We start from the raw sequence: 128,675 nt of genomic DNA, 5'->3' as shown, positions 1-128,675 counted from the left end.
TCTCTCTCTCTCTCTCTCTCTCTCTCTCTCTCTCTCTCTCTCTCTCTTCTCTTCCGTCACTTTAATTACACACAGCAACAACAACAACAACAAGAAGAGAAGAAAAAACCATTACCGGCTCGACGGTAATTTCATTAATGAAAACGAAATTTTCGCAGCGAAATCAATTTGTGATGATGTTTATTTTTGTTTTTGTTTTTTTTCTTCTCTTTTACCCTTGGCTCACGGTATGTTTGTTCTCATTTCAGGCGATTAAATTATCGGAAGAACCAAAACGTCGCGAATGGCCGTTCTTCAATTTGATGGACATACACTTTTGTGATCAAGTGAACGATCCAACGCTTCGTTTATTTTCGTCGACAAAAACGTTGGGCGCCGATTCATTGGACGAGAGCATCACATTGAAATTTGAAGATGACCCCGTTATGGCGGCCGCCATTTCAGCCGCAACCGGTCACAATTTTATGGACATTTCCGATATTGTGCGCGAAGATAGAGAATCGGACAAGGCTAGCGAACGCGATTACGAAGATATGCATCCAGAAGTTCAAATGAATAACAGCAATTATAATAATGGTGGCGAACGTCGCACCTCACCGCCACATCAAACACATGCTATCAACAAATCGATGAACAGCTCCAACAGCGTATCAACCGGCAATGGTATACGTGTCAGCACACCGATTGGATTGCAACAACAAATGGATTATGATGATCATGATGATGTTAAACCACCAATGGCACACACACCCGTCTACATGCCACAGCATCATAATATCGATCAAGTAGGGGTTGCTAATCAATAGATTTGCTAAACTCAGGGACGAATTCTAATTTCCTTTTTCTCGTTCTCTCGTTCTCTTTTCCTTTTCTTTTTTGCTCTGCTCAGTATCTTCTATCCTGGAACAATTTCCACGGAAACATGTGCAAAGGATTCCATAATTTGCAAAAAGATGAGAAAATGGTCGATGTCACCATTGCAGCTGGTGGCAAAATTTTCAAAGCTCACAAATTGGTGAGTTTAACATTTTGAAATGAGCGTAATTGAAAGTGATCTTAACGCAGGGATTGTTTCTTTTTGTGTGTTTGGATGCAGGTTTTATCAGTGTGCAGTCCATATTTCCAGAAGATTTTCTTGGATCATCCGTCATCGCATCCGATTTTGTTCATGACCGATGTGAACAGCAACCATATGGCCGGCCTATTGGATTTCATGTACAGTGGCCAAGTGAATGTTAAATATGAAGATCTGCCGAAATTCTTGAAAGTTGCCGAAATTATGCAAATCAAAGGATTACACACAGAGGTAAGTCTCTTTCTCTCTTTTTTAACAGATGAAGTCAACTCGTCTTACCTCGAATATATCCAATTTTTTTCTTTCGCAAATTTTAATGACAAAGGATTTTAAATGAATGAAACATTTTTTGTTTTTCCATGATGCAAACCAATTTATATTTATTCCGACTTTTTTTCCAATTATTCAAAAATTCAGAGCACAAACGAAGCCGACGACAGCAAATATGGTCGAAATACGATTAAAGAGCCCGTAAATTATAACAACAAACAACAGAGTGTAAACAATAATAACAACAGCTCCAGTAACAATTTGAATATACCAAGCCCGAATCAGAATCGTTCCACATTCCGCGAGCATATTCGAGCCAAAAATCCATACCAGGATTTGATCAACAACAACAATAATAACAACAACACAAGTACTAACAACAATTTAACGAACAACAATTCGAGCTTAAACAACAACAACAACAACAACAACAACAATAACAATAACAACTCGAACAGTACCAATCAGAATTTGTCGCCGAAGTACGCCATCCAGCAGACAAATAGCAGCAGCAAAATTTTGGACAATCAAAAGTATCACAAATACTTTTCAAAGCGAAAAATGATGGCTCAGTACGAATTGGAAATGCGTAATGAGAAAAAGAATAAATTGTCGTTGCCAACACCACCAGCGGCTCATCAACCACAAGACGAACCGGTTGCCCTGTATAATAAGAGCCATCTGCCACCACCACAAACCGAACCAGAAGAGCTAACGGTTAACGAAACAAACAACAACTCAAGTACCACGGCCAACAATAACACCATCAACAGCAGCACAAACAACAACAACAACAACAGCAGCAGTAACAATAATAACAGCATCAGTTCGTCCGATGTGCAAAACATCAAAGTTGAACCGGATTTGATGCAACGCGGCAGCAGCGGTGTTATTGCAACGGTGGCAACGGCAACGGTCAACGATGACGATGACGAGGATTCATCAAATTCGGAGTACTTTTTGGCCGATTTACGTAAACGGAAACATTCCACATCGGGAATCGAACAGACATTGGCTCTAACCACAAAGAAAGAGGCTAGCCAAGCATGCAGTTGAATTCGATCGCCACATAACGATTGGCCCATTTCACAAATTCTAAATGAACAACAATTGACAATAATCAAAAGCAATCTGATTTTTTAAATAGATTCGGTAAGATAAGGGTTTATTTATAATGTACTAGCTGAACGTTCTGGCTGCTTCCGAACAATCTGAATGCAACACGGAAAATTGAAATTAAGTTAAGACACGATTCTTTTCTTCTTTTTTTTAAAATATTAGGTTAATGATAAATTTTCTTCTTTTTTCCCATGAACTTTTTTTGTTTTATTACTCGTTGAATATATCTCAGCCTTTCCAAGGAAATGAACAAGAGTTTTTGACCTTTAGATGTAATTAGTTTATTCAAAAATTTTCCCCAATTTTCTGTTAATTTTTTTTTTTTTTTTGAATATTTTCTTCTTCTTTCTGGTGTGGTACCGAACATTGTAAAATGAAATCTAGGGCATAAGAAACATATTGTAAGTGTTTTTTCCCGTACGAAAGCAACCATCGATTTATAAGATAACATTTTTGAGGGGCTCAAATACAGAATCATGGATTCGTATTTCGTGAGCTTATAGATTAGGTTTAGGCTATTTAAATGAAAAAAAAAAGAACAACGAGAAACATTTCCATTCCATTTATTGGAATCAACTCGATCAAATCTTCCTCTTTTAAATAATATCGTTTTTTTTTTATAATGATAGAAAGTTTATCGATTTCCCGATCTATACATATTTACATAAATATATTGACGACACTCTCAACAACATTTAACACATATTTCTTCCGATTAAAGCATAAGTCTTCACTCATTTGCAATCACTGTATCGACGACCGATCAGATTTGCAACCTAAGTGTACTTAATTATATTTTAAGGTAGAAAAATGTGCCCAACAAAAAGACACAACAAAAATTTAATCGTTATTTTTATGTGAAGAAAAGACACCATCCAATTAATTCCTCACTCCAAATTTGAAAACCGTTTATTTTTCTCTCGTAGACCTTTAAGGAATCGTAGCCTTAACACGCATTTCATTCTTTCAAATTTCTTTTAACATTATCTCTACAAATTCTATTTGCTATCGCTTTTTTCTTTCTTTTTATTAAAAATTCTTCGCACCTTTTTTAACCATTAAGCAAACTTCTAAATCCAATTCAATTGTAAATCAATAATAGCGAGAATTGTATTTAAGAAACAATGATGATGAGTTTTTTTTTTAAAGAATAAAATTTAAATTATTTTTGTTATTTCTTTTTTTTTGTATTTGCTACCTCAGTTGTTTATTTGTCTCTTCTGATTGCGTTCGGTCGGGCATCTAAAAATCGAACGCTCGAACAAAATGATTATTTAACACGTTAATGTTTAAGCATGAAATGAAATTCCACTCTATGAAACAATCACATATTTTGCAAATAATTGTTTTACGGCAGCATTTGTTCTGCTCAGTTTATTATTATTATACTTTGTTTCGTCTGACAAACAAATGTTGGATAAAATATTAATTGGTTCGTGAGTTAAGAAATAACAAAATCCATTTTAGCATAAGCTCTTGCTAGTTTTAAGTGAAAAACTATTTGTTTGTTTATTTTCTTTGGCTTTTTTTCTCTTGTTGAACTTCTTTTGTTTTCTTCTTACATTTTTTTGGCATATTTTTTAGTAACCCATTTATCTACATCTCCATAGGCTTAAATTTTAGATAATAGTATGATTTCAACACACAAAAAAATTGTTTTTATCCTTACCTTCCTCTATTCACTATTTCTCTTTTTTTCCGGACTAAGAAATATGGAACAAATTGCAAAATGGATTTAACATCAAGCATAATTTTTGCAGAACAATTATGTCGTCTCTTTATTTCGTCTCTTTTTTTCATTTTTTTTTTTTGCTTCAATTTAATTTACATTTGCTTATTTATGATGTTAATAAAAAAAATGCTAGAATTTAACACAATGTAATCGGTTTGTAATATAAAGAGCATTCAAAATAAAATTGAAATATTGAAAATGTTTAATTGTAATAAAAAAAATTGCGTGTTTTTCTTCGACGTTTTCGATAGATTGGCTAAACGAAGATGAATTTGATTGAATCTTCTTTATTGACTTGCATTCGGTCAAGAAAAAATCACGTCACCAAGTGGACAATCTAAATTGACATCCGCTAGCAATGGAAGCCCTTTTGCAAGTTTCAGTTTAATTTCTTGGATCATTACAGACGACAAGGGGAACATGCGAAATGCATGTAGTTTGGTTATTGTGGGATGTTTCATGATAAATTCCATGATATCGTTCTGTTTGAATGCATCATCAACGAATTGAAGCGACAATTCCTCAAGTTGATCGAATGATAGCGGTATTTTTTTCAATTGAAAACAATCAATATTCAATTTCTTAACACTTTTTAAATGTATCGTACCGCTGTCAAGATTATCGACAAAAAAACTAATATCAAGACTTTCAATTAGCTGTAGATGCTTGCTTACTTCCTTAAGGAACTTTGAATCCCATCCTAATCCAGTGTTGAGACTTCGTAATTGTGGATTTAGCATCAACATTTCCGCCACATGCTTCTTTTCTATGTTGCCTCTTACGGTCTCCGATTTAAAAATAGAAGGACCCTTGATGTCAATACGCAAATATTCCAAATTGGTAAAATGCTTGGCTACGCATTTGCCATCAATCTTTCTTTTTACGATACCTTCGGAAATGTATAATTTTTTCATACTTGGGAAGCATTCATTGAAATCCGCTAATTTGCCTATAATATTGCAATCAACGAATTCTACCGCTTCAACTTTCGAGAATGGCTTTTTCATTTTCATCATTGCCTCTTTCGGTGCACGTGTAATTGTTAGTTCAGTTACATATTCAGCACAATATTTATTGACAATGCGGTCAAACTGAGCACGATGTTTTAATTCCGATACAGAATCGGAATATTCAATTTTCAGCTTTGTGATTGACGGTGCAAAACAATCCAAAAATTTGTTGCATGTGCCCATATCAACGATCGATATTTCTTTTTTGGCTTCATCAATTCTGATTGTTCTATTCCGAAGCGGGCAGATTTTTATCAGCAACACAGCATAGGATGCAAATTGTCGAGTATAGATCGTATTCACCACTTTTCTAATCTCTTCGGTTTCCGTGTACTTTGGTCTACGAATGATCTTTTCCAGGGTTAATGTCCTCTTTTTTTCGCCGCTTGATTTCTCCGATGCGTTGGTGTCGGCTGACATGATCAACACAATATGGTCCAAATATTTATAAGTTACGTGATTTTTCTCGTATTTTGTCGTAAAAATTCGTAGTTCTGTCAATACCTTTAAACTTAGCAGGTTTGAACACAGGTCGCCAATCTAGAACCGATCATTCAAAATTTAACTTGATTTTTCCATTTATTAAAATATTTTATTTTGTTATTTCCAAATAAAATTTATACATGACTGTTTATCTTCCTAAAATAAATTTAGTGCGGAAAATTTTCGATTGATTATGCAAAATAGCGTCGCAAAATGATCATCAACACGATCGTAAACATGCGGAATAATTGAGTATGCTATCACACATAGCCAACAATGTCAGCTGTATTTAAGAAATGTCATTTTGATTGCTAGTTGTCATTTCATATGAATGGCTGCAATTGTGCATAGTGCAACACTAATTTTAAATTTCTAACTGTAAAATATTTGCTTACCTATTTCAGAGTTATTTTTTTAATTTTTTTTTTAATAAGTAAAGAGAAATTTTAGAATTTATCACAATTTTATTCATTGAAACCAGAACATGTACGTTGATATTTAGGCCTACACACATGTAATTTTATTGTCAACGCTGATTCATCAAGTTAAATTTGATGTCAAAATGCATGCATTTTTACCGAAGATTTTAGGCCAAATCGTCTGTTTGTTCCAATGTTCGTTCTAATGTCACATCCAAAAAGGTTGACCCGTTCTCTGATCCTCTCCATTCAGTGCTTAAGCAGTTTCTCAAAGCATTCAATTGTTCAGCATCTCGCATTTTAAACTGAATCTTTCTTAGAGATTTACATTCAACCAAAAATTCGACCATTTCGTCAACTGAAAAGACGGTTTCATTGAAATTGGCATCTGTTAGTAATGGCAGTCCCTTTGATAGTTTGACTTTAGTTTCCTTGTTCATTAGAAGATATGAATAATTTATTTTCGGTGCTATATTCAATGTGCTTATTGTTGAATGTTTAATTATAAAATCAATAATGCCACCCTGAACAGCGGGCTTGATGGAGAAATATTCAATTGAAAACTCTTCTAGTTGATCAAAGGATAACGCAATTTTAGTATTATCGAAAAATCCATTGATTTGCAAAACTTTCACACTTTTGAAATGAATCGTATCACCACCATCGAGGTTGTCATCCAAACAATGAATATGCAGATTCTGAATGGATTGCAAACACTGGCTTACATCGCGAAGAAATTTTGTGTTCCAAAAAGAAATGCTCAAACTTCGTAACTGTGGATTCAATTGGAGAGCTTCGGCAACATGTTTCTTATCGAAGAAATCCCTTTCCACAAAATGAGATGCACTGCTTAGAAATGATCCAATCGGTTTGATGCATAATTCCAAATGGTTTAAATTAGGAAAATGTACTGCCACACATTTGCTATTCAACGTTATGCTATCACTTCTCAGGCTTAGATTTGTCATATTTGGAAAAAAGTAATTGAAATCGGTCAATTTTCCAGTCAAAAAGCAGCGAATAAATGTAACGGTTTCAACTTTTGCGAACGGCCTTGTGATGTTCATCATTGCTTCTTTTGGAGCATGTGTAAATGTAAGTTCAGTTACATATTCAGCGCAGTATTTATTCACAATCAAGTCAAATTGATGGGAATATTCCAAACTTGGCTCCGAAAAAGCATACTCAATTTTTAGTTTAGTGATTGAAGGTGCAAAGCAATTCAAAAACCGTGAGCATGTCCCCATGTCAGTAATTGAAATTTCCTTCTGATTTCTATCGATTCTGATTGAATTACCGCGAAACGGTCGAACATTTTTTAGTAATACCGAATAGGATGAGAATTGTTGGAAATAAATCTCATTAACAATTCTTCTGAGCTCGTTAGATTGGCTGATTTTCGGATCACAAATGACTTGTTCAAGACACATCAAATTGGCACTGTCTTGCATTGAATTTGTTTTCGTTGGCATGGTCATAGGATGAGAACTACAGGCGTGAAACTTTTTTCTAAATTCTTAACACTTTCGTAAATCACTTTTTTTTTATTTTGAGAATCGCTGGGCTAGATGACAAAAAAAGAAACAAAATTGAATAAATATCCAACCGTAATCCACAAATGATAATACCAAGAACTTTATTGAAATGACTTTATGGACGAAACGTACCTTAAACCTTACTCAACCATTCACTTGTATCAACTGTTTTCAAGTGACGTGTCCTTTGTATAAAAATATGATAAAATGAAAATTATCGATTTTATTTCAATTGTATCACAATGCGATTGTAATCATCGCACAAGAGCATGTCCATGTCTAATGTCGATTCATTATAGGGAACGCGTGGAATCATACCGTACACGTGGAAAAGGTCAAACACAATAATACCTACGTATCCAAAATGTCATTGCTGTCGTCACTCCTCCGTCATCGTCATTAAGGACTTTTCCATGCTAACGGTCAAGTTCAATAGCTGCGCACATTTGTATTAGTATTCCATTCATGAATGAATAATATTAGGCGTGATATTATATTAAAGGAATCCTGTATCCATTACACGTGTGTTTTCTTCGTAGTTTACCTATGAATTTGTATGATTGTTCGCTCGCGCTGTTATCGTTTCCAAAAATCAATCATTTCGCATACCACAAAATAACCGCATACAGTCGTATATTGACCGTACTTGACGGAATTTAAGGCATAAATCAAGGTATAAAGATTCACTCCGTAGGATTAGAACTATGTCCAACACACTGAAAAAAAAACATCCCAACAGCAATTGAAATGAAATTCCACAGTTCTCTTTGTTTGATAATAATTTATTCAATAACCAGTATATTTACATTGAACACTCGCTACCATTATCTTAACTCCGCAAAACTCATTTAAAAAAAAAAATCTCTAAAATTGATTTTTATGCATTGAAATTTTTCTATAAAATCTATTAATACCGAATTCTATTTCTGCCTAGGTTCAACATTTTATGTTGTATTTTAGTTATAAACAGCAAACGAGAATTGTATAAAACACGTCTACATATTCTTCTCTTGCATCTGCACTTGAATCAAGTTCAAATCGATTTGGAACCGCTCAAATATCTTTAATATCATATAATGTTCGTTGACGAATATTTTGAGAAAGTTTAAATTGGCTCGTTGAAATAGATCCGCACATAGCTGTATGTTGTTTATATACTCCGGTTGAATCAGATCCCAGATCGTGGATATTTTACAGCCATCGCTGGAAATAGAAACGATAAATGTGTGTGTTAAATTCACTGAGATAGGCTTTATTCAATCAATTTCTCTTACTTGTAGCCAAAGCAATCACGATGAGACACTATGATGTAGTCAATTTTGAGCTCAGCTAGTTGAACATAGACCGAGTTTGAGTCCTGTTTGCTCATCATTGAATAGACAATTTTCGATCGCTCCCTGGAAATGCCAATGCAAATGGAATTGGTAATGATTAAAGAAGATAAAGTAAACAAAACCAAATTCTCATCACTTGAATGAAAATTTCAAACTTACTGCATGGTTGGATGGTTGCTCAATGCGTTATTTGCAATGGGTCGTCCAGTTGAAAGTAGGACGAGTCCAATTACATCATCTGGTCCAGCGAATACCTCAGTGCGATCGGTGTTTGATTTAATCCACTTGAGCATGTCATGCAAATTGTTTTGTTCCAAATTATCCGTTGATTCAGCGCCTTCTTTGAGGTTATACTGTTCTCTAAAATTGTGAATACCACGATCAATCATGCAACTGCCAATTACAATAGCGTAAATCAGCCAGAGGCTATAATTTCGAGGTATCAACGCTTTCGGTGGGAATGTCGTTGCCATCAGACACAAGAATGGTGTCAAAACATATTTCACTTTAATTATTAAAACGGTCAGAATGAAAAAGGCTGCCGTTTGGGCCAAATTGTAAAAATACTCCGGCCGTTCGATAGTTAACAGTTTGCGCCAGTCATACACTTCCTCCTCCTCATCATCGCCACCACCATCATTGTTATTAGATGTGGAGTCGTCATTTCCGACCGTATCTCCGTTCGGTTGTTCATTAGTGTCGTTTTGTGATTCGGTGTCTTTTTTATCGTTATATGAATCCTCTGGCGGATGGTTTATCTCGATATCATCTACTGGGCAACCTTCAGTCGATTCACTGATTTCACTCTTGAACCGTCGCACTTCATTCAAGAATGCATCACGTTCAATTTGTGGCCGCTCTCTGCTTTCTTCCTCAAGCATTCTCTTTCGTTCCATTTTATACCGTTCGTAATCATACTTGCACACCTTCAACAGATCCATGCACTCTTGTAGTTTGGAATTCTTTTCGATTTTTGCCAAATCGGCCATCGACAATTTGTTCTCTTCCAAATAATCTTCAAGTAAATAGTTTTTGGCACGTTGTATTCGATCATCAGAACATTCGTCCAAGTCACGTTGCCGTTTCAACCAATTCACCACCCATGTCAACATGAACACGATCAATACTTTGCTTACGAATAAGCAGTTGTACGCATTCAGCGTGGCGAAATCGATGAATTTATAGTCTTTGCGACACATCGTCAGAAGGGATGTGAATGAAGGCTCTTTGAGATAGAGTTTGGTTAGCAACACATCCATGTATTGTGAATAGAAATTCCGTTCGGATACTAGTTCAAGAATCGTTGTGAATGCCATCACCAGCAAAAATAGTCGCAATATAACTCGCTCAATTGTCCGCAGGCGCTGCTGTTTCGTTGGATACTTTTGAACGATGTACAGTAGTAATGTGATTAGAGCCGAACAATCAAAGTTCATTGGCTTTTGATGAAACTCAACCCAACCGTATTTCACTATGTTGTTTGCAATTAGACGAGCCATTATATGCGACAAAATGAAATTCTGCAGAAATATGTGACGACGCTTGATTAATCGCATTTTTACCATCAACAAAATAATGACAATCTGAGTGGTAAATATGTAGGTGGAAAAGTCCCATGCCAAAATGGCAAACGCAGTGAAAAATCCCAATTTAAAATGATTCGATCGATCATCTTCTTCGGGCCGTTCCGTTTGGTTGGCATCATCTTTTTGCTTGTCGACTTTTGTGTAGTACCGATTGTGCTGCTCGATCCAAACAGTGAGGAAATAGATCTGGCTTATGATAAATGGAATGGCGAAATTCTCTCGAGCCGCTGGGTTTGTGTGGATTCGAGTTGCGTCATTATGAATACAAAAGTAGTATAACGCCGCACAGAGACCAGCAAATACGTTGCGACTGTTTTGTTTTTTTTGTTTTTTGGTAGAAAAATGGATTGAGTTAGTTCTTTTTACTTCTTTTTCTTGCAAAATAATAGCTTCAGAGTGTTTTTTTACCTCAGATAAGTCGCAAATAAATAAATTGTAAACAGTGTTAGCCCGCCCAAATAAAATGTCACTTCAAGATAGAAGAATATTGGTAGGCCCGGTCCATCGCACACCACGTTCGTGTGTTGATCGTAATAATAATACAAATTGTGCCGATAAAAAATGTCATCAGTATCGTCGACATCGATGCGACCGTTATCCAGTGAGTGCGTTTCACTCGATGCAACTCGTTCCCAACACGACACCGTCGGAATGTTATAGTAAATGGTTAACTGTATAAATTGTTTATATAAATATCTGCGGATAAAGAGAATTGGAATCACAGGAACATTCTCGTTTATTCATAACATTTGCGGCGGGAATAAATTAGTTGATGGAAAATTCATTGTAAAAATGCGAATATTTCTTACGCAATCACAATTTCAGGTAGTATTGAGTAGCGTTCAATGCTATTCACTGTGTGTAAATGTTCCGTATAGTTGTTTCGTAGGATTTGAGCGAATCCAGTGCGAAAGTCCTTCGCTTCTGCCAACGTATGGTAGATGTACATATAAATTGCATCCTCGTTGCGAAAATACAGCTGTCGCTCGAGCCGATTCTTTCGACTGAAGTTTGTCTTTGTTTCAAAGACAGAACTGGTGTGTAGAACTTGAATGAGTATCAAACCCAAACCTAAAACAAATGGAAAAATTCACAGCATGAGACACATTGAAATTTTTTTCAGAGCAATTCATTTCCCGTTGCGTTCAATAATTGTGTAGGTGTTGAATGGTACGCACCTATTAGTGCATGTGCAGTGGATAGCATCAGTCTACTTTTCATTGTATTTTGTTCACCCATGGCAGTTTTTTTCGTTCTTTCTCTTCAAATTTTGATGTAGAAACAAGAAGATTTTATGGCTTTTCGACAGCCTCATCACAAGTGTCTCAAACGAATTTGTTCGATTTTGTTCATGTTATCCCGAATTTGCTAAGCTGTCATCCATGAAAACAAATTATGTCAACAACAGATGCACTCTCAACAAAATTGCACTATTTTGTACTATTTCGATGTTTTAACACCATCTTCTCTCACTAAATTAAATTTCAGCTTCTTTTTAAAATTTAACAATTAAAATTCACTAAAAATGTTTGCAACCCAATTGTAAATCGAAAATCCAATAAAACACCTTTTCCAAAGGAAAATGAGTGAAGTGTCCTTCACAATATGAACTGCAATAAAAAAAAAAATCACTGCGAAAGGTTGAGGTTATGGCAACGAAAGTGTCAAAATATTATCATTGTTGATAGTAAACGTCAAAGTCAAAGCACACATTCATACACAGAGGCCTCGATTGCAAGCAAAAACTGACAACGCGTATTAAATTAGTGACGATATTAGTAAAGAGTTGATGTCGTACAAACGAACACCGAACGTGGAACAAATTGCGATTTAATTGCGGCTTCGCGGAGAATTCTAACTCAGTCGAGTAACTAACGTGTTGGCAGTGAAAACGATTTGCCAAAGATCGATAAAAATGATTTTTAGAAATAGCATCGCAAGCACATACTTTGCACATAAAAATTAATGACCTCATTTTGCCGAATCGAAATCATTTTTTTTTTTAAACTTTGAATCGCACAAAAAAGTCTGAATCGAAAGAAAAGAAAATTGATTGAAAAAAATTTATAAGATATTTAAAGGTTGAAATAAAAAAAAAAATGGAAATTTCATCGAAAAACGCTTTGTTGCTGGGCTCATTTTGCTTGACGTTCTTTTTGAGCGTATGCAATGCTCAGCTGCTCGAGGGAATTTATTGTGGCCGTGAAAATTGTTACGATGTTTTGAATGTAACGCGCGATTCAACTGGAAGTGAAGTTCGACGAATGTATCGACGCTTGGCGAAAAAGACGCATCCCGATTTGTTCCGCGATGAAGAGCAGAAGAAAGAAGCCGAAGAGAAATTCAAATTACTCGGTATGTACTTGTGACAATGTTTTTTTGTTTAATGGTGACGTTGACATTATACAATTAGTATATTTGGGTTTTGAAAATGTGCTGACACAATTACTTTGAATGATTGAAATTTAGCAATGGCTGTGGAATCTGGTTGAAACTGACATCAGAGCTCTTTTAACAGATTTTCCTTTTTTTTTTCAACATTGAAAATAAAAATTCCCATTTTCTCCGTTCTTTTATATCTCCAGCTAATGCTTACGAAATCCTGCGAGATGATGAGGCGCGCAAAGACTACGATTACATGTTGGACAATCCATCGGAATATTATTCGCATTACTATCGTTACTACCGAAGACGAATGGCACCAAAGGTAGACGTTCGTCTGGTGCTAATCGTCACAATCTCTGTGATATCCATCATTCAGTACTACAGTTTGTGGCAACGTTATGATTCGGCCATTAAATACTTTATGACGGTGCCAAAGTATCGAATCAAAGCGATGGAAATTGCGGCCGAGCAACAGCGACAAGAGGAGGTCAATGGTGTTAAAAACGGTAAACCAAAGTCTCGGAACAGAGTGTCCAAAGCCGAATTGAAGGAAGAACAGGAGCGAAAAATCCGGCAAATCATTGAGGAAAAAATGGATATCAAGGGTGCATATGCCAAACCGAAAATAAGTGATGTGCTTTGGGTGCAACTCATAATATTGCCTTACACTTTAACTAAATACGTTTATTGGTACAGCAGTTGGATCTGGCGATTCACAATAATGCGGCAGCCATATGGTGATGACGAAAAATTCTATCTCATTCGGAAGTACATGAAAGTCGGTCAATGGCAATTCGACGGTCTGGATGATCACGAAAAACAAAGCTATTTAGACATGGAGCTGTGGATTAAAGAGAACTTCGACGAATGGAAGGCCGAACAAGAGGAAGAAATGAAAGCCAAGTTGGCCGAAAGTGCCCGACACAAATCATATCGACGATACATGAAAAACCATGGTCCTGGCCGAATGACATTCGAAGACTAACAACCGTAGATTCACTTAAGTCATATTTAATTTAACGATGCAGCCCAAATGTAATTTATTGTACATTCTCGATATCATATCGATACAAAAAAAAAATAAGTGACTTGATACAAATAAAGTTATTTAATTTTATAAGAAAAAAAAGAGCAATATGTGTGTCAAATAAGTTTTCATTTTTCGGTCAGAAATTACAATCTTCTATACGAAGGGCTTGCGACGTCTGTTTAAAATACATTCAAATATTCCAAATATTTGAAATATTTTCAAATATGTCAAATATACGAAATATTAGGTTGAATTTTGTACTGCAATATTTAAAATAATTTCAAATATTTTCAAATATGTCAAATATTTCAAATAATTTTAAGCGTCGCAAGCCCTTCGCTTCTATAGGAACTGTTGAATGGGAATATAGAGAAAAAAGGTTAAAACAACTGTACAAACAAAGCGTCCATCGACTGATATTGTCACAGATATAGCACCCGTTGACCCAAAATACGTAAGTTAGGCATGTGTAAAATGAAACGGTGACCCAATAAGGTATATGTAAACAATGAAAATGTTTCATCCAATCAAATCAAGAGCATTTACCGGCTATGACAACTGAGCTCATTTCGATGACATCGAAACCAAACAATGGTCTTATTGAAAAAATTTGTTTGTCTCTCCGTCATTATTCCGTTATATATTCACTGAATGAATCAAACAGAGGCGACTTGGATTTGATTTTATGATTTATTAAATTATATTAAAATCATTTGGACTTATTTCCATGTTGTATCTCGCTCAATCTTCGGATTTTTGAGAGAAAAATTCGGTTCAATTAAAAAAAAATATTTGTTATATCAATTTGGAAAGAAATAGTTTTTAATTTGATCGATAGATAAATATATTGTCAATGTCTAGGAAAAAGTCAATATAAAATATTAATTTCAGTAGAAATTCGAAATTGTATGGAAATGAAGCTGCTTTTTTGCTGCCGAATAATCATTCAATCATAAATCGGTTTCTGCGTTAACTGCATATAAAAACACTAAATTTTTTGTTTATTTTTATTAGAATTATTAGAAATTGTTATCACGTTATCACTTTTGTTCTATACATTTCAAATTTAGTCGAATAGCTGTGTGTTTAGGTCCAGTTGATAATTTAAAAAAATTTCAATACATTATCTACAGACATGCTCAATTAGTAGTTCAAGAAGGGGAAACAATGTATTATTAGGTTGAATAGAGAGAGAGAGAGAGTGGAGTAAGAAAAACACTCATGAAGAAGTGGAGGAACTATTTTGGTTCGTTGATTCACAAGAATGAACAATTCAAACTTAATTTGAGGTTATCAAAAAAAAAGAAACAGAGAGAGAGATGATTGGCCCAGTTAGCCATTGCCACAGCATCGTGCGGATAATGAGCGCTGTTGATTGCTTGCATCGCCATCATGCTCATCTTCCTCGTCTGCAACAATGATGGTGTTGGGTCGTCGGAATGAATTTGATCGATTTAATGCATTCTCTTGGTTACGTTTTGCATCGTAAGCCTCTATCATCTGCAAGGGGAAATGCGGAAAAAATCGATTAATTTCAATAAATTGTACCAATTAAGGAAGAAAAACGGAAGAGTAAAAACAATTGAAACGGTTTAAGTGACGTATTTTAGGCGAATAATGCATACCATATTAGTTAAACCTAAAAACAAGTCTTCCACGCCAACATTATTTTTGGCTGAAGTCTCGAAATGCATAGCACCAACGCTTTGCGCATAACTGACAAATAGAAAGAAAACAACAATTATTAGTCATTTGCTGGAGGAAAAAAGACGAAATTCACTGCTCATAGTAACAGGCTTACCCTTCGGCCGTCTCAAATGGGACGGTGCGATCTTTATTAAGGTCAATTTTGTTGCCAACAATTGTCAGTACGATCTCAGAACCGAGCATTTTCTTCAGTTCTTTCACCCAGTTTTTCACTTTTTGAAAACTGTCTTCGTCAGTTCTGTGTGAAACGATAAGAAAATACAAAAGTTATTTACGGTTCAGATTGTGAAATTTCAAAAATGACTCATTCGTCTTTTTGTGATTCGGTTCAAGTGGCAGTGATTAACGTTTAAGTAAACGTATATGTGCGTTAAGTACAAAATTTCAAGAGTCTCACATATCGTAAACAAGGATAGCACCATTCGATGATCGATAGTAAATAGGCCCAAGCGCATGGAATCTGGAAATGAAAGTATTTTTTTTCAATTTTTTGTACGATAGAGCATGTGGTCGAATGTACAAGCTTACTTCTCTTGTCCCGCTGCAATGATTCAAAGAAAACCCAGAAGAAAGTGTTAGTTTTTCTTAAAATTTCAAGGAATGAATATAATTATAAGCTGTATGGTGTTACCTGTATCCCAAATGGATAATCTCACGGCTTTTCCATCGACGTTGATCTTTTTGTTGAGAAATGACGCCTAATAAAATGAAATAGATACGTTGGTAATAATTCGAAAGTACACGTTACACTTCATGTGCTCTAACTGCATTATTTTCACATCGCAGCCGTCATACGGCTTCGCGGTGATGAAAGAAACAATGACCGCCATCATCAATGAGTTAATTAAAATACAATTATACCTGCAGCGTTGTAATATGGCTGGGATTGAATGTGTCTTCAACGTATCGCAATACCAGCGACGTCTTTCCAACCGCCCCTACGAACAAATGTCAAGGATTTAGAGGTCAAACATAAAAAGCAAATAATTTATTCATGAACGATTGTAAATTTTAAATGTGGAAAAAAAACCGATATCTACCTTCGCCCAGCAGCACTACTTTGAAATTGTATGTGTTTCCATTCTTTTGAGCCATTGCAAAATTCAATCCGTTTCGTTCGCATCAAAATTGTACTTAAATTAAATGTTAGGGTTTTTTAATCACAGCTTTTAAATCTCCGTTTTTTTTTAAATTGAATTGGTTACGTTTTTTTTACGCATTTACAGATTGTTTATTGGTTCAACGCAAATCACTGTTTACACAATGGAATGAAAGTGAAAAAAAAGACACTCGCGCTACTACGATTCCGTGTTACAATCCATTTCAAGAGCAAACGAGACTGATTAACTTCGCTGGTTTTTCTATTTGGTTGGCTCATGCGAAAGATGGTGTTGATTTTCTTTACTTTTTTTTTCTTCTACTTATTCATTGTTATCAAATTACGCGAATGACAAAAAGTGAAAATATGATGTATCAAGTTGAAATGTCAACATCATATGAATGGCTCTCGATAGGGACATACATTTCTTGTCAAAACATACATAAATACATAGGAAGTATAGCGCTTTTTACCTGTCATTTTCAAATAGCGCGTTTTTGTGGGTTCGTTCTTATTTGACCAGATAAACGGTCTTTTTTTAGAGAAAGCAGCAGCAATGAAATAAAAATTTACTTGGGAAAAATGATTTTTTTAAAAATAAAAATACCCTGAGAGTAGATAGTTCACACACAACTGTTCTATTTTTTATTCTATTTCTTCCGTCAAAAACAATGAAAAATTCAGCATATCATTTACCTGTTTAGGTATGGATGAAAATCCACACATTTAAGTCAATGACACTTCAACCGTATCCAAAATTATGTTATCTCATGCAATTCAAAATAATTATTGCATTTGTTTTTAGTTTTACCGGAATTTATTTCGTTTTACCTGTCTTCTAGACTAACTTCTAGGTCTTGCTGTTGTAAGAATGAATTCAATGAATAAAACCGTGGCCTTTTTTTCATTATAATTTATTAGATAAAACATTTATTTGAAAAATCTGGTTTGATTTGTACACATTAAATGGTTGAATAATGCAAATTGTGGCTTCATCAAAGTAGAAAAAAAAAACTGTTCGTTTGACACACAATTAGCATTTGTCATCAAATAATTAACTTTCTGTTTCAAAATATACAATTCTAATGTTAACTGTGTGTCAGCGTCTTTGTCGTTCTTCTGGTTTGTTAGAATCGCCAAATTTCTCGAAATGAGCATTAATTAAGGTTACAATATTATCCCAGATGTTGAATATTTGCAAATCTACTGGTTACTGAGTACATATGAAGACTGTCAAACATTGCATTACAATCGATTGCGCAATTAAATGATATTGTCTCGTAATGCTTACGTTCATTTAATAAATGTATATAATGCCTCATATTGTACGTGAATGTCTTTTTTAGATTTCGACATAAAAATAACATGCATTTTCATATAAATAGTGCATCTTATCGTCTAAATTCACTTAAAATTCTAGCGAGAGAGAAAAAAAACGTATGCATTAAATTAGCATTTAGTACAAATCCAGTCAGTTCTATGCAAACAAAATGAACATTTGAAGGCAGTCGACGGATTCTAACTGTTTAGATTAATTGCATTCGCTTTAACCTACAGACAAAAAATATAAACTCATTTCAACTAACTAATAATTGGTTTTGCACAAAAAATGGAAAAATTGCGAATAAGAATTCGTATAGGTTTCCAGCCAAAAACAAATTTGGCCAATTTTCAATGGCTCACAATGTTTTTGCGAACGTCCAAATCATTTCGATTGTATTGCGTTTTGTGAGATGAAACACTGCACGGTGTTTCTCTCATACAATTGCACAATCGTCGAATATAAAGTGATAGAATAAAAGCTAACCATTCTTATGGCGTTTTTATGTGTTTTGCTGCACATTCGGATATGTTTTTCATTTCGGATATGAAAATCAGAGCCGAATTTTATTCGAAAATCGTAAACCGGTCCATCGTTCAAAGTAGACATAAAAAGAAATTCGATGATCATTTTTGCTGTTTTGTTTCTTTGCATGACAGACATGACAACAAATAAATGAAACAAAACACCAAAAATAAGCATCACAACCAAATATTCAAGAAAAAGAAAATAAATTAACTAAATAGCTAAACGGTTTAGAAAAAAATAGGTACGAGACGACAAAATAAAATGTGCATTAAACAAAATTGTGATGTATGTGTAGCAGAAGGAAGGAACATTTACAAGAGAAATGATGAGATTAAAATACGTGCGCTAGCATAAAAGAAAATGTTCCTAAACTGACCGCAGTTTCTATTGGTTTTCTGGAGGCCCATCAATTTGTCTAAAAAAAAAAAATCTCTCACGCAAATAAGATTAAACGTATACATATACACAAAAAAAATATATATATCAGGTACCGGTCAGTCTAAAAGCGTTTAAATAATTATGCTTCAAAATTTTGGTCAAATGCAATATTCGATGTCGAATTAATTTGTACACAAAAACCTTATAAGATTCCGAATACACGAAAAACCAAGAGAAAAACTGTGTAAAATATACTAAAGCAGAATAGAACAAAAAAATTGGCTGAATTTTGGTCAAATCGACGATGCTCGTATAAAATCCTTATTGCTTTCATTCCCAGACAGTGTTTGGCAATATGAAAAATTCGGTGTATTTTCCATGTTAAAAAAAAATTGCTCGAAAATATTCTTTCCATTTTCTCTATCTAACCATCTGCTCCACAATTCAAATTCATTCTTACTCTCTCATTTTGTTGCTTGAGCAAATTCTACCAATGCAAAACAATACCTTAAATTAATAAAAGATTTTTCTTCGCGTGCGATCATAACTATGAGATGCAAATATATAACAATCAATTCTTTTGTTTTGTTCAGTTTGCGGTGCCTCACCACCATGGAATACTGCTGATATTCATGTTCTATGACCTAAAGCTATTCTTTTTTTCTCAATATATAAATATGTCAATAAAATTGAAATGGAAACAAAAGTCTTTTTGCCATTGATAAAAGGGCGATGAAAGAGAGATTGCTTCTTCGTCATTATGATTGGAATCATGGTCTTAACTATTATTGGTAACTGTTAAGACGCTCGGAGTCACCACATACACGCCTTTTTTGCTCACATCATGTGCCGGTGGTAAGCATTTGTAGTTTGGCGCATTCGCTGGGAACTTCTGTGCAACCATTGCTTTCATATTTGCCTGCAAAACAGATGAAGAAGAAAAAAAAAAGTTTTAATTGTCAAAGACACTTTTGCACGGTTCTTAAGAGATCTCTTATCTCACACATGAGGAGCAAAATAGATTAAGTAATAAGATATTAAAATAAAACGCTAAGTGCCATTTACCTGTGTCGATTGAATGGCTGTCTGTGAGACTCCTGCCAAATTAGCAGCCAACAACAGGTTTTCGGGTTTTACGTGCAGCTTAACTCCATTGGACAGTATAACCGGACGTGTTGTTCCAATTTTAGCAATTTGATTCAATTGCGTGGTATCATGTAATGTTTCATCATACCCTGAATCGGATGAATTGTCGCTGTATTTATTAACGGCAATTGGTTCAGTTTTTGTTGTCATCACCGTCACCGCCGCCGTCGTATTGGTGATATTCTTGTTTTCATTGTGTTCATTGTTTTCACTTTGATACTTGGCTGCTGTTGTGCTACTGTCAGCATTTGTTGCATTGGCAATTTTGTTGGATGTGCAGAGTTTTACGAGATTCTTAACCGCGCTCAAATTCTTTTTTGGTGCTTTTTTCGTCACTTTTCCCGAATCGCTGCGCAGTTTGTGCAAATTGCTTGACACCCGTGTGTCGGTTGTGCTGTGTGCTTTTGGTTGTGGCATGATTTGGTTTGTTGTTGACGTTGGTTTAGAGTAATCGATCGGCGCCGATTGTTCCATTGATTCGACGATTGGTGCCGCTTCGATTAGGCTATGTCTTAGGAAATGCTGTTTCTTTGGAGGTAAAGATTTGATGGCCGTTGGCAATTTGATCAATTCCTCTTTCTTTTCACTCAGTATGAATGGCACCTTCTTGGCGTGAACTGAACACAATTTCACCGAATATTGGCTAGTCTCAACCAATATCGCTCCGAATTTTTTGCTCTCATAAAACAGGCCACAGCACGTTTTGCGCTGTTTCCATAAATTCGAGTCAAGTACATGCGATGCATGGAAAAGTGTTTGATTCAGATTTTTCGTTGGATTCTTTTGCTTGCGCTGGATTCGTTTAGCTGCAATCGCTTCACCAATAATTGAGCTCATATCTTCGTCACATTCAAGACGATCCGAGGCATCATCACTCATTCGATTCTCCTCGTTATCGCTGCTCGACGATGGACTGGTTGGTTGTGAATTCTCATCACATGATCTGGTTTGCATGGTCTTTTTCTTTTGGATCTTCTTGAAAATTTTACCAAATCGCTCCATTGCGTTGTTGCGAATGTTTTGAGCGTTGGAGTTTGATTGGCCGGCAAATTCGGTGGAGCCGTTTTGTAATTGCATTTGTTCTTCTTTGCGTTTCTTGAATTTTGTCATCGATTTTATTCCAGGCCCTATACGCGCATCGACAACCTGTTTTTTTTTTCAATACAAAGAGAAAAGACGGAAAAATGTTGTCGTCAATAAAAAAAATAGATAAAACAAACGAGAAATGCAAATAACAAGATAATAAACCACAACCGTTAAATCTATTTCAAACTTACGTGTGACCAATGACGTCGGTTGCCCAGTGGCAAGCGTTTAAAGCGCTTCACCAACAACACGCATGCATTACAAATCTCCCCTTGGCGCGGTTCAAGCAGCTGAAAGCAATCTTTGAAGTCATTCTCGTACTTTTTCGAGTCCGTAAAACGGGAACTACTCGATTTGGCCTTGCAAATACAACAGCCCTGCGTCGATCGATATACTTTCGGCTTATGAAACGAAAACATTGTTCACACTTTTCTCTTTCACTCTCACGAATATACAATTTTTATTCACAGATTTTGTTTTCTGTTGTTTTTGTTGCTGGATTTTCTTTTTAATTGTTTTTTTTTGTCAATTTTTTGTTCACTTTCGTTCACTTGTCAATGTCTGGACGTGTCACAAAACAATTATATCAACCAAATGACTGTATCGTAATCTATGTTGGGTGACGTTGAATTAAGATAGGAGCTGATCATAGTAGTTGATACGATGCGCTGGTTCATTGCCACTGTAATACCCATAAATGTAGAAGCGATCATGAATAACGTGCGGATAGTTTCGGGTCGACGATGCGGTCGACGGTGTCAAGGACAATGTGGTTGTGGTTGTTCGCAAAATATCGGTCAATAGAATTGAATCGCTGCCAAATATCGTAGGTAATGTGGACAAATGTTGAAGAAGTGCCGTCGTTGAGTAATTCGAGTTCCGTGGAAACACGTAATTTGACTGCAAGAAAAAAACAAAAGAAAGAGAAATAAACATTAGAAAAAGAGTTAAAATTAATGTTGGTATTATGGTTTCATCTGTGTGCCGAATACACAGTTGACCTTCATCTCAATTTGCATCGAACGGTCGACACCGTTTCAACGCTATCTCATTCATTATTTACTACTTTTTATTTTAATCACTTTGGCGTTGCTTTGCTGTTGTGTTGGTAAGGGGGCTTGAGATGGCAAGTGTAGCCAGCGCTTGTGTTTTATGGGAGTTTAATCACAAAGAAAATTGTATGGTTGTGACACCATGACCTCGACTAATGCCGACTATTCATTATTAACTATAAATGTATGAATTATTTGCCACTATTTTTGTTCTCTCCAAGCATTATCGGTTATTATACAAGCAATTTGCTACTTGAATTCCATACTAGTGTGTATGTTTCTGCGTAACCAACACACTTTCAAACCAAACATTTTTTTCAAACGAGTACAAGTTTTTCTCTCTTTCTGTCAATATTTACAAATAGGTACTCTATTGAAATGTAAGTAAGTGGCGCATAGGGGTATTGCAACTACCATAAAATATATGTATTTCATCAAGTTTATCAAGCTCTTTCCAAGTTTATGCATAGTGTTGAACTTTTGTTCAAGCTCTACCATCGAAATGTACAGTAAAATAATTTACGGGCACGACGTAAGATGGCGTTTTTTCTGGTCAAAAAAGTTGCAATATCCCTTTGAAGTGGCGTTTTGTATCTGCTGTTTGCTGTGAAAATTGTGTGCATTTAACAAAATTTCAATGTCATTCGAGTGTAATCAGCACACTGGTAAATATGAGCGATCAAAGGGTCTCACTATTTGGAATCAATTAGTACCTAATTTCATCTTATTTTCACACCAATCGTCCGTTTGCACGATTTTCATTTGACAGCACACAAATGGAAAAAAAACTACACGAAAATCACACAAGACCAGAAAATCACACGATCAACGGACTTTACATTCTATTTTCTACAACTCGGAAGTGGAATATAAATTGACGTAATTTTATCTCAATGTCAGCAAAATAACTTTAAATTAAATTGCAATGAAATTAAATTGCAATAAACAAGTTCAAATTGATTTAATAAATTTAGTGGCTGATTTTTGTTTTTACCTCAAACATGGCAAGCGCAAGGAAAGTACACCAGAAATATAAACACAATCCAATGAGTGCCAACAATAAGATCCACATTTTATCCATTTGCCAATTCGGATTCAAATGAAATAAAACTGCAATACACGCACACACATACACACTTTCGATTGCAGCCAGCACTTCACGATCAAAATGCAAACTATCGTTAAAATGACACGCTTTTCGAAAAGAAACGATACACTCGATTTGCCAGCTGAATGTTGATTAAGTTACTGGTTTGATCAGTCTAAATGTGACAGCTGACGCGAACGCGTACAAACACATGAATGCATTTAAATTGATCGAACACAACACAGTGTTGAACTAAAAGTGCATTGTAAAACTGTGAAATTGTCGACGCAAAACTGAAGTGCGCACGTACTCGCGCTATCATGTGATTGTGTTGTTGTGACGCTCACGGCTCAGACTCAACTCTCACACACATCACAATAACTGAATTTAATAACGCACTAGCAAAACTAATAATTCTTGTCAATCTCTGGCTAGCTGTGTGTTTCAATGCTATGACATATGTCTATCGGTTTACTAACGTTCCGCCAGTAATTCATCTAGTTTTGAGGGTCAGTTTTTCGAATGTGACGACCAAATTGTTATTTTTCCTTCTTTTTTTTCTGTTGATTCGAGAACTAAATTGGAGCGGATGCTTGGTTAACTTGGTTTATTCAACCACGAATTCAAAATATTTTCTTCACCACCACTAGTTCACTACCCTTGGGACAATTTTGACTAAAAAAACACCGTTTTTCTCTCATTTGCTATTAAAAGTGTTAAACTAAATTCAAAATGCTGCATTGAATGCTGATGCGTACGATCTGAAAGCTTTTCACATACTAAACACACTTCTCGAGAGATTCAACCGAAGAACAGAAATAAAATCCGGTTGTCAAACAATTTGTGTCGTCATACAACGGCGTACAGAGTAATAATCATTTTAAAAATATGAACATCTCCCGTTGGCAAAACTTTATTTTGCTATTCGCAAACCGCGTTCAGGTATTCGAGTTTTTTTTGCCGAGTCATGCATGAAACGTCATACACAAAACACTAAGTACAATTAGAGACGGTTCTATTGCTACCTATAACCTATGTGATATGGAATTTTTCGAAAACAAATGGGTTGTCTTCGTTTCAAAATGGCAACATCACCCGAAATTGGACCAAATCAGATTAAGTTTTATTGTCTGTTGTGATCTTCTTAGAATGTCTGAGAACATGTTGGTGTTGTGGTGCAGTTGCCATTTTTATGACTTCACAGACGACCGTCAACATTATAAAGTCGTTCACTTTTATCATATCGATCACACTTGCATTTCTCTCTATTGTTTTCATTTTTCATTTTCTACACCAACTTCTCAATAAAACGGCTTCGGCAATAACCTGTTTTATTTTAGTATGTATATAAATTTAGCGCTTTCAATTTGCTTTTTGCAATTTTATTGTGTTGTTCTCTCTTTTTCTTGGTCTCTCTCTTTTTGCCGGTCATTCGCAACGGGCCAGTGTGCGTACGTTGAACAGAAGGTTCTGTTGTTTGCATGGAATTTCATTTCGAACTGATTCGGATACGCTTCAAAACAAATAGCATCGACTTTGCGTGCGGTAATCAGTTGAGATGAGTGAAGATGTTCAATTAAATCCAATGGAATTCTTAGAGTTCAAGCAATTAAAATCGAATTATGAGCTACTTGAACGACAATTTTTTTTTTTGACTGAACCGTTTCTGCTGTCGAATCAAAAGAAAATGCGACTCATTGCTTCTAGTTGTGTAGAAGGCTTCTACACTTCTTTAACGAATAATTTGCATTTAAATTGAGAAATATACTAAAACAAATTGGAATTTCGAGCAAAAAAGAAATCATTTCAAAAATTGAGAATGCAAAATTTTGAAATTGTGTTGCGAAAACCCGTTCGACTTACATGGAATGACACTTGTTTGAAGAGTTTGAAGAAATCACTCACTGACAGATGAACAAACTGAATAGGTTTAAGGACCTTTTTTACGGAGAATAGGTCAAAACACTTCTGTCTGCGACAACGGATGAACTTTTAATAGAATTGAGTGTGACTGAGTCTTTTCGAGAATTGGATTTCGAAATGTTGTGCGTTTGTTACAATATCTTTTTCGGTTGAGTTTGTGCCATGCATTGCAGCCGCGGCAGAGGTGGTAGTGGTGGCGGAGGAACCAACAACAACGACGACGACGACGGCAACAACAACGTAAAATGGCTATTCCTTTGCACACATACGCCGAAACATGCGCGCAAGTGGTAGCCAAATTCGAATCTGTGCTGTTGCTACTTGCCGATGGAAAATGTGAACTCGGCGTGGTAGACACGCATCGGGTTCAATGAAATTTAAAGTGTGCTTTGTATGGCAAATTGTGGTAGCGACGCGACACACATATCGACCGAGCATCAATCGAAACGGAGATCAAGATGGAAAATTTCCATAAAAAAAGCAAACACAACAACAACGGCAGCCTCACCACCACCACCAAGCTTTACCTTCATTCATTCTGTCTCGGCAAGCGAGATGGAAAAAAAGGTTGATGCTGGCTAGACAGACGCTGTGATAAAGTGCGCCTTCGTAAGAAGAAAAATAAAACGAGCGAATAAACATACAACATAAATACATAATACGCTGTGTCTGTTCTAAGTGGATAGATTGAATTATTCACAATGATGTGAACAGGAGACACTAACAAAAAATATCAAGTCTGATATGAGTGTACGGTGGAGCCAATACAATTATTGAGGCAGGACGTCAGCTGAGAATTCAAATCAATGGCAAAGACCGAAAAATAGCAGCTGCCTGACGTGACTAAATACAATGTTGTTGTAATAAATATTGTCTGAATTTAGTATTGATATCCATTTAAGGGAACACTGAAAATAGCCACGTTTGTTTCTTCACTCTTTTGTCGTGCCTTTTTTTTATAACTTCTTCTTCTTCTCCACAAATCCTTTGACTACACAACGAATGGAATAAAAAAAAAACCTGAGTGCTGCATTCGAAGCACACGAATCAAAATGTGAATGTTCTGACGCAGTAAACAAAAACACACGATATTCAATACATAGAGATAGCAAGAGCTCCCAATACGTCAACAACTATATAATTATATAAAAACAATTTGATGTGTTTGCATTTATTTCACATCCATCGCTGTCTGTGTCACTCACTCCATGCGTCGTTGCACCGCATTGAATCCTGTTTATGCGGCGAAGTTGTTCGCGTATTCCACACACAACACAATCCCTTTTTTTATTGTTTCGCTCTGGTGTTGATAAATGTGGCGCGATCCACATACACTCACTATGCGGCGGTGAGTAAGTGAAACAGAGCCAGGCCACAGAACAGGGACGTCGTAGTAAATAACAATATAACCAAATCGACAAACGCATAAACATATTCTACTCTCGCGTGTATACAAAACTACGTCGAATACGAAAAAATGCGCGCATTTGTTAAGGTCAATGTTCGAAGCGCGCGCGTTCAATTGTGTACAAAACACACACACACACACATATGCACATACATAGATCGACGACAGATGCGGGAATCATTTTCGAGGTTTGGTCTTCTGTTTAGAAATGTCGAAGGAGAAAATATAGCGAAGGAACAATAATAAAAAAAAAACACACACACAAAGTTCGAATGCGTGCGAACGTTGAACCGAACCCGCTTAAACCGAACGTGTGTAAAAATTCCAAATCATTTGTGGTGTTTACATATTTTGGATCAAAATATAGGAATCGAAATTGCAAATGGCATTGGATATGAATAGATTTTTGGCACTTGTCTATGTGTGATTGTATGGACGACAACTTGATTGTAGTATTTCGTCATAAATCATTTAATAGACAGCACGACATCGCGACTCATTCAATTCGACTGACTATTAGCCGGGGCCAAAAAACGCTGTCAAGGTCAACTCCATTCAATAAGTTCGCCGGCAAGTGACATTACGCGTTCGCTTTGTGTGTAGTAGTATCCGTCTAATGGTTGAATTGCCAAATGTGCTACCTCTTGAAATAACAAAAGGTACAGTCAATTAAAAAGAATTGCCATGAGTCAATGTATGTTCATTGACCCACCGCTTTGGTTTGACTCGACGGTGTTTTTTTTTCGTTCGCTTCTTTTTTTCTGCAAATCATTTGCGTTCAACTTCGTCCAGACTATTGCAACAACAACAACACAGCTCCATGGTAGCAGCAATGGGACTATGGCACTCTGTGTTGTAACGACGGAAAATGCTCGTTTTGGCAAATTCGACCATGAACGTGTAAGCGGCAATGAACGATTTTCAACGATGTATTTTTTGGATATTATAAATACATTTGTTTCGTTTGTCAATCTAATGTCGGTCGACAGTGAGAGAAAATGAGTTCAAGCTCAAGGATTTTTTTCTCTGAGCCGAAATTTGTAGAGGACGACGATAGACATAACCGTTTCTAAAATTGTCACTACGAAAAACGTCGAAAAATTTGTTTACATAACATTCGATATATATCGTTGGCCTAGAAAATCACTTCAAAATGGATGACATAAGGCATACGTATGCGTCAATCGAATAAATCGCATTCAATCAAATGCGAGAAAAAGGCGGCAAAATAGACGAACCGATACGAGCGTATCGAAATCGATTGAAATCTATGATGGTTTGAACGAACATATCACGAATTCATAGCGGAAGAAATGCATTCGGGTTTGAATCTTTTGTTTGCGTTCTCATGAACAGAGTGCATATGTTGTTTACTAGTTGGGTTTGTATCGTGATTAGCGTGTGTAGAATGCGTTTGTGTATGCATACAAAAATGCGGCGTGCGTACAGAACAGAAAATGAATCAATGTGATTCTGGTTGAAATTCAGCGTTGAATGCATGTGTGCGTGTGCATGCATCGGCGCGAGTTGCATACGAGTGTTAATGTGTTGGTTGTAAACAGAAACCGAAACCGAAAGGGAACACGGTCGGCACGTTGTTGTCATTGAAGTGAGAGAAAGAGGCTACGAGTGAACAAAAAGTACATTCGGTTTAAAATACGAATCCCATTCACTCACACACGCACACACATGCACTTAGACCAAAACAGCAGCAGGAGCGGTAGCTAGGGTGCGCTTGCGTTACACATCTCTCGTCGGACGGTCATCGTGAGTGCATACGAGTGTAAGTGCACGTAGCAACAGTACCAGCTCTCCTTTTGCCGCTATATCATTACAAACACGGACGAATACATACATGACGCTTACTACGTTTTCACGTTGGGTTTTTACGGTAACATTGCCGATTGAGCATAGCAACACACATGGAATGTGCTGCATGCTTATCGTTTATGTGTGCTATGGCACAAATTTCGAAAGCATTCTCACAGTAGGCAAAACAAATGAAGACCTATTTTCATGTTTCTTCATAGTCGTTGTCTTCGTCACCACCTTTTTGTCTCTGTATTGTTTACTGTCAAGTCAACGGTTTTTGATTCCATCTTTTCGGTCGTAGTAATGACATTGTATATTCGATGTTATATTTTTTTGTTTGCGGTTTTTTTTTTCCTTGCAAAGTTTTCTATGAACGCTTCGATGAGTGTGACATTGGGTGTACTTGCATTTAACAACAATTTCGCAGACACGAACAACACGAATTCTGTTGGAATATGGTGAACACGCACGAAACGAATCGACCCATGAACAATGAAATTGGTGAACTGCTTGCTTCTAATGATGATCGGTGCGTATATACGCACTTCAATGTGTGTGAACAGAAGAAGTAGAAAAAACTTATAACGCAATAGAATGCGAACACAAAGCAGAATGGCCGAAAAAGAAATTTTTGGTTACTTTATACGCCATATTTGTATATTGGAGTTATTTGCTTGGATTTATGTATTTCATCAGTAAAATGACTCACTGACAACGGTACAGTCGAAAGATGTAAGTACATTAGAATCAACAGAAAAAAAAACATAGTGTGTGCCAATGCAAAGTCCAAATTCCTTTCGCTCTTAACTTTTTAACCGATTCCTATCGCAATTTGCAAGACAAAACTGTATTATAATGGCATGACCATTTGGAATGTACATTTGAAATGATAAGAAATGCTCAGAAAAACCTCAAAACCAAAAAGACTTGACGGAATTGATTTGTTTGTTTTTTTGTTGTTGTTGAAAGTTTACAAACATTTGTTCAATCGCTGACGACAATAATCATATTCGAAATGCAATCCAAGTGTTGAGTATTTCACTTCTTCCGCTTTGAGTGGTTGGCTACCAACACTATGTGTTTGCTTTTTAATGTGTCGGTTTTAGACTGAAATTAGAGTTGCTTTATGTAAGAGCTCTTGTTTCACATTCACAGTCGCCAGAAAGCGTAAAGCGAAAAAATGAAAGTAAAATGATGTGTGTTTTTTTGTTCAGCCTCTCTCTCTCTGTCTCTAGCTCGATCACTCACGTTCACTTTGTCTGTCTTGGCTGGCTCAGCTTGGCGGTTTGAATATATGTATAAAAGCGATCGCATTTTTTTCTCTCACTCTCTCAAGTCGCGTGAACGTGTGCATGGAGATACATGTGGATTCCATTACGAAACACCGAGTCAACCGTTTTTCTCGCTGTATTTCTCTTTCTCTCTATTCCAACGGAATCGAACACCGTTTGTAATCTATGGAGTAACCGTACACTAAGACATTGTCAACTGAAAAGTATGTCAGAAGCAATGAAATTGGTATGTTTGACTGACTTTAACACCATTGTTCAGACGATTTAGCGTAAATTCCAGCGCTTGCCATGCCATGCTATGAGCGCAAGAAAAAATTCATCTTCTTCTTCTTTTTCGTTGTACCTCTTTTCACTCGCGATTTTTTTTTTCTCCTCATGCCGAATAGTTGAATGAAAGAGACCGGGAGAGAGAGTAAGTATATGATTCATAGACGCGCATACAATTTGGCTACTGTGCTTAAGACACATGCTGAATTTCGAGATTGCATACGAAAATTATGAAATTCCGCTTCAGCGTTTTCGTTTCGTCCGAATTGTTTTGTGTGTGCGGTTTTCAACTGTACATATTGTTATTGACCTCATTTTTCGAATCGCGTTTTCAGTGAGACTCCAATTTATGCACGAGCAAGCACATACACACACACACACGCCCATAAACATACACACACGCGGGAGTAGTGAATGAAAAAAAAAACGTAACAACCATCAGATTCAGTGCCAATTTGTGATTTACATTGTGGCGCACGCTTTTTTGCAGCCAACAACACTCGCCGAATATGCGGAATCCATGAAAATCGAATGTGAATGTGAATGTCATTGTTATGTACAACTCATTATAATTTTATAAGCGTGTCAGTCGCATTACGCGAACGCGGATTTCCAAAAAAAAAAAATTTGTTGCACTTTTTTCTTCCCATTTAGCGTCGAGTGTATGTGATGATAATAATTGTACATCTGTGTAGCCCATTTAGCGCCTCCGACCAATCAATTGATTGAAAATTGAAAATCTTCTGGCTACTTATTGCACCGCACACAATCACAGTACATTTGCAAACAAACTGAAAGTCATCGATCAGAAGATCGCTCGTTGTGATTTCTCACTTCGGAAATTACGACATGACGGAAGAAAGTATTTTCTGTTTGCGCATTTTTAATTCGTCAATTAAATTGAGCTATTGTGTAATTTTCCTCCGATGTGATTTTTGGAAAAACTTCCATCTATTCAAGGGAACGAACGAATTTGGCGAACGGGTTTTTCTTCTATCGAATGTTTCATCATATTTTTTTTTTCGTCATACAAACTGTTGAATCAAAGTCGTCAATTGTTTTCAAAACACGATTTCTGACTGAAAATTACCAGTTCTTCTTTTTTATTCACGGTCCAAAATCCAAAATCAAAGGTGTGAAATGCGAAATTTCTGATTCGATGACACTTTTTCGTGTGTATCGGCATTAATGCGATAAAAATTCAATTGAACCCCATTTTTTTGCGTCGTTATACGTATGTTTCTACTTTGTTCACAAAGAAACCTCCTTTCCAATTCAATGCGACCATTTAAACAAAACGAAAAAAAATGACAAAAATTCTATAACACTTACCAAAAATCACTCGTTCTAAATTTAATTTCGTATTTAAATACAAATTTTTTCACTTTCAAACAATAATTCACCGATTTTCTGTCATCCAAATGCACAGTTTGAAACAACAAAAAATATTTGTTGGAAAAAACGTTGAAGCACAGTTTGTTACTTTCGTGTGGCTTAGCCCAACTCTAGCAATATTTTGAATGAGGCTTGTACGTTTTGGCTGTGCTCAACGTATGTTCGTTATTTGTGTCGCCGAATACATAAGCGATGCGGTAGTGTGTGTGCGCCGATTTCTTGAAAAACGAAAATGTTGAAACCGACAACAGCAAACACACGATACACGAGAGCGATGAGCAGCGAGAAACACACAGTAAAACGAAAACAACAACACAAAGCAGCTAGCAACCCAGAAGGAAAACACAAAACAAATCGTGCAAACGACATATGTACTATGGAGTGCGTCAGTGCAACAGATTTTTGTTTACCTGCTTAACGATGTGTTTGTGCCCTTGTAGTGGTGCTGCGATGCGGCAAACTAATATCAGCAACGAGTATGTGTATATAAAAATGGCGGTGCATTCGACGTTTGTGTACCGCAACGGACACGCACACATCCACATCAATCAGATGATGATAATTCAATCTTCAAAATAACAATCTAACCGACCATCGTATCGTATTGGCATCGGAAATCGGCTATGGCATTTTTGTAATTTTTTTTTTTCAATGGGCTATCTGTGTGATCTAAGCATCATTCGGCTGACATTCAAACTAATCGATTGATCGATAGTGCACTGTTAACAAAATCAACTTTCAAATTATTCAAATGTTAAGGCCAATGATACATGCACCTTGTGTGAACGCAACGCAATCATCAATAACAATTTTACGCGCTAAACCGCTTTCCCACACATACGTGAATACAAACACCAGCACACAATCACATCGAAAGTGTGTACGGCTCTTTAACCGTAAACGAACTGCTAGAAAAATTCAAATATCGAACAATAAAACTGCTTGAAGAATCACAAGTGTCAAAATAGACACGTCAAAACTGTCAAAGTGAAAAAAACCCAATAAAAAAAAGTGTGAATTCTATTGAATTGATTTAATTATCTTCAAATTCCGGGAGAATATTTTTTGTTTGTTTCATTTTCGACAAACGAATTTAGTTTTGTGTCCGATATTTACACGAAGTTTTTGTCATCGCATTTTAAATCAGTACGAAAAGTCAGCAAAATGTCCAATTATAAAATATCGTCACGAGCCTATTCCAAAATGGTTTTGCATGCAGCGAAATATCCACATTGTGCGGTGAATGGATTGTTACTGGCCAGTGCTAAGGATTCATCAAATAATATCGAGATTGTTGATGTGATGCCACTATTTCATCAGAACTTACACTTGAGCCCGATGGCCGAAATTGCATTGGTTCAAACCGAGGCTCTGGCCTCTGCAAATGACTTACAAATCGCTGGATACTATGCAGCCTGTGAGCTGTTCCATGATAATACAATCGAAAAAGCACCGAGCGTGAAAATCGCCGATAAAATCGCAGAAAATAATCCAAATGCCGCATTCATCATTATTAACAACACAATTTTGGAGGGTAAGGGCAATGGTGCCGCTTTGAATATCTACCAAAACAAAGAAAGCCACTGGGTACCAACATCGTTCACACTAAACCAAATCGATGAAACACTCGATGCAGTCGAGCTACTCATTCAACGCGGTGCAATGAAGGATCTGTACGATTTTGATAATCATTTGGACAACGTTAAATTGGACTGGGCTAACGTTCACCTGAATCGCGATTTACAACAACTTCTCGCCATGTATTAACGCCTTGGAAGTATTTTTTTCAAATTAACACTAACAATAGATAATACTTTGCATTCAATTGGTATCGGCATCTGTTATATGAAAAACAAACGAAAATTCCATAATAAAATTTAATAGCATTTGAAATAAATTCGATGGTGTTTTATTCAATTACTTGGTTTGACAATTCATAAAATATTACTTTTTTTCAGGTTCACTACTCAGCTTAATCTTAGATAAAATGAATCAACTCATACAATGAGAGAAATTTGGAATTTTTTAAAAGAATGAACCTTCTTCACATATTTTGAATATTCAATTGAAGTGATTGTAATAAAATTCGACTCAATTCAATTGAATTTGGCTTCTAAGCTCCCAATCGTTCAAAAATCAAACGTGAAATGATGCTATTTTCAGCGTGAAAACTTATTTCACAGCCGTTATGTGATTGCACGATTTTTGTGGGCCCCAGTTTCGAACTAACTGGCTTTTCAGTGCCAAAATCAAATTTGATTTCATATTTTATATTTCGGTCAATAACAATTGGGAATGGTAAAATTAAACGATTGGCCAGAAGACTTCCCAGCAGCATCGATCTTCCACTTTGAGAGTTTTGAAGAGTAATTTTTGCATCGCAAGGGTTACCAGCTGAACAAGTAGTAGTATGAATTTCCTTCAGCAGTAGTTTTGAGTTCGAACTGAATGAATGTTCGATTGTTCGATGTTGGCCCAGAAATCCAAACCATCTATTTATATGCACAGGGCCGCAATCCAGAATACATGAAGCTGACGCTGCCATTTCACCCACTTCGTATTTCTTTGCTTTCTTTAGAATAATCGCTTCCAATTCATCCTCGTCGAAAAATCGCTCGTACGTTTTTGTGTGCCAGGCGAACTCTTCCGAATTCAATTCAGCAAAAGGAATGCAATCGATTGTGTCTTTGAGTTGCGCTTTCAGATTGGCAGAAGTGTGCTCCAGATTTTCACGATCACATTCAGCTTTGGCCCAAGCCATGCACGCATCAACAACGACCATTGCACTGCACTTTGATGACGACAACTGTATAATATTTTCGAACAGCTTGTGATCGCACTCCAGGAAATTAGCCGATTTTAGAATTTCCGTTGCCTTTTGTGTGATTTCTCGTTTGCAGAATTCGACGGTGCTTTTCATCTCGAGTAGTAATGCCACTGAATAGCCCGAACACATGTTATTGATTGTCAGTGACATTTCCATTGGAGATTTGCAGAGCTCCAAACCGTCGTTGACCTCGTATTTCTTGCACAAATTTGCCACTTCGAAAATGTGTTCGGACGACAGTTGCACTTCGACCAAATAAAAAAACTGTAAAAACTCCTTGAACGCGTTGGGAGATGCATCGACAATCAAAATATGTGTTTCTTCAGGCAATGATCCGTAGAACATAGCATCAAACACTGGGCTACCAATCGATAGGATACTTTTATGCGCTACAACGCTTTCAGTACTGTCTTTAAACGCGAATTTCGTGTCGGATGTTTTTGTATCCAGATACAATTTGTGGCCAATAGACAATGCCGTTGTGTTGTTCTGTTTAAACACTTCACTGGTCATCGTTGTTGCCTGTATTGAATTATTTTGGAAATTTTTGTTAAAATTACACGCGGAAAATGTGACTGTCGTTTTTACTTATTGAATGCGCAGACGCAAACAGTTTTATCTAATATTGATACTTACTTTTTAATCAATTGTTCGTCCAATTGACGATTTTAGATGTGAATCGAATGGATAATTTTGATCGGAAACTTTTTTCTACATTAAATTTTACGTTGTGAAATTGCGGACGACTTAGTATTCGCTTCAGATGCCAAATGAATTGTGTTGTGCATAGAATTGTCACTTGCGAATGTTCCCTCTATATTTTGACAGATTCAATGTGTCAATGCACAGGTTGCAATTTATTATCGGTTTGACATATTCAAATTGTTGAACCGCGGAAACTTTTCAAGTTAGCATCGATCGAAATAGAATAACAGATCGCCTTCGAGTTCATAATTCTCTGAATGTCCACACAACGATCCTAATTAAGCTAAAATTGATTATCTTTTAAAGTAAGACCTGTACAATTTTAAACTGTTCGTCATTTTTTATTTAAATCATCATAAAGTTCTACAACCAGCAATGTTTAATCTAAGCTTTGCTCTATTTTCTGTGCGTGTTTAGCGATGCTTTCTTGAAGATATTTGGCTTTGTGTCTCAGTCGAAGTGCTCGATACCTTCGATAGTTGATCTCACATACAGCTACGCCCAATTGTTCGAGTTGTTTTGGTCGTAATCGAAATGTACCTATCTTTGAATCCTCGTTAACATCTCGCACGCCGAATAAGAATTTCCTTGCACTAACATTTGATAGCAGATGATAACGCTTCAATGAATCCACGCAAACGCTGTTGGGAATAATCAAATGAATAAATGTTAAATTAGACAATTAATAACAAATTTCAATCATTAGCAACAATATCTCATGAATCAATCACGACTTACAGCACTTCATTGTCGTTGCACGAAACGTCTTCCAATGCGACAAAACCATCTTCATCGCGAGTGAATTCACCGGTGAATGGTTCGATATGGCCTGTTTTCTTGTTGAATTTCACTAATGTATGGATTATGTGCATATTTTTGGTTCTGACATTTGTCAATACACTCGTTCTTCCCATATGGTCAATCAGGTCGAGTTGAATATCACACGATGGTAGCTGTTCGATGTAGCTCTTACAGACTCTCGATATCGCTTTTTTGTCTACCGCAGAGAGATTGATGTTCGTTTGCATTGATACGGTTTGATATAAAACTAGAATTTTATACAAATCATGTGCAGATAGATCTTTTCGACGCAAATAACCCTCCAAATATGATGGGCCAAGTACGCGTGAAATCAATTCCCGATTAAAATGACCAAGGACTACAAGTTGCAATGTGAATGGCAACCAAACATAATTGTTTAATTGGATGTGTGCCAGATTTTCATTGGCTAAAATCGCCGGAACAATGCGATCTGACCAGATATCAGTGCCTTCCGGACTTTCGGGTGTGTAACAATTATTTGCAAATGCCTGGATGATTGTAAACACTTCGAAAGAGCTCATCGTTCGACAGCTATCAACATTTGATACCATTTTATCGCCCATGTACTTCAACAATGCTGCGCTTTGGAAACTCTGCAAATGAAAAAAAAGTGATTTGGTTTTTGGGTTTATTCCATAAGCAGCTTTCTTCTCTTTAGCACAACTTTCTCATATTCAAATAAATGTAAATAATGCATCAATTTTTCAAGGAAATGTTTAATCATGTGCCTCCAAAATTGGTCGTTTAGCTACTTACAATGTTCTTAATTGTTTTCTGCAGCGCCAAAGCCGCTCCTAATCCCAAATCTTCTTGCGAAATCCGTTCGGCGGCGCTCTTTAGAAGGCTGTGCAGATGAAATTGAAATGGTGAAAAATGGTTGACTGTGGTTGCAACAAGGCGATTGATGACTTTTTGTAACTCATTAATATCAACGTCTGAAATTTGATCCATTAGCCGTCGTATGCTTGTGGCCATCAATTTGATGCTGTTTGGCAAAGTAAACCGTCCGATCGTACACAAATGGTAAATGATATTGATGGCATCTTCTGCTTTGATTTCCTCATGTTTATCGCACAGAATTTTGCAAATTATCTTCATGTTTTCATTTTTGATGTCGATATCTTTGTGGCTGGTTAGATAATTCAGAATACTGACTAACTCGGGCACACTATTCTCTTTATCGATTTGTTGTGTAACTTGAAGCTCAAAAACGATTGGCAGCGATGACTGAATGGTTTTCTGTAGCTCTGACCGGCATTCCGTTTGGCTCAGTACATAATCCAAGTAAATGATTTTATCCACCGACAAATTGTTGATTTCATGTCGAATCAAATTCAATAGCACCAATGATATTTCACTATTCGTTGGAACGCCCAATGAACACAGGAATTTAAATGATTTAACCAATTCGTCAGAGGTAAACATTGTACTGCATCGTTTTAAACGACGGCACAATTGCTCGAACGTCGGATGCGTTGTAATGAAATCACATTTGACGGTGTCTTTGTTGGCTCTCTGTAGCACAGCTATGGTTTGTAAGGCACGTATGACTGTTTCACCCGGCATCGATCGATAATCGGATGGATTTGATGGTAATGTACTCAATATTTGCAATGGATGTGTGGCCGATTTAAATTTCGTTTCAAGCACTTCAGGCTCATGACTTACTGTGACCGGATCTTTAAAGAAAAAAAGAAAAACATTTATGTTAATTCACCCAATTGAATAAGTCATATATTAACACGAATGCAATTTCACAAGACATACTTTTTTTTACCACATCAATCTGGTTGAAACTGCTTAAACTGCTTGACGAGTAGCTGGCCAACGGTCGAAAATATACGGTTTCTGCCAATTCTAATTTCCTCCACAACGCAAACATAACAAAAAATGGTTTTTTTTTTCTTAAACAAAAATAAATCAATTATTAAAACGGAATTATACAATTCTATATATGGCTAATGTGGCCATAGTAGAATGATGAACATAACCCAAAAATGGTTCAGTATTGATGTGACAGTTGTCAACTGATGACGTTTGTTTGTTACAAAGTTCATTGTGGACAAATTTAAAGTAAAAGTGTCATTGAATTCGGTTTATTTCCTCACAAATAAAGAGACAAAAAATAGAAATTAAATCAATTGGTGAAGTAAAATTGGGAATTAAATCGGCAAAATGTGTTGCAATACAATATTTTCGTCATTGGAAAATTGAAAATGCCGTCGGCATAGAGAATGTGATAAACACCTGTCTAATCCCCTTATCAGTGAAACGAATGGTTGTTGTTTGTACGTCAAGTGCGTTATCATAGAAAAGAAGACCGGTAAACAAGTGCAGCAAAGTCCGAAATTAGCGATCGGCAACAACCAGAAATAAGCACACGCAAATATCGTGGATGCATTTTGAAAAGATGAACATTGTTTTTCAAGTTATGGTGCTGTTGTTGGGTGTTGGAACAATTTTCAGCGCAGATACATCAAGAACTGTTCTATTCCCGGATTTGAGTGAGGAAAATTCCGAAGAATTCGATTACGGGGCCATTGATGTGTCACAAACAGCATCGCAATCAAAGCTATCGTCAACCAAAACGATAAAATTTCGCATCGACTCAACGGATGTTCCATGCGTAAATACAACGATGTATTTCTGTGAAGAAGTCACAAATCAAGCGTATCCCAAACAGTATGTGGAGTCAATGCTTGCAAAAACCGATGCACAAACTTACAAAAATTATTTCAATAAGACACTGCCAAAGGAGACGCTTCGACTGCGCTCGTTGTCAACGAACAATGAACCGATTGAATTGTGCGATAGTTTTAAGCGTGTCATCCACCCTCAGTTAGCTAGGAGTGTGCACCGTGAATGGCATTTCGTTATCAATCAACCGAGCTATCAGCAGCCGATTCTCATGGAAATTTGCCGAAAGAAAAAAAGCAAATGCCTATTCAGCGAATCGCAATCGATGAATTACGTGTCATTGTGTGTTCAGAAATATACCAAAGTGCCATTACTTAGCCTACGTGAAGATGGCCAAATGGTCTCCTATGACTATGAATTTCCAGGCTACTGCCAATGCGAAATTCAACCGAGAAAATCGATAAAACGCCAACGTTTCTAGATTTAGATTTGACATTATGCGCTCACTTTTATTGAGATTATTTGTAACACTTATGACAACTTTTTACACAATTCCATGCTATAGATTTGTTTTAAATGGAAACATACTGTATTACTGTATTGACTATGTATCCGACAGGGAATCTTAAGTATATTAAAACCATTTCGCAACTGACTGACTGAAAATGAATTGTGTTTTAGTTTTAGATATTTTTATGGCGATGCCAATCTGGTAAATTGATAATCAAAATAATGAAAATAAAGTTACATAATCGAAAACCCATGTCGTCTTGATGAGCACTCGGTTGCCGTTAAAATTTCAATTTAATATCCTTTTAGTATATATTCATTCAAACTGCCGTTGCTAGTGAATGTTTCGCTTCATAACCGCAAATTTCTTTTATTCATTCTTTATTTGCTCTACTCTGGATGAAAACTAATTACGGTTCTCTATTTTCTTCCCTCTTCAGCAATATCTGCACATGAATTTTGTGTGAAAATGCATCGTCCGTAACATTCGATGCAATGGCGCATCAGCATTTGTGTTTACATTTTATTACAAAAATTTTTGTTGCTGAAAATATTAGTCCATACGAGTGGAAATTAGTATTCCGTTGAAAGCATTATAATATACATATTATTATTAGATCTAGCAATTGAAAACCGAATTTTTTCGATGAAATTTGAATCTTTATTCAAAGAAAACGGTACAATAAAATATCAAAGTATTGTCCATCGGAAGCGACATTCTTTGCCTATATTCCAGGCAATTTATAGAAACCATCTCTAAAAAAATAACTGCACTTCCCTAGTAAAACGTAAAAACGGTTCGTGAGGTACCTACACCTTTGCATATACCTTGTGTACACATTCATAGGAGTGAATGGTTTTTTTTTTCTTCATCCTGCCTTTCGCAAATGTTTACAGCAAAAAAAACAATAACAATATTTGTTCGCTCCAATGCATATACACGCAAGGTATACGCAAAAGTCTAGATGCCTTATGAACCGTTTCTTTGGTTCACTCGGGTTCTGACCCCATGAACGGGTCGATCCATTTTCTGAGTGTTTGAAAAAAAAGCGAACCGTTCTCCACTTAGATAATTTTGAATCATTTGAAGCAAGTGCTATTCAGAAGGCGCGATGTCTGAACACTACAGCGGGGGCATAGCGAGTATTCATAATCAACTTTTTCTTGGAAATTTTCGTCTTAATGTGTGAAAAGCCACTGAATTTTTTTTCCCTAAAAACCAACTTTTTCCGTGACAATGAGCAAATTTTTCTATTCTGCTTTAAGAAATTAATCTATAATGATTAATTATTGTTGGGAACGATCAAATCTAACATTTCGATACGATTTTACTTTCGCACAACGGACCATATCTTCCCCGCCCCCGCAAATATGGAACAATGACAACGAGCCGCTATCGAAATATGGTTTTTTCTACTTGAGTCAATCGTGAAGGGACCATTTTTTATATTCAGTGCCAAGCCGATACAAAAACAATATTTTTTTCAAATTTTTTCCGCGTGAAAAAAACAGCTCCCGCAAATGTCGTTTTTTTTCTCCAATTTTCAAAATTTTCTATGGACACAATGGAACCACTTGGAGAAATGAAGCTTACCCATCTCGATATTGATTGTCTTGAACGGATTTGTCGGTATTTGGCCCTCGAAGATTTGTTGAACGTGGCGGTTTCAAGCAAGCAATTGAAAAAAGCCGCAGATTTGGTGTTTCTCCTAAAATATAATAGTAATTTCTGTGTTAGAATTGGATGGAAAACTTGTAATATGCATGAGTATAAATACTGTTTTATAATTGGTGAATATCCAATGGACAATGTTGGAGATGTGTATTTTCTCGAACGTTACATCGAACCTACAGACTTGAAGAGAGCATATCAGGTGCTACGATGCTTTGGGCATTTAATATCCAAATTTCAATTTGAATTGAAGGAAACTAGCGTTCATTTTGATAATTTAATGTTCTACATAAAGGAATACTGTGCCGAATCACTCACTGAATTACCAAATTTTTGAAATACCAGATGGATCAATGAATCGCTTTGTGAAACCGTTTCCAAACGTTCACACTCTTTATGTTCGATCATCTCATTTGACAAATGTTTCGATGGCTGAAATATTCCCAAACCTGAAGCGTTTAAAGTATCATTGCAAAAGAACTACTGATTTTGCTAGCATCGAATCAGATGTACCTAATTTAGAGCATTTGGAATTGGATGTTTCTTATGACCGAGAAAACGAATTACTTCGAACAATTCGGTTAAGTCCGAAGATACAAAGCTTGGCAGTTCCAATTAACGTCATCTATCAAGGCATAAACGAAATCCTTCCGAATCTCCAGGTTTTAAGGGTGAACAAAATACCTTTTCCCCCCTTCTAACTTTGAAAACTTTCAGAAATGTCATTTTGCAACTGTAAAACGATTTGGAGTTTTTCATTATAATGTGGGTTCGATAATACTCCCATTCTTATTCGACAAACTAGAGGGATTTGTTGTGGAATTACGAGCACAATATTCTTTACGCGAGCAAGAAACCTTATACAATTTCAGCAGCGAACATCCATCTATGGTAAAATTGGAAGTTGGAAGTTATGACAACGATATGAATTTATTAAAATTAATAGATATGTTGCCATTGGTGGAGGGATTCGATGTAAGCAGTGAATTTTTAATTCCGAATGTTGTTCGGTTCGGTTTATGAACGAAAAAATTTACTTTCCATTTACGAAATGGTCATAATATCGATATTCCTGATATACTTGTGCAGGCACACTTCAAAGATAAATGGCATGGTGTAAAAATTAAACGTACTTCACTTGCAGGAGGACCATGTCCATTTGCGCCGTTCAAATTTACACGGATTTTGTAATAAAATGTGAATCTACTGATAAGAAAGAAAAAGTGACGATGAAATGTTCATTCATGTTTCATTGCAATGTAAGCAATAGCATTAATCTTCAAATAAAATTGTTTATTTTAAACAGAATACTAGCTTGAAAGAGTTTCCGTTCACAAATACATAAATTCATTTTCTGTGCGTCCATTTTTCCAGAAAATAAAACACAATAGCTTGAACCTTTTGATCATTGAAACTGGAACGGCGTTCAATCCGATAAAACTATTTAAAAATTCATTTTTGGGGGACATTCAAATTGAAGAATGATATTTTTGAATTGTTATTGTTCGCCATTTGGGTTTGTATACGCTGAGAGTGTGTAGTGTGCACTGTGCACTTGATCGAGAGACATTTTTTCTTTGATTTCGTAGATATCGCTTATCGGAATGACAGATTCGCTTATCGGAATGACAGACCGGGCTCAAGTGGCATTTTGTGATTGATTTGAAGAAAGAAATTAGAGGAAAAATGAGAGTTAATTCAGTTCATTTCCTAACTAAATGTTGATAATTTTACTTTTCTATTCTAAAAACGAATCTTCTTTAAATAGAACTTGAATGAAACCTTTGATTTTTCCAAATGTTTCGAAACTATTTTTACTTGATTCGTATATTCCAACCATACGTATTGCGGCAACACTAACACATACATATGAACATTCGCCCTTTATGTTTTCGAATATCCTTCTGTCATGACAGTATGTTGTTAAACAAAGGACACAGAACTCATTTGATGTTTATCCATCCAGTGCTATTTTTGTCTTAATTCAAGTCAACTCGACTCAATACTTCTGTAAGTTAAACGCTACCAAAACTATTTGGGATATAATATCGAAATATAATCTAGGTATAAGACACGAGGACTTTCACGATGTTTTTTTTTTTAATTTCCGCACAGATTTAATCTGGTTTGAAACCACACAGCTATGGAAACAATGGAACCACGTGAAGAAACGAAGCTTACTGACCTCGATATTGATTGTCTTGAACGGATTTGTCGGTATTTGCCTCTCGAAGATTTATTGAACGTGGCGGATTCAAGCAAGCAATTGAAAAAAGCCGCTGATTTGGCATTTCTCCCAGAATATAGCAGAAAATACACCGTAAGAATTGGCTACTTCTCATGTAATATGAATAAGTGTGAATACGGTTTTAAAATCGATTATTCTTTGCTCTTCAATGTTGGATGTGAGCATTTCGGAGAAATGGGATCGGGAGAATATACTATCGAAGCTACACATTTAAAGAGAACATATCAAACGTTTCGATGCTTTGGGCATTTGATATCCAAATTGGAAATAGGAATGAAGGAAACCAGCATTCATTTCGATCGCTTGATGTTTTACATAAAGGAATACTGTGCCGAATCACTCACTCAATTAGCATTTTTAATAATACCAGATGGATCAATGATTCGCTTTGTGAAACCATTTCCAAACATTCATACGCTTTATTTGACAAATGTTTTAAATGTTTCATTTGGTGAAATATTCCCAAACCTGAAGCATTTAAAGTATATTGGTACAGTTACTGAATTCACTAGCATCGAATCAGAAATTCCAAATTTAGAGCATTTGGAATTATATGTTGGATTAGACCTAGAAAACGTATTACTTCGAAAAATTGGGTCAAGTCCAAAGATAAGAACGTTGATAGTTCCAGGGGACGCCATTTATCAAGGCATAAACGAAATTCTTCCAAATCTCAAAGTTTTAAGGTTACACGGATCTTGTCTCGGACTCAAAGTATCTTTTGGAGTTGAGAAATTCCATTTTGCAACTGTAAAACGATTTGAAATGTGTAACTACCCAAGTCGATTCGAAGGATTACCATTTTCATTTGATAATCTAGAGGAATTTATCATTGAAGCAAGAGCACTTGAATCAAGACATGAAGAAGAATTGTACGATTTCATCAGCGAACATCCATCTATAAAAAAACTTGGAACGTGGATTTTTGAGGTGGATTTATTGAGATTAATGGATATGTTGCCATTGCTGGGAGAATTCGATACGAGAAGCGATTATTCAATTCATGACGTTGCTCGTTTTATGAATGTGAAGGAATCACTGAAAAAAATGACTTTTTATTTGATAGACGGTTGTGATATCGATATTCCTGATATACAGGCTCACTTAAACGATAAATGGCATGGTATAAAATTACGAGATCAATATGGTCCGTTCGAATTTACACGGATTTTGAAATAAAATATGAATCTGCTGATAAGAAAGAAAAACTGACGATGAAATGTTCAATCATGTTTCACTGCAATGTCAGCAATTGCATTAATCTACGAACAAATATTATGTATTTTATTCAGAATATCAATAAGTATGGAAACATAAGATCGAAAGACTTTCCGTAACAAAAGAAGTAAGTCGCATTGTTCGAACAAAGAAACGGAGAAAATGTCGTCTCAACACGGTATCTCCTCAATGATACATCTTCAGTGAATATGTTTCGCAATATGAATGGAACCATAAGAACAGTACAAATTCGTCTATAATTTTAATACCTTTTTAAATAAAAAAATCCAATTTAGAAAACATCGATTGTCATCTGTCAAAGTGGTTTGTTATGAGTTCGTTAATGTTCAAAAGCAGTTTGTCAATGACAACCATTTTCTCAGATTTTGTTGAAACATTTTGAGTTTATTCGAGAAATTTATCCGTTTTTTTTTTCACCTGAAATTGGGAATATTTAGAAGCAAAATGAACGTGGTGATAAGTGAGAAACTAATCGAGGATTCGCATGGAATTGACAGCGGTATTCGTCGGCTACAGAACAAATTGTCGGACGTTATTGATGGCATCACCGACAACAATGCTGATCCAGTGGCAATCTTACAGAAATACAAGGATGAAATGGCTGAAATCCAAACTGATTTAATGGAATTTTTGGAGCAGCAAAAGGAATTCGATCGTACCGTTCACAATGCGGAAAAAGAGATCTCGGCGATGTCCGAAGAAGTGAAGAAAATGCTGACTCAACACAATATCAATATCGATGAGAATGATCTCGAAAAAGGCACAGAATAAAAGCCAAAAATTATCACATGATTCAAATCAAAAGTATACGTTTTGTTTCATCAAAATCAAAAAGTCTTCTCTGCATATTTTAATGAATGAAACACAATAAACTTAAGCGTAGAACATGCTGCATTTTTATTCATTTTCTTTCCTAGGTGTTTGTGTTTCACGAATAAGAATAGTAACAAAATAAATGGAAGCGTATGAATAATACAAATTCGACGAAATTCCATTCTTCTTGCTCTCTAGATTTTCTTTTGTTTTTCAGTTTGATTTTCTTGTATGAGAAAGAAGAACGAGTCTAATTTCTACATGAATTTAATTATGTCTTTGAAGCAGTCGAGGTGTGAAAAGGTTTGTGAGGAACAATTTTGAATATACTTGATAATCTAGTTGAATTTAAAAACGATTTGTGTGGGAACTTGAATTCTAGAAATTGAAATTTGAAAACTGTGAGGTATTAACCAATAGGTTTGAATAAATAGAATTAAAATTTGGTAATACTTGGTCCATTTTTTCCCAACACATGTGATTCAAGGGACAACTCGCTTTCTATGCACACATCATATGACTCTTATCATATATCCGATTTTTTGTATATGACCGAAATGTGATTTCGAATTGAATCTACTCTTAATGAACAGATTTTTCCAAGTCCAACATGTTCAATTTTTTGCAATCGATCATGTTTGATATTGAAAAAAAAGTGTTTATTCTTAATCGTGGATTCAACCGTTGAGTTGCCATTGAAACCGTGCAATTTCTTCGAATGCGGTATGAAATAAATTTGGCAATTTAAGAAGAGAGACGTATTATTCAGTGACGGCTTCGTTTGTAGCTATGACTTCTGGTGTAGCTCTTTTCTCTTGAGTATTTATCACGTTTGTGGCTTCCCTGGCTTGATTTGCTTGTGCGATCATCGGAAGATGAGCGTTCCCGTCGTGAATGCTTTCGCGATCGATCCGAGTGACGTGAGTAACTACTACGATCACTGCTGCTGCTCGAGCTGCGCCGTCGATGAGAGGATTTTTTAAGTTTTCGGCTTGACGGTGAGCGGCTACGATCTCGTTTACTACGATGATGACTCGATTTCGACGATGTATGTTTCGAACGTTTAAGCGACGAATTGGAATCATCACTGTCTTTTCGATTACTTTCATGCTTTTTCACATCGCCAGACAGTGGCTTGAACTCTGAATGACTCGATCGAACACTTGACGCCGTAACACTGGCCATCTGAGTATTCGTCACATTGTAAACCAAACCCTTTGCATCGCTGAAACGACTGCCCTTTAGCTCTGATTTTGATACTGGAAGTTTAAAGGGAACAAACTGTAATTGACATCGTAAAATGGAATTGCTAATGCAAAACATACCATTTGGCAACTTTTGGGCATCCCGTTGAATCTCAGTATTTTCATTGCTTTTTTGGGTATAGGTAGCAAATGTGACGGTTGGCAACTGACGCTTTGATTCTTCCACTTTCACCGAGTCATCTTTTTCTAGCCACTGTTTCTCTCTTTCTTCCAGGTCTGCCAAATATGATTCAATCTCCTCTGATTTACTCTCAAATGCCATTTTTCGTCTTCGGATTACTCTCTGTGAATGAAGAAACGATTATAATTTAGAATTGATACTTATTATATTCATATATTCAATATGTGGAAACATTTTCAGATTCTAATCCATGATTATTTTGCCATTTTTTCAAAATTTCCCAATTAAAGCATAATTTCAAATTTATGCATAAATCTAACCTTAATCTCAGCATCCGAGTCATCATCGCTGGTATTGTGCTCGTTGGTTCTCTCTCCATCGGAGTCACTGTCATCGCCGGATCTCGATGCATCGCTGTCATCATACACGACCAATCCTAGATGTAAACATACAATAAACAATATTCATGCCATTCGAATCTGTTTGCACTATCGTTCAATTCTCAGTCAAACGAACGGCAGAAAACTGCGACGAAAATCTCGTGAGTCTCGTTCGTTCATTGCGGCTGATGTCGTCTTTTGGTTTTGACATTCTGACAGCCATCTTTCTTTTGCAGCCTTCTCTAATTCTGGTAAGTCCACTTTTTCTACTCTCTCAATATTTTTCCGTAAAATTTGGCCAAAAATCCCGAAAAATACCTCTAATCACTTCAATTTGTTTAATAAATTGGCAATAAGTTCAAGTTTTCCATCAGAATTTGTTTGTTTATGCCGAATTTTCCGAAAAAAGTGTATGCCTAGCACTTGAACACTACTAACACGTGTGAAACATCATCGTGTGAACAACAAAACTAAAGTGGATATATTTTTTTTTTCATTTCAGTTTGCGATAAACGAAATCAACATGCAATTACATATCCGCGGATTTTCCGAAACTATTGTTTTGGACGTTGAGCAACATGCAACCGTTGCTGAAATCAAGGTAACCATTCGGAATGTTCCGTTCGGAGAATTATTGTGATGTTTTGGTTTGGGTTTGGGTTTGGGTTTAAGGTTATGTGCTGTCTTTAATATGGAGGTGGAATTTTTTGTGTAAGTACAACGTGCATTCTGTTTCTAATCGTAATCTGCGTCATCCAGAGCTGCCCATGAACTGAACACGAACAGTTCAGTTCGAAATTGTTTTGTAAATTTCGTGTTCGTGTTCGTTCGGTGTTCAGTTCATGCAAAAGTCCAGTTTATGTTCGGTTCATGTTTGGTTAAAACTCGAACGAACTCGAACAGTTTAGTTCAATGGCAGCTCTCGCGCCGTCATCTTTATCGCTGTCTGTGCTAATTGAATTTTTCTTTCTCTTTACAGGAGAAAATTGCAACTTTGGTTGTTTAAACCAGTCAGAGACTTAGTTTAAGCAGTAAGAGAGTTGAGTACCAAACACATTGGGTTATGGTTGATAACTGACTTTATTCATACATTGTTACGGTTTATATAGCGTTGACTACGGAAGTACGTCAACGTGGAAATACGAAACAGTTTATTGTGCATAGCACAAATGTTTACAATAATTATTGTGCATTGTACATTGGTACAAGTCGATGCTCCCGCCTTCAAATTGTCATGCGAAGGTACCATTTTGGACTTGTTCACCACAGCCAGCGCATTGAGCAGCATCGAATTGGACGTGACCGTTCCATTGTTGGGTGGTTCACTAGTAGCCAACCTCATTGTTCATAATACAATCTCAAATGGTTTACCTGTCGTATGGTGTGTGGCTAAGGAGCAGATACGTTCATTCAACGCTCTGAAAGCAAAAATTTGGGAACGTTTTGGAGCGGCATATGCAAATCGTCCGGCGCTGATTGTATATCGAATAGGTATAGCCACTTTTGGAATTTTCCAGAGTTTTTTTTTTGAACTTCCACTAAAACTAAAAAGTTTTTGTTTGTTTTTTTCTTCGTTCACAGATTCAAAACACCAAAACATGCTCGTGAGTGATGACTACGACTTGAATGTGATACTGGACTCGGAAGGCGTTCCGGTACTTCATATCACACGAGAAATTGCCTTCAACTAATTTTCGACGATTCGTCAATGTCGTGCAAGGATTCGGACGTCGTCATGGTCCAAACTCAAACAGCGCATAAATTTAATTCAGAACATTCTATCAAGAGAAAAAAAAAATAATGGAATTTTTTGTAAGAACATTTATGTGCATTCAATAAACAACCAACTGTTATTGGAATCCAAACGAAATCGACTCTTTCATCTTTTGATGCTGGATGGCCTACGATAAAACTGTTTCGAAAAATTCATTTTCAGGGAGCATTCAATTAATTCATAATTTTCAAATTGAAGGTTTTGATTAGGTTTGTATGTAGTTGAGAGTGTTCGCTTGATCGAGAGATATACTTTGTGTGATATTGTAAGTATAGCTTAACTGTCACTCCGGCTTCTAGTGCAAATTTGTGATTGATTTGGAGAAAGAGATCAGAGGAAAAATTGAGAGTTAATTCAGTTCATTTCTAAACCGAATGTTGCTTATTCTTCTGTTCTACTCGAGAAACGATTCCTCTTTAAGTTGAACATTGAAGAAATCTTTGATTTTTTCAAATGTTTCGAAACCATTTTTACTTGATTGTTATATTCTAACCATTCGTATTTTGGCAACACTAACATATACATATGAACATGTGTATTTCATGTTTTCTAATGTCCTTTTGTCATGACAGCATGTCGTTGAACAATGGTCACAGCGCTCATTTAGTGTTTTTATAAAATCTAACTCAAGTCAAGTCAACTCAATTTAATACTTGTGTAAGTTAAACGCAATCAAAACTATTCAGGATACAATCGAAAAATATTCTAGGTTTAAGGCACGGGGATTTTGATGATGTTTCTTTCAATTTTGGCTTAGATTTCATCTTGTTCGAAACCCCACAGCTATGGAAACAATGGAAACACTTGGAGAAATGAAGCTTACTTATCTCGATATTGATTGCCTTGAACGGATTTGTCAGCTCGAAGATTTATTGAACTTGGCGGATTCAAGCAAGCAATTGAAAAGTATTGGTGTTTCTCCTGGAATATAACAGTGATTCCTCTGTTAGAATTGGATACAAAGCTTGTGATATTAGCTTGAAGGAGTTTCCGTATTCACATTGTTCAAACAAAGAAACGGAGAAAATACAAAGACACACACGTGAGCTCATTCTTTTCGCAGACTCTAAGTGGTGCTTTGATTTTTTTTCTTTAAAATAATACCTGAAAATTGTAATCGAATATGTAATAAATTCGGTGTTGTTTTTTTCTACTTTCTTCCCTCTTCATCCCTGCACATGGATTTGGTGTGAAAATGTATCGTTCGTAGAAAAAAAATTCGATGCACTTTATTGGTGTTTACATTTTGCTGCATCAATTTTTCGTTGTTGATGAAATTAATCTATACGAGTGAAAATTTTTATTTCGTTGGAAGCGAAACATGACTATCACATTTGAAGGCGCTGATGACGAAAGCTGCCTCCAATTTCGCAATAAAATCACTTATCAATTTCAACTTGTTGTTCATGCCTTTAATTTTTCATTCGATGACGAGAATATGTTCACAGTTCAAACTGTGGTTAAAAATAGACTTGAATCAGTTTTATTGAAAAATAGTTGGCTGCTTGACTGTCATGAAGAATAATTCGAGATTCATTTCAATTTTTAATCATTTCCAATTATTTCTGATACTCTCGGGAAATTTTGGAAATATGATTGATTTATGATCTTTTGCTGGGAATTTTTCGATAATCTAATCCCTAAAAATGACAAAAAGAAAAAAAAACAAGCGAACTCAGTTTAATTGAGCATTATGATCAAATTGCATTTTATTCTTTTGAAATGTGATAAACGGCTGTTCTCATCCACAATTCATTTTCATATTATGATGTTTAATAGAAGTTTAATCACATTTGCAGTATCCACTTTCACATGTTCCGAATTTATAGTTACTTTGTTCACAAAACGTGCGACAGGTTTCCGATGTAGACAGTTCGGAACATCGCTGCTTCTGGACATTTGAAGCGGGTCCAGCTAGTGAGAATAAATTGAAAAAAAACGAAATGAAGTCAATGAAAAATGGTGATAGCTATTCTAGTATTAATAACACAAATTATATTATTATCTATTCCGACGATCTATTTCTTCGTTTTTCGTGTGTATTTTTATAAATTTCATTCTCCAAAAATAGCATCAAAACTTCATTCTCTAACGACGATACATTCAAGATGATCATTTTCTCCACACTATTGCCTTTTTTCAATTGTTCATATTCATTTTACTTGAACTTCACCACAGCAGACACAACCAGAGAGTATATTTTCCGAGCAGGCTAGATTTAAAATACCCTCTCTGGCCAAAAATTTCTATAATAGTTAAATTATGGACAAGATTGTTTATTCAAAAATAAATTACCAGAAGCTGGAGAGATCTGGAAAGTAATTCCAAGGAATAGGACGACAGCAAACACGGAGAAAAATTTTAAATTCATTTTACTTCTCTTTAAATAACTCTTGATGTTTTGGAACGAAGTAACGATTTTCTACTGTTTTACGCTCGCCTTCGGCAAACGTTTTATATACTTCTTATCAACAAGACACTGCGTTGCAAATTTTAATGTGAATATACAATAGATAATGATAGCAAAATAACTGCTTGACCCGCGGTTACTCCGTTTCTATATTGTGATGTTTGGGTTTTTCCATGTTCCAAATTCTTAGAAAAATTCGATTCCACGAGAGTTGAAGTTGATCGGATCAATCGTGCTGAAGTTCAATTTTTTTACCAGTCGCTTATGATATTTTTAAATGAAATTTGAACTTTCAACTGATTTATTGTGATTCACTCCTGGTTCACTCTCGTTGATTGTTTCATTTATAGAAGAATAATCTGGAGCAAAAGGTTACAAACAGAAATAAAGGCCATTTGACAACCATATCAGCGCCACTATATTAGCATTTCAGCAGCATTTTTGGTTGTTTTATCAATTCAACTGAACAAAAAATGATCTTGTTGTAAATAATTAGCAAAGGGAAGCATCACTAGTGTTGAATTTAGTATACGCATGAAAAGTGAATGTAGTTCAATATTACTAAAGATGAAATTTTATTATATTTTGTCATTGTTGCAGTCAAACAAAGCTGTTGTTTACAACAGAAATCGAAATTGAAAGCGTTATTGACAGTTGGGTTTTCATTGATCTCACTTCATTCTAACATTTGATCTCGCTATTGGAATAAAATGGGATTTAGAAGAAAAATTCGAATTTGGAAGATCCACATTCCGCACATTCTTTCAAACAACATCTGGCAAAATCGTGTCATGTTTACTTATAGCAGGAAATCAACGCATTTTGACTGTACGGCGTACATGCCTTCTAAATTATATGCGATTAACAAATAATTTTCTATAAATGAAACTGCGTACAATATTTCATCTTTTAAAAAAAAATTCTATCAAATCAGTGAGGAAATATTTTTTTTTGAAATGTTGTTCTGTTTATTGCAGCATTGTTCATTTGAATTTGTATCAAAAACTTGATCATCTTCACCGGATTTTAACAAAAATTCATAAAATTACATCACCAAGGCACACTTTAAGTACAATTTGAAACTTATCATTTTCGTGGAATCTAAAAATGAAAAAAATTCAAGAACAAAAACGACCAAAAAATTCGAAATTTGGTTTTTGGTGCTTTTGAGAGAAACTAAAATTTTTTTTTTACTGATTTACTCATTACTTCATAAATCATTTTATTTACACATAATTCTTATCATTGTATTTGACGTTTGATTGCATCGTTTGTATACTGCAATTAAGTTTACGTTTTCTCTTTGCAAAAAAATACGATTTGAAAATTGGTTTTATATTTGAAATTGATTTGCCCACCATGATGAACAAATATGGGAAACCCAGAATATTTATCAAAGTTTCGATTTTATTCAGAAAAAAAAAATTCGGTTATCAAATTTATCAATGAATGGACTTTTGACTATCCTGAGGCACACATACATTTTATCAACTAAATTCTCTAATAACAAAAATGTCACTGTTTCTCTTTGATGGAGCAAACTCTAATGCATGACCAATAGTACTACCGCCTAACTTTGACAATTATTAGTTGTTAATTAAACGATTCAAATAACAAATAGTTTAAATAAATTAATGTCAAAACAATCGCTAAACACTAAATATGCATTATAAGGATCTTTTGATTAAAACAAAACAAAAGTTTAATGGTCAACACATTTTTTCCGTATTTCTAAACACATTATACAATTCAACGCCTTTGAAATATTGCCTATTGCAATTTATTTGAGTAAAGAATAAATAAATTTCGTTCACAGACATTTTACTCTTATCAATGTTTGATTAGGGAACCAAATTTGAATATCTAGTGGTCATAGCTCATCCAACATAGATGATCGATTTTAATATGTTGAGATTTCAGAATAAACATTTGATAACTGATTAACAAATATCAAGTGCTTTGGAGAGTTATTCTAGACATTTAAAGAAAATAACTATACTATGGTCAATGGATCAATGAGAATTTTTTGTTTAAATTCATTAAAATAAAAATGTTGCTATCGAAGCTGTCATTCGTAATAAAAGATCAAACTAATCGGTTGATATAGGAAATAAAATAAATTATAACCTAAAGCGAGCTAGATTTTTGCTGACAATATATCAATTAGATGCAGCTACCAACAAATTTGATCAAACAAAGTCAATTTGACCAACGATTGATGGGTTTGACTTAGTTATTTCACTGAGCGGCAGGAATGCTCTCTGGTTCCTTGAACGGTGGAGCTTTCAGCTCGGATGTCGACATGTCTTCACGCAAACGACGAACTCTATCCAAGAGGTCCGCATCGATGACATTCTCTTCCTTTGGCTCATTTTTCGCCAACAGCTTCGGCATGAACAGCTGCTGCAACGCGATTATTATAAACATCGACGAAATGATGGCATTCAAGCGATACAACGAATCCTGACAATACAAAACTGCTATAATGGCCATCACATAGCACAGACTCGACATCGGCTCGTAGCCATGGCTAATGGTGAAAGAAGAAAAACAAAATAAATTAAAATCCAAATTGGTCAAGTTCGAAATTGAATATTTGAATTCTTCTTCATTCAACTGGAAGGGATAGTTTTTCATTTGAAAACTGTGTTTGAATAGATTCATTAAAAGTTATTCTTATCAATCAACACTTACACATTTCGTGGTGTCGGCAGCTGCCAAATAACCGACAGTGAAATGATTGAAGCAATCGCAGGGAAATATGATGGATCGTGCTGAAGTATCTTCTCTCCGTATTTATAATTTCGTGCCCAAACAATCACACTGGGCAAATTGAGCAGGGCCAGCACGCAAAGCAGTAAAAATAGCGTCATGTGAAAATGAATAGCACTCAATCCGTCTGGTACATCGTCATACTCTTCTCGAACTTTTTGCATTTCATCATTTCGTTTTTCCTCTTCGACCTTTTGCCGTTCCACCATTTGTGTGATCAATTTCTCCAGTTCTGAATTCGTTTTTGGAACATCGGTTAACTGTTTGATTTAAAGAAATTTTTGAATAATACAGACCTGCTTCAGCTTTTTCGACTTCTTTTCGCTCCTCTTCCGTCATTTCTTCCGGTTCATCTCTCTTGCTGAACATAGCCACATCGTCTGGATCCAGTTGATTGTAAAGTAGTTCAAAGCTTTCTTGTGAACTTGATGCAACGACCATCCCTTCATCGTCATCTTTAATATCCAAGTCGGATTTTGATTTTGGTATTAGTGGCGCCGATGATGTTGAAGGCTCCTCACTGTCATTTGGATCAATATCACTTGTAATTGCAAATTCCACTTTTTTCTCTTTTTGTTTCTTGGATTTTTTCTTTTCTCTCTTCTCTTTTTGTACTTTATCTTTCTCTGACTCTGTCTCTGCTTCCGTGGTTGTCTCCTCTTCTTTCTTCTTCTCAGCTATTTCTTCGATTATTGCCTCATTTTGTTTCTTATCCTCTTGCTTAGTTTCGGCTTCTTTGTCATCGTTGCTCTCTGCAGTCGGTTGCTTATCTTGAGTATTTTTCGGCGGAAATAACACTGACAAAGGTATACTGGTACTACCTCTTGGTGGAATCTTTTGATCTCTTCGTTTCTTGCCAAACAACTTTTCCGTGATGACGGCAGCCGTTTTGAACACAAACTCCTCCAAATAATCTTCATACATTTTCGATAGTAAAATGAAGTACATGAGCACGGCACAGATTAATGCCAAACCACCACATGATCCATGAGCCATTGAAACCAGCACAAAACCCATCGTAATGGGAAACTTTTGAATGGCTGGCAAAACGATTCCGGCTGAAATTGGCCATTGCGTTAACTTGAACAAGAATTGATGGGCCACATTTCCACACAGTGCAATTGACAGCCATAAACCATAAGTCAGCAGATTTAATGCAGCCAAAGCTGCACCGTGAATTATAACAGAAATAACGACGGAGTGCTTGAATTGATCAGGATCCGGCAGTGTTTTACTCCATTTGATTACATGCACGGCCAAACGGGATGCTATTCAAAAATTGAAAAATAAAACAAATCATCAATGATTGAAGTAGATAAGGCTTTAAATAAGCAATGCCAAACAATTATGAATAATTCAAGAGAAAAATGAGTGTTTCATTTCTCACGACATAATCAATAACTAAGCATCTTCGCTACCTGTGATGATAAAGAATGTTTGTCCAGCCAATAGTGCCGCATTGAGTGACCCACATTTGAAAATCTCTTTTTCGGGCGTGATTTTGATTTGATATTTGAATGCAAGAAGTAAAATTGCTACGATGTGGGCTGGTATCCAATGCGAGAACTGCAAGAAGATCCTCGAAGCCGTTTGTCCGAATGAGTTTGTCGCTGAGATGGTGTAATGACATTGTGGATCCAGATACAAATCAACTGTGAGTGGAAACAGTGTTGTGTTGTATCCGGCTGGTCTTGTGATCGGTGTGTTGACATAGAATGGAGTCTGTATCTTTTCACTGTAATGGACAAAATTTAGGTTATTAAAATCTCCCCACTTTTTCCATTCTTCTTCTTTGATAATTGCAAATACAATATTTGAAATACTCACGTGAAATAGTGGTATCGTTCAAAGCCTCTTGTCCACGGTACACAAACTTTGGCCACCACATGATATTTCGGGTTTTGGCAATGTGCTTCAATGTGAAGCTGTATGGATTGATATGATTCGTCTAGACCGGGAAAACTGATTCGATAGGCTGCCGCACCCATCATCGTTCTATCGGTTAGCTGGTGTGTTCGGTATGAATACCATGAAGGCATTTCATAGGTAATGTGTCGCTCGGTGGCCGAATGAATGTCAACATTTATCTGAACGGGCTCTTTGGTGGGGAACAAAACCAAAAGAACGTGCGACCACTGCGGGAAATCGTCTTGAATCTTATGCAAATCAAGAGTTAGCACTCGGCGGCCGTATCGCTTTGAAGGAAGCTTCTTCACATAATGTGTCAAAGAGTGTCCAACCGAACTGAAATTGACAAAATGAAAAGAAAAATCAATAAAACTTACTTATCAAAATTGTAAGCGATTTCGAGCGAAATTGAAAGAAAAATCGATTGAAAAACCCTTACCAATATCGCTGGTGTTCGTGTATATCAACAGCGTTGCAACCGAAAACCCAATCGTCCGTATCTACGTTAATCGCTTCGACATTGAGGAACTGTTGGGAAAGAAACACATTTTAATTGAGTTCAATTGCACTTGTAAACGTTTTTGACAAGGTCGCCAACCTGATAGTGGTCAAAACGATTCAATGGAATCATTTGAACATATGTTTGATTCAGACCGCCTTTAAATTGTTGGAAGAATACGCGTCGATTATCCTCCACCCATTCGCCCATTTGATCGAAGCTTTTAAATAGCGTCACTTCGCGCTTGTCCTTTGGCAAAATTGTGTCTTGCTGCGGAATGAAATCCAAACAATCAATTTCGGTGAATATTTTATGACGATTTCAACAAAGTAGAATAGAAATCGGTGCCTCGATGAGAAAATGGTAGAAAATTCAATATTCCAATTGAGGTATAGACGATTCAAATTTAAATAGAGATCCGAAAATGAAATTCCCGTCTCAATTATTGTATTGAATAAATGATGAGAATCAAAACATATTGGAAAAAGGCCAATTCATACCGTGATATAATGTTTGGCGTTGGCGAGTCGAATGGATTTTTTGGGATGAAAAACATTGTCGTGTATGCGGTTCCGGTGTGACACGGGTAGAATGATACTGTACAAGAAGCGATTGATGACAAGAACTTGTTGGAGACACCAAACGGATGCAAGATGATCGGTTGTCAACCAAACGCCCGGAATGCAGCTAGACATCATATGAATATCGCTGAACTGAGATGTTGTCAATCCTTCGGGCACCAACAAATCCCGGCTACCGCCGCCAATCGTTATGAATAATATATCTTCGAGAAAATATCGTTTCGCATGGCCGGCGCTCACTTCAGTTTGTTCCACTGAACTTGAATCGAATTCCACAAAATTGCTTGCATTACAACATGTGCTCGTTAAGTTGGTTATTGCATTTGGATTGGGTGGACGGTGTTCAAGCCAAAATTTGTTCGACTTGCGATAGAATGCCTCGGTGTAGAAATCAATGTTGAGAACGGGTTTATCGATTGGTGCAGCAATCGCAATCACTGTATTCACGCGTTTTGCCGTTTCTCTATTCATCAATACCGATTGAGCCACTTTCCCACCCTAAATAAAAATGTAACCAAACAGAAACCGATTGAGTTACTTTGGCATTAATATTTGAATAATTCGTTTTCAATTTTTACCATTGAATGGGCTACAATCGATACACTTGTCGGTGGATTGGGTAAATCCTTGTATAAATTCAAAACGGCTTTGATACACAGCTCCAAGTAAATGCTTTGGTCGTCAAGTACACCTCCGAACAATGCCGAGAATTCCTCATCAAAGTCAACTGCAAACGAAGATAGAACGAAGTGTTCGATGTGTAAAAATAAATCAATAAATGAACATTGGACATGTGTATCGTGTGGATAAAACTACGATATATGGAAATTGTTCAAGCTTGAACATCCGAATGATTGAAGGTTTATTCAAAATTAATGCCCAACTTTTTGTTGTAAATTACCTGTAAAATAATCCAGATGCTTGAGCCAACTTTCTTCAAGGCCTTTACGCAATGCGACCGAAGCAAATGATCTGGCCTGTTTGTACGATCCACCATTGCCTGGAACGAAAATCACAGGCGCTCCATTGAACTGCATATTCCGGGCATTTTCAGTTAATCGTCCTTCCGAATATGCAAACAGATTGTACTTTGGGAATTTCTCATTCTCACGGAAATGAATTTTCTGTTGAGAAAAATTAAACGACAAAAAATCCAAATCGATAAACTATTTTCATTGATGGGTAATCAGAATTGCGCCTGAAATCACAGCTGAATCTGAAGCCAGGATTCACAACACATGCGATTAACCCCATGAATTATTATTTATTTTGGATAGAAACCGATAATACGTCAAGTGGTCTACAATTTACGATTTAGTGTTGAGCTCAATATTCGTATTTATCTATCGCTTCGACGAGCGGGCGAGCCATCAGGTGCATTTGCTCCCATGATGAATAACTTATGAAAGAGTTAATTTGTTCGAATTTTCGTCGTGCTGTTCGGTTAGTATTTATCCCCGTTCATACCAATGTCATTGAATTGAATGGAAAGTGAAACCGTTCTCAATACGAAATTTGGTTGGACAAATGTCCGTATCGTATGACTTTGTTCCTTCAAATTAAAATTGAGCTTTTTAATTGGGCGGCAACAAAATACAACTTTTTTTTTAAAACTTAGCTATTAAACTGTCCGTCTCAACCAATAGATGTATTGATTCAAGTTTTATAGGACAATCGATTGAAAACTATGTCCAACATTTTATGGATGAGAAGTATTTCATATCAATTCATTTATGTTTTGATAAATCGAAGAAAAAAAACGATCGATTGATAATGATTATATTCAGTGCCGAAGTATCCACAGGAATTATTTGTTTTAAATTTTAGTCGATGTTCCTACGAGGTTTCGAGCAATGCTTTGGCGTGACTATTTTTTGGTCGTAAGAAGATTCAAATTTTGGAATACTGCCATATTGAAATGACGCAAAGAATAATGATGCGAACGGTCGAATTGAGTTATTAATATATATTATTTCACTTCGTTTAGAAAATATCATTGAAACATTTCCCTTTTTTAAAGTGCACTTGATTAAACAAGATTCGAGAGAGAGAGAGAGAGAGAGAGAGAAAGACGAGAGAAAAAAGACGAGAAAAAAGAACAAACAAAGAAATCTGGTTGAAAATCAACAATTCGTGGGCGACGAGAATGATGTGTTCTTAACAAATAGAATTACTTTGTGTAAAAAAATGGAAAAATTCAAGCTATTCTACATTCTAATTCCGGTTTTTTTCTTCAAATCACCATCATCTTTATTACCCAATAATTTCATTCCCTAAAGATAGGGAATAATTTTACTATCACGACTTACCACAAATTGCGGATATTCAAACATGTAAGTCATTTCACATTCATTTTTCTCCACCGACGTAATGGTAATTAAGATGCCGTAAAAATAAATTATCAATGCAATTAATGCCGTAACAAGGCACACTTGCTTCGTGTTAACCGACATCTCTTTTTATATGCAAATTTTCACGTAGTTTTATTACGAAAAAAAAATCGTTTGTTTATACGAAATGCACTTAATTAGATAACATCAACATTAGACAGACATTTTAGAATTTTTTCTTTCTTTTCGACTAAATCTCAAGAAAAATATCACTGATTGAATCCAAATTCAACGCACATATAAAGTGTTTGATATTCTTTTTGCTATTGAATAGAGACGATTTTGAAAGAAAATACAATTTTCCAACCAACCGCACGAATGAAACTATCAAGACTGTGCTTTCATGTTCACGTTTGGAACGTTTGAAGTCTCAACACAAAATTCTATCTATGCTTGGTTCAATGCCAAACTGTCAGAGTGTTGTTGTATGTTTTTGTATGTATCTTTGTTTTGGATTCACTACTACGCCTAAATTGTGTCGCACAATGTGCGCGCCCATTCGATGTGTGTGTGCAGCTGTCAAAACCCAGCTGAGGCATATTTCTCAGTTTTGTTGGTGTGATTCAAAGCGGATGGACTGTGAAAATATTGTCAACGAATATGGGAGATATTCAAGAGTCTTGTGAAATTGATGATGCCATCAATAAATTATTGATAGACCATATAAGAGAACGACCGACATTATACTACAACGACAAATATACGAAATCGGACGAACAGCACTGGGATGAAATACAGAAAAGCACCGGAATTCAAAGTTAGTTAGACTCGTTGAAACTTTAAAGTTAACTATAAAAGATATAAGCGGCCCAAAGTTCTATTCAAACGCATTTCTTCATCATTTAATTATTGATTCGTTTCTATTTATGAATTTATATTTGTTTCCATTTTCAAATTTCGATTTTCAATTTTTTTTTTCTCCAGAGTCTTGGTTGAAGAAGCGTTGGAAAACGATTCGAAATGATCATCGAACAATTACCATTTACAATCACATGCACAGTAAGAAAGTGCCGCCGCATAAAATGGCAAAAGAACTGGATTTCTTCCTGGTTGATCTCAACGGAGCAAAGGACATGGATTTTGAAGAAATAAAACGTCCGAAAAAAGAGTCATTTTTCATCACCCAGGAGATGCTTGATAATTGTGATATCAACGAAAGTGTAACTATTGATTCGATATCAATGCCAAAGTTTCTGCAAAATAAACCAACAATTGCTGATGCAAAGACTGAACTTTCGACTGCACAAACTCAGCCGCCCAAGGAAAACACTTTACCGAAAGTGGTTCCTCTAAATGTTTTAGACCAATCGACGAATAAGTCAGAAAAACCCACCGAAAATGACAAAAAATCAGCAAATTCATCCACAAACGAAAGATGTGAGGATACAATATTTGGCGAGCTAGTAGTGGCTATGCTCATGAAAATGAAGCCAGAGGAGAAAAAACAGGCCAAAAAAGAAATCATGAACATTTTATTGTAAGCATTTCATTCATTTGTAAACAAATAATTAAAAAAAAAACGAACCGAAATCCAAATCGCATTGTTTTGATTGCAACACAAAGTTTCAAAATGTAAAGAAACTGTCAGTGATGCCAACCCAATGGATTGAGTTTGGTATTTGCGTTCTCTTATGTGACAGCTGTCACATTGAAACCATGTGTTTTTCTTCGACCTCTTAAATATAAACGAAAACAAAATCATTTTCGTTCGAATTACACGTGTTTTTGCCCAGTTTTTAGTGAACGAGAACCGAAAACACAATCAAAATGGTTCGGCACAATAATCAGCTGCCGGACAATTTGCCGCAGTTGCAAAATTTGATAAAACGAGATCCAGCCTCGTACAAAGAGGAGTTTATGCAACAATACAATCATTATTTGAGTTTGTTGGAGGTGTTTCGCTTGAATCCAGGACAGGAAAACAAAAGTTTGGATGAACTGGTGATGTTTATTGCACAGGTAAGCACCAATCCAGCTAAATTCAATGAATGAATAGGATTTAAGACGATGAAAGAAATGTAAACATAACCCAACTTCCGTGCACATTTCAGGTGGCACAATGCTACGTCGAAGAATTGGTCACATTCCCGCAACAATTGGTCGATCTGCTGAAAACACAGTCAACCACCCTCGATCAAAATATGCGAAACAGTTTTTGCCGTGCTTTGATTTTGCTGCGTAACAAGAATTTGATTCCAGCTTTGGATTTGCTTGAGTTATTTTTCCAATTGTTGCGATGCCCCGACAAATCGTTGCGAGCCTTTTTGGAGAATCACATCATTACGGACATCAAAAACATGAATGCCAAACACAAAGATATGAAATTGAATTCCACGCTACAGAATTTCATGTACACAATGTTGAAAGATTCGAATCCAAAGGCAGCCAAAATGTCCATTGACATCATGATTGAGCTGTACAAAAAGAACATTTGGAACGATACAAAAACGGTGAATGTTATCGCGAATGTGGGTTGCTTTTCGAAGATCACCAAAGTCATGGTGGCATCATTGAAATTCTTTTTGGGCACTGATCCGGATGAAAAAGATCCAAATGATTCCGACAGCGACAACGAGCCGGACTTGAAGAGTGCCATACTTGCAAACCGTGTCAACAAAAAGACAAAGAAACGTCAAAAACAATTGGCCAACATCAAGAAACAAGTGACTAAGGTGAAAAAGAAGAAAACCGCCGTTGCATCTTTCAATTTTTCGGCTGTGCACTTAATTCATAATCCACAAGGAATGGCTGAGAATCTGTTCAAACAGTTACAATCGCAAAACGAGCGTTTCGAAGTTAAATTGATGCACTTGGATGTGATATCACGATTGATTGGTATACATGACCTGTTCTTGTTCTCATTTTATCCATATATTACACGATTCTTGCAGCCACATCAACGCCAAGTCACTCGAGTCCTTCAGTTTGCCGCGCAAGCATCGCACGAGTTGGTTCCCGGCGAAGTGATCGAGCCGATTTTAAAGACAATTGCCAATAATTTCATCACCGAACGTAATTCCACCGATGTCATGGCAATTGGTTTGAATGCCGTTCGGGCAATTTGTAGTCGTTGCATGTTGGCGATGGGCGAAGATTTGCTACGCGATTTGGTTTTGTACAAAGCATACAAGGAAAAGAGTGTGATGATGGCAGCTCGGTCATTGATTACGCTTTATCGAGAACAAATTCCAGCTTTGCTACATAAAAAAGATCGCGGTCGCACAACAGAGGCACAAGCTGAAATGGCGCCAAAACAATACGGTGCTTCAGTTGCTCATGATAATGTGCCAGGCGCTGAAGCACTGTTGAAATCAGCCAAATCAGTGTCGGTTAAAGAGGAGGACGACTCGGATTCCGACAGTTGGGTGGATGTCAATGAAAGTGGCGATGAGATTAATATCAGCGACAGCGACAGCGAAGAAGAGTCGGACAATGAAGAAGCCGGAAGTGATGTGGAAGACGAAGATGGTGATGATGAAGAGGTTGACGATGAAGAAAGCGACGTTGAAGATGAAGAGGATGATGAAGACGAAAGTGAGCAAGAGTCTGAAGAGGAGGAGGAAATTCAAGTCGACAAATCCGAACAAGCCGAAAAATCATCTCAGAACAAGAAGAAATCAAAGGCCACATCGAATGGAAAATCAGTTGAAGACGTATCCAATGCTGATAAGTCCGTCAAAACACTACAAGCAAAGGAAGCCGCCCAAGAAATAGCTCTGACTCGCATTTTCACCGACGATGATTTCAAACGGATCGATGCTGAGAATATCAAAAAGCACGTTTCGAATGCTCGCAAGCGACCACTCGAATCCGAACAGACCGAGTATGTTAAATTGGATGACATTGAAATGATTTACAAGAAACGACGAACAGACAAAGCATCCCGTTTGGAGACTGTAATGAGAGGCCGTGAAGATCGGGAAAAGTATGGGTATCGCGACAAACGTAAGAATATCCACTGCTCAAAGACAAACACCGAAAAGAAGAAGAAGAAAAACTTTGGCATGATGCGAGTTAAAGCCAGATCAAAGGTGAAGAAATCGTTTAAAGAAAAGCAACAGTCCATGCGAAAACATTTGCTTAAACAAAAGAAAATGAAATAAATATACATTTTGTAGGTTTTTTTTCTTTGTTGTTTTTATGGTATTACTTTTATCAAATATGAAAATTGAATAAAATAATTTTTTTTCTTGATCTATTGAAATCAGTTGTTCGTTGGTTTGAATTGAAAGTTTATCACTAGGTTTTTTGATATGTATAAAATGAAACATTGATCGTTCATCTTCAGCAAAGGTAATTTAAATGAAAAACGAGGTGAGATTAAACGCAGTTCTTTATCTCTTGAAATTTATTGACTGTGACAGAAGCTGAATGTGGCTGTTCCAAAACAAATGCCGAGAAAAATGAGACGGAAATCGGATCCGAGGAGATGACTGTGGTACTTACGATCAAAGGTCAAAAAGACATTCTAACACATTCAAAAGTCAACACAAAGCCAAAGGTCAACCCAACCAACGAAAAAAAAAACATGTGAAAACATTGCAATAACATCAGGGCAAAATGGAATAAAAACACATTTTTCGAACCTTCTCTTTGTTTTATTTTAAGGATTTATTTTTATCAAATATGGAAATCGGTTGAAATTATTTGTTTCCTTATTTATTGAAAATCTGTTGTTTGATACATCCATTGGAATTAGAATTGGATTTATGAGAGAAATTGGACTTCGAGAAGAGTGCAGTGGATGTGATCAAAGAAAACGCATTATCTTTGCTTGAAGCCGTACTTCTTTCTTTCGTAGAACAAGTCTGTTTTGGAGCTACCAAGGTTGACAATCTTTGGGCAACCATCTCTCTGAAAATTGAAATTGAAAATTGGTTTTTAGATGGAATTAAAAGAATTTTTTTCGATCGATGGAAAAATAAAAATCCAACAGTGTTCATCGAAAATGCTTACATCTTTCTCGAGAATGGTGCATTCCTTGCAGTAGTAAGCGTCTGAAACACCAGGGCCGCCGCAAATTACACATCTTCCTTGGTACGAACCATAGTTGCATTCATCACAAATACGAACCAAAGTGCATGGTCGCACGTATGAATCGCAAATAACGCATTTGCCGTCATCTTTTTCGCACAAACGACCAATGGCTACGGAAAAAGAACGAACAAAAATTGAATGAAAAAATATAGAAATTTCTGTGGAAACGTTTTAGAACGTATAACCTATTTTGCAGTTGACAATTTTGTTTCCTGAAATATGTTTATTTTAATACTCACCAACACCTGGTTGTTTACGGCAGAAAATCAAATCTGGATGATGTTTTGCCATTTTGTTCCAATGGATTGCCCGTCGAAAATCGTCTAATTTCTATCTGTTTTCAAACAATGAATTTCGGAGTGATAGCAATCCACGGCGTCTAAATCACAAATGATGTATTTTTGACAGACCGACTGTCATTTGCCGACTGCTTAGTGTTGCCACAGCAACAAGGGGTTATTGAAAATTTATAAACAAATGCAGCATTGGTTTCAACGTACGGTTTTGAATATGCTTCCAAAAGGTGAAAGAATAAATGCGATTTTTTCATTGACAACCATAAACTTTGAATTGAATGAAACACCGTCTTTATTTTCCGTCAATTTATTCTAGTTTTTTCTCGGTCATTTTTCACTTATTGCATTCAAAGTGTGCATCACACAATAGCGACAATTGGAATGTACCATTTGAGTTGAGATGAATTAAATTAAAATCGACAAACGATGTCGATAAAAGTCTTAAAATAATATTTTAAGCCTAGAATAGATTGAGAATGAGAATGAGATTGTTGTTTCACCGTTGTTTGAAACCATATTTCTTCCTTTCGTAGAATAAGTCCGTTTTTGAACTACCCAGATTAACAATTTTCGGGCAACCGTCTCTCTGCAAAAATGGAAAAAGTTCAATGAAAACTTTGGAAAATCATGAAAAACACATGAAACAATTTCAAGAGAAATTAGGAGAAAAAGTACAGCTTCGTGAATAAATTGTGAAGAACCCTTACATCTTTCTTAAGCATCTGAAACACCTGGACCGCCACAAATTGCACATCTACCCTGATACGAACCATAGTTGCATTCATCACAAATCCGCACCAAAGTGCACGGTCGAACGTACGAATCACAGATAACACATTTTCCATCGCATTTCTCACACAAACGGCCAATTGCTGCAAGCAAAACAGAAAGTAAAAATGGTCAATACAAGAAACGAATCACAATTTTCCATCTAAAAATATGAAGAATGTCGAAATTGTTTAGCTTACCAACACCTGGCTGCTTGCGACAGAAAATCAAATCTGGGTGATGTTTTGCCATTTTGGTTCAATCACAGAGAAGGGCAATGTTTCTGTCCAAACTCAATCAGAATAATTGTGAGCGATGAAAATTGCCGGCTTCAAAATTCGCACAAGTCAATTCTGGTTGACAATTCCATTGACATGCGGAGTGTTGCCACAGTAAAGAAAAGTCTCTTGCGGCGAACGAAGCCCGAAAAGCCTATTTAGAACATACGTTCACAAGTGAGATTCAAATATATTCGAGTGAAAATATGAAATAACTTGTTATGTTAAACAACGGATGGAAAGAATGAAATACAATATTTTGAAGGTTTTGATCTTTGACATTCATGGCAGAGTATTCAAATGATAGAAGTTTGAAAATTCTAAACTAAATTAGGCTAAATTATTCAAATGATCGCTTCTAGATGCCAAAAATTATCAGAAACTAACTGTACCTAATCAGAAACTGATGTATACTTCATTGTAAATTGACTAAGCGATTGCAAAACGAAAGCTAAAAAGTAGCTCCAATGAATGAATTAAAATCCCTCCTGTGCCCTGAAAACATTTCATGATCTGGCATTCGAGTTCAAATTTCGTTTCAAAAGCTTGCAACTGATACATTTGATTGGCAAATACTAATCAAATCACGACAATGCAATATGTTTAAAACATATACACATATTATCATCCGCATAACAAATATTTAATTCGAATTCACATGACAGTCATGCGAATAATTTGTTGGATATGAAATCTGATTTAGCGAATGAACGAAAGTCAACTGTTCAAACTTCGTTAGTGATGTAATTTGTTAAAACAATTCTTGTTACATATTAGCCGTGCACTGTGTACAGCTACACATATTTGGTACGTTGGCATTTGGCAGTTGTCGGTTCGCGCGTCTAATTCAAAGCACGATGTGTGCACGATGGTTTGTGCGTTGCAGTGGTTTGTGTGGAATGGATTTTGTTGGCATATAAATCTGTATAATCTACAATATTTTCAGCAATAATGATAACACCCTCTCTCCCTCCAAAACATGATCCCTCATCGAAGCATACACACAGCAGTATACGACATGGTGTCATCAAAATGTCGACCTATTAAATTTCGGTGAATCCAACATACTGGCGGTTACTGCATAGCGGCATATCGGCCCGGGGATAAGGAGAGCATGCAACGGAGCGAGAGACAATGAAGAATTCACCGTGTATTACATTTGTTTATTATGAAAGTTAATTTGTATAACCCTTTTTCGTTTTGACTAATTTCGATTAGGAGCCATGAAATATTCATAAATTCATTTCTCTTATATATGCTACATGCTTACGTGTTACCGTCAAAATGTACCCGTGCTTGCTCCAAATGAATATGCTCTCGGTACGCGCTGAAAAATGTTTTTTTCTTGTTTCGTTGCCAACTGATACGCACTGAGAACAATAGACAGATACCAAAAACCTTCACCAATCTACGGCAAAACTTTCTATGAAACTCCTGATGTGCCGCTCAAATCCGTTGGAAACACAAAAAAATGAACGAAACCACAGAAAATGAGCTGAAAAGTTGAAAGTGGTTTTTCCATAACTGGTTCCGTTTTGATGTTGGAAAAATTCAAGTTTCTACCTAATGAGTCAGGAATTATGGGCATTAAATAAAATTATGGGCATTTGTGAAGACCGATAATAAACGAAGACATTCATCATCGCCACATTCTTCAATATTATGAAAAAAAAAATATTGCGGAAAATCTCCCAACAAAATGTGTTTGTTTGCATTTAATTACCTCAAGTGACAAAACAGAAAAATTTCCCCTCATTCAATTTTAAGCATACAATAATTGTGTGGTTATATTGGCGCATTCTTTCGAGTGGAAAATCTAAATAGCACAATTTTCTTTTGATTCATCATCACAAAAGCAATATAATTATTTGGAACAATTAAAAAATAAAATATGAACAAAAAACACTCTCGACTGAATTCATCATATATGTCACAAATTGCAGTCCCCTTTCCATACAAATTGGTAAAGTGTTTGTTATTTACAAGGTACTTGTGATTTCTTCTTTGTTCGTCGTAACGTTTTTGCATTGGTTATTTATGTTATTCCATAATTGATGCTGTTTGTTAAAACATGAATGAATAACATAACCGAATGAAATAAGCGTGAAGAAATGACGATGGATTTCAATTTTGAGCACTTAAACATTGGGCTACATCAGACAACACCAAAAGTCGGTCTTTGTTCGCACATTGGCTCAATTCATACACTTGACAGTTCTCTGACTGCAGCACGAGAATCTAACCAAAACAAATATTTAGTGGTAAAAATTTATAGAAAAAAGGTTGAAAATGAATCGATTGCCGGTAATTTTTGCGAAATTTTCTAGTCTGCAACAGATTCAGAGTAAGTGTTTTACTCAGAGTTTAGTGAATCATGTCGATAATTCATAAAATTTTCAATCATTTTTGTATGTTACAGATGTATCGAGCAGAGAGATTCATATAACCGGTGTACAAATGGATATTTTGTGGCGAAGGAATCGACGATTGCCGAAAAATCCAACATCGTCTGGACCATTGACTGATCTGCCCGATTACACTTATATGGATGGCCGACCAACGCCATTGGGTGTAAGTCAATTATTATTGATTTGATGAGCTGGATCATTGAATTATCGAAATGTGTGCATGAAAGTAATCAAATCAATGCTCTTCGTTATCCATAGATTCGACAAAAGGCACGTTTGGATCGTCAACGTGAATTGGCGGCAAAAATTGTGAAAAACATCAAGGAACTTGATGATGCCAAACAAATGTATCAACAAAAGCTGGTGGCAACCGAAGAAGAGAGAAAGGCAATTCTAGAGAGCAAACTAAAGCCAAAAGGAAGATTTCTAGCGAAGAAAGACTAATTTTTAGCTTATTCTCTGAGGTTTATTTTGTAGAAAGTGTTCGATGAATAAAAGTTTACTGTTAAAAAAAATAAAAACACCTCATTCGACTTCATTCTGGTTGCATGATGTACGGTGTAAATTAAAGTAGAAAAAAACTTCATTAAAAACTAACGTAATTTCAAGGGATAATTAAATGTTTTTGTTCCTTCTTTCCTGAAACGTTGTCGAACCTTTTTACTATGATTAAAAAGAAAGGCAATCTATGTGGGGCGACACCGTTTATATCTGTTCAGGTTTTTTTTGTACAGTTGTGCACTTGCTTTGGTGTACCTGTATGTGTGTATGCTGGTGCTCGCATACATGAATCACACGAATTTAATTTTTGTCAAACAGTATCTGAAGCGAGCGCGAGCAAGGCTTTATTTATTATTATTTTTTTTCTTTCTCTCTCTGTGTGTGCACGAGTACATACAGCGTTGTTATGAGGCAAGTGTGCACCGGATTTTATGAGAAAACCTTAATTTCGCTTCATAATTAGTTATTAATTATGCATGTACGCAATCATAATAAAGGAACAATTCTCATTTTTCGGTGCTACTCCGTAGCCATACGAACGAATAATTATTGGCATTATTATGATTATAAACTGTACGGAGATGCGACGATGAGCTGTCACTGATGAACGAGACAAAGACAGCGACAAAATGAGCGAGCGGGTGACTGGCTGTGTGTATGTGGTAACGAAAGGGTTGACTGCGACATGAATCTTGTTGCTCGTCAAGCGGAGAGAGTGAGAGAGAGAGATGACACAAACGCAACAATTTACGCTTCGCACAAATTATGGAAAATGTGCGTCAAATTTCATAACATATAAACATATTTAATGCCTTGTGTTGCCCTTTTTTCCATCATTCCTACTACTCGACATAATGCACAGTTTACGAAATATGCCGTTTTAAATGGGTTACAACACCAAAAAGCGATAAATTTGCCAGTGTTTTTAATACAATGTCTCATTTTTTCCCATGGCGAATTGACTGTGCGTTTGTTAATTATTCAACAGATAATTTGGACTTTTTTTTTTCCAACCAAAGATAACTACGGTTCGAATTACATTGTAAAATTGAGAAAAGACGCCAAATTTTGGCTTCGCATTATTTCCGTTAGAGGATTTTAACTTTAAATACAAGTCTATTTTCTATTTTTGGTTTAATGAAAAAGTTTTGAATTTCTCTCTGCAACCACAAATAAAAACTTGATCCATGATTGAACGACGTACGAATATTTTTAATGGACTTGATTTTTCTCGATAAATTGTCACACATCCAATCTGCCTCTCGCTCACCTTTCAATCAATCGCGGATTTTTGTTAAAAATATCTCTCTGTCTTTGACAAAATACAAAGTGTTTGGCATTTGAAAATATAACGGAATTCAGCCTAAACAAATCAGCCAATGATTGACATGTTAGACAAAAAGAAAGCTGTAGTGAGAATCACTTTGTATTTGTCTCGTTAGTTGAGTGTGTTTGTGTGTGTGTTCTAATTTTTTTTTATCGGCAGAGTTGCGACAGCTTCGAAAATTAGTCGTGATGGATGGATAAGTGCAAAATCAATCACTTCGTCAACTGCTTCGTGGCGAATATTCGATTGGATCAAGCGCGTCTGAACGAGAGCGAGAGAAAGAAAAAAAAAACCTCCGCTTTTCCGGCCATGTTGTATTGCCAAAACTCAATCTGAATTTTCTATTTCAATCAATCTACGGTGAGCCCACATCATTTAACAAAAAGCTATGAATGTAGAGAAATTTAGTTGTAAACTGTTCAAACACAAAAAAAGATAACCAGCAACGAAAAGTGAAACATACTGATGCAGCCCATTCCGGCACAGCTATGCCACTTTATCGGTCGTAAGCAGAATACAAAATTTTAAAACCGGATACTGATACGGTGCAATTTTGCGGTTGTTGTTGTTGTTTTCGAGAATGCACGTAATTCGTTTATTTTTGTGTCGCAATCGTAACACGCGTTTATTGGCAGACGGGAATAAATAAATGCAATATAACCCATTACGTATGCAAGCGTATCCATCGATTTGATGGGCTTTTCGTGAAAAACCATGTACAAGTTTTCGTTTCATTTTTTTTTCTGTATTTTTCGTAGATTTGATTGCTTGTTCGGTCGTTTGATGCTGTTGCTGTTGATGTGTTTTTTGTTTTCGTTTGCAGCACCGCACACCACACCACTTAAAGTCTATCGATAAAAATTTCTGCGAGAGACACGAGACACTTAAATTGAACATGGAGAGAAAAATAACTGGGCAATGCAATTTTGTGTCGCAATTTCGTGTCCAGTCTCATTGCCCGGATGGAGTGAAATGCGTGAGCCATTTCAAAATAGCCCAATAGAAAAATGTGAGCATTGAAAATGTATTCTGATACAAAACACCATTAGATACTTATTTCTCCGGGATATATTCATGAACAATGTGTGTGTGTGTGTGTGCCTCAGGTATAGTATATGTCTTTTTTTCGGTGCGATACTTTTGTTTGCCCACTCGCGTGAGTGACATTTGTGGCATTTGATCGTATTCGATTAAAAGTCCATGTCAGTTCGGGAGTGAAGCTTGATAGGCAAATCGCTTTTATATCCCTTTATTTTTTTCCTTTTGGCACACATAGCTTCCGTGGTGGGGCTGAAAATAGCGAAGCATTTTTCTAAAAAGAATTTCGAAATATGATCAAACAACGAGTGACGAGTCCATCAAATGGTTTTTCACTTTGATTGAAATGTTTCACGAGAATGGTTTTCTGTTGACGAGTCGAAACCATTTTCGATGGCAAAATTACAATTTTATAGCATTCAAAGCGCACGATTTTCCTAATTATGTCTGCACATCGAAATATAAAATTTTGATTTTGTTATTTCCATCAAACCGAATATTCGATGCCATTTTCCAAACTAAAAACTTACGCTAACTTACATAGCACCGACCAATTTCGATTTGCACACAGTAAATTTTGTATAAATTAAGCCTCGAACCCCATCATTTCTCATCATTAGTTTGTTGCCGCATTTTCTGACTCGCCTCACAATCGACAACTGCAGAACTATAATCATTATGAGCGCAAAAATTGCATTAAACAAAACTGCAACAGCACGTTAGCCAATTATAACACTTTCTAAATATTGAAACACGATACTCTGCAATCCTGCTGAATAAATTACTGCAATGTCTGCACTAATATTTTGCATTTCGAATAGCCGAAATAACATTTGATTTTTGGGGCCGTAATATGTCTCTGCTTCAAAACGATGGCGTTCTCATTAGCAACGCTCCGAATGATATACAAAACATAATCAGTGGCACACATGTTACGGTGTCCATGTGATTTATTCAACACCCTCATCGTCGCCAAAAAAAAACACACACACACATTAAGTTAACACAAATCCATCGGCCGAATTTTGAATTAATAAAACCCCATCGGAAATCATTTCGGAAAACTATTTTTTGAAATGCTATGATTTTTTTTTCTCTCTGACGCAACGCAGACGAACCAAACGATAATGAATCGAATAATACGAGTGTTCACACGTTTATCTCTTGGGTGATATGCAAAATTCAAAAGCCGATTGCCTGTTTTTTTGAGCCGAAAATGAAAAAAGAAAATGTTCAGTCATCTATTGGTCAGTTTAGAACCACCAGAATATGATCGAAAATATTCCGGTCGCCGCTGGATTTTTATAATTAATTTGGATTTTCCTTTCGACAGGAATTTACATACACTGAAAGAGGTTGCCATACGCCTCACACTACACCGAAACTCATTAAAAAATTATGAAGAGGAAAAGTTTCACACAAAATGTGTTTCATTCCGCTGTGCGCTCCGAATAATGAGATGACTCATGTTTTGCCATGCAGTTTATGATACAAATTATGAAGGTTTTCTAATGTTGATATGCAATTCCTTTCAATTGCTATTATTTCCGTTTGTTTCACAAGAAATTAATTATACCATGATATTTTTAATTGATACTTTTCCATTCAAGTATCCGAACGACTGAAAATTCAATTTAAAAAATCATTTTATTCCAACATTTGAGTATTATTATTAGGGTGGTCCAAACTGATTTATCATGGTAAGGTATATGCTCCCAATAGCCAAAAATTAAATTTGGCTCAAAACTAGCTGATTCCCATTTTCAGATTAAAAAAAATGTTAAAATCTAGTGGTCGATAGAGACGTATTTAAAATGGCTGTTTTTGACCTATTTTTCAACATATATATTGATAGAAAACCCATAGGTTATTCAAATCGAATCTGGTGACATATCATTTTTAAGGTTTTTTAGGACTCTGAACACGAATCCGTTGTCAAAAATTAGCTAATGTTGCTTTTTTAAAAAAGTTTCAGTATAAAACGTGGTTTTTTTAACAAATTCAGCCATGTAGCAAAAATACATGGTTCCAAGTGTACTTTTAACACCGAATTCGAACTCAGCGCCACAAATTACCTTAAGATTGACTATGCTGATGACAAAAAACGAATAGTCTCAGAACCAAAATTTTCTAGTAGCAAAGTTCATTTTTCAAGATGTCTCCGAATGTTTGAAATAAAAAGACACACTTCTCTATAAAAGTCTCAAAAAGGCAGATAAATCTCAATTCATTTCACATTCCAAGTTTTTAGTTTCAACAAATCTTCTGATTGCTCGTTCGTGGCCGTTGATATGAATTTTAGTGTTCTCCAGTGGCCAATCAAAGTGGCTAAAGCAGTCTGCTTGCTCATTTGCTTCTTATTCTGTGTGCATGTGGCGAAGTTTGCGCATTTATTTGTGCTTTAATCTTGTTAAAACATGAAAATATCGTAAAACATCCAATTGAGTCTAGTCGAAAAATGAATTTTTTTACTGTCATTTCTTTGTTTAAAGTGTTGCGCTGTGTCAATTTAATGAGGGTGAGGTTTTTTTTTTCACTGAAAAACATAATGTTCACATTCATAGCGTTTTTTTTCTTCATTTTCGTCCCTCGATTGCAATTATTCTCCGCTAAATGTGAGATGGTAAACGGCAACAGAAATACAAAGCTGAACAAACTCATAATTCATGGAGTTCAGCATTTTGGATGGAGACGAATGAAGGACAAAACATACTGTTAAATCATCAAATTTGAATATGATTTTTAAAATCGTTGACTTTTTTATATCATAAATCTCTGAGTTTTTGCTTCTTCATAAAATACGGTAGGTATTCCAGAAAAAAAAGAGAATGAAAACGTTGATTCGTGTGCGTTTTTTGAAGAAGACAAAAGTTATGGAAGGAGAAATATTCATCCTGCAAAAGTTGATAGGTACTTAAAAATCAGACACCGGAAGCAACAATAGAAATTAGATGTTTGTCGCTTGTTTTTCCGGCTGTTTCCGGTCGTGCATAATTTTCGTCCGGTGCACGACTATCGAGTGGAAACTCTGGAAACATCAATTATACAATGTGCTCACATGGCCATAAAATATTCAGGCGAAGCGAGAAATCACGCGTTTATAAACATGTTGACTTCCCGAAACAGAAATAAGGTTAGTAGCAGAAAATGCGGAAACAAAGTCGAGCAGCAACAGGAAAGGTCACTAAAGCACACACAAAAAAAAAAGATTTGTATGTAAGTTGTATAATATGGGGTGAGAGATTGGGAGCTATTTTTCCATTCACATTAAAAGTTCCATCGTCCGCGGCTGAAATGATAATAATATTAAATGAAGGGCAAGAAGAAAAACTGCAGCGCACGATTCAAATACCATTTTTGAGCAATGGCTTGTTCAATTGATTTTTATTCAAGAAACTATGATTCCATCATTCATCATGTTGCTCTCTCATCAGAACTGATTTATTTATAATATCGGTGTGTACGGTTTTAAATTCATAAATGATACATTAGAAATGGTTCGTAGATATTTCGTACGGACCTTACAGCATAATTAATATTAGAGTGTATTTTATTATTACTTATTGAATTTGGCTTGCTACTTATCTAAATTATTCTCGAGTTGTTTCATCTTTTTTTCATTCGAACTGTGTTGCTCTATTTCATTTCATAATATATGTCATACTAAATAAGAATTTTGAAAGAATTTTTCATTCAAATATTCTAGTCGCTAGTGTTCAATGTTCACTAGACATTACTTTATTAATTACATTTTAGATCTCATTTTTTGAGAGCTGTTGATTTTAATGTTATCGTTGAAAAATCATCATTTATTGAAGCTCAAGTTAAGCAAATACAGTAATTGAGAAACGATATTAGAACGGAAATTTCATGAGGGAGGGTGGAGCCAAGCAATTTTATTGATATATTTCCGATCTGAACAAAAAAAATCTGTAATGCATCTTCAAGACACATTTTATTTACATCGATGAATAGGTTGTGTTCAAATGAAAACTGAACAAAATTTCTGAAGGGATAAAATCAAACGATAATTCTATTGAAAATCCGAAAAAGACTGCTGATTTGACCTTTTAAAATGATTCATAATTTAAAATGAAAATAATTTAAAATAATCTATTGAAAATTCCCTTTTGAACGAACTTTGGTTCAATCGACTAAATGTTTGGATATCCTTTATTTCGGGCGAAGAAGGACATGCAGAAGAGAAAAAGAAATGCCATGTGAAAATCTATAATTTTAAGCTCGATTTTGGGAAAGTTTGTTCGAAGTTGGGAGTCTTTTTTTATATGTATCATTTGAGTTTGAGGTTGTGATTTTCAAATCTAAATATTTACATTTATTGATTGTGTTGTATCGGCGAATAAATAGCAATGAAATGCGAGTGAACAAAGAAAAACTGTGTGATATTTTTCTGAAGAAAGTTTTCATCCACGACTGCTACGGATAATTATATCTAATGGGACGAATGGAGGCATTTTATGACTTTGTTTCGGCAATTCGCTTCTCTCTTCCATTCTTTTCATAATTCTTATTTGATATTTGAGTTCAGAATCGAGGTTGTTTTTCACTCAGCCCGTGTTTTCACTTCAAGTCGTTGTTTTCGGTATTTTTTTTTTATTTCTCAAGAATTATTATGATTCAGTCGAAAGTTTTGTAACAGATAATCACTTTGAGTTCGGTTTTCATTCATCCGTAGACCAATTTTCGAACAGCAACAAATCCATTTCACTCGAGAAGAAAGTGTAATTCGTTTAAATTCGATGAATATTTGATGTTGTTATGCGGGTGGCTACGCGCTTTTAACACAATCCGCCGAAGAAAAAAAAAACAGCAATTGAAAGAAGTATTCCGATTTTCGGCCGGTTTCATGTTTTTCAACTTTTTGTTTCGTGTGAATACTATACTTTTTAATATCTATGATTTTCGGTTATTGTGATTTCGGCGTGATATTTTGAGTGACACAAAAAAATAATTTTAAACTTTTTTCCTTGCGTCCAACCCAAAATTAACGGCCGATACAGTGAGAATTGAGCCAGAATAGAACGGAACGACAACAACGAAACGGTAAGAAGAATGGAAAAAAGTATAAAATTTCCTGTTGAAAACACGTGACGCACAGCGAGTAAAGTAGAACTGAAAATCCCTTCAGTAATAATACATATACGAGCCAAATTTGAAATTCATAATGAATTATTTATGAGTTTTTAATGCGCGCCATGAAAATATGCTCTCGCCGCTCTAGCGTTTAGTACGCGAGTATGAGAGAGAACGCATTGTTTTTTTTGCTATTTGGCGCTCTCTCTCTCTCTCTCGCTCGCTCCCAGTTTCTCTATCTTCCTAGTGTTTACGCTACTAATTTGCTGCTGTATGTGCTGTTCTGCAGAGTTGAAAGAAGTATGCGATTTTCGCACAGGGAACAACACGCACATCATCGGATGAATGAAAAACGAGGAAAAAGCGACAACAAATCTTGAGTCAATTAGTTTATTTGCTGCTATTGCTGTTGTTCAAAGAATGAATCTCATGAAAATGTACAGTTTTGACTATTGCTTATTCATACACTCATCAATAACAATATGCATTATTTATTGACATCCTACATCAAAAACTATGACTGGTTTCAAGCAATGTAAATGCACAAAAAGAAAACCGACGACAAAAAAAGGATAACAAAAGAATAGAAACGAAAAAAATCCAATGGATAATCCAATTGAAATGATTATTTACAAGATTTTATTAACTAGGTACTTAATTAGTTATTTGAATAGTAACTTGATGAGAGCTTAGATGATAGTTGGTTTTTTTTTATTCTTCTTCATAATATTGGGAACATGTCATTCATACATTCTTCCCGTTTGTTTTATTTATGGCATCTTCGAATGCACTGCTTGAATTCCGAAACAATTTATTTTAGTATAAAAAGGTGTGTCACACATTGCTATTCATCTACATTTGTTTATGGCCAATTTTGGGATGTCTTAAAACTTAAATTGCACGTATTCGAACCAAAAATCGACCGGCCAATTCAATGACATTAGATTTAGAATTGAATTTCTCTTCACATTCAACTAAATTATTCTCTTTTGGGTACTCAGTTTTGTCAGTGTGGTTGAGTTTAAATTGGTGCAGTTTATTTCTTTTAACTTAGCCACGAACATTTCGAGGTGAGATCAAGACGGAATGAAATTATCATTAGTAACGGAAATTGAAAACCAGAATTGTTTCTTCAAAATCGAAATCAAAGCTCAGAAGTTCCTTCAAAACCACTTCGGTTTAATTCCTTAATCGAAAACCATCTGTCTCATTCATGTTGACCACTTAACACATAATCGCTATTGCCACTTACAAAAATTACCGTTTTGATATCGTCCAATTAACCGATTTAATTTTCCATTTAAATGATATCCAACACACATACACACAAACAAAATTTTCCCGGCCTGATTTGAAAATGTATGCTTTGATGCAAAGTCAATTTGGCTAAAATGATTTAAATGATGTGTTTTTGGGTAGAAAATGTGAAAATTATTGTTCGAGTTGAGGATGAGCGGTTGATTTCGATGGAAATAAATAGAAGAAGAGTGATCGATAGAGAGAAAGGGTGAGAGAAAGAGAGAGAGAGACCGAGAGCAGGTAAGTCAAGTAGGTAATGAATGGGAGGACAATTGAAACTTGAAAACAAACAATCGCATAAATAATCGAGCAGCTTCGTTATATCGATGACGGAACATCAAATAAAATGAGACAGAAGGAGTAAGAGACTAAACGATTGGGGGCTCATAATTAATTGCTTGAAAGAACGACGAAAAATGCGATGGTCTCTTTAAAAATTCATTCATGGGCGATCGGTCGTTTGTGTGTATGTGCAGGTGATAGCATATCATAATGTGACATTCGATATCCTTTAAATCGCGGTTCACAGAGACCACCACGTCAAAAATTATGCATAAAGAAGATCCATTTATCGAATCATTCATTACACGTGTTTACGAAACGCTTTTTTTTTTGTATTCGGACAATTGTCGATTACCGAACGGCATTTTATCGAAAATAATTCGATTGTTTCAAGCTCTCTTCCTCTCTCTATATACCTTTTCTTCTCTGACTCGATTGCCGTTTTTTGTGTGTCTGTTGTGTGCTATCTCGTTATTGTTTTTTTTTTGTTCGTTTCGAGAGGGTTTTTACTTGATTATTGTTTTCTGTTCGCTTACAATTATTCAATATCAATTAAGTGACTCGACTACAAATGATTGGCGGTCAATGTGTGTAAAGTACATGATACTCAAACGATAGTTAAAAACCCGATCCAAAACCAACCGAATAAAAACAATCACCTCGGCAAAATGTTCTTGATGATGATGATGATGAAGAGAAAGAGCAACGAAACGAACATCGTTTATTAATTCAATAATTTAATGACCTCATTTAGTTAGTTTGACTGATACTTTGTTTGTTTCTTCTTGTGTTTGGTTTTATTATTGGGTAACTTATGGTATTCTTCTCTAGCTTTTTAATACATGGGATGCGCATATTACACTATAAGTAGTTTGAGTCTTATACCTATTTTTTACATTAGTGACTGGTAATTATCTGTTGTTTTTTTTTTCTCAAATTTCTTTTTATTTATCTTTCGTTCGCTGGTTGATTTTTCTTATGGCCTATAACTACAAGTAGAATGATAATGCGCTTGGATATTTTACGAGAGGAAAATTCACCAGAAAACATCTTGAGTTTTGAAGCTTTTAAGGATTGTTTTAGTAAATCAGTTCGATTGAAATGCATTATAAAGTTTTGAAATAATCTGTTTCGGCTTAAATAAACCTGAGCGTTTCGTCATTTGAATAGATGTGTTGTTTAAGAGATGTTTAATTTGATTTTTCCCGGCGAAAATTTCGCAACGCATTTTTTATTGTTGTTGAGATTGTTGATATTTTTTTAAAGATTCTCATTCTTGATTATATGAAATTAAAATTGAAAAAAAAAAACAATTAAACCGAGTAGCCAAATCCGGAGTTTGTAACATGCCCATTGCTCAGATGCGTTCCATTCACATTCAGCAAACTGTTTATTGTGTTTGTGCCCATGATCGTATTGTTGCCGTTCATGTTTGTACAGTTGTTACTGTTGGCGTTGGTGTTGTTGCTGCCATTGATGTTGTGGGCATTGTTCGACATCGATGGATTCATGCCGATGCTGAGCTGTCGTGCAATTGCCGCTACGGATGTTACATTTTGGCTGCAGCCGTTGCTGTTGTTACTGCTTTGCGAATTTGTTGGTCAGTGTTGTGCGGCGAATTTCATTCGCTTTTGTTTCTGACGCTGATTGCAGAACCACACGCGCACCACATTCTTCTTCAGTTCCAATTTCTCAGCGATGGCGGCAATCTTCTCGCCGGATGGTCGCGGTTGGACGGCAAAATATGCTTCAAGCGAACGCTTTTCTGGAGCTGCGATTGAAGTCCTTTTTCTTGCAAAAAGAGAGCTATGTAGATTTATGTATTCAATTCAAAAAAAAAGTTGATTAAATTGAAAATCAAAAAAATGAACACAACAAATCAAACCAAAACAAAACATTTTTTTCTTGAAAAAAGACTTCGATATAGATTACAACAAGTTGTTGATTTAATTAAAAAGAATTTTTGATAAATTAATTGAATGGAACACAACAAACCAAAAACAAATCCAAACACAAATACACAAATCGCAACTGAATCTGAAACTGATGAACAAAAAAAAAAAAACAAACAACGGTTGGTGCAAATATACACGGGCACTCAAACGGAAAAATTAAAACAAATGAAGAAGAATCACACCACAGAAAAACTCGTTTACAATGAAAATGTGAACCAAAAAAAAAAAAAACGCAATCGTAAATCACAAACGAAGAACCAACTATGAAATAAAATAATAAGAATCAAATGAAAATCAGTGATCGAATGCAGCAATGAAATGATACAAATGATAAAATTGCAATGGCACACTACATCGAAACTGAACCTACCTTTTCTTTTCACCTATAAAATGAGAAGAGAAAGAAGAAAAACAGTCAATTTCTGCCTAAACTTTGTACTTTATCGGATTATTTTTGGTCTTTTTATTGAAACAAATAAAGAAATTTGCGAGAAAATTGATCAAACTCACCGGCTGGCAAGACACTTGGTGCATCTGGATCACGTCGTTTGTTTTTCGCTTGGGCTTCAGCTTCCTCCAGCCACGCTTGCAGTATCGGTTTCAGTGCAATCATATTGTTGTGGGACAGTGTTAGGCTTTCGAACCTACATATGGTACTTTGTGATAAGGCTCCTACTCCCGGCAATTTCAAATTGGCTAATGCTTTCCCTACGTCAGCTTGTGTGACACCTGCTTTCGAACGAAGATGATGGGAGTTTTCGGTTGAGAATAGATAAGTCACGATTGTTTTTTTTTTTTTTTCATATTTTGTTTGGTTTGATTATTTGTGGTGTAGGATATTTTGAATGGTGACAATTTTACACACGGCGAACACACACAGTTTTTGAGAGCAATGAAACACGCATAAGAAAAAGGGAGAATAAACACAAACAGAGTAACACAAAACTCACAAAACATTTTTTTTTTCTTGGTTAAATATATACAAATACGGAAAGCAGCAGAGTTGCACTTTTTTGGAAATCATTTTTTGCAAAACAAACGTGATTCTCTACAAAGAATTTCATAAGCCTTTTGAACTCAAATCAAGTGATTTGGAAATGATAAATTTTTGTGGTGAATGCTTTTATGAACTTTGTACACAATGTGAACTTAAAAATCGGACAAATTCGCTAAGATATTTGTTTATAAACAGACTTTCCAAACTAAAAACAACCATCAAAAGGTCCAAAAAAGTGCAATATTCCTTTTCAAAAATCACTACAAAACGGCACACACATTGACTTGGTATTAATCAGAAATAATTACCTAATTTGATTCGCCTTTGTTTGAAACGTTCAGCAAATGCCTCTAACTCTCTAGGATCGGTATCGGTGTCGGGATGGAGGCCAGCCGCTGCAACTGCAGCTGCCATTGCGGGATGATGTGAGCTCGGATGTCCATGATGACCTGTCAACGGTAAAAAAGAAAACATTCGCTTAATACATTGCCTCCATGCAAAAAGTGCACGTTCACAAAGTGTGTTCGTTTCCAATGAGATTGGTTAATGATGCGATACAAACTAAGCGCTTTCGATTGAAGAGGATGTAGGTGCGAAAAAAATTATTACCATAATGGTTCATACCAGGCGTGTGGCCACTCAATGGGCCACCGTGATGATGGCTCATCATGTGATTCATACCATGGTACGATCCGTGCAATTGATGGTGCGGCGATGTGATTGACGGTGTCTCTGACATCGGCGTTAGAGTTGTCATTGAGCTGGCTGGATCGAGCATTTCCAATCCGTCCATTGTGTGATGCATCTGTAGCAGAGAAAAGAGAAAAGAGAAAAATCGAAAGAGATCGACTCAATATAAAATTTGAACTGTACTTTGATTATAAAATGTGAAAATATTCTGCCTAAAATTTGTACTTGTGGGGGATGGTGAAATCGGCGAGACGGAATATATTCAACGCAAGTTTGAAGAAGAAATTTAATTAACTGTGCAAACAGTTACGTTCAACGGCAATTGCGTACCGCATGTGTCAATGTGTTTTTTTCTTCTTCTTCTTTTTTTTCATTAGCATTCGCTATTCACGTGCCTGAAACCTGTCTTTATCGCATTCATTTCGGTCGTTTTTTCCCTGCTGCAAGAACTGGTGCAAATTTTCATATTATTATTGAGCAATAAAAATGAAAACATTTGTTCGTGGTCGATTAAATAACCGATGGCTATGTGCATTGTACACACATTTTCAGCCTATCTGCTTCAATCTCTTGGAATTAGCCCGGGCATTTGTCGGTTGACGGGCGGCAGAGTCGACTTACGAACAAATGGCAGGATTAAATTGTAGCTAATGTACTTGCTCTAAGAGATTCGCTCATTCGGTGGTGGTGGTGGGTTGGCATTCGCTGACGACCTTACTCTGGTCGTATGTATGGGTGTGTATTTTTTTATGATTATTAAACGCCGTCGCAACGACACTGGGGAAAGATAAAATAGCTCAAAATCTGAGAATAATTATGTTTGAATTGCAATACAGTGAACAAAAGAGGCTCAAACAAAAGAACTTTGCAGCGGCAGTTTCTTCGATTGAATTTTTTTTCCTGCTGCTTCTGCTGAGTCTGTCGTTCATGAGGGGAAATTGTTGCTGTGAAAAAGAACCTGAATGAATGTTCACAGTAATAATAGGGCAGTGAGATGGAAACACCAACATTTACCACCAATCACTTGTTTACTCAACATTCTGAGCGATGTTTTGCTCGGAGCTACATAAAATACAGCCCGATCCGTAGTCTCTCCTATTCGCAGTAAACGAGAGACTTCTTTTCAACCAACCAAACATGTTAGATCCGTACCAAAATTTTCAACTTCTGACAACCTAAAGTTTATTGGTTTAACGGATTTTTCGTTAGATCTGAAAATTCTTCAAACAAAAAAAGAAAGAACGCAACTTCTAACTTGTAACATACTCTTGAACGCACATAATGTGTATAACGGATAAACATTTATTTATGACGCTCATTCCGGCAGGTTAAGATCAACAACAACACACACAGAATTCACAACACAAAAATACATCAAAAACGGCAGCAATAAAAAAACGGGGCTTTAATTTAATTAAAGTGTGTAAATAATAACAGAACGCAGAAAAAAACGCTACATTTTATTCCATCGTCGTTGAGGCCGTCACGTTGGGAAACACCACGACGAATGAATTGGCATTAGCCGTAGCGAACTCATGCACGAGCAGCAGCAAGTGAGTCCGAGGGGAAATTTTCGAAATGGGGCGCTTGGTATGCAACAGCAAATAAACAAACTAGTAAACTTATGTTCGTAATTTGCCGGAACGAATTGATTTTAGAGTACGTATAAAGTGCACTTGATATAAACATACAAATTATGCTGAGCAAATATTGTTGTTGTGCGTTAATGATGTGATGCGTATAGTATGGCCACACTGAGTTAAGGGTTGAAAGACAATTTTTTCTTTCTGTCGCGTGACATGCGAATAGAGCATTGTCAAATTACCGATACCATCGATAAAAATGCAATTACATAATTTTTCGCTTCCCGTCTTCGAAAACCATTCGTCAGTACGGTGGAATCATTCGACGAAACACACATTATTATTCAAAGTTAGAGGTGAAGTAGAAAAGTAATAGCGGAATTCACCATATTATTGAAAAATTATCGAAATTATAGCGCCGTAATGGCAAATGATGACCTATGGATTCCGTATAATTGTGCCAGTTTCATAGAAATGAATGTGAATTAGTACCTTATGTCACATTTGTTTCGTTGATCGAATGCATGATTGATGGAACGAGTGCGTGAACCTTAACAGCTGAGGCACTGTCGTTGCATTTTTCTCTTCCATACAATTATTCATGAATCATAACACTTTTTTTCATTTTGTGAAATTTTGCTGGAACTTTTCATGACAATTAGCATTTTTGCGGCGTTTTTTCTGATTTCACTTATAACTTATATGACCTTTTGGCCCATCGATAAATGCGTTTTTAGTTTGTTTAGTTAAAATGCATTGGAAATTCCAATTTGAAACATTTTAATGCTGAAACGGACTTTCTTCAAATTGTAGTTTTGCAATTGCAGATTCTCGCTATTGGTCGCAATTGGTCGCTATGATGATTAACCAAAAAAAATTTGCTATTTTCCTTAGGTTACTTCATTACTAGTCTAGTTTGTTCTGGAAACTGTATTCATTACTTCAAACTGGAGGGAGAATTGACATCGATTGAGCATTAATTTGTGGATTTTGGTTGATGTTTCACGTAAACCAATTCGTTCATAATTTCGAAAGAGCACAAAAACATATGAATGATTCACCACTAGTTAATTTAACTACTTGAATGTGAAGCGATGTTGTTCAATAGCCAAGCGATTATGAATGATTGTCTAAAATTCATTTCGGTTAATTGATCGGCAATTAGATGAAAAATGCTGAACGATACATTTGCATAAATTATTACATTATTTTGAAAAAAAAATACAGAGAAAAATCCATCGCAATTCATTGCATCATTTATAAAATGTCGACCAAACAGAACAGAAAAAAAAGGTTAAAATCAGAGAGAACGGTTGTCACATTATTTTAATTTTCTCGCTTTCAAATTAGGCAATCAAAAATTCAATTGGAAATTTTTGACGTGGTATTTTGTAATTGTTTGTCGATCTATGAGTGTGTTTGGCTCCGCAACTAATTATATCTATTATATCAAAGTGAAATTTTAAACAGAAAAAAAGCAGTAAATGTGGCCGATATATCCGAAAATCGATGGTTTGATGTTTTGGTTGACATCGATACATGACAGTGGCAGCAGCGACACCGACTTTATGCAATCATTTTGATATTACATGTGAATGAAATCATAATAATAATAAATCATAAAATCCCCTGTGGTATCGATGACTTTGAAATGCATATGGATTTTCTTGTTCGATGGCTTTTTTTTTATATTCTCTCTATCATCTAACACCAAATTTTTCATGTCGTGTGTGTAAAATCGTTCGTTGTGGTGAATGCGGTACTTTGGTAACCCATTGCGTTTGCCATACGAACATCGTTCGTTGTCTTGTTGGGTTGTTGTTGATGTTTTTTTTTTCTTTCGTTTCTGTGTTGCTGCTCTTGTTGTTGTTCGCATGAAATATCACATGTGTTCCATTATGTGAATATAATATGGAGGGTGTCGGGTGCATTTGCCCCGTTATGTTTCACATAATATTATAATACTCGACAATCAACTCTCATGTACTTGTACACTGCGTATCCCTTCGTTCATTGTGCTACACACTCAACGCCCTCAAAATTATCATTGCATACAATAACAATGAAATTTCCTTGGAGCAATAAGGCGCTCGCAAGCCAAAAAATCACATGAGTTTATAACAATAAATTTTATTGTCGATTTAAGTATGTGTATGGTATTGTTTTCGATTGTTTTCCTACATTCTGATCAGATTCTTCTCTGCTTCCTCTTTTTTGGGATTTTATTTGGCAAATAAAATACAATTTATTTGATTAAACACATTGAAATTGGCAATTTTTGTTTTTGCTCCGTCGATATGACACAAACAATTTTCCATTGAAAATGCGATTCGTAAAGGGATTGGAAATTGTGCGTGAAAAATGGCCATGATTTTCGGTTGAAAAGTGAGCAAAAGTCATTCGATGCATTCATTTTGGTCAGTTGAATCGCGGCTAAATTTAACAGATGGTTCAAATAGATTATCGGTTTGTTTCGACTCTCTCTCTCTCTCTCTCTCTCTCTCTTTCGCCCTATTAAGTATGGGGTTAAGAGGAATACAGTGTAATAAAGAACAAATGGCCGTATCATTTGGCTGTTGATTATACACAACATTCATAGGTTATATATGCGTTAAATTTATCTATTTAATCCGTTATTGATGCCGAAAATCATAACATATTTTCCCCGTTCATCTTCAACGCTGTTATCGAATTATTAAATATTTACAAGCCGAATCTCACTCGTTTGAAGCACGCAAGGGGATGTTTTTTTTTTTGGTTTTAGTTTTATACTAGTTTATTGTCTGTGTCTCACTGGATTTTCGTTTCATTTGGGAACATATGGAGTTTCTTCGTTTTTTTCTTCTTTTGAAATTGCTATACAGTCAAGATGGTGAACAGCAAATGTTTGTTTTTCTTCAAAGGGCAGCCCAAGACTAATCCATTTAAAAATGGTACTTGATTTTTTCAAACATTTCTTTTTTTCTAGCCCGAGTGCCGAGTTTTTTTATTCGTCTGCCAAAATCCTATTTTTAATGCATTAACAAATTTTCAATTTACATTATAATCCAGCGCGAGAGAGTAGCTAATGTTTTTCGATTACTTGGCTGCCTTTAATGCCATCAGATATATAATTTCATTTTTGCCGAAGCTAATTCAGGGCGATTACATCATCAGCCAAAACGCAAAAAAGGGAAACGTTCGTTGCGCCCGAAACTGAGGGCGTGCATTCGACAAGTTTACTAGCCATTATTACCAGTTGACGCAAGCGACGGCCGCTAAAAAGCCGCTTTTATTCGCTATCAAAGCGATACGCTCGTTTAAAAATTGCCAGCCAGCTGAACCGAATTAGGGATTATTATTGGGAGAGATAATGTTCTTGTGTGTACTTTGCTGTCTTTTGCCACTGATTAACATGCATTAACATGTACTTATCGCTTTGTGACGCGAAACTATAACGGCAATTACAACAATGCTAACCGTATATCACTGCCGACTTGCCAGTAGCTCATGGAAAATGGCAAAATGAACGTAGTCCTATTTTTTTTACCGTTAATTAAAAACTAACGAAAGTGTTGAATTAAAAGGCGGTGGCTTCTCAAGACCACAGATTGTACAATTCCTTAAGACGTTACACAGAGACAAATTGTCTTGGATTGAAAATTACATGTCATTTTCTACGGCATCGAAAAGAAAATTGAAATAATTGCTGGTATTGTGGTACATGTTCCTTTGAATGAAGGCGAAAATTAAGAACGTTGGCCACTTTGTGCGTAGCATTGGCACTCTTCAATTCACCAATACTTTGAGACTCTTTGAAACACAAATTTACCACACCAAAGTCGTTTGTGTTTGTGTGTCGCGCTGGTATTTCGGCCGATGGTTGAAGTCCCTTTGTAATTTTTTCTCTACTTTATGTTGTTTGGCACAATTCTACTGGGATACATTTAGCTTAGTTAATACAATCTAACCATCCCCTGTGAGCTTTTGTTGTCCACCTTATGTGTACATATAATTTACGTCTTCTTTCAATTCAATGCTCTTTTTTCTCTTGCTGCCTCTCTCTTTCTTTCTCCATTTTTATTGCATACTCGAAATAACTGTTTGCCTCACTTGCAATTCCACTTGCCGGAGTGTCTGTGTGTATGCAGTTTGGCCGTGTGTAATAGCACCATTGCGAATCATACCGATGCGCTAGTGTTTTGAATCAAATTGATTGCATCGATAGACAAGGGACTCAACCGCATTTTTTTTGCCTTTTCAAAATGTTGTTACTTCCTTCAGCGAATGATAGAAGAAGGCTTCTTCGGTCACCAAAAGGATTGCTATTTTTGAATTGAACGAAATCGAGTCGACATTTTCTGACTTTTTTTTTCTTCGTCGATTCCTTGTAGAAAATGCCAGCGAATGAATTTTATAGGGGATTTTCGATTCTTAATTGCATTTTTACGTCGAACGAATTGGTTTTTTTTTTCTTCATTCCGCTGAATTTTCTTCATTTGAAATGGCCTTTGCTGTTCACGCTCTCAGAACGTATGCCGTTTTGTATCGTTGAAAGGGTCTCATTTTTCTTTGCTCGTTTTTCGAAACGCAACATTATTTATTAGCCCATCAATAAAGCACCCAACTCACTTTCAGTTTCCTTTATGCCAATTTTTGCACTTGATTGCTTTTCGTTGGACCAAAAGTTTCGTCTTTTTATTTTATTTCGAGGTCACAAAACTCCATTTCGCACTGGCGCCCCACGCAGGTGTGTGTGTGTGTTAGTGTGTGTACTCTGATTCGTGGTGTTAGCAACAGTGGCAGCGACGACGATGTTGTAACGTTAGATAACACGAGCTAATGTCCGACTGCCACTTTGATGAAAAAATACGATGGTACAGTGTGAAGTGAATCAATATTTATTACTGTTCGGCTCTTCGATACTCAACACTGTGCACTTCAGAACAAATGGTTTGGCAGCCCATTTTTGTTTTCGGGAAGAGAAGCAAAAACTTTTAGTCAGGTGCGTTCATTAGCACCGAAAATTGGGTGATTTATTCAACTTAGCCGTTTCTAACGCAGATATGTGGAACATTTTACGTCATATTTAATGGAAACAAAAGAAATGCCCAACACTACGAACATTTCGGTTCGTTCAACATCCATACTGGACAATTCAATTTGAATCCACACTCAATTCAAAGTTACACTTCTATTTTCATTTCCTTGGAAATTTCCTCTAAAGTTTTTTTTTTAATCGCACTTTGAAATTAATTTTCTCACAAATGTAATGATGAAAACTGTTCCAATTTAGTATTTTTCCTGTTGGTCCCAATTCGTTATATCAATGTCAACCTATTGGCAGGTGTCATAAAACGATGTTCTTTGATTATGTTTCAAGGGTTGCATTTACGAAATGTTAATTATATGGACGAGTTTTCAGTGGAAATGATAAAATTGTGTAGTAGATTTAACATGAAACGAAATGTATCAAATGGGCTATGTGTATGAGTTGGAAAATTACATTATGGATACAGTAAACTAATTTGCATACAAACTCACACACACATACGAATTTACATCAAAGAGCGGCTTGTGCGACTTACATGGCTTAATCGGTGAATAATTTTGTAATTTGACCCAAACGAGCGAGCCAAACGAAAAACCATCTCAATTTTCATTTCACAATATAAAACAATGACTTGCCCAATACGAAATAATTTTCTTGTCTTCTATTAAAAAATAAATAGTTTGTCTTTCTCTCTCCCAGTGTGTGTGTATCATCATTGCATGAATGGGAAATGTTATTTGTATCAATTTTCATTCGTTGAGCAATGAATGTGCGGAACGATGTTAACCGAATTATTCAATTAGATTGAATCGTCATTTTTCAAGCATTGCTCAAACATGCGACATTGAAGTGAATCCAATTGAATCACTTGCAGTTTGAGGCGAAGCGGTGAACAGAGCAGTGACAGAGCAGCAGCAGCAGTAGCATGTTCCCTACTATTTTTCCCATCCATTCAGTAATCGAGCGTCAACCCTTATGGCTATGTAGCGAAGCAATCAAATTAAGTGTCGCGTGGCATTTTTGATGTACACTCAATGGTGCGCTTCATTCAAACAGCAGAAAATTTTCATGTATGTACGAAAATTTTGAATTTTTTACATGCTTGAAATTAGAATACAGTTGATGTTATTGTTTTGAAATAGGGTTTTTTTCCAAGAACAAGTTGACAATGTTAACAATTTTTGGTCGGTTAGTTTTTCTCTTCTTTTTTTTTTTCTCTAAAATGTATGTTCCGCCTTGACAAGTGCCTCATTTATGTAAGCCGCAGTTTTGAGTAGATCGATTGATTTGCAATCAATTATCCGATATCCTTGGAATGAAGCCGAACAAAAAAATCGAGATTCCTTTTCGCAGTGTTGCTACTTTAATGGATTAAAACAATTACGCAATGATTGGGTCGCACTCGTCATCGATTGACGAGGTCTAAACGGTGGATTGCTTGAACCAGTCTTTGTCGAGTGGTTGGCCGCGTGCGACGCTGCACGTGCCAACAACAAGATCGTGATAGAGATAAACATTGTATACACTTCCCGCCTTTTCTACCAAGGAGAATAAAAACGTGTAAATTTTTATGTTTTATTTGCCATGTTTACTGCACGTGTACAACCATGAGAACTTAATCACAAAATTATCCCGACGAACAACAAACTGACAAGTTTTTTTTCTCATGTCAATCGCAATTCATATTAAAAGTGATGGAATGCTAATGAACCGTCGAAATTCGACAACAGTTTGAATGAGTTGAATATTCCAAATGATAAAATTCAATGGTTTTTTCGTGAGAGAACTATTTGATTCTTTTTGACCTCTAAACTTCAAGTTTCGTTTGAATGTTGAGAAAAAAAAACTTTATTTTTCTTTCCATTTTCCCTTGTTAAATATTTACAAAGATCGTTGCTGCAACAGACTCCTTTGCAGATAAAATGTGTCAAGATGTAACGAAATAGAAAAAAACAAAACAAAATCATACCTGTAACGGCCGTTGCGGAGGTCCACCCATGCTGTGATGATACATGACGTCGTGCTTTAATTGTGATGACATTTGCGCATGACTACTCTGGTGTTTACCTATATCTGCGAGTGCTTCGGCTCTGCTTAAAATTCCATCGTTTAATCCCGAGAAAATGTCGCCCTGCGAAAATAACGGAAACAAAACACACCAAAATCACAACAATTTGAATTATAGAATAGGGTTTATTGTTTAAATCGCAATCGGAAGAATTAAATAGTGAATATTTGATGGGCAACGACCAGTTGCTCGCAACCGCACACAGAAAGAGAATGAGAGAGACAGAGAGAGGGAGAGGGAGACAAACATACATAAATCAATGGCACCAGAAGCATATATCGCCAACTACTTCATTACAACGCCGGAGGAATGTGCTGTCGATTCGATCAAAGGGACGCAAAAATGCCAAATCATAAATTCATGTGCATGAAATATGACTCACGTATGGGGTGCATAGAGTCGATTATACACCATATTAATCTTTCTTTTGACTCAAGCCATGCCACACACACACACATACTCTTTCGTCAGGCTCAGTGAAATACACAAAAACGCACATGACAAATCGAATGAGATGCGGTTTTTCGGTGTAATGTGAAATATTTATGAGATGTCTGGCCAATTTTTTATTTAGCACATTGCAATGTGCACACCGAAAAAAGCGACTAGCCAAGAGAAAGATCAAATATGTTCGGAATGTGTGTGTGTGTGTGTGTATAATATGAGTATGTGCTTTCTTTTTTTTTGGCTCAGCATATTCATGTGCCGGAATTCAGACACGCAGACTGATTCGTTCTCATTCTGTCACCAGCACACACGATTTCATACATAATTTCGAACATCATTGTCACCGTTTGTGTTGAGCGTGAACGAGCGCGCGCGCGCACACATCCGCACGCCTGCTTACTCATTCACAATCATCAGGTCCTTTAGCTTGTATGTACTTGCATTCTATCGTTCATATGGCGCATTGAACGCCACCAGAACCGAAATTTTAAAAATTTAGATTATCATTTATTATTTATCGGGTGCTGAGAATTTTATTTTGTCAGAAGTTTATGTGCTCCTTTCTCTTTCCGTGTACTACTGCTGCTGCTGCTCTTTCACTCACTCGTTTGCTTTCTCGTTCGTTGGTTGTTTATAGGAAATGTTGTTTGTGCTGCGCTTTACTTGACACGGCACACACTCTCACACACACAGTGAAAATGTGCAGCTCTCGCAGATGAGCCTTGATTCCATTCGGCAGTACAGTGACACAACGCAAAGCGCTTAAAATACGTGAGTATTTTCGTATATGGGTCAAGGTAGAAAGTTTCAGCCACCATGCTCTCACTCAATTGCTCTTGTCGCTGTGTCAATGTGTGTATGTGCCGCGATTACACACAAAATATTTGTGTGCAATCATTAATTTTTCATCCATTTACATGATCATCAATTTTTAAGAGGCCGGCGTTTTTTTTCCGCTTTGTATGTGTACGCTCGTTCCATTTCGGTCGTTGATATCGAGCGGCATATTTTTTTTTGACATCACAATTGCTTTGAGTGTTGCAGTTGACATTTTTAATTTGGATTTTTTGTTTTCAAAAGCAAAATTGAAACGAAATTTTGAAGTATTCAAACCGATAGGAACCAAGTTTTCCCATTCAGAAGTGTTAAAACTAGTTGCGGGATGTTTTGAAAAGCATGAAACAAAAAACCACAACCATCATTTCGAGCGCGGTCGTAGGGTAAAAACTATTATTAAAACTAGATTTTTTCCTGTATGTCGGACATCCGACGGAAATTCGTCTTTTCCGAAACCCATTCATTACTGCAAAATTACACACAAAGCTAATATTAGCCCACCATATGTTGAATGGTTTTCATGCATTCGCGGTGCGACCGTGTACGTGTACCTGCAACAATAACTCTGATTTGTTGGTCGATTGTCGACAATAGGCACTCGTTGTCCTTTTGTGTATTCCATTCTGGCGACTAGTACAAAATGTACTAAATAAAAACACGTGACCGGAAATCGTTAATGTATTTTTGTTGATTGCGGTTAGCACATATATTGCGGTGGATAGACGACGGCAACAACAACAACGACAACGAAAAATAATAAACACTTGATGTGTATCCCGTTCGAGTGATACGCACATTTTCCCGAGTTTTAGTTAATGTGCACCACTTTCATGACATGTTCCCGCATATAACCGAAGTGCCCATTATAACCCTCAAAATACTACGCTTTATTTCACGTTTTTTTTTCTCTTTCTTTCATTGTTGTTGTTTTGTTTCAGTTGTATTTATCATTACTTGATTGTCAGTCATTAGAATAGCAAGGCTTTGAAAATGGAATTGAATCACTTTGTGAATTGGATTGAGTCGTTTTGGAATACTTCTATTTTTTTACGCTCAATCTATCGATGCATTAGTAGTTTGACAATTATTGCGCCTAATGAAAACGTAAAAGTTGAAAATCAAGTGAATTTCTCTACTTTTTGTATCGCATCAACAGATACTTGAAAAGGATCGATAAAAATTGTATTGTCAATCAATTATGGCCACAAGTGCATTTTCCAATTGGAAATTATATCATTGGATAATTATATGCTTTGTATTCAATCGACCATGTCAGACGTTAACAATTTTCTTGCCACAAAAACACTCATTTGAATGCATTGGTGAGGATTCGTTTGAAAGTTCAAATGAAATGTGCATGTTTTCCTATTCAAAAATAGAAACGAAAAATGTTGTTGAAGTGAAATGATTTGAAAAGAAAATTATTTTGAGATTAAAAAACACATTATAAAAGATGTTCTATTTTGGATATCATACACGCATAGGTTGCTCTTTATCGATATAATTATTATCGTCTTGTTTTTATCAATTGTCTGTGTTGTATTCGGTAATTAAAATGTTCTTTTATGTAAATAAAAGTGGTCGACTTAAATCGGAAAGCATGCATGTAATGTCGGTTGCATGTCGCTTCTCCAATCACAAAAGCAAGTGGAATTCACAGACAAAGCGGGTGGTGTTTCACCGTAGGGAAAATCAATCGAAGTGAAAATATCGATTGAAATAATATTTATTGGGCTTATTTCATGGAGAGACGATTTACGGCTCTCTGATTGGCATGGGGTAATCGAAGACGTACGATTGAGTTTCGATATTGGTCGAAAAACATCATCCGCATCACTTTCGATCCACTTCAAGTGGAAATAAATCTAAATAATAATAAAAATACGGCTAATTGATTTATTACACTGCCTGAATGGGGAGCCGTAGCAAAATATATCGCTAATTGATTTAGATAAATGCGTTATATCGCTAATAAATTGCTAGGGATTTTTTTCTTCTTCTGGTTCGAAACATAAGACAATGTCGGCCAAAAACATGATCGAAAATGCATCGGTATAAATCAATTGTTTTATATGTTAAAATGGTAGTTGGTTAGTGTTTTGTATTTACTCACATTTCGTGATGACCATGTGTTGCACATGATCGATGCATCTTCTAAAAGACGATTCTGAAAAAAATTACAATAGAGAAAAAAAGAGAAGAAAATGTTTTAGTTATGCATGTGAGCTAAAACACATTCAATAAAAGTTTGTTGTTGTTGTTAGGAAATTAGTCATCAAACGATATGTTTTTTCATTAGATTGAACTATTTGGCGGTCAATTTAATTAAAACATCGTTTGTAAGAAGAAGTTATCGAAGGAAATGTGCGTAAATATTGGAAATAAACAAAGTAAAGAGTTTTTGTTGTGGCTGTTTTTTTTCTGTGTCGATTGATTGGAAATGGAGTTTTGACGACGTTAAAATGAATTCATAATGATCGAATGGGTTTGGGATTTGGGCGGCAATTTATTATCCATTATGCGTTTTCAACGAAGAAAAGAATGCACAAATGAACTCGTTCTAGTAACTTTGAGTCAAAAACGTTTACTTAGCCGTCATCACACTGTCGGCTGGCCTCGACTTATTGGCAGAAGGTGTTCGAGTCACGAATATAGTCGTTAGCGTTTACCATAATCTTGTTTAAATGTTCAATTAAGGCATATTTAATGATATTGAAAGATCGATTTAACGTTTGTCGACACGAAAACTCAAAAACTGCACTCCGACATCGAACATACACACACACACACACACAGATAAAACATATCATTCGTTAACTAGACTGAGTGAACAATGATCCATACGCTGGCCCATCACACAAAAGAAAGCTTTGATCAACTCGTTTTCCTTGAGTCTCGTTCTAATGAGAATGACACAGCGAGTTAAATTGGGAAAAAAGAAGGAGAGAGAGAAAGAGAACGGAAAAGCCTCGAAAACCCGAATATGTGTGTGCTTTTGTGTGCTTGCGTATTGAAATGTCTATGACGACATATTTTGCCGGTCAAATAATCAATTATACAACTGTTTAACACAATTTATTAAATATTTAATGAATTGTTTACGGTCATATTTACGGTTTTCTTTTTTGTCGTCATCCTTCTAGCCAACATGGCTTGGTGGTGTCATGAATGGACATTCGACACACAGGTTTTTACGTTTTTTCGTTTTAATTTCAGTTTTATTTTATTTGCTTTGGTCATTTCTCTCTTTCTCTCCGTTTCGTTAGTATTTTCATCCAGAATAGAGCGAGTATGTGTTGAATGAATGAAAGTTTTAGCTTTTCCGAATGCATACAGCGGCCAATACACTCACCAATCGTTTGTATCATTCAAAAACTTGTGGATTTTACACGCAAAATTGGATTTATGCTTTGAATAATATTGACTTGAATATCCAGGTTTCTATTTTTGTTGCAGCTACTGTTGGAAAAAAAAAACAGTTCAACGCTATCACTGTGCTCCAGTTCTGGTTGGCATTTTAAATGCATTTATGACAATTTTTGATGAAATAGACATTTAATCGAAACGCAAAATGAAAAACCATGGCTCAAGTGTGCCGAGGAAAATCCATATCCGCAATGCATTGGAATATCATACACAAACGAAATCGTAGACAACAACCACGATGACGACGACGACGATGATAGAGCAACCGTACAGACACATACATCAGGGAATCTCAGTGGCGTACAGCATATAGTATAGTAACAATACAGTACACGGTTAGAAATGGCGACATCGATCGATATCCGTGTTGCTTTATGATTGGTTGTTGGGCGGAGAAGCTGAAACACCAACATAAGAGCTCGGTTCGTTCGTTTGCTCCGCGCGCGCCTCTCTCTCTCTCTCTCTCTCTCGCCTATCCATCTCATACACACAAATGCGCTCTCTACACACCGTATGCACGAAATATCGACATCAGTACACAAATTTATACATGAAGCTCGTATTTTATGTATTGTAAACGGGGGGATATATATACCGTATACACACAGTCCAAACAGACGGTGTTGCTGTAACAGTGGCAAGGAGCAAAGGAGCTGAGAGCCAAAGCAGCCAAATGATGTTTGTTGTGCCATTTTTCTCTCTTTCTCTTCTTCTTCTCTCTGTGTGTGTGTCTGTGCATGGTGCTCCTTGTGTTCTTGTTCGTCGTCGGCTTCTTCTTCTTGTGACCATGTATTGCTCTCTTCTTGTGTGCGCTTATTTATTCTGCGTGCGTTCGTTAGACCACATTTAATGTCTATCGTATCCATTTTAAATTTTATCGATTCGATGTTCGTACGGAACTCCTCTCCATATACAATGCATAAAAATGATTGTACACAGACAACAGCGAAAAGAGAGAGAGAGAGAGAGAGAGAGAGAGAGAGAAAACAGTTTTTGGTAAACAAAATTAAAAGGTTTTCCTTTTATTTTTCTGCTACTATTTTCGGTAATGTTTTCGTGGTTACTATTACTTACATTCGTGTATTTAATTATGATGTAACCAGCAATTTCGGAATTTCTCCAAACGAAGCAAACAATCGAAGAGAGAAAATAAAATCCAACCACTTTTTAATAAAAGTCGAAATGAACCACAATTGCATTTCAAGACATGGTTGCACAAATCGTTTCACTCCGTTTCAAACGGACAACAGCCGAACAATCTTTGATACGTATAACCAATCGATATAGCGATAGAAAAGACAATGGAACAACCGAACGGACGAAAACGTCAAGCCAGACACATATCGGCTTGCAAATTGAATTTAGTGAACGCACGTTATGCAACATGCAAAGTGATTACTGCGGAAATGTGCAATGCACTTGTTTCATTCGCTGTCGACCGTATGTATGCATGCAATCGCATCAATTTTCGACATGGACCGAAATAGATTTATTTTATTGTGCCATTCACATTCACAGCAAAATTATTTATTGTGTTGGCGGCGGCTTTAATTTTGAATGATGTTTCATTTGTGCATTGATGATTGTGCAGAGAGAGAGAGAGAGAGAGAGAGAGAGAGAGAGAGAGGCCGACAGAGGCTTGTATTGTTCAATGGTGCAGTTTGAGAGCAGCTTTTCTGGTTTGGCATGCAATCAACCGAATGAAATTTCCTAAACGGCCATTCGCTAGACGGAATAAATGTTCGATTTAATGTCGTTTCGGTTGCATTTATTACATTTGCAATCAATTGCCTGAGCCCAGAATATTGCCAATATTCTGAGGTTGGCATAATCAAATCGCATTCAGATGACGTTTAATTAGATAAAATTATTTATTACTTGGTCGAGCTCGTTCGATATTCTTGATGTGCAGTCGTATACCTGTGTGTGTGTGTGCATGACGCTGCCCTTATGGATTTTGGATCAAGAACATAAATCCTATTTTAAAATATTCCTTTTAAAGGACTTAATAACTCTTTGCCGTAGTCAAACAAACTCGTGCCGTTACATGGATCGTGCATTTGCCCAAGTGCAATTGACAAAAGAAAAAACGAAATGTAAACACACAATGTGTCTCTCCCTTTGACATATGCATGTTAAAATCCATAGCTGCACTTTGGCTCGGTTGTTCAATTTAAAAAAAAAAAACTCGTCGAACGAAACATTCGAAATTGAACGATTCGCTGGAAATACTTAAAACTTAAAGGGTCGACGATTTTGATGAATGGAAACAATATCGGTCGACAATCACATTTCAAGTGGATTCATTGTGCGCGTTGAAACACTGTATGTATTTATTTAGTCATTATAAATCGATTGAAAGGAGGACGAAAAAAGCCTATATTGTTCTTCGTTTTTTTTTATTCTCGACAAGACTGTTTTTCAATTAACACATTTCTTGAAATGTTATGTTGTATTTCGGCTCGTCCTCGACATACAAGAAGAAGCAATTAACGTAAACCCGAAATTGTGTTCGATTCAAATCATGCTCATGTCGTGTTAAGAAAAGGCTGTATTTCCTAGTGTGTATGTGTTTGGCCAGAAGAGAAAAGAGTCACCGAACTTTTCATAAATATTGAATTGTGTGTAATCAAAGAAAAATATTCTGCCACCTTGTTGCGGTGATTTATCACTAAAGAATTCATGCGATTTAATATCATGGTGAGTCGATGATTTTTTTATGACATTTATCATGTTTACATGATTAAAATGAGCCCTTGATCATCGTTTGTTTTTTTCTTTTTTATCCGCTGATATTTTGTGAAGCGACGCAACAACAACAACAACAACAACAATGAGAGAGGGAAAGAAAAACGCAAGCCTCAGAATGTCCGAAGCGACAGAGAAGAACATTGTAAATCAAATCAGTGTTTAAAAATACATGGACGATGTGAATGATTTAAATGTACGTTTTGTGATCACGCAATTCGTATGCAATGAACGTGGTGTGTGTGTGTGTGTGTGTATTCATCATGAGGAAAACGCAAATAGAATGAACTATCATGAAGTTAAATAAGTTTCGGATTTAAAATAAACCCTCGTTCAGAACAGAGAAAAAAGCAGCATTTGAGCAATGAAATGGAAAAAAAGCAGTCAGCCAGTGATTTTGTCACCACCAACACACACACACACACACACACACAGCATACAGTATGTAAATTCAATTTCTTGCAAAGTGTTTATTTATAAATTTATTATTACTTTAGGTTTTACACATCTTTCGGACTCCGTCCGGTTTTTATGTTCGACAGTGCTCAATTTTTTTTCTCCCTCGCTCAAATTGTTGAGTCCCTGCGCTCTTGCCAGTCACTGTGCTCGCTGATTTTTTTTCTCTCGCTTCTTTCTTAGTCGATTTCAACTGTGACTGAGTTGCCGTTATGCACTGTTATTTCGTCGTGTTCCGGCCACAAAATGTGGATAAAATACCGATCGCATGTTTGAGCGCACTGAAACCAGAATGTACACCACTGAAAAGTGTCTTTGTGTTTGTATGCGACGGAGCGAGAGGAAAACAGACAGGCCGACAGAGACACAACGAGTTGATGCGTTTTTGTAGTGTTTTGCCATGTGGATTCACGTGGGTCATATGCCGCATTTCACACATTCATAAATAATAAATTTATGAATTCAAAACTAAAATATAAATTTTGATGCCGAACGCGCAATGTGTGTAACGTCTATACAAATATCACATATCAACCCATCAAATGGACATGATGTTAAATTGGCCGAACAAGAAAAAAACACCAGACACACATACACCCATATGAACACATGGAACTTAGCTCAACTAATGAAACAAAAGCCAGTTTTGAACGAAAAACATCGATGCAATCGATTCAAAACCATTCATTTCCCCATTGAAATCGATTCCATTTCGATGTTTCAATACTTCTGTTGCTGTTGTTGTTTTTTCTTCAATTATTCAATTCCGACACAACGTTATTTTCATCATACCATTGATGAACGGGCCTCGATTTTCTTTTTTTTTCTTCGTCATAGATGATTAGTCAAGTGTGACACACGGTGTGATTCTTCGCCATGATGTCATTTATTATTGAAAGATTTACGCCTCGAACAAAACGGCACTTCAATGAAAATGATATGCAAATGGTTTTAATTACACTTAATGAGCCATATATTCCAAGAAAATTCCACACTCCAGTGTTTAAATGCCGCTTTATCAAGTCTATTTTTGCCCTCGTTCCAAGCGGTTTCGGTCTCAAACGCTTTCATAGAAATTTTGTTAAAATCTTCAATATTCCAAACGATTTCGTTGAAAAATTTCGTTCGAACGAAAATATGGTGGAATTTGTGAAAATTCGATTCTGATCACATGGACAGTAAAAAAATCAAACGATGAGAAAAAGCCATTAACTTAACCATAAAAATGACGATTTTTATTGAGCATCGACTGTTGTTCTTGTTGTATGTATGCGAATTGGAATATCGTAAAAAATGATCGTAATCAAAATGTTGAGAGAAAAAAATTGTACCCGTTACAAATGTTAAGTCATTCGACGCATAAAAGGTGTTGTAGCATTTGGATTTAAGTATCGTTTTGTCAATAAAATCAAATTGTTATGCTACTTCTTATGGTTATGATAACATTGATGCGGCCGCTCGCTCTTTTTAATTCCCATATCAAGGAATTGGCAAGTGACTGGCAATAAAACATGGTGCACATAACGCAACGGGTGAAAAATCTACAAAGATCATTTTAACTTGAGTGTCGCAAATGTCCGATTGAAATAACAAAATGGAAAATTCGCGTAGACAACGATGTAGATGAAAGTGGTGTATGCGCAACGCATCTCACTCGAAAGTAAAAAAATCGAACCACTTTTATCGCATTAACGCAACGTATTTAACATTCAGCTGAGGAAAGAGCAAGAGCTGTAGAATCACTCACTGCCGGAATAAATACACTTGTGTACACGGTACAGTATACGGTACATTGTATCAAATTCATTTTTATAACGGCAAAACATTAAACCACATCACGACCAAGCACCAGATGCACTGGCCACGGTTTATTTTCGCATTTAATAGCATTAAACATGAGTATAAATAAGGATGAAAATAAAAAGAAAAGCGCACTGAACCGTCCGCCATAAAAGTTCGGGCGATGCAAACGTAAAACGATGCGTCACAAGCTTAATCTTTCCAACGATTCGAGACGAAGGGATGGAAAATGGAGCAGAGAGAGCATCTCGAGAGCTATAGGCTTGGATAGGTTGAGAGTGATTGCGAGTAATGCAAAGCATTAACGATAAAATGCCGACCAATCAACAAATTAACGATAAGCTGCTTAAAACATCTTCAACATTTTCAGTTCTATTTAAACAATGTTTTATGTAAGCATTTCGCTTCGCTATCTTTCACATGAATGAAAATTGAAAGGTAATTAATTTGAAACTGGGACATTTTTTTTCTTCCTGAAAAGTTGATCACAAAATTCACAGCATATGCATCACTTCAGTAAATGGTAAAAATACCACCAAAAACTACTACGTTTTTGCCACGGCTGATCTCACATATTCCCACTGGATTTGATATCGATTTTGGTTCATCCGATGCCGTTTTTTATTCAATCGTTCGCTGTTGGAGCGAAAATAAGCATCGTTTAGGCAAAAACAATGATTCCCTCTTCAACGCTGCTGACAGTGAGACACATACTCCTTCTCTTTCTCTCTCTCTCTCTCTCTATCTTGCTCAGCATTTTCTTCCTCGACGTTGTTCGAGGTGCGAGTTGTCTATGCGCACAGAAACATGTTCTGAAGCAATTTTTCATTATCATAATATAGTAGCGAGTTGCATGATACCGTTGTGACGTCTGACTTTCTTATGGCACGAGAGAAGAAAAAAAGAAAGATATTGTATGATGTTTATTCTATCCCATATGAAACATGAAATAACGGCACATTAATGTCAGCACCGACTGAATATGAAAATACATAACACTTTATGTAGATAGAGTACATAAGCATTTTATTTGGTAAACATCGTTCAAATTCATGAGAGAGTTCGAAGCCAAACAAAAACACGAAGCACAATAAAACGACAAATATTCATTTTGCTGCATTGCAACGGCCACGGTTTCAGCGTGTCGGAAAGCTCGAGCAGCATCACATACCGAAATACACAGACACACACCAAAACGAGAAGAAGAAAAACAGCAACAACAACAACAACGAAAGAGTCAAGTCGAACCAGTGGCGTGTATGTGATTCAGAGTTTGAGCCATCATATGTACGAAAAGGATGAATAGAACGGCGCATTCCACCATTACTGTTTTCTTCGATTCCATTAAACCCGTTATCTGTTCCACAGATCTCGTTCATTCATTCGTTGGTTTTGAGTGGTGTAGGTGCGCGAGCGCGCGCGCTTGTGCCAGCGACCGAAACACATCTGAAATCTTGATGACTTTGTTATGCCACTTTCAAGTCGAAAACAGTCGCACAATTTCCGCTTCGCAATTGGTTTTCTTGTAAAGCTATTGTAATCCTATCACTTTGCCAAATGTGCTTCGGTTGCACGATTTTTGGCAAATGTATTCCGTAATTTAATCAGATGTTTTCTCCAAAATTACAGTAAAAATCTCCATGTCTCTCTGCTCCATTCACTTGCCATGTCAACCGAAAATGTCGCACTAAAAATGCATTTACAGTTCAAATGTAAGACAAGAGTCGAACGAACGAAAACTGAAATGTCAAGCATAATCTAGTCAAATTCGTGAGGTCTACTTCATTATATCGTCGTCGAAAATCTTTTGATATGGAAATTCACCTCTTTTTTGTACGCTTTGGCTGGCATAAGAACAGCACAGCAAATACAGTTGAACTAAAAACGTCGCATATTTTTCCCCAAAAATAAAACGAACAACTGAAAAATCAAAACGAACGAAAATATAAATGGAAATTTTCTTTAAGAAATTGTGTGTTGCAGTCCAGAAAGTTTTGCGCGCTCTCCCTCTACAGAGCCATAACGAAGGCACTTATTCTGATGAATAATTTATCACCTTTCAAAAATATCAAAAAGTAAACACATTGCCATTGGAAATATGGAGAAAGAATGAGAAAAATAAGAAAAAGAAGAAGAAGACGACGACGACGAAAAAGACAACAGCACGACAAATGAATATGAAAAGCGATGACATGAATGCTACCATCTCAGGTTCAGAAATACAAAGGTTTCTGTTTATTTTTCCTTAGATCCAATTCGAAATCGAGAAAACTTTATCCTCTCAACCTTCTTATTTTTTTACTGTGTGAATAGGCCTTTATTTCTTATTTGTTGAAATGATTGAATCCCATGTTTTGGATTTGGGAGGTGGATCCGGAAAATTCATAAGAATCCGGAAAATAATATTCAAATTAATTGAAAATTGGATAATTTTGCAGCATTCTCCATTGAATGTTATTAAAATAAGTTTGGAAAATCACCCTCCTCCACAGCAAGTTGTGCTTCTTGCAACAATAACTATGATTGTAGCCGGTTGTTAACAAAGGGATATTGCAACTTTTTTGACCAGAAAAAACGCCATCTTACGTCGTGCCCGTAAATTATTTTACTGTACATTTCGATGGTAGAGCTTGAACAAAAGTTCAACACTATGCATAAACTTAGAAAGAGCTTGATAAACTTGATGAAATACATATATTTTATGGTAGTTGCAATACCCCTATGGTTGTTAAAATGCTCGAACCTTTCGTGAGGCAGCCAAATTTATCGTTCATTTATCGTGTTGCGGTTTGAATGGGCTCAAATTATCTCGTAGCGCCTCTTTTTTTCTCTAAGTAAATTTCCGAAAATGTTCGACAAATGATATCGTCTTGATGAAGTTATGAAGGCAAACCGATTATTATAAATGGAAGAGAATCTATTTTGGCCGGGTCTTGGGTCGAACACAACATAAACACATAGTATAATTTCCAGTATAATCGGATGTGTCTAATTTTCGAAAATGATGTCGGAACTTAGGAAAATTCCAAAATGTAATTACGATGAATATTATGCCGTTTATTGCTCGTATAAAGGTTACACAATAATTTCGGCCTTGTTTTTTTTCTCGGCTCGCTACTTGAAATTTGCTGTTTCGTGCCGAGCATGGAGGATCTAAATTTCTATTATATATAATCGAAGTTTTGATTAAACACGCAGTCAAGCGTACTAATTTTGGTGTAGACAATATTTTATCGTGCCACTTTCGACCTCAAACATATACACACAGACTCGGCAAATCAGGTAGAATATGGTAGTACAGAAAAAGCCCAATCGGACAAATCCAAGCCTTTCTCAAACAAGCTGCCGGTTATTTTTCCGATGTGGCGTAACCCCTCCAGGCGCAACAATCAAAAGCCAATAAATAAATTTTGTTCCTTAATAATGGTAATGAAATCCATGCCTATGATAATAGAAAAGAAGAGAGGTGGAAGAAATTGCTTCGAGCAAATTATGTCGAGAAGGTAAATGCAATAATTTCCACAGACATTTCGTGCCACCGGTCGACAATGACGGCGACGACGACGTCGACGACGACGTCGACGACGACGACGACGTCGTAATAAAAACAACGGCACTCCACCGCAAAACTTTTCTAATGCAGCTTATTTGATTTTGGCCTGGTGTTTCTCGCTCTCTCACTCTTGCTTCTTGTTCAGTCGACCAGAATGGCTAAATGCTACAAGATTACAGCCCACCATCGGACGAATCAAAATGTCGTGCGGGTAATTTCAGCTATTGTCTGCTGAATACTTAGTCGACTGCATTAACTACTACTTGGAGTTTTCGGATCGGACGCGTCTGACAGAGAGAAGACATGTGCTTTTTGAATGCGGGCAAACTACTCGGCATAATGCATGCTGCTAATCACAGAAACGGAAAGCCAAAAACTCTCCGGTAATTGGATGTTCGACGAGAATTAATCCTAATTTGTTGTCATTTAATTGTTTTTTACGATTGATTATGATAATTAATAACAATTACCAGAAATTTATTCGAACCCAGTTCGTTTGCGATGGCAAAAGTTCATTCTAATTTTCCAATGCATTTGATTTTGATTTTGATGCAATGAAGCCACTTTTTCAAAACGATAACCGCCACATCAACTTTTACGAAAGTTCCACCATTCAAAACTCTATCGAATAGTTTGGTTTAAAGTTTTTTATTCGGTTGATGTTGTTGCTGTTGTTGGTTGGACGGAAAAACTTTTCTAAACTCCACACACATCGCAACTGACGAAAAAAAATACTTCGTTTGTGTCCAATGGAACGTGTAAACGATGAACGTACATGAATTGAAGAGGTTGGGAAATTGTAAAATGTATCGCATGTGTGAAATAAGTTTGTGCGTGTTTTGCTCTTTGTCGATGTGGAAGTGCGAGTGATACAGCCAAAATTACATGAATTTCTAGCCACGGAAATGTTATAGCCGCACCAGAGAGTACATTCACAGCATTTCGAAAACTTAATCAACGAACTAAAGCCGCTTTACTTGTATGGGGTGAGAGGGAAAACGAGAGGATGACAAAGAGCGAACGACAACTAAAAAACAATGGAAAAGCGATTGATAGTACATTCAACCAACCTTAAACAGCGAAAAAATCGATGTGTCGTGGAGACATTGGCATAACATGTAAGCTTCGAATGTTCATGAATTGTGTGTGCATCACATTTATCTGTCCATTTTCGTTGTGCATACGCGTTCGCCATCGTACAATCAGAATTTTCAGAATTGCGACAAGGTGAGCGAGCAATGGAGAGATGGTGTGAGCTTTGAGCGGTTGCCGTTTGATAATGGTGATTTCACATTCGACTGGTAGCTCTTCTTCAAATGCACTTTTCTCTCTCTCTCTCTATCTCTTTCGCAAACACATTACAAAACGATCTTCTGCGAAACATAAAGCCTTCGAACTACATAATCAACATACCAATTTTCAATAAATGTACGACTCAAAGAAAATGGGAAAAGGAACAAAAAAAAAACAACAACAACAACGGACGAGCGAACACGATGAGAAACGCCAAAACACAACATACATATGAATCGATGCGTATGTACGATAGAATTTTTTTCCCGTGTGTTGTTCAATGGATCGAGTCAATAAACGAGGCACATTGTGTAGTGTGTAGCATTTATCATTTCCCCATGGGACGCTCAGCAACGAACAGGCCAAGAGCGAGGGTGCACTGCACACAACAGAATGAAAAATACTCACAAAACGAAAACAAACACGAGAGGAAAAAGAAATGTTTTTTCCTGTACTTTGAAAATCTACATACAGCTCAACAACGCCACACACAACACCGCGCTCGAGCGCTACTGCTGCTGCCTAGGCTGCTGCTACTACTGCTGACGATGGTTCGCTTTTTTCCTGAGCCATATACGCCACATACGCAAGCACACATTATCATCGTAGCAAAAAGGCCAAAAACTACACACATCGACACTCTCCCGCTCTCCTGCTCTCTCGAACCAACCAGCAAAACAGTTTTCATAACAGATATTATAGACATTAGTGGTGCGTATATGGCGATGGATATGAATGGATTTTCCATTAAATTGAAGGCACTTTATTTGCTTTTCCTCTCTCTCTCTCTCTCTCTCTCTCTCTCTCACTTTTGAGCTCGTTCTCTCCCCCCCCACACACACACACACACACACACACACACACACACACACACACACATACACACACACACACACACATACGCGCTGTGTCTCTATAAGCTTGGTTGAATTGGCAAGCGAACGAGCGCAAAATTATATCCTAGGTAAAAATAAAATGGAAAAACTCGACTTCCAAGCCAAAAAGGATTTTATATATGGTTGATGATTTTTTTCTCGTGCTCTATCTCCGGTTGGGATGGAAAGTATTGCGATGAGAGTCGAGTCGGCTCGATGTTCATTTTATTGTACATAGAAGCTTTTCCATTTGGTTGTTGGTACCGCTTTGCAAATGTCGAGCACACCGGAGAGAAAGAAAAAAAAACGTACACAAGAACGAGCCAGAGATTAATAAGCGCGTATAAACCGATTGTTCGCATCAAATCTCCAAAATGAACATGGTTGAAATTGAGCGAACGAGATAATAATTTAAGCAGATTTAGTTTCCGCTTGGGAAACTCGCACCGGACCAGAGATCGATCTATATTTTAATGCACTTATTTTAATATAGTGGTCAAAACGGAACCCATTATCAAATGTGATTTCCATGATCTTTCCTCTTTCGAAAGCAAATCCGGAAGTGGACGGCAAATGCGAAAAATCCGAATGGAAAATCGAAAGGGAACTGAAGTCCCAGAAAAAAAAACATTATAGCCTTAACTTGTCCATTGAATTGGATGAAAGTCAATTTCCGATCGGTCGGCTTTATTTCATTTCAAATCTGACTATCGGCTGGACCTCTCATCGAATTGCTGAACAAAATTGTTCATCTGCGGAAAATCTCGTAATCACAATCCAAACAAGTGGCCCAATGTTGTGGTCGATGGAAAATACAAAAAAATAAACTTAATTACAATGCTACAAATTCGATCCAATTTGCGGTGAAATGAAACTGATTATGTGCTAATATTTATAATGATTTGTTAAACAATGCTGAAACTTCTTAATTTTGTGGTGTGGAAATTAAAAGAGTCGCCGCCCATTGAGCGCAGGGAGTTGCACAGACTAGGACAAATGAGCGTAGAGAAAGAGAAAAAAATGGGAGTGAAAGTGAGATAGCGAGCGGCTAGAGAAAAAGAAAAAGTAGAAAAATGAGACGTAGTTAAAGAAAACACATAGACATTGACCCGTCACTTATTCGGTACTTTCTCTTGACAACGCGTTGCGGTTTAACCCCGAAAATTTACCGAGTAATTTGTGAAATGAATGAAGTCATTACAAGTAGCAAAACGGGACATTATTTATCCCGAAACCGAACCGAACCGAAGGCGAAAATATATTACAATTATTAATGTGAAGCCATTTTTTACCGGTTCTGCATTAAGCCTGCAACAGCATCGTCAGTGTATTTATGGGTTCTCACACACCCAGAAGAGAAGAAGCAAAAAAGAGAAAAATCACAGGATGCTTGCAATGCGCACACAAAGCACAGAACACACCAAGACCCATGGCAAAGTAATAACTTTCAAGACAACGAATTATTTTCTAATTTAATTTGACATCGTATTTATTATTTGTTGTTCCAAAAAGGTTGTTCGGTTGCAAACAGACAAATGAATAGACTTAATTACGGCGTGCTGTGTTTTCGTTTTGATTAAGTGGTTGCAACAAGAGCTCACTTAAACGGCACAGAGTAATGAGCAAGACAATGGTGGTAGATCGAGAGAAAGTAATTAATCATCGGCCGAACGAATGGTGGCGGTGGCAGCAGCGAAGGCGGCCATGGATTTACTGTGAATTTGCCAAGCAATTCAATAGACGTTTACTTCATTTGGCTCGTCATTTTTACAACTTCATAAAGGTGCTGTTAAATAAATTGAGATCATTACAATTGGGTCGTAATTTTCACGACAAACACAATTAACGACTTTTGATTTACGAAGACACTCATTGCATTGGTTCGGCGCTTGCAATATTCATAATTCAATTTCTGATAAGACAGAGAGAGAGAGAAAGAGAGTGAGAGAGATGAAGGTTAAAAAAGGGCACAAAAGAACACGGGCGTTTGCAATGCAAAAAAGTGACAATGTTGAAAGTGGGCAAATTGAAGTGCCGTCACAAGAGCAGCAAAGTTTTGCCGTGCACATCATTTAGATTTTTGCTTTTTTGTGTGTGACTTTCGTAAACCAATTAAACTGAATAATTAAGCAGTGCCGTGTGTTTTTTTTCCTTCTCTTTGCTTCTTCTTCTGGCTGTTGAAGTACAAGTCGTCTAAATAAAAAGAAAATGTCGCACAAACTTGAAGAAGATAAATGTGTCAACGCCATTTTCTGTGGAAAAAGATCGCCGAAGCGAGTAATGTGACAGCCAAGATAAATAAAATTTCAACTGTGAAAAACATATATGTATACGTAGTGGCATCTTTGCCATCGTCTGCTGCTCTTCTAAATGACGTGAATTGCTGGCGAAAATCAATGTCTCGACAAGGTAAATTTGAGCTAGGAAAAATCATGAGAATAATTGACATTTTCTTTCAACTTTGACTTCTACTCTTCGTATTTTTATCGTGTTTTTTTTCTGCCATTTCATTCTTGTTTCCATTTTATTGCTTGACAATCGTTGCTTATTCTCTCGCATTGGATCGAAATGTCGATTCGATCGGTGAATCAGTGTCACTGTAACAACGTTAAGAAAGTTGCTTTTATTATTTATTCGGACGACAACTGCTTTTGCTTTGGTCTTCAGAATCAACCGGAGCGACTAAGTGTTTTGGCGTGTGTGTGTGTGTGTGTGTGTGTGCCTGTTTGTGAATGTCTTCGGTTGTGTATTTTTCGGTGGTAATTATCGTCTCGATAAATTTGTATTGACAACTTGGCGAGTTTGTAAATTTTTTATTAGCATTGTCTTCTGCTTTAAAAGACGAACCGATAAAAAACCAAGCAGCATTGACGCATCTTATTGGCACGTCGAACTTAGTGCAAAAATAAAATCAAATACAGATACCAACATCCCATCCCCTTCAGTGCCTTTTTTGTTTGTTCGTGTTGTATTTTCCATGTGGGATTGCAATTGTTCGAATATCCGAAGTTCATCTAATAGATGTCATCTGTACATGAGAATCGCTTCAAATACTCCACTCTCGCTACTTCTCTCTCTCTCTCTCGATCGATCGATCGCTTTTTTCTGGCACTGCCGATTCGAATAAATGAGTGAAAGCGCGCGCGCGTGTGTATGAGTGAGCGGGCATTGCCAACGCACAATGCACACGCTACACGCAAAACACATAATCGCCGTATAGAAAAGTAAGTCGAGAGAAACTTGAAATGATATATAATATAACCTTCATTAAATATTCAAATAACACCGACATCTCTTCAGTTCTTCATTCGATGTTGTCGTTTTATTCTGTAATACGGTTTCTGTGTTCCATTCGACAATCCAGACTTTGTCTCGCTCTGTCTCTCTCCCTCTCACTGTGTGTTGCTCTGGATTTTGCTTTTTTGTTTTGTATTGTGTCAAATATATTCTCAATTAAGGCGACAAACAGCACAAACGAATGAACGAACGAAAAAAAAATCAAGTGATTAGACATCTCTCTCGCATCGAACTTGTTAATTCGGAAGATGGCAAATGGCGACATATGAACTCAATTAATGGCAAATTTTCGTAAAACATACAAATTACAAGCAAGGTAACTTTGAATCTCCGGTCGTTTTCTACATTTAGTGATTTCATCTTATAGCTAGCACAAAAATGAATCTGTCGGAAATTTGTCGCTCATCTCTGAAGATGACGACGAATCAAACACACACACACACACAGAGAGAGAGAGAGGGAGTGGGAGAACGCAAAAAGAAATCGGGTACTTACCGATGGATTACCCATGCATCGTCGCATTTGATCGGGTGCTCGATATGACGGACTGTATCGGCCGGGAAAGCAGCCACTTGAACTCATTTTCATTTTATCGGGTGATGGATACATGGACATTGTCATGCATCCACCGTTGAAATCCTCTTCCAGTTTTAACGCCTTAGCGGCGTCAAATGGCGTTGGCGAATAAATTTTGAATTTTTTTCTATATACACCGTTATGAAATGAAAATTTATTTGCCGCTTTGCTTGTTTCTATCGACGACTCTTTAACGGCGGTGCGCTTTTTCGTTTGTGCAAATCAAATTTTACCGAGTTTTAATCGTCTAATGCACAAATAAATCAACTTTTGAACGAATTGTTCACGAAATGTCTTTTTTTTTGCAAATTTTTTACTCTCACTTCTTTTTCGATTTTTCAAAGCGCATTTGCTGTTGCGTGAGTTGATTTGAAAATTTTCATCTTGAATCGATTTTCCCGTTGAAAACGAACCGTGATCGTGCCTAAATATGCAATGAGAAGAAAAAGAAGATTGAAATAGGTTAAAAATTAAGCTCTTATGGATTGTTTTTAGATTTTCAAGGCAAAACGATAATAAAATAGTCTTCTGAAGAAGGATTTTACGAGTAAAAACCTCGTTAATTATGGCATATGTGCCAATGTAAGCAACATAGCCAGTCTCTCTCCGTCTCTCGAATAAATAACATTAAATTAACATCTTTTTGCGTCTAAACTGATTGCCGGTCGACGACACCGTTTCCCTACAACTTAACCGTAGCCACCCACAATTGCATTCACGCTCTTTCCACTGTATATATTTATTGCTATATGATCAATTCGCGATTTTTTTTTACTTATGGAAATAACGAGTCCTTATGGGAATCTCTGTCCATTTAGAACATTAATTTATTTTTTCCGTTTTTTCATTCGATTCTGTTTATTCCGTGCATTTCATTTTATGAAAAATTAATTAAATTCCATTTTCAACTCTAATAGTTAAAATTTTCTTTTCGTTTCGTTTGTGCATAAATAAATGTCTATTTGAACTTTCTTCCATTAGAATATTAGAAATAAAAAAAAAGTTTAGAAAATTCTCTGCAATTTCGAAGCAAGTTGTTTTTCAGCGATTTTTAATTGCTTTTCATGAGTGTTTTTGTTGTTGTTGCTAAAAACACTAGTGTCATTTGCATAGGATATAATTAATCCCCATTAGCAATTAGAAGAAATTGAAAATGGCATTTCAAAATGGAGTAGGACGGATCACAGTGTATAAAGTGGTTAATTTATTGAAAATCCGACCATTGTTGTTTGAGCGAATAGAACAGCACTAAACAAATTGCAAACAAAAACAGGAACAAAAAAAAATCACCACAACACGTTGGAAAAACAAATGATGAAAAATAAATGTGGAAAAATGTTTTGAAGTAGTGAATTAAAAAAATGATTATTTCAAATGAAATCTCAATATTTGCATGGATTATTCATCACAATGTGATGGCAATAATATTTTATTAAAGTCATTTTCAATAATTCGTGTGTGGGCTACTCCTTTTGCTCTTCGTTCATGGACTATGATCGCGCACGCGGCGCCTGCCACGAATAGAAAACAACAACATTCGAATGGCAATGAATGGTTTAGATGTACAAACGGTGCAAAATATGTCGTGCTTATGGAAAAATAGAATTATGATAATAATAAATAAACGGTTTTCCATAATTTATTTGTCGTAACATGACGGAAGTCATCATTTCAAACCATATTTTGCTAAACATTTTTTTTTTTCACTGACTGCCATTCATAACACACATCCACACATGATGAGTGGGATGAGAGAAACGTAAAATAAAGTAACCATTTGTTTGTTTCGAGTATTATCGTTGATTGGTCTTCGACATCCATTACATGCAATCACTATCATCATTATCGATAGTATCGCAATCACAATTCAAATGCACACTCACACCCATACACACACACACCGAATATTTCTCGCCGCTTTGAATCAATTTGTTTGAGATAATAATTGCATTGATTTTTAAAATGATAGTCGCGGTTTGGTAACATTTCGGGGGGAACAATCAATTCACACAATCGTTCCATAAAAATAGAAACCACACAATTCGTTTTTCCTCCCCAAAACCACCATACCGAAACGATTTTCTTCTCATCGAAGTAATTTTATTTAGTTGCTATTGCTATTGTAAATAAAATAGGGTATTTTTGTGTTTTACATAATAGCGGAAGCTTTTTAATTGCTGAAAAGTGTAGTTTTTTGATTCATCGACGAGGAAAACGAATATAAAACCCCAATCATTGTTATTTGAAATAGAAGTAAAGACAGATTATCAGGAAAATGGTTTATAGCCAAAGATAGTCTATAGAAAATATTCACTTTTCAATCTTAGTCCAAATGTTCGAAACTCAAACAAAAGCTTGGACACCGTAACATCTTAAGAAATCGGACGTTTTTTTTCAATCTTCCGAAACAGTGGTCGTGTAAAGGTAAAAAAAAATTTAGATAATTATTAGAATTAAATAAATTAAGTCGGTGTATAATAACTGAATGTAGGATTAATGTGTGGGTCTTGTGTTAAATTTGAAACGCTTTGTTTGTTATTTGTTGTGAAACGCTTCAAACGACGTGCCGACGGCACGCACATCAATTGACTCTGGATTTTCCACTTCATTTGATAAATTCGGCCATGTTTTTACTTTCTCCTACCCAAAACTGGACAAAAGACAACCAAATTACACCCGTTCCGGAGAATTGAGTCAATGTCAGTAATTTTACTATCAATTAAAAAGTCGTGTATGGATTTTTTTCCATTTCTCCATTCGATTTTCCATTAAACCCTCAAAAACACGTCATTTCAATGAATGGTCAAATAAATTTGGCTACCCAAAGCGACGGACTATTCCGAAAGCAAAAAAGCGGAAACGAAAATCGAGCGAAAAAAAAATGGACTTGATACATACGGGTTTGGAGTGGAGTGCAACCACGGAAAAGCATACACAAATCCACATAAGCACAGCACCGGCTATGTACTTGAGACACATACAAAATGAATGTGCCCGATGAATAAATAAAAAGCATTTAATACTTTTGAATTATGATCGATGTCTCTATCAGATGAAGCGCATCCGATAAGCTTACACATATGGCTCAATCTGAGACTGCCGACTCGAATGGCTCTCGGGACGGGCGTACGCGAGACGCGAGAAGAGGATAGTGTGAAAAATTACGAATGACATGAACTCTCACTCTCTATGCCTACATAGGCTCCAAAATGTCATTTCATGCGAGGAGCAGAAAAAAGAGAAAGAGAAACACATTCCCAATAAAATCAGGAAACAGAACAGTGGAAAAAATGATATGATAATTCACCAGCGTATTCAAAATTGTTTGTGTACGCATATTCAAGTACATAAACAAATAGATCGAACGTAAACTCGACAGGACGACAAAGAGACTACGGAGCAAAGGAGAGCAAGAGGGAAAGAGAGAGAGAGAGAGAGTGATTGAGTGAGTACGATGGAAGAGATCCACACAACGATATGATAAGCGCAGCTATGCGGCAGCGACAGCACCAGCACAAGAAAATCATTAAATTTTTATATGGGAAAATAATAAATAAAAAATTAAAACCGACTAACTGGATGACGATATGTTTGTATGCATGTCTTACAACCTGATCGTGAACAGTGTAAATGTGTTGTTCACTGCCATATAATTATGTGCAGCACTCACGGATGAATTATCACATAGTTCGTTTATGTGCTGGGATTTTTTTTTCTGTTCTGTCGCGCGTTTCTTCTTTCATTCGTTTAATTGCAAACTTTTTTTCTCGTACTCTCGCTGTCCTTTTGTAAACATTAATATATGAGTATGGAAAATCCTGCGTTTGTGGAAACGACAAGTGACAATTTTTTTTTGACTTTTTCTGCGATGAAGTCATATCAAACAAAATGGGTGAAAGGCAACAATAAAAAGAGATTCTTCCATTACTAGATCTTTATTTAACTAAAGATTAGCTTTTATGCACAATTTTTCAGTTTTATTTGGCTTTTTTTTATAGAGTTATGGATTCTTTTCTCTTTAATTTTCTATTTTCAGTATATCGTTTTAGTAGATTTCATCAAAAGTCTTTTCTATTATTCATTAGTAAGATCAAAGTCTTTCAATTATCGTCCAATAGTTGATTACTCCAATTTTTCAACCAATGAAAACTCACGATAAAAAAAAATTACTCAATCAAAGTTGTTTATTGAAAACGAGACACTTTTTAAACACGAGCAGTTACATTTCTTCGTTGTTTCTTCAAAAACAATTTACTTAATTTAAATTCTACACGAAAACGAAGAATTGGAGAGAAAAAAAATCGGTATCATATACCAAACTATTGAAAGCAAACTTGAAAAATACCAGACAAAAATTTCACTAGCCTTAAAAAAAGACGAAGAAAAAAAACAGTTTTAGAGAGAGAGAAATGAAAAAAAAACAAACAAAATTAAGTGAAAATATTAACAAAAACCTTTTGTCTTGATTTTCTGATGGTTGATAGAGTCAACGTTGTTCGAAAACGAGACTAATGAAACTTGAGCAAATTGTTCACACAAAGTATTCAGAGTTTGGTATTTTCACTTCGATCGGTGCACCAACAAATTCAACCAGCAACTTTCGACGGTTTATTGAAACTGAACCCATGAACCATTTTCTTCAATCGACCATGTATTGTATTTTCACGGAGCGACTGTGATATTCGACAATGTCGAAAGTAACAACACGCAAACGGTATATTGTGTATATGACGACACAAACAAATCCAGCACCGTAACGCACAACAAAGCCGAGAAATATACCGAATGGAAAAGAAGGGCCGCAGCAACAGCAACAGTAGCAGTAGCAGGAGGACAACAATCGTTCATATCAATAGAGATAGAAGCTAGTATGGTTTGCGTCGTTGCATTCGTGCCTCTTCACTGTTGGTGGCGGCGGTGAAAGAGCGAGAGAGAGTTCATGAGCACAGTAGAAACAACGAGAGAGAATACAAAAAAAAGGAACAGCCACCTCTGCGCCTTCTTCGTTAGTATGAGTATTTTTCCCTAGTTGGACCCGATTTCGAAAGCGAGCAAAATGACTTGAGCTCTCTGGAAAATGCCAACGAAAATAAACGTAAAAAGAATACTGTGTTAAGAGAGCGTACAAACCGATCGGCAAAGCGAAAAGGAGCAGAAAGGGAAAACATCCAAAACATTTACAAAACTCAAGCATGGTTGGACTGGCGCATTAAACACCCGATTTCTATGGACTGTGTACCGTGGCCGCCGTTTTTCCATCGTATGTGTTGTTGCTGCTTTTTTTTCCTGTTCATTCTCTGTCTGTGTGTGTTGTTTACATGACAGAGGCGATACCAGAGAGAATAAAGCACGTTTCATGCGATAAAGTGGGCTGCAACTTTTTACGTTATCGTTTTTCCAACACACACACACACACATATACACCAAATTGCCCCTTTTGTTTTAGCGACGCAAGGCATTGTGAGTATACGTTGATTCCGTTTGCTGCAACTTAAACATATCACACATCAAGCAGAAAATCCGATTTAACTCGGTCGCTTTTTTCCACAAGCGCACCAACCGCTGCAATCACATAGCATTGATGAACTGAGAAACGGCTACTGATTTCGGATCGGCATTTCGGCTTGGCACATAGCACACGGTGCGGAAAATATTGTGGGAGTGGTAAATGGTTTGGTTCCAGTGCGCATGTACGGTTTCGGTGGCGATGGAGGGTTCGCCAGTGGATTGGTTGGAAAATTTATGAGCATTCCAACAAGTATCTCGTGTTGATGTCAGTGCAAGCGAGCACATGTAAACGCAGTGTGCTGTGCGCAAGCAAGTGCACACTCGATGAATCTGTGAAGGTGTTAAAAATACAATGAATGCCATCATATCACTTGATGAACCGTCTGTATAGTCGTTTTCGCATGAGAGTGAATGCATTGTTGCCTTTGGATTTTCGGTCGTTCGTTCTTTGGCATTCATCGCAAAGCATACACATCCGGTGCGATGTGTACAAAGAAAGGATTTTTATGCGCTGTGAAGCTGATAAAAATGGAAAAGTTGGAATGTGTTCGCTTCGAAAAGCCTGCAAATGTGCTTGCTTCCGGTCGATGGTTTATTTTTCTGCTTTGTACCTGTTCGAAGGAGCGCACGGATTTTCTTGCTCGCAAAAAAAGACCACTGACGTAAATGTACTTTCGGTGCATAGGAGCAAAAAATGTACGAAGACCGGAAGCAACAGTGCAGACACATCTCAAATTTGTTGGCTTTTTTCGTTTTCGGCGGTAATGATGAAGGGTGAACCGCATGTAGTTTTCGTTGTCAAATCAAATATTGCTGTTCTCTTGTTGCCGTGCAGAAAGCATGAGTCAATTTTAAAAATAGAAGACAGCCGTTACTCGCTAGAGTGTTGAAGTTTGTTAAACATGTCAACGGGCAGCATAAAAAACCAAGAGCGGAGACATCAAGTAGATTCGAAACGTACACAATCAAAAACAGTTTCATGCACAAAGATGGGAACAAAAAATGCGACAAACGATTTAACTGCAGTTAGTATATTGCATTCAAAATGCTATCATGTCCGTGATCCATCCGACACAGCGAATTCCATACGATGCATCTCACTTTGAGTAAAACAAACAAACGAACTCATGAAGCAAAAAGACACTTGATGTGCACCGTCTCGTATATTATTATCCACCGTGAAACGGTAGCTGTTGTGCGACAAACTTTTAACCACAACATGAAACAATCAAACAACCACCAATGCACTCGCGAATCCCAGATCATTTTTCATTTGCAATTGACACTGACAAGAAAAATGTCATTACTCTGAATGAACGGATGGAAAGGGGAAAAGATTAACGCAAAATTGAAATTGGCAAGTTTATGGAATGAATATTAGGAGCTTAGGTTATTTTCAAGCATTTCTATAGCATGGATTCATATAAAGAAGTGAATGAAAAAGGAGAAGAAAAAACTTTTCACGCGAAAAATCGCGGTGCCTACTGAAAGGCCAAAAACCAAAGAAAAAGCGAGAAAAAAAACCAGCTAAATAACAATACGTTTAGTCGCGGCTATTTTTTCAATCCCTTTATTCCGTTAGTCTCATTCCATGGCCGTAATGTATTTTCTCTGTATCCATCCATATTCGTTTTAGTTTTTTACCTGTTTGTCTCTAAATTTCGAGCAAATTTATATCTATTTTTTGATGTGGTGTTTTCCTTTTTGCCATTCGCACTTGTCACACTATATAGCTCGTGGCTATTTTATTTATGGCCGATTCGGAGCGTGTTTATTTCGCTTCGTCTACATTCACTCACACACACGGTGCGCGCATTTTATTTGGGATTATTTTTTAGCACTACATGAAATGTAGAGCTACTAATCTGGTTTCTTTTTTCGTCTTAATACTTTTTGACTACTGAAACAAATTATGTTGAATTTGAATTTTACGCTCATATTTTTTATTCAATTTAAACTTCTGCCAGTAACGACAAATAAGTGCATAGTATCATGAAGCGCTAATCAAATTTTTATTATCAAATGTTTTTTTAAAATTACAGTGATTTTTCGTATAGTATTTTTTTGAGTCTTGAACAGAATTAAAAAGAACTTTCGATTCTATGCTCATATTGTTTATTCAATTATAAACGGAGGCAGTGTGTTTCAAAAAAGAAATTAAACCAAGATCTTGTAATTCATTATTGAGATAACTTTCTGCACCTACTTTGTTGTAAATATATATCCTTCGTACTATGCTTTTAATCCATAGTGTTATTAAAAGGGATGACTTTTAATGATATATTACCTAAGGGAGAGACACGAAACTTAAATGAGTAAAATTAGAGCATTATTCAACGATAATAGGAAAAATAGAAGAAATTAGTGAGTTTGGTTTGCCAATGTTAACGCTTATGGACATATTGTTTATTGTTTACAAAAATAGTCCCGTTAGGTCTTCCATAAGCGTTGTATTGACAGTGTAATACGCTCTGCAAGCGATTTTACTAGAAATAATAGCACAATATTAGCACTTTTGCACCAAAACTAGAAAAATTAGAGGACATAAAGCAAAAAATATATAAAATTGAGTGTAACTAGACTCTAATAGAATTCGTGTCTCGCCCCTAGTATATTACTGCAAAGTTTCTTCGATGAAATACATTTCATGTAGTGCGCAAAAAAAATAGTTTGTTGTGAAACAACAAAATAGAATAAGTAACTAAAATTTCAAGAACGCAGAGCGGAGCGAAGCGACACTCTGCGGTCTTGTTTTTTCTCTTCTCTGTGTATTGTGTTGTTTAGTGTTTTTGGTTAGGCACGATTTCGCTTTTTTCGAACTTTTCAACATCGTTCACGGACATCGTTGAGAGTGAGCGTGCAAACTTGATCACTGGCTGAGTTTTTTTCCCTCTCTCTCTCTCTCTCTCTCTCTCTCTCTCTCTCTCTCTCTCTCTCCTTTCCTCTCGTTCTGTTCGGTTTTTCGTGTGTCGTTTAGTAGCTAGACTGATTCGGTTCGTGTGGATGGATTTTATTTGTTTGTTGTATTTTAGTGTGCACATCAATTTCAAAATGCCAATACAATTTCCAATTCTCCTACGACTTTCGACCCTTTCTGTCTCTCGCTCTGACAGCTTTTGTATCCATGCTTGTGTACGTCTCTCTCTCTACCTCCCTTCCTCCTCTGTGTGTATGTGTGTGTGCGAGTCTCAGTGCTCTGTGCATATCTGTCCTCTGAAACTACATTCCTTTCATCACTTCCACACTTTTTTCCCATTTCGTTATTTATTTAATTTAATTTGGTTTCATTTTCTGTGTTTTTTTCACGGACTGACCGCATCGAGAAACAGAGATACTTCCACAATACCTGTCGGTTCTTGTTTCGTGCCAGCCGATTTTCGACAATGCAATTTGTTCGTGCCATTGTTGTATTGCTCAATTATTTGAAGTTGATTAAACCACGCACATGAATTGATTTTTTTCCGTCAATTTGTTTGGGCTTTATTTTGTGCCAAAGGCAGTGCACACGTTGCTGCAATTGACTTCAACCGAGATCAATTCAAACAGTCAATATGATTTCCAAACGGTAAGTGAAACAGACAGTGGAAAAAAGAGTACTAATGATCGATGTAGCCTTTTTCGATAATGGAGTCTCTTACGGAAAGTTCTTAATGAAGACAGGCATTGAAGGCACCGATTCAAAACAAATTTTACTCGTCCATTGGATTATGTGAAAGACAATAATTGAAAAAATTATTTTAAATGTGGTTTAGTTGTTAATTAGACGAAAAATCAAAACAATATGCTAATATCAGGCGCATAAAAGACCATTCGATACAGAACTATACTTGAAAAAGTACCTTGAATCAACGAATAATGGATTTAAACCGCTGTGAAGCTGATTTTCCGCTCTTTAAAGCCGACCATTTATTTGGTCGTTTTCAATGGTCTCTTCAACATAATGCATTTTAATATTTTGAAATGTACAATTTCGTCCAACTGTTAAATGAGCATCCTGATGACTGGCTGAAAGCCCATTTGAAATTGCACATATTGTCGAAAACAAAAATGGTTTGCCATTTGGTGAGCCTTTTTCAACAAGATTTCAATGTTGATGTTTTTGAGCTGTTTGATGAATTGATGTCCCCCTCTGGCTGTCTCTCGCTCTCGTCAACCTCAACCATCTCCGTCACTCAGTCAACTACATCGAAAATACCGCGATAATGTGTGCATGATGCACACACTTAACACATTAGCGACTTGTTTGACGGCAATAGTTCAACATGAGTTGGATAGAAAAAAAAAAACGTGGAACTAACGAAAGCAAAAAAAAACACGGAATCACTTAACGGTGATGCAACGACTCAAACTCATTGTTTGTATCAAAAGCAACAGCTTAAATACATTTGTATTTCAATTTCGATACATTTGTTGTTGCACCATAAAATTAGTTTGTTGTTTGAACTGTGGCCCCTACTCTCTCTTTCTCTCCCTCTCTGATCGTTGATTTATACCGTAGCATTTTGTGTTCGCATTTCTGCTGTTATCTCGTTTCAAATTCCTTTTTTTCCCGGTACTATGTTGTGACTTATTCAACGTGAATTCGTCCATAACGACCTGAACGAGAGTGAAACGAGATTGTTTGAAAGTAAACAAAGCATTGTCTATTTGAAAGTCGCATACTATCATCGCTCGCACCCCATTTTAATGGCACAAACATGAGAAATGAACAACGAATGCTTCGTGACAATTCCACACAAATGGCAAACGTACCATTCCTTTTGCAGTCGAAGCGCATCATCTCGATTCACGTGGAACCCTCATTGTGACGCAAAGTACTAAAAGATGCACAGGAAAATATGATACACGCAATGTACAGATACAAGCACCCTTTTAATATTATACTCAATATCGATGAATAACAAGTAGCTCAAATGTTCAGAATGATTTTTTACTAATATTTTGATTACCCTCAAAAATGCCCCATTCAAACATCAATCCCATTGTGAATTATAATGCGCGCATGTGGTAATTCATTCATTCCGGCATATTATTTCTGCTTATATGTCACGATTTGCTTAGTATGCGTCTAATAGATCTCGGCGCTGATGTTTTTTTTTATTTGCATTTATCGGATGGATAATTACATTCGACTGGTTAGATTTTTATCGCGATTTCCGTCAGAACGGAATTGATATGATTTCATAAATCGTATCTTTTCTGCGCGAATCTGCGTTTTACTTCCCGGTTGGAAAAAGAGGGCTAAATGAATCAGGATCGTTGAGAGGTCTTTTTGAGCTAATGTATTTTATTATGATGTACAAAGCCGGATCAGATCAGTCGAAATTGCCTTGAATCGGATAAAACGACAACACACACGGATCTTCCTTTGATACACTTGTTTCATCCTTATTATTACATGGTGTCAGAGAGCATTAACCATTCACTGTTCACCGGCAACAATCGAAAACCAAACTGGTACGCATGATTCCATCAGAAACCGAAATGGAAAAACAATGCAACATATGTGCCAGTGAAAATGAACACTTTCACGGGGTCATACGAACATGGTATTGATATCATTGTTTTCATACACCCAAAATCACATTAACTAATCGCTTTGATTTGATGGGCGATTGTTTGATTCATTTTTCTATGCTGCTCTTTTTGTGACATAATGAAATTGAAACCCAATTTTGGGCCCGGAACAATGAGAATGGAAAGTATATCATATGATCCATATGAAATATGTGATGAAAACTCTTTTTTGTGTATTTTATGAAAAATATTTACATTTAAAAAGAGAAATGTTGAATTTCACTCGAAATTTCACATGAATTTTGAATCAATAGGGATCAAAATAACTAGTTCAGTATTTCGAATTCGGTAGATTCAGTATTTCAATTATTAAATAAAAAATTGAATAAATTGAAATTTGATGATAAATGGCTACTTGCTAAAATTAAATTGTTTTAGCAAGAATTCAAAGAAACTAGCTCAAAGAGAATATTCCAAATGTCATAAATGCTGAAGTCGATTGTAAAACTGTTGAAGTTGTCACAACAAAATGACGGAAATTGTCATCGAAATCGAAGTTGGTCTTTGTTTTAATTATGAATTTCAAAAATTGAAAACACATCGAATATTCTTCATTTTGACAAGTCGACCCAACTGGTTTTCCGCTAAATGAATACGCAGCGAAATAGCCCTCTTTCTGATCATTGGCTGGCGGATATAAAATTCAAAAACTGATAATTATGTGGACTGTATTAATAATAGCAATTGACAGTCACCTTTCGATACGAAGCGATAGAAAAACTTAGCAAAAAGTAGAAACTCAGCAATTCAAATGGGGGTGATTTTTCTAATGCAATATAATTACAGAGTAACTGTTTGCCGGAGCGTCAACCGTAGAATGGCGAGAGTAGGGGTTTACGTTTATCACTTAACGTGCAACTTACTGATGAATGCTACCGTACCAAAATGAACTAAGACCGTATTATAAACTCATTTCTCTCTCCATCTCGACCGCTACAGTGTTGAGAACCCTCTTGTTGCGCCATAGACGACATTTGTTATTTATTCTCTTTAATTTGTTTACATGTGTTTCGAGACTTGGTGTGTGTGTGTGTGTGTGTGTGCATTGCACTAAAAAAAATTTCGTATTTGCAGCACAGTGACGTGGTCGATGCTCTGTTTACCCTTTTTGATGACAAAAATGCCCGACCTGGACGTTTCGACGTTATTTTTCTTCATTTTAACGAGATTGTACGAGCTGTTTGTTGTATGTGGACAGCATTCAAGTCGGTTTACCTCAAAACAATTTACCCATTTCGTGTTTGGTTCTTCATTTTAATCATGAAATGGGAAGCAACTTTAAAACCACCTCGAATGCAGCATCATATACACAAAAATTGACTGATGAACGTGAACATTGCATGTCATTGTTTGCTGGATCTGAGTGTGTGTAGCTGTGTCGTGAAGACAGTTTAATAAATCCAATTACACGACTTCCCATGACACAACGATAATTGTTATTTACCTCAGTGCGAACGAAAACGTTTCATTATTATTATCCAATGATGAAAAATGTAATTTGGTTGAGTTTAATGACAGTTTCTATATCTCGACGGTTAAATATGGAATTTAATTAATTGCAAACCAAACTGAAAGCTTCGTCATACTGCGGTTTTTTGGAGAACTGCGCTCGCCCAAAATTCATTCTTCAACTAAATTAATTCCCGAACTTTGGCTGCTGATGTGTGTCTGTGTGCGGGCAGTTCATTCACAATTTCAAATATTGAACAGACGGCAATGGTCTCCGTATTCAAATAAAACAGATTAGATAATTTAATATGCCTAATATTGTGCGTGTGAATGTATTTGTGCATCGGTCTCCCATTCAGTGTCGCTCAATGTTTGATATTTCGTGCATGCGTCAATTTTCACTAAACCAATAGTAACCATCAATTTCGGAAATCATGAAAGTCCATTCAAATCGAACGACTAATGCTAAATTGAATTTATCAATAAGAATTTACACATTCAAATCGAAACATCCGGAGATCATGCGAGCGAGCGAGTGAAAGAGATCGGTAACGAGAGAAAGCCAATCGCACTACGCAAATATTATTCGAATCCGTATATCGGACCATTGAATGAATCAATGATGAAGACCAAGTTTAGTTTCATACTGTGATTCAATAGAATATGACTGGAAGTTTATTCAATACTTTGCTGCCATCGCTCAAAACCCAATTCGATTTTATGAAAATCAAATTTATTATTTAGAAATGTGAGAATAATCTCAAAAGTGATTGAAACGACCATTCGACTAATCCAATCATAGATCCCATGATGATATGAATTTTGAAGAGACGCTAACACGGTTGCATATGAACATTCACTTAAAATGCTCATAAGCAGCAGTCATATAAGGGCCGTTGAATGTTTAAATTGTTGAATTTTGAAAAAAAAAACAAAAAAAAATTGAAGAAAAATATACACAAAAGGGGAAAGAAGTTTTCTTGAAATTGATTGTGTTCAAACCAACGAAGAGAGAGAAAATAAAAAGGCCTTTTGGATGTTGAGATCATCAAAGTTGTACCTTCTAACAACAGTATGGCAAAGCAATCCGTATGTTGAATTTAACAACAAAGTAACTTGTTGCAAGCGAAAGGATCGAATTTTGTTCACCGATTGTTGTCACTTGGCGTGACAGCATTTATTTTCGACTTGCATTCTAGTCCATTGATGATGTATCATATTCTCTGTCAACTTAATTCACAAAACTATTTTAAACTTTGACAAAATATGAAATCGAATGCATTGATTGACAATTGGCTGTACGCATCTAAATTATGTTGGCTTTCGATTGCATCGGTTCCATGTGCTGCGAATAAAATATTGAAAAGACATCAAGAGTGTGTGGGAAAGAGATAGAGAGCGAAATTTTGGTATAGAAGTGATCAAATGTGTATAATTAAAAATTCTGTGTACCGAGACTTCATTGGGAAAAATTTCATAAATTGATAAGCGATCAATGTTGCACGGTGCAAGAGGAAAATGGTCCAAGTTTTGATTGAAAGAGTAACATTTGGAGCTGTGCTCGACATCGAAGCACTAAGTTCATAAAAGACTTATTGTGTATTCAGTGACAGTTATCAATTATAATTGTTTGATTAACTCGATGTTATAATTTTGGGAAGCAATTGTGGTAACGGTGTAGAATCGATAATATTATTTATGGTTATGTCGTAGGCGTATTTGATAAATGTGGCATGGATTTTGAGTTGCCATGCGATTGTCATGTCGGCACTCTTCCTCTCTCTCTCTCTCTCTCTCTCTCTCTCTCTCTCTCTCTCTCTCTCCTTCTCTCCTTCTAAATTCCAAAAAGAACGAAGTTTAAGTCGTCCGATTGGAAATGGTTAAATTCTAATAATTGAGACAGAATATAAGACCAATTTTAAATCGGTCAAGAGTTGAAAGAGTGGGAACGAGAATGGGAGCTGGTCAGGCACTCAGTGATTCAATATCGTTGGGCAAATATTGTCTTTTGAGTTCATGCATTTTCCAAGGTGAGCTTATGATTTATTTTGCACGCATACGGGATTGCATCCATGCAGCCAAACCAATGAGCTTGAATGCGCTATACATAAATGCATTGTGTGCTTGTTGTGTATTACGACATTGTGGTCAAATTCGGAAAACTGTTCTGCGAATGGCAAAGCCATACCGGAGAGAAACTCGACTCAATTTCTCTATATCTCTCACTCTCGCGCTTTCTCTCTCGTCCACTCACCAACATTGCAAAATTTAATTGAGATAACATTTGAATTTATTGTGCATGCAAATAATGGTCTCTACCTCTGTCTGCCTCCGTGTGTATCTCTCAATTTGACCGTTTGCCTGCGCATGCAGAATGTACTTCCGTTTTGTGCACGAGTGTGTGTGTGTGTGTGTTTGGCCAAGTGAGTGCATTTCAAAAACCAAAATCAATTGGATTTTATTATCGTTGGTTATTGTTACTGTTTTCACCATTACCGCTTCGGCTGCTGCTGCTGCTCTGTTGCTCTGCTGTTGTGCTTGGGCTTTCGCTCACTCTATCTCGGTGTGTTTTGTTGCATTGTGCATATCATAGAGACCGAGGAATAAATAGATTGCCGTTCGATTCGAGATGCAAAATTCAATGTGTATATTTGGGTTGTTTTTGCCCAGGCCATACACACTAAACACACCATACAACGCACACAGCACACACACATACACCCACACAGCACACAGTCGATGGATTTTAAATTAATTATTCCATTAGATTTTCGATTGCATTTTGACCACAATTTTCTAATTAATTATTGATTCGGCTCTGAATTATAATTTTCTGTTGCTATTTTAATACTTCGTTTATTTTATTTTTCAAATTGTTCGCTTCAATTGTTTTAGCATTAGAAACGCATTGAAACGCAAAACAAAAATAGCAAATAGAGATAAAATAAAAACAATTAGGAGCGTTTGTTTTCATTTTCAAAAAATATTCCGATTTATTCATATTTCGAACATTCCAATCAGTATCGCATGCAGTAAATGTTGAAGATCGCAGAGAGGGAAACCGTCAGGCAAAAGGCCCTTGTAATTGTTTCTCATTATATCCATTACCTCAAACGTCATTTACCTGCCATCGAAAAACTTGTATACCGTGACTTCATTTTATTGTCATCTCTAATTTCCACCCTCATCAACTGGAAAAAAACAATCGCATTCGCTTACTGAACTCAGAGAGACAGAAAAAAAATCGGGCAAAATGTCATCGCATCTTTTTTACCCATTGTTTGTCGCTTGTTTTTCCTCTGCTCCACACTTTTAATTGAGACAGCAGAATTGTGAAGCGTACGGCATTACTCGGATTCACTGCCATTTACTCGGTGCTGCGATGGATGGTGGTGACAAGCGAAAACTCTTCTATATACGGCTCAACTTATAAAACTTGATTTGAATAATCCATTAGTAAATGTTGGATTAGCACACGTAAATAACCCCGATGAACAATTTAAGAAAAAAAGAGATACAACGAACACAACTCGCGCATTTCCAACCAATTCTTCTCGGAACGGGCCTCGATGAACAGTGAAAATGAGCGAAATATAATCGGATTTCAAAACGACTGACTTTTTCGTGCATATGAATGCTATCATATAACCTCAATCGTGTAAATCCACTTAAAATTGATGGAAAGAAGCGGATATTTATTTTTACGATTTTCTTGCGCAATAATCCAGTTGAATGTTTTGCAAGTAATTTTCCGCGGGTTTCCTTGCAAATATTTTGCTCTCTCTCTTGGCCGCATGTTTTTGTGTGTTTGTTTCAAACGCGAATTCATGTAGAATTCCCAAGAAAACAATCGGCAAATCCCCCGGAAAAGTATACAACTACGCAACACACTCAATGAGCTTAATCAAAAAGTAAATGATGATGCATATATGGAACGAACGTGTCGAAAATGTGTTGTTGTTGTTGGAATGCGGCTTCGCCATGAATACACACATTATTTCTGGATAACCCAATAACCGTGCACACAAAACGGCGAATTGTTTTCATTTTTATGGTAGTTTTTTTTTTCTTCGTTTCCACCCGCGCTCTTTCATTCGCATTGCATGCGCTCGCACGCAAATGTAATGCAATAAAATCATATGAAAAATAGCAATTTTCTAGAGGAGATTCGAATTCCCAGTCCCAATGTTATTATTTCAATTTCGCGCTGAATTGCATCAATTCGGCAAGTGAAGAATTTTCCGAAGAAGAATCACTGCGTCGAAGGTTTCTCTTTTGTTTTATCCAAATGAACTTTGTTTGTTTTGTGATTTCATATCATCTTGATTTTTTTTCTTCGAAATCAGGAACATGGTTCATCGTTTTGAACGTGGAAATTATCAAATCGAAAGAAACATTTCGTTCGCTACTTATGGAAATAGCATTTTCAGTCAAAAATTTAATTTTCCGTAACGACGCTTGAATCATTTGAAAATTACATAAAGTTGCTTTAGTTTTCCAATTTCGTCCGTTTTCATCGTTTAGGTAGCCTTCTTCGCCCTTTGAACTGGCCGAAAAGTTGTTTGAAATAAAGTTTCGACATATCCAGATGCTTATTGAAGAGAGAAAATTTGAGATAGATCTTAAGTAAATGACACGTAAAAATGCAAATGAAAGGATCAATTGAACAAAAAGCGAGAGCGTACGAGCGGGTAAGAGAGCAAACGATGTTTGGAGAAAGGAGTGCAGAGAGCAGAAAATGTCGGTGGCATGGTTTTTTATTTGCTCTGTTCAAATGCAATAGTTGTCTTCAATGTTCTCCATTTACATTTTTCACTCGACACATGTTCGGTGTCATTGAGTGCGCCAAAAAAGGACGAAATAGAAAATTGAGAGACGAGATAGTGAGAGGTGGTACGAGGTGAATGTGGAAATTTGCAACGAAACGAGAAAAAAAAAACAAGCAAGCAACAACAATAAGACACGGTTATATATGCGGATAGATGTTGAATGGTATAGGCAAAACAACATACTTGTGTGTACAACGTCGGATGTAGGGTATGGAATGCTGTGTTTTTGGTGTTGGCACGACATTCAAAAGAACACCACAGCCAAAATGGGAAAAAAAAGAACAACAACCGAAATTTATCGAATGTATGCAGCGCATAGTGCAGGAAAATGGTAATACGGCGTCAACAACAAAAATTTCACTACATACAATTTTACAAATGAATATTTAATCAAAATTGTCTTTTCTCTCTCTAGTTGTTTTGTTTTTCAATTGTATCAAGTGTATGTGCGCTGTGTGTGTGTGTGTGTTTTTTTTTTCCGGTGTATGTTTCGTTACTAGCTCTCTTTGTACTTCTTTTCTATTTCACCGCATTTCTTTTGCTTTGTAATTTTTTTTTGTTGTTCTTCGCTCGTTGGTTCGTTCATCGTTGTTTGTGCTCATTCATTCGTTCGTTCTATTTGGCTCGTATTCCAATTTTATTGCGCGTTTTCGCCGCATATTGTGATACGATTTCGGTGAAAAGGTAGTTGAGACACCAATTGAAAGTTTTCTTTTCGGATGTTCGACACAAGAATAAGAAGAACGATTGCTTCGTTCCCTCATTCTACGTGTTTCGATTTGAGTAAAGTTCCGAAGGTATAAGAAAAACGACGATCCAAAACGGAAAAAAAAGCGAGTCAAACACCGTCTCTGCGGTGGTAACAAAACAATTGAATGTGTGAGAAAAAAAAATTGTCGGCTCCTCTTCAACACGCCGATATGGTGTCGATAGCAAATAAAAACCAAGTGCTCAACCTGTATATCACATCCAATTGTATGTGGGGTTGAAGAAGGAACGGAAAAAAAGCGTAGCGTATGAGTGGGCCCGAATAAACAGTGTTGCGAGAGAGAAAAAACCCAATTGAACATAAAGAACGAAACGCCAAATTATCTGATGTGTGCACAAGAGAGTGAATGTGCGAAGCAAATGAAACTCACACACCGAACGAAAGAAGAAAAAAAAGAACATTTGACGCACGCCAAAACAATAGATTCTTTTACCATGCCCAATAAAACTTAAAGCACAATGGCGTAAAAATTCGAAGCAACACCAACGTTGACTTGCGACTAATAAAATCTTTTATTCAATTTTATTGCAATAGTCTGTCTAAATTATGGCTGCATTATCTTTTATTGCAGTTTTCAATCATTTGTAATGTTTTTTAATGCTGAACATTTTTGCATTTGTGCAAATTGCCTCGAAACCGATTGTTTTATTTTTTTCGTTCTATCGCTTTCCACCGGTGAGATTGAGCCACGCGCATTACAACGAGACAACGAACACATTAACAAGACACACGAATCACATCTTCCTGGCTTCAATTTTATTCTTTCAATTTTCTTTCTTTGTTTCAATGCTCAACTTCATCTTAGCGCAATCCCAAGATGTAATTGGCTCGAAATAATTTCCTTTCTTCTTCAAGCACCATTTGGAATGTAATTTGGCGAATACGTATTACTCGCTTTTTTAATATGAGCTACGTACAATGTGATTTCATCCCAAAATTATTGCTTTGGCACTATTCCTTGATTGAATTCAATGAAAGTTGAACGCAAAAGAAATTTAAAATTAAATTTTTATACACTTCCAACAAATTAATATTCGAAATATTACTTTCAATCATTTCCAAGTTGGAAATTCCAACAAAAACGAAACAACTGATGATCAATTTCGAAGCAGAGATCGAGGAAAATTCGATTCGACTCTTTAGATAATAAGAGAACTGACTCTGGTGATAACCTCCAAACTTTTAAATCATTTCGATACAAAAGATTTGAATGCTAAAGCCTCCTCAGCTCGAAAGTGATTTAAGAAATAATCTTCGTAGATTTAACCTTAACAACTTACCTCTCGTAGCAACAGATGATCTAAAATCAACAATGCGACAGTTTTTTCTTCCAAAAATGCAATTTTCGCATAAATCTCTGAGAATTTTCTGAAGTAATTTTCTGGAATTTATGGGTCCATTCCGTTGTTTCATTATTTGATGTCGAATCTAGTATTTCCGCTGTTTGGATGATGGAATAATTTCCAAGGGAAAATAAGTATGAATATGACATTTGCTAGAGAGAAACGCAGCCACCGTGCAATTCCTCTG

General features: G+C 36.3%; 15 protein-coding genes across 19 annotated transcripts in view; 7 read left to right on the top strand and 8 right to left on the bottom strand.

Moving 5' to 3' along the window:
• Window positions 1–3,638, top strand: part of LOC129569391 (uncharacterized membrane protein DDB_G0293934) — a 30,990-nt gene extending 27,352 nt beyond the window's left edge. The window contains exons 4-7 of the mRNA XM_055448181.1: window positions 249–785; window positions 890–1,015; window positions 1,097–1,306; window positions 1,493–3,638. Coding sequence (XP_055304156.1) covers window positions 249–785; window positions 890–1,015; window positions 1,097–1,306; window positions 1,493–2,401 — 1,782 coding nt within the window. The 3' untranslated portion in view covers window positions 2,402–3,638. The remainder of the gene's footprint in view (window positions 1–248; window positions 786–889; window positions 1,016–1,096; window positions 1,307–1,492) is intronic.
• A 4,771-nt stretch (window positions 3,639–8,409) lies between these two features.
• LOC129569385 (C-mannosyltransferase dpy-19 homolog) lies at window positions 8,410–12,229 on the bottom strand. Its single transcript, XM_055448176.1, has 6 exons — window positions 11,742–12,229; window positions 11,373–11,634; window positions 10,972–11,259; window positions 9,137–10,873; window positions 8,918–9,040; window positions 8,410–8,846 (listed from the first exon to the last, which is right to left on the bottom strand). The coding sequence occupies exons 1-6, from the start codon at window positions 11,800–11,802 to the stop codon at window positions 8,639–8,641; spliced, it is 2,679 nt and encodes an 892-aa protein (XP_055304151.1). The 5' UTR covers window positions 11,803–12,229; the 3' UTR covers window positions 8,410–8,638.
• Window positions 12,230–12,323: 94 nt separating this feature from the next.
• LOC129569399 (dnaJ homolog subfamily C member 25 homolog) lies at window positions 12,324–14,077 on the top strand. Its single transcript, XM_055448194.1, has 2 exons — window positions 12,324–12,918; window positions 13,149–14,077. The coding sequence occupies exons 1-2, from the start codon at window positions 12,663–12,665 to the stop codon at window positions 13,931–13,933; spliced, it is 1,041 nt and encodes a 346-aa protein (XP_055304169.1). The 5' UTR covers window positions 12,324–12,662; the 3' UTR covers window positions 13,934–14,077.
• A 600-nt stretch (window positions 14,078–14,677) lies between these two features.
• On the bottom strand, window positions 14,678–17,179 carry LOC129569404 (ras-related protein Rab-21). Of its 2 annotated transcripts, XM_055448201.1 has the most exons (9): window positions 16,910–17,179; window positions 16,726–16,818; window positions 16,547–16,623; window positions 16,317–16,383; window positions 16,214–16,226; window positions 16,083–16,145; window positions 15,780–15,923; window positions 15,604–15,694; window positions 14,678–15,478 (listed from the first exon to the last, which is right to left on the bottom strand). In XM_055448201.1, exons 2-9 carry the CDS (start codon window positions 16,778–16,780, stop codon window positions 15,311–15,313), a joined length of 678 nt encoding a protein of 225 aa, XP_055304176.1. In that variant the 5' UTR covers window positions 16,781–16,818; window positions 16,910–17,179; the 3' UTR covers window positions 14,678–15,310. The 2 variants fall into 2 exon arrangements, with proteins under 2 accessions (XP_055304176.1, XP_055304175.1); XM_055448200.1 differs by having other exon boundaries at window positions 14,680–15,478; window positions 16,726–17,178.
• Window positions 17,180–17,872: 693 nt separating this feature from the next.
• On the bottom strand, window positions 17,873–32,397 carry LOC129569395 (uncharacterized). 3 transcript variants are annotated; one of them, XM_055448188.1, is made up of 4 exons: window positions 31,417–32,397; window positions 21,435–22,143; window positions 20,077–21,303; window positions 17,873–19,930 (listed from the first exon to the last, which is right to left on the bottom strand). In XM_055448188.1, the coding sequence occupies exons 2-4, from the start codon at window positions 21,660–21,662 to the stop codon at window positions 19,790–19,792; spliced, it is 1,596 nt and encodes a 531-aa protein (XP_055304163.1). In that variant the 5' UTR covers window positions 21,663–22,143; window positions 31,417–32,397; the 3' UTR covers window positions 17,873–19,789. The 3 variants fall into 3 exon arrangements, with proteins under 3 accessions (XP_055304163.1, XP_055304165.1, XP_055304164.1); XM_055448190.1 differs by lacking the exon at window positions 31,417–32,397 and adding an exon at window positions 25,246–25,400; XM_055448189.1 differs by lacking the exon at window positions 31,417–32,397 and adding an exon at window positions 23,290–24,158.
• An 85-nt stretch (window positions 32,398–32,482) lies between these two features.
• LOC129569406 (ER membrane protein complex subunit 8/9 homolog) lies at window positions 32,483–33,376 on the top strand. The gene has a single exon (XM_055448204.1). The coding sequence runs from the start codon at window positions 32,644–32,646 to the stop codon at window positions 33,244–33,246; it is 603 nt and encodes a 200-aa protein (XP_055304179.1). The 5' UTR covers window positions 32,483–32,643; the 3' UTR covers window positions 33,247–33,376.
• Window positions 33,356–35,146, bottom strand: LOC129569396 (kelch-like ECH-associated protein 1B). The gene is made up of 2 exons (XM_055448191.1): window positions 34,943–35,146; window positions 33,356–34,828 (listed from the first exon to the last, which is right to left on the bottom strand). Exon 2 carries the CDS (start codon window positions 34,817–34,819, stop codon window positions 33,593–33,595), a length of 1,227 nt encoding a protein of 408 aa, XP_055304166.1. The 5' UTR covers window positions 34,820–34,828; window positions 34,943–35,146; the 3' UTR covers window positions 33,356–33,592.
• Window positions 35,147–35,331: 185 nt separating this feature from the next.
• LOC129569392 (uncharacterized) lies at window positions 35,332–37,734 on the bottom strand. The gene is made up of 4 exons (XM_055448182.1): window positions 37,601–37,734; window positions 36,590–37,512; window positions 35,750–36,426; window positions 35,332–35,652 (listed from the first exon to the last, which is right to left on the bottom strand). The coding sequence occupies exons 1-4, from the start codon at window positions 37,713–37,715 to the stop codon at window positions 35,391–35,393; spliced, it is 1,977 nt and encodes a 658-aa protein (XP_055304157.1). The 5' UTR covers window positions 37,716–37,734; the 3' UTR covers window positions 35,332–35,390.
• A 260-nt stretch (window positions 37,735–37,994) lies between these two features.
• LOC129569403 (uncharacterized) lies at window positions 37,995–39,136 on the top strand. The gene has a single exon (XM_055448199.1). The coding sequence runs from the start codon at window positions 38,229–38,231 to the stop codon at window positions 38,949–38,951; it is 723 nt and encodes a 240-aa protein (XP_055304174.1). The 5' UTR covers window positions 37,995–38,228; the 3' UTR covers window positions 38,952–39,136.
• A 3,433-nt stretch (window positions 39,137–42,569) lies between these two features.
• LOC129569400 (uncharacterized) lies at window positions 42,570–44,157 on the top strand. Its single transcript, XM_055448196.1, has 2 exons — window positions 42,570–42,662; window positions 42,768–44,157. Exon 2 carries the CDS (start codon window positions 42,796–42,798, stop codon window positions 44,077–44,079), a length of 1,284 nt encoding a protein of 427 aa, XP_055304171.1. The 5' UTR covers window positions 42,570–42,662; window positions 42,768–42,795; the 3' UTR covers window positions 44,080–44,157.
• Window positions 44,158–50,167: 6,010 nt separating this feature from the next.
• Window positions 50,168–59,563, bottom strand: LOC129569382 (GPI inositol-deacylase). Of its 2 annotated transcripts, none has more exons than XM_055448170.1 (12): window positions 58,972–59,563; window positions 57,564–57,786; window positions 57,241–57,389; window positions 56,582–57,160; window positions 56,181–56,351; window positions 56,022–56,110; window positions 55,502–55,918; window positions 55,093–55,409; window positions 53,971–54,942; window positions 53,597–53,906; window positions 50,788–53,432; window positions 50,168–50,406 (listed from the first exon to the last, which is right to left on the bottom strand). In XM_055448170.1, the coding sequence occupies exons 1-11, from the start codon at window positions 59,113–59,115 to the stop codon at window positions 53,141–53,143; spliced, it is 3,663 nt and encodes a 1,220-aa protein (XP_055304145.1). In that variant the 5' UTR covers window positions 59,116–59,563; the 3' UTR covers window positions 50,168–50,406; window positions 50,788–53,140. The 2 variants fall into 2 exon arrangements, with proteins under 2 accessions (XP_055304145.1, XP_055304147.1); XM_055448172.1 differs by lacking the exon at window positions 58,972–59,563 and adding an exon at window positions 57,974–58,609.
• Window positions 59,522–63,256, top strand: LOC129569390 (protein SDA1 homolog). Its single transcript, XM_055448180.1, has 3 exons — window positions 59,522–59,809; window positions 59,977–61,011; window positions 61,104–63,256. The coding sequence occupies exons 2-3, from the start codon at window positions 60,820–60,822 to the stop codon at window positions 63,153–63,155; spliced, it is 2,244 nt and encodes a 747-aa protein (XP_055304155.1). The 5' UTR covers window positions 59,522–59,809; window positions 59,977–60,819; the 3' UTR covers window positions 63,156–63,256.
• A 383-nt stretch (window positions 63,257–63,639) lies between these two features.
• LOC129569409 (PHD finger-like domain-containing protein 5A) lies at window positions 63,640–64,489 on the bottom strand. Its single transcript, XM_055448208.1, has 3 exons — window positions 64,329–64,489; window positions 64,009–64,199; window positions 63,640–63,906 (listed from the first exon to the last, which is right to left on the bottom strand). Exons 1-3 carry the CDS (start codon window positions 64,378–64,380, stop codon window positions 63,817–63,819), a joined length of 333 nt encoding a protein of 110 aa, XP_055304183.1. The 5' UTR covers window positions 64,381–64,489; the 3' UTR covers window positions 63,640–63,816.
• A 3,133-nt stretch (window positions 64,490–67,622) lies between these two features.
• On the top strand, window positions 67,623–68,360 carry LOC129569408 (39S ribosomal protein L52, mitochondrial). The gene is made up of 3 exons (XM_055448207.1): window positions 67,623–67,775; window positions 67,851–68,002; window positions 68,098–68,360. The coding sequence occupies exons 1-3, from the start codon at window positions 67,721–67,723 to the stop codon at window positions 68,281–68,283; spliced, it is 393 nt and encodes a 130-aa protein (XP_055304182.1). The 5' UTR covers window positions 67,623–67,720; the 3' UTR covers window positions 68,284–68,360.
• Window positions 68,361–74,048: 5,688 nt separating this feature from the next.
• LOC129569410 (inhibitory POU protein) lies at window positions 74,049–113,609 on the bottom strand. Its single transcript, XM_055448209.1, has 9 exons — window positions 113,468–113,609; window positions 108,933–109,437; window positions 93,103–93,156; window positions 89,607–89,768; window positions 80,942–81,137; window positions 80,641–80,781; window positions 79,846–80,064; window positions 79,706–79,718; window positions 74,049–79,171 (listed from the first exon to the last, which is right to left on the bottom strand). The coding sequence occupies exons 2-9, from the start codon at window positions 109,056–109,058 to the stop codon at window positions 78,982–78,984; spliced, it is 1,101 nt and encodes a 366-aa protein (XP_055304184.1). The 5' UTR covers window positions 109,059–109,437; window positions 113,468–113,609; the 3' UTR covers window positions 74,049–78,981.
• Between the last annotated feature and the right edge of the window lie 15,066 nt (window positions 113,610–128,675).

This window comes from Sitodiplosis mosellana, unplaced genomic scaffold (assembly GCF_009176505.1).
Source record: "Sitodiplosis mosellana isolate CC-2019 unplaced genomic scaffold, AAFC_SMos_1.0 Smas_scaffold_30, whole genome shotgun sequence".
Taxonomy (NCBI): domain Eukaryota; kingdom Metazoa; phylum Arthropoda; class Insecta; order Diptera; family Cecidomyiidae; genus Sitodiplosis; species Sitodiplosis mosellana.
The sequence above is the reverse complement of the archived record's forward strand: the minus strand, read 5'-3'. Positions and strand labels throughout refer to the sequence as shown.

What these genes read in the sequence shown, in the direction of transcription:
- LOC129569385 (XM_055448176.1), bottom strand. Translation starts at nt 11,802, where the DNA reads ATGGGTGAACAAAATACAATGAAAAGTAGACTGATGCTATCCACTGCA. An exon ending in CACTGCACATGCACTAATAG is followed by an intron (nt 11,635 to 11,741) that starts GTGCGTACCATT and finishes CATTTGTTTTAG; the next exon opens with GTTTGGGTTTGATACTCATT. An exon ending in CTACCTGAAATTGTGATTGC is followed by an intron (nt 11,260 to 11,372) that starts GTAAGAAATATT and finishes CTTTATCCGCAG; the next exon opens with ATATTTATATAAACAATTTA.
- LOC129569399 (XM_055448194.1), top strand. Translation starts at nt 12,663, where the DNA reads ATGGAAATTTCATCGAAAAACGCTTTGTTGCTGGGCTCATTTTGCTTG. An exon ending in AGAGAAATTCAAATTACTCG is followed by an intron (nt 12,919 to 13,148) that starts GTATGTACTTGT and finishes TTATATCTCCAG; the next exon opens with CTAATGCTTACGAAATCCTG.
- LOC129569404 (XM_055448201.1), bottom strand. Translation starts at nt 16,780, where the DNA reads ATGGCTCAAAAGAATGGAAACACATACAATTTCAAAGTAGTGCTGCTG. An exon ending in GCCATATTACAACGCTGCAG is followed by an intron (nt 16,384 to 16,546) that starts GTATAATTGTAT and finishes TCATTTTATTAG; the next exon opens with GCGTCATTTCTCAACAAAAA. An exon ending in TTTTAGGTTTAACTAATATG is followed by an intron (nt 15,479 to 15,603) that starts GTATGCATTATT and finishes TTCCCCTTGCAG; the next exon opens with ATGATAGAGGCTTACGATGC.
- LOC129569395 (XM_055448188.1), bottom strand. Translation starts at nt 21,662, where the DNA reads ATGTTTTCGTTTCATAAGCCGAAAGTATATCGATCGACGCAGGGCTGT. An exon ending in ACCGACGTCATTGGTCACAC is followed by an intron (nt 21,304 to 21,434) that starts GTAAGTTTGAAA and finishes AAAAAAAAACAG; the next exon opens with GTTGTCGATGCGCGTATAGG. An exon ending in CAGCCATTCAATCGACACAG is followed by an intron (nt 19,931 to 20,076) that starts GTAAATGGCACT and finishes TCTGTTTTGCAG; the next exon opens with GCAAATATGAAAGCAATGGT.
- LOC129569406 (XM_055448204.1), top strand. Translation starts at nt 32,644, where the DNA reads ATGTCCAATTATAAAATATCGTCACGAGCCTATTCCAAAATGGTTTTG.
- LOC129569396 (XM_055448191.1), bottom strand. Translation starts at nt 34,819, where the DNA reads ATGACCAGTGAAGTGTTTAAACAGAACAACACAACGGCATTGTCTATT.
- LOC129569392 (XM_055448182.1), bottom strand. Translation starts at nt 37,715, where the DNA reads ATGTTTGCGTTGTGGAGGAAATTAGAATTGGCAGAAACCGTATATTTT. An exon ending in AGAAAACAATTAAGAACATT is followed by an intron (nt 36,427 to 36,589) that starts GTAAGTAGCTAA and finishes TTTCATTTGCAG; the next exon opens with AGTTTCCAAAGCGCAGCATT. An exon ending in TGCAACGACAATGAAGTGCT is followed by an intron (nt 35,653 to 35,749) that starts GTAAGTCGTGAT and finishes TATTCCCAACAG; the next exon opens with CGTTTGCGTGGATTCATTGA.
- LOC129569403 (XM_055448199.1), top strand. Translation starts at nt 38,229, where the DNA reads ATGCATTTTGAAAAGATGAACATTGTTTTTCAAGTTATGGTGCTGTTG.
- LOC129569400 (XM_055448196.1), top strand. Translation starts at nt 42,796, where the DNA reads ATGGAAACAATGGAACCACGTGAAGAAACGAAGCTTACTGACCTCGAT.
- LOC129569382 (XM_055448170.1), bottom strand. Translation starts at nt 59,115, where the DNA reads ATGTCGGTTAACACGAAGCAAGTGTGCCTTGTTACGGCATTAATTGCA. An exon ending in TTGAATATCCGCAATTTGTG is followed by an intron (nt 57,787 to 58,971) that starts GTAAGTCGTGAT and finishes TTTTCTCAACAG; the next exon opens with AAAATTCATTTCCGTGAGAA. An exon ending in GCATCTGGATTATTTTACAG is followed by an intron (nt 57,390 to 57,563) that starts GTAATTTACAAC and finishes CTTCGTTTGCAG; the next exon opens with TTGACTTTGATGAGGAATTC.
- LOC129569390 (XM_055448180.1), top strand. Translation starts at nt 60,820, where the DNA reads ATGGTTCGGCACAATAATCAGCTGCCGGACAATTTGCCGCAGTTGCAA. An exon ending in TGGTGATGTTTATTGCACAG is followed by an intron (nt 61,012 to 61,103) that starts GTAAGCACCAAT and finishes TGCACATTTCAG; the next exon opens with GTGGCACAATGCTACGTCGA.
- LOC129569409 (XM_055448208.1), bottom strand. Translation starts at nt 64,380, where the DNA reads ATGGCAAAACATCATCCAGATTTGATTTTCTGCCGTAAACAACCAGGT. An exon ending in CCGTAAACAACCAGGTGTTG is followed by an intron (nt 64,200 to 64,328) that starts GTGAGTATTAAA and finishes CTTTTTCCGTAG; the next exon opens with CCATTGGTCGTTTGTGCGAA. An exon ending in GCACCATTCTCGAGAAAGAT is followed by an intron (nt 63,907 to 64,008) that starts GTAAGCATTTTC and finishes TTCAATTTTCAG; the next exon opens with AGAGATGGTTGCCCAAAGAT.
- LOC129569408 (XM_055448207.1), top strand. Translation starts at nt 67,721, where the DNA reads ATGAATCGATTGCCGGTAATTTTTGCGAAATTTTCTAGTCTGCAACAG. An exon ending in TAGTCTGCAACAGATTCAGA is followed by an intron (nt 67,776 to 67,850) that starts GTAAGTGTTTTA and finishes TGTATGTTACAG; the next exon opens with ATGTATCGAGCAGAGAGATT. An exon ending in GCCGACCAACGCCATTGGGT is followed by an intron (nt 68,003 to 68,097) that starts GTAAGTCAATTA and finishes CGTTATCCATAG; the next exon opens with ATTCGACAAAAGGCACGTTT.
- LOC129569410 (XM_055448209.1), bottom strand. Translation starts at nt 109,058, where the DNA reads ATGACAATGTCCATGTATCCATCACCCGATAAAATGAAAATGAGTTCA. An exon ending in ACACATGGTCATCACGAAAT is followed by an intron (nt 89,769 to 93,102) that starts GTGAGTAAATAC and finishes TTATTTTCGCAG; the next exon opens with GGCGACATTTTCTCGGGATT. An exon ending in CTCCGCAACGGCCGTTACAG is followed by an intron (nt 81,138 to 89,606) that starts GTATGATTTTGT and finishes TCTCTGCTACAG; the next exon opens with ATGCATCACACAATGGACGG.